Here is a 144,179-nt window from a genome sequence, read left to right on the forward strand (position 1 = left end):
CATTCCCTTCCTGCTAGCTGGTTTCCCTTCAGTGTCCCGATGCCACTAGAAGTGGGGAACTTGATGGCCAAATGCCTCATAGACGAAACTGCCCCAACCCTACTAGGGCGGGTCTCCCAAGCAGCACATTGTAGGCCGATGGTAGGTCCACTACTACGAATTCCATCATCTTGGTTGTTGAGAATGGGAAGTCTCCCAAGGTCACAGGGAGTTCGATGGACCCCATACAGGCAATCCCTTCTCCTGAAAATTCGTACAACGTCGTTGCACAGGCCTTTAGGTCACGAAGTGCGAGTCCCATTGTTTCTAAGGTTGCCTTATAGAGGATGTTCACTGAGCTCCCATTATCAATAAGAATTCGGTGAACCCTCTTGTTTGCGAGCTGAAGAGTGATGACCAGTGGGTCGTTGTGAGGAAATTGGACATGGGACGCATCGTCCTCAGTAAAGGTTATAGGTTGAGATTCAACCTTTTGGTATTTCGGAGCTCTGGGTTCGGGTTCATAAGGGGACTCGTCGCTAGTTTTTAGCTCATTCACGTATCGCTTTTGGGCGTTCTTACCCGATCCTGCGAGATGAGGCCCGCCCGAGATGGTTACAACATCTTCTCCATCAATCGGAGGGGGTCTCTCGTCTTCCCTTGCTCGGGAATTGCTGTTTTGGGTAGGCGGTAGTGCAGCTGTCCTCTGGCTGGTAGAAGCTTGATTATTGTTCTGGTTCCTTACATACTGCCTGAAGTATCTTCTCGAGATCAGACCTTCGATCTCGTCTTTCAGCTGCCTGCATTCATCAGTAGTGTGTCTAGTATCTTTTTGAAATCTGCAGTACTTACTAGAGTCTCTCTTGGATTTTTGGTTTCTCATGGGGTCTGGACGTCTGAAAGGGACCTGGTTTTCATTAGCCAGGTAAATATTCTCCCGAGACTCATTGAGCTCGGTGTACACCTTGTACACGGAGAAATACCTTTCCCTTTTCTTCTTATTTCTCCCTTCCGCCTCGGGGTTACTTCCTTCATTCTTCTTTCTTTTGGAAGGGTTTTCTGCAGGGGGTTTCGAGGCTGATGGGTCCGCCGAAGTTGAGGCAGAGTTTAAGTTTGTCATTGTAGTTATGGGCTGAGAGGCCATATTCAGCGTTGACCTCGCCTCCTCTACATTGACAAACCTCTAAGCTCGTCGATTAAACTCGGTTATGGACCTCACAGGCTTCCTCTACATATCTTCCCAGAGGGGACTTCCCAGCATTACCCCAAATCGAACGGCCATTAAATGGCCGTTGTCGTCTACATCACGAGCTCGGGCGACTTCCAGATTGAATCTTGTAAGGTAGCTCTTCAACGTTTCATTTGTTTGTTGCCGGACATTGGTCAAGGCAGACACCTCGGACCTTATCCTGATCATGGCTCTAAATTGCTTCTTGAAATCTCTCAATAACTGATCCCAAGAAGTAATTGAATGCCTCTTATATTTTTCGAACCAGTTTTTTGCTGGTCCTGTAAGCGAAGTTGGAAACAGCATGCATCTAAGCTCGTGGCCCACATTACTTGCTCTCATAATTGTATTAAATGTACTTAAGTGACTGTATGGGTCAGATTTCCCTTCAAATGGTGGGACATGAGGAATCCGAAACCCTTGAGGAAATGGAGTGTTGGAAATATGGGGAGCAAATGGTTCGAGTTCCTCATTAGACTCTTCGTCCCGATCCCGACCTCACTCATTCTGCAATAGCCTAAATGCTCTTTCCAGTTGATCAATTCTCTCATGGACTGGATCCACGGGGGGTCTAACCTAAAATTGGTTATCGTTAATCACAATCCTAGGTTCGTGCCTTCGCCTGGGATCCTTGCGCCTATTTAGGCGATCTCTCAGGTCTGGGTTCGAGGGGTTACCGCTACCCCGATTCTGATTCATGTGTTCCCGTTAGTCAGGGTGGTCCCTTTGGTTCCCAGTATTTCTGCGTCCTTGGTCATACATACTGACTGATCTGGTGTCCCCTGAGCCTTCGCTGGCGAGGCTCGCTGCATGGTTGTTTTGAGATGGGTTCCTTTCAGGTTGTCTCTTCTCTATAGTGTGAGACCGAGACATCTGGCTCCTCGTAGGCTGGGCACCTCTCCGTTCTCTAGCAGCTTCTCCATTCCCCTACTTCCTTCCAGCCCGCCTTTCCCTATCACCCTGAGTCAGTTGTGTGTTTCTCCAAGGTGGTGAGGGATATCTTATCGGCGACGGAGGGTGTCGTATGGGTGATGGTGGTTGCCACCCATTTCGGGGTCTGGAAGGTCTCGAGTTTGCCTGTGCTAGCCCGGGAACGTTCTGCGTGTTACCAGGATTTTGAGTCTGAGCCGCTGTGGGGGCTTGGTTATTCCCAGTTTCGGCTGGTAACTCAACAGTCGAGTTAACAGGAGCTCCAGCTCAGGTGTTTCTTTGGGGCCTCGAGAGAGCAGGCTGTTCTGCTGGTAGCAGAGGTTGCTCCGTTCTTCGTGTGGCAACGTTTTTGCAAGGTCACCCACGAGGCCTGCGGGGAGGAACATGAACATCCCGCGGAGGTGGGGCTTGGACCTCAGGCGGAGGTGGAGGCTAAACCGCCTGCACCTCCGCAGCCAATCTAGCTAGCCCCTTGTTACGCTTCTTGGCCTCCGCCAACTGCTTTCTCAACTGACGGTTTTCGAGTTCCACAATGGGGACATATCGCTCAGGGTTATATTGCATGTCCTCGTCGTCCCTGGGGGCCGGTGGTGCAGGTGGTCCTCGAGAGTCAGAGGATCCACTTGTCTCCTCTGGGTCCGAATTCATCATCGGTAGTTTCCCAGGGCACCGCAGATAGCTAACTTCTTCTTCGGGAATATTAGGATCATTCGTGGCCATAGGTGATTCGGGAGGCTTCTTCGACTGACTAGACTCAGATTCGTATTGCTTAATGCTCTCAATGAAAGCACCAAACTATTGACGCCACTTTTCGTCAACTTAAATCGTAGAGCAATTAAACAATATGAACTACGATGTGAATGAATAATATAGTGGAACAATAAGGTTTTTACGTGGTTCAGCAGTTAAATCTGCCTAGTCCACGAGTCTGTGTTATTAAGACTTGGAGTTTTCTGGAAATCCTTCAGAGATGAATTACCCAAAGTTTTCTCTCAAGATATCAGATGATCCGTCCTATACAAGTGATCATTACCTCTCTATTTATAGAGAGGTTACAGAGTTCATTCTCACATATTTCGGGAAGATACTTCTGCATATTATTAATTCAAGTAATTACATTGAATGTTGTAACTCCTATATACAAGGAAACGTCTCCTGAAGACCCGGAAACGGATAACAAACTTGTTAATATCCCTTTAATGTTGGGATGTTACAACAATAAATATATTTAAACATACAGAACGCGTTACATCAGATGACTCATCGAATCTCCGAGGTCAGCAACCAGCATCGTGTCAGTCAAGGCTTACGGTCATGTTACGAACTGGCCATCTTATTCCAAGACCTGCTTAGAGCAGATAAATACCATCGAGGCTGTCACATTTCGAGCTTGTACTCTTTAAGCTCGGACTATTCGATCCGAAGGCACTCGATAAGTGATGTATCCCGATGCTATGCTCTTTCGAGCCTAGAAAGAATCTCGAGGTTACATGTCTTCGAGATTGCCATCTTACTTCGGAGGTTTTACAACTGAACCATAAACATGTATTTCATATATCTCAAGCTCATACTTGACGAGTCCAGCTTTCGAGGTCATAATTTCTGGTCTCGAAATCTGGGTGTAACAGTATTGCTTTGTATAAGGAAAGAGATAATGATTCCTTTTAATAATGAATATTCTTATATTTAACGATTCTAAACAACACTTAAACTTAAATAAAATAAATAATTAAAAAAATTAAAATATGATATTTTTGAGATATTTTACAATAATTATTTAAAAATAATAAATAAACAAATTAAAATAGGATATTTTTTAGATAATTTACAATGATAATTATTTAAAAATAATAAAATCATATATTTTATAACTTAAATAAAATTTAATTAAACTTAAATTCACTTATTAGAATAATATCATATTAACCATATAATATAATCTACTGTCAATTAGTAACAAATTGCTTTTAAAAAACTAGAAATAAACTTAAATTTAAAATCCACATATAATATTTAATATTACATTAAACATATAATATATAATCTCTTGTTGTCACTCCCAAATTCAAAAACTATAACAAACATAAACTTAAACAAGAATAAATCAATTATTTAATTAAAATAGGTTATTTATTTGAAATTTATATGACATTAATATAAATTTAATAAAAATGATTAATAAATTCTATAAATAAAACTAAGGAAACTTACATACACGTTACATGTATCTGGTGTATATATCTCTTCTATATAATAAGTGTGTAGATAACGGAAATTCTTGGTTTTAACTGTTTTTTACTTTTTTAATGTTAACTTTAACGGAATATTCTTATATTTAACAGACTATTCTTATATTTAACGGTAGTTTGTAAACACTTAAACTTAAATAAAATAAAATAAATAATTAAAAAAATTAAAATATGATATTTTTGAGATATTTTATAATGATAATTATTTAAAAATAATAAATAATTAAACAAATTAAAATATGATATTTTTGAGATATATTACAATGATAATTATTTAAAAATAATAAAATCATGTGTTTTATAACTTAAATAAAATTTAATTAAATTTAAACTCACTTATTAGAATAATATCATATTAAACATATAATATACTCTACCGTCAATTAGCAAACAATTATTTTTTTAAAAAAACTAGCAAGAAACTTAAATTGAAAATTCACATATAATATTTAATATTACATTAAATTTATAATATATAATCTCTTATTGTCACTCTCAAATTCAAAAACTGGAACAAACATAAACTTAAACAAAAATAAATAAATAAATAAATAAAAATAAGATATTTATTTAAAATTTATATGACATTAATACAAATTTAATAAAAATAATTAATAAATTCAATAAATAAAACTAAGCAAACGTGCAAATTACACGTTACTTGTATCTAGTATATATATATATATATATCTTCTATATAAAATGTGTGTAAATATCGAAAATTCTTAGTTTTAATGATTTTTTTATTTTTTTCTGTTAACTTTAACGGAATATTCTTATATTTAACATAATATTCTTATATTTAGCGGTAGATTGTAAACATGACTTAACTTAAATTGTTGACGCCACTTTTCGTCAACTTAAAACGTAGAGCAACTAAACAATAGGAACTATGGCGCAGATGAATAATATAGTAAAACAACAAGAATTTTGCGTGGTTCAGCAGTTAACTCTGCCTAGTCCACGAGTCAATTTTATTAAGACTTTGGAAATTTCAGGAAATCCTTCAGGGATGAATTCTCCAAAAATTCTCTCAAGATATCAAAAATCTGTCCCTTCCAAATGTTCATGACCTCTCTATCAGAGTTCGTTCCCACATATTTCGGGAAGATACTCCTATTTGTTAATGGAAATAATGACATTAAATTCGGTAACTCCTATATACAAGGAAACGTCCCTTGAAGACCAGGGGCATATAACAGACTAGTTAATATCCCTTTAATGTAGGGAAGTTACAACAATAAATATCTTTTGAATGCATGGATTGCGTCTCATCAGATAACCCACTAAGTTGTTCGAGGTCGGCAATCAGCATCATACCGGTCAAAGTCTATAGATAAGCTATGAGCTAGGTACCTTTCCCCAAGACCAGCTCAGAGCGGGTGGATACCACCGAGGTTATACTCGTGCCAGGCTCGGACTACTTGATCCGTAGACACCTGACATCGGGCATATTCCGATGCTAACTCTTTCGAGCTCAGAAAGAATGTCAAGGTTAAAAAGTCTTCGAGGTTTCCATCTTGATTCTAGGGTTCGACATCTGGGTCATGCACATGCGGTTCAGATATTTCGTGCTCGCAATTGACGAGTCCAGCTTTTGAGATCACAATCTCGAGTCTCGAAATCTGGGTGTAACATTTTTCCCTCTCAAAAGTATTAGTTCGAATCCTATGAGAAGGAAAATTTTGAACTACTTCCTTCGGGAACCGTTCCGTCACACACTCGAGTATGGACACGCATCAGCTGGGTAATGTTTACTCAAGGTACTCGAGTACCTTGAAACTCTGCCCATGATCATTCGCCTGCCACCTTTATGGTACCATCATGTCATTTATCCCTGGCCGTCGGATCTGATACGGAATCTGGCCAATGGCCCAGATTAATCCTGCCTTTTGCATTCTCACGGGTTTATAAATTGGACTCCAATCGTCTTCCTCTTTTACTCCCACGTTCATTTCAGAGAAAAAAAAGGAAGAAAGAAAAACCAGAACCCTCCTTGCCCATTTTTTGCATGTTCTCCAAGCCAAGTAGAAAAAGTAACATTGGATTCTTCGACTCAGTGAGGTCACACTTGCAACCGCTTGTTCGCTCATCCATTTCTCTGTTTCATTCGACTGCATTGTGTAAGTTTTCGGTTTAGGCTTTTTTACGTTATACACATACTTTTTTTTTTATGCTTTTGCCTCTGTTACACCGTGAGTGCTAGGATTTATACTAGTCTAGTGCACAAGGATTAGGGTGCTTCGACTAATAGTCATTAGGCTCAAACCCAGTTTCTGTGAAAGAAGGTCCAAAAATGGTTCCTTTTCTGGGTTTTCAAATTTTAGGAACCATATCTTGCACGCCAAGATATTGGGTACAAAATCAAGGTTTTTTAATGAATGCACGATTCCCAAAAATATCACCTTTTAGACAACCGCCATCTTTTTTCCCTAATATTTCGAGACTTTTCATAACTGATCCACCTTCCTTCCTTTCGGTGGATTACACGCTCTGAGACTGGTCTCTCCTTTTGGATCGAACTTGCCTTGCAGTCTCGATCATTCGAGCTTAGGTACTATTTATTTCTTTGTTTCTTGCTCGCTTGGCCCTCACCCTTTCACTTTCTTGTTAGATACCGCAGAATTCAGGAAAGTGGTGGGGGTCAAAGCTCGCAATTCCTTACTCGCCAGTAGCTTCGAGCCCGGAATCCCCATTCACTCGGAACCAACGCTTAATTCGGGAATACGAAATGAGACGTGAGCAAGAGGACACTCGAGACCACTTCCGACGTCAGATTGACGAAGTCGAAGAAGGAAAAAGGAAAAGGCTAAGGGTCGCCCTTCATCCAGATCTGAACACCGAGCCCAGACCGATCCCTCTCGACCCTACGCTCAAAGTGACAATCGCGTTCAAACCCAATGAGCTTCAGTTTTCACTGATGGGGGAACCCTCTACCTCGCAGCCGAGGAGAGAATTTTTTGAGACCGGGCATTACTAGGCCAGATAACTGATATTCTGGCCTTTCACGGCATAGTGCTATCAAGCTCGCTGAGGTGTCGAGTCCCGACCTCGCACGAGCAGAGCTGCCGTGCTCCAGGAGATGGAAATCCTGACAGCAAGCTGAGATATGCAGCTTGGAGCCAAGAGCATATGAAAGCAGGGGCGATACTGCCCTTGAAGTCTTTTTTCAAGGACTTCACAAACTTCGTTGGGTTGGCCCCCTTCCAGCTCAACACCAATTCCTACAGGGTCCTGTCTACCTTGAGGTCGTTGTATCACGAGCTGAAATGGAAGGGGCCTTCGCCATAAGAGATTTTATATCTCTTTTGCTTGAAGAGCAATCCCTCTCGAGCTCGGGGAGGAGACAGTTTTTACTACCTCTCGAGCTATCCGAAGGAGAAGAAGATGTTTGAGGATCTTCCCAATCATCCTCCTGACTTCGAGAAGGCATTCTTCTGGACAGATGGCCTAGCCCTGTCTCGATTTTATTCGTTCAGACGGATTCGTAAGTATCTCAACCTCCTTCTTTTTTGTATTCTTACTTTGTTCTTAGGCTCGTACTTAGTTGACATGCGTTTGATTTTCCAGCCAATTACCATCGCCCTACCCCTTCCAAGGAGATGAAGGAGCACAGAGAGGCTCTGATCCAACTTCCTTATGGCAGGAGATCCCTTTCCTATCTCCTAGATGAAGACAAGCTCCGGACGTGTGGGCTCTTAGAGAAAGATCAGTCTACATCAGACTGTTCTAATAAAAAGTATGAGTGGTGGGAGCTCGTGCCTCTGCCAACCGGCAACCTTCCCCCAAGGAGAGATGCAAGGCCTCCGTCTCCAGCTCGCCATAGGAGTCCACAATCGGGGAATGAGGCCAACGACGAGGCCTCAAGCTCGGGCTCGGATGAACAAGGTACAGTCATCCTTAGCTCGAATATGTGGCCCCCTTCACTACTAAAGTATAAACCCGATAAATTAATATTGTGTGAGGACGATAAGAACCATTTTTATGTATGGTCTTGGGTAGATGAGCGGGTTCATAGGTTCGATAGCTGGCTCCGGAAATATGACACCATGTATCGCCTGAACGAGGTATGGAATGGAATAGCCGTCCAATATGGGACCAACGACTATAGGGACCTTTCGAGGTTGACGCCCACCTATAGGGAAGGTACTCCCCCCGCCTCTTCTGAAGATGGGGAATTTCGTGGTCGCTGAGCACAAACTCGGGGGAGTGTTCCAGTTAGGTTTCTCTTCACTTGTCTTTTTATCCCATGTGTGTTTGCATTATGTCGAGTTACTTTATTTTTTGATAACTCATGTTGTGGTGTAACTGTGCAGGCAAGATGGACTCCGACCTTGATAACATCTTGGAGAGTGGCGGGGCCAAAAGAAGTAAACGCCCGAGAGGCTCACGGAAGTCTGAGCGTCCTGCCAAGGTCCTTAAGAGGACTGAAAAGACACATCCTCCACTGGCTCCGGCTGCCATGAGCTCGGCTGTGGAGCCGACTCCTCAGGTCAGAGCATCCACTATGGTCGAGCTCCAACCTCCCATCATGGTTCACTCAACGCTCGGCCCACCTCCGAAAAAACCTTCAGCTTCCACAACTCGCAAGTTTTCAGTTTCTGCTCACGTTGATGAGTATGTAGTTGAAAATGCTGCTGGACCCCATGGGGCTACGCTGGGCTCGAACATTCTGTCTCGAGTGGGCCAGAGTTTTAGTGGTTTTGACGCTCCTCATTGGCATTTTTTGAACAACGCCCGAGACTGCAACACACTTTACGAGAAGAGTGTCAAGCTTACTGCCGCGATAACTTTTCTTTTCTCGCTACTAGCTGTATTTATAGTCGGTCGATATGCTAATGTTGATTTCTTTGTATGCCAGGCTCTTGCTGTCTCTTCTCAGCTCAATTATAAGCTGAACAACGAGATCCACTCGAGCAGGTCCTATGCTCAGGAGGCGAAGGATCTTCAACTTAAACTGAATGACGAGCTCAAGGCAACAAAAGCCAAGATGGAGACGGGAGCTGAGAGCCAAGTCTTCCGAGCTTGAGAAGCTGAATGCCCGGCTCGCAGAGCTTGAACAGGAGAATGTTCGGGTCAAGGAGACCAACGCCAAGCTTGAAGAAGAGAAGGTCGCCACTTTCGAGATCATGGAAAGTGAAAAGATTCGACTGGATGATGAGGAGACTGCCCGAGATGAGGCGGAGAAAGCCGGAGGGAACGCTGGTGCTGAGAAGGCCAAGGAGAATGCTCCTTCTTAATTCTTTCCTCGGGGCTATGTCCCTTTGAATCTTTTGTAAAAGTCCTTTTATTTTTTTGTTTTTTTTTATGCCGATGGGGCCAAGACAATTTTATGGCTCGTGAAGGAGCTAGTATTACTTTTTTGAACTTACTTTAATATATTTGCTTTACATTTCTTGAGCTGAAATATTTTGCGCAATTTAAATTAAAGTGCTATATATGCTTGTTTATTCATACAAACACAATTTTGATTTAAGCTCGAGGTTCAATGCATTCATGCACAGTTTGCTCAAATTATCCACTTTCGATCTCGTTATTTTCCAAGGTCAGATTTTACTTTTACCATGCACCCGAAAGTGCTTATATGGCGTGTAATGCAGATGGTTTAGTTGTATCTTATTTTTTAGTTGCTTTTTCTCGTCCTCGGTTAGCTCTCTGAGGTTATGAGGTCGAAACTATCATTTTGCAAGATACTCCAGCCTCGATCTCGGCTTAGCACGAAGTGGGTTATGCTCCAACTTACTGCCGATTAGTTTTTAGCTGGTTTGTTCCAAACCTATTAAGGTCATGTTAGGTTTGTAATCCATACACTTATAATCTAGTTTGCATATTTTGTTACATCCAAACATTTTTATCTTTTTGGCAGTCTGGTTATATCCAAACTTATCTCATTTCGCGCATTTGGTTATATCCAAACACTTGTATGTTTTTGACAGTTTGGTTATATCCAAACAGTTATATGTGTTTCGTTTATGCTATTTTATTTTTTCAAGCTGATGGTATATGTACCACTGATGCCCCCTTAATATCCTATGAGTGTGACCATAGGTTATTAAATTAAGAGAGATTGCAAAAAAATACAGCATATTAAACGAAATCAAACTTTATTTGAAAAAAAACCAAAAATAGAAAAACAGTACAGATAAACAAGCATGGTTATAGGAAACATCCTTCCTATACTATTGATAGTAAGGTCATAGGTGTTCACCATTCCATGCTCGTGGTACTAGACTTCCATCCAATTTTGCCAACTTGTACACACCGGGTCGGATGACTGACTCTATCTGATAGGGCCCTTCCCAATTTGGCCCGAGCACGCCAACTGCTGGATCCCGTGTTGCCAAGAATACACGCCTTAGCACCAAATCTCCCACGCCGAATTTTCGATCCCGAACTCTTTTGTTGAAGTACCGGGCAGCTCGCTGTTGGTATGCAGCATTTTTTAATTGAGCTTTGTTCCTTCTTTCTTCGATCAGGTCAAGAGTTTCTTCGAGTTGAGAGTGGTTCGAAGTTTGATCATAAGCGAGGGTTCGAATTGTGGGAATTTCGACCTCGATTGGCAACATAGCCTCGCAACCATACGCCATAGAAAATGGGGTATGTCCTGTCGATGTACGAGCCGTGGTCCTATATCCCCACAGGACTTGGGGCAATTCTTCGGGCCATCTTCCTTTAGCTTCTTCTAACTTTTTCTTCAGCGAACTTTTTAGAGTCTTGTTTACAGCTTCGACCTGGCCATTCGCCTAGGGATGGGCCACTGACGAGGAGCTCTTTATTATTCCATTTTTTCGCAAAAGTTGGTAAACATATCACTGTCGAACTGGGTTCCATTATCGGACACAATCTTCCTCGGCATCCCATATCGACATATGATGTTTTTCACCACAAAGTCAAGGACATTTTTGGAGGTTATTGTCGCCAAAGGTTCAACCTCTGTCCACTTCGTGAAGTAATCTACGGCGACTACCGCGTATTTTACCCCGCCCTTGCCTGTCGAAAGGGAGCCTATGAGGTCGATTCCCCATACCGCAAATGGCCATGGGGAGGTCATCATGGTTAGTTCGGACGGTGGAGCTCGAGGAATTGTGGAAAATCGCTGGCACTTGTCACACCTTTTTACGTAGTCGAACGAGTCTGATTTGATGGTAGGCCAGAAGTATCCCTGGCATATGATTTTCTTGGACAGGCTATGCCCCCCAGTATGGTCTCCACAGAACCCTTCATGAATTTCTTCTATGATTTTCTTAGCTTCGGGTGGAGTCACACACCGGAGTAGTGGCATGGAATATCCTCCTCTATACAGCCTTCCATCTATAATGGTATAACGAGGGATTTGATACATCAACTTTCGGACCTTGGCCCGTTCTTCCGAGAGAATTCCGGTTTCAAGATATTCAACTATCGGAGTCATCCAGGTAGGCTCGGAATTGATCATACATACGTCCTCCTGTTCTGGCTCGTCAATACTGGGTGCCGAGAGATGTTCAATTGGTACAACATTCAGTTCGTCATTCTCGGTAGAGGTTGCGAGCCTGGCTAAGGCGTCCGCGTTCGAGTTTTGTTCTCGGGGGACCTGTTCTATCGCGTAGAACTCGAAATACTCCAACGTTGATTTTGCCTTTTCTAAGTATGCCACCATTCTCATACCTCGAGCCTGGTACTCTCCCAAGATTTGGTTAACCACTAGCTGGGATTCGTTGTAGCAGTGTATTGCTTTGGCTTTGAGCTCCTTGGCTATGCGAAGTCCTGCGAGTAAAGCCTCGTACTCGGCCTCGTTATTTGACGCGTCGAAGTCAAATCATAAGGCAAAGTGAAATCGACTTCCTGCAGGGGTGATCAAAATTACTCCTGCCCCCGATCCATTTTCATTAGATGACCCGTCAACGTAAAGTTTCCACAGCTCGTGGGCCAGGGTTATAACTTCATCATTGTCCATGTCGATACACTCCACTATAAAGTCTGCCAAGGCTTGCCCCCTAATGGTCGTCCTTGGATGGTAGGTGATCTCGAATTTTCCGAGTTCGACGGCCCATTTAAGAAGTCGACCTGAAGCTTCCGACTTGGATAAGACTTGTCTTAGTGGTTGATCAGTTAGTACATGGATGGGGTGCGCTTGAAAATAGGGTCGAAGCTTTCAAGATGAGTGAATTAAGCTAAGGGCTAGCTTCTCCATCAAGGGATATCTTGATTCTGCCCCCAGTAATCTTTTACTGACGTAATACACAGGCCTTTGCACTTTTCCCTCCTCCCGTACGAGTACTGCGCTTATGGCATGCTCGGTCATAGCAAGGTACAAGTACAGAACTTCTCCCGTAATGGGTTTTGACAAAATAGGAGGTTCTACGAGGTGTTTCTTGAGTTCCTGAAAAGCCAACTCGCATTCCTCTGTCCATTCAAATTTCTTGCCTCCCCTCAACAGGTTGAAAAACGGAAGACAACGGTCTGTAGATTTTTTTATAAACCTACTTAGTGTCGCCATCCTGCCAGTCAAACTCTGGACATCTTTTTGTTTTTTAGGTGAAGGCATGTCGATCAGGGCCTGGATTTTGTCCGGATTAGCTTCTATTCCTCGAGCATTTACAATGAAACCCAGGAATTTCCCTGAAGATACTCCGAAAGAGCACTTCTGAGGGTTAAGCTTCATGTTATATTTCTGAAGCACGACAAAGCATTCTTTGAGGTCATCAACATGGTTATTGTTAAGTTGTGATTTAACTAACATATCGTTAACATAAACTTCCATGTTGTTTCCTATTTGCTCGGAGAACATCATGTTCACGAACCGCTGGTAAGTGGCTCCAGCATTTTTGAGCCCGAATGGCATGACGTTATAACAGTATAACCCTTTATCTGTTATGAAGCTCGTATGCTCCTGGTCAGGGGCATGCATGGCAATCTGGTTATATCCAGAATAGGCATCCATGAATGACATTAGTCCATGCCCTGCCGTGGCATCCACGAGCTGTTCAATCCTCGGTAAAGGAAAACAGTCCTTAGGACAGGCCTTATTGAGGTCCAAGTAATCAATGCAGGTTCGCCACGTCTCATTAGGCTTCAGGACCAGGACCGGATTGGCTACCCAATCGGGGTAAAAAGCATCCCTGATGAATCGGTTTGCTTTTAACCTGTCGACTTCCTCTTTAAGGGCCTTTTTCCTATCATCATCCAGTTATCTTCGCTTTTGTTGCTTCGACGGGAAGCTTTTATCGATATTTAGTGCATGGCTCACTACATTTGGACTTATTCCTATCATCTTCGAATGTGACCACGCGAAGACATCCTGGTTCTTCTTCAAAAAGAAAATTAATTGCTATTTAGTTTCTTCGTTGAGGTTTTTCCCGACCTTTACTGTTTTTGGGGGGTCTGATTCTTCGAGCCTGATTTCTTCGAGCTCTTCCAATGGTTTGAGATCAGCTCTTTCCTCCACTCTTGGATCGATTTCTTCATCTATCTCCAGGATTGTCCCGTCCTTAGTCTGAATAACGACGAGCGCGTGTGCGCTCGTTTGCTTCTTTCCCCTTATTGAAATGCTATAGCATTCCCTCCCAGCTAACTGGTCTCCCTTCAACGTCCCAATGCCACTAGAATTCGGGAACTTGATGGCCAAATGCCTTAAAGACGAGACTGCCCCCAGCCCTACTAGGGCGGGTCTCCCGAGCAGCACGTTGCAAGCCGACGGCAGGTCCACTACTACAAACTCCATCATCTTGGTTGCTGAGACTGGATAGTCTCCCAAGGTTACAGGGAGTTCAATGGACCCCATACAGGCAATCCCCTCTCTTGAAAAACCATACAATGTCGTTGCACAAGCTTTTAGGTCTCGAAGCGCGAGTCCCATCTTTTCTAAGGTGGCTTTATAGAGAATATTTATAGAGCTCCCATTATCAATGAGAACTCAGTGAACTCTCTTATTCGCGAGCTGGAGAGTGATGACCAGTGGGTCATTATGAGGAAACTGAACATGGGACGCATCCTCCTCAGTAAAGGTTATTGGCTAAGACTCAATTTTTTGGTATTTTGGAGCTCTAGGTTCGGGTTCATAAGGAGGCCCGTCCCCAGTTTTTAGCTTGTTTACGTATCGCTTTTGGGCATTCTTGCCCGATCCTGCGAGATGAGGCCCATTCGAGATGGTTATCACGTCTTCTCCATCAATCGAAGGGGGCCTATCTTCTTCTCTAGCTTCAAGAATTATTGTTTTGAGCAGGCGGCGGGGCAACTGCCCTCTGGCTAGTAGAAGCCTGATTATTATTCTAGTTCCTAACATATTGTCTGAAGTATCCTCTCGAGATCAATCATTCGATCTCGTCCTTCAACTGCCTGCATTCATCAGTAGTGTGCCTAGTATCTCTGTGAAATCGACAGTACTTGCTGGAGTCTCTCTTGGACTTCTGATTTCTCATGGGGTCTGGATGCCTGAAAGGGACATGGTTTTCATTAGCCAGGTATATATTCTCCCGAGACTCGTTGAGTTCGGTGTACACTTTGTACACGGAGAAATACCTTTCCCCTTTCTTCTTCTTTCCCCCTTCCGCCTCGAGGTTACTTCCTTCATTCTTCTTCCTTTAGGAAAGGTTTTCTACAGGGGGTTTTGAGGCTGATGGGTCCACCGAGGTCGAGGCAGAGTTTACGTTTATCGTTGTAGTTATGGGCTGAGAGGTCATATTCAGCGTTGACCTCGCCTCTTCTACATTGACAAACCTCTGAGCTTGTTTGCTAAACTCAGTTAAGGACCTCATAGGCTTTCTCTGCATATCATCCCAGAGGGGACTTCCCGACATTACCCCAGCTTGGACGGCCATTAGATGACCGTTGTCGTCTACATCCCGAGCTCGAGCAACCTCCAGATTAAACCTTGTAAGGTAGCTCTTCAACGTTTCATTTGGCTGTTGCCGAACGTTGGTCAGGGTCGATGCCTCGGGTCTTACCCCGATCATGGCTCTAAACTGCTTCTTGAAATCTTTTGATAATTGATCCCAAGAAGTGATTGAATGTCTCTTATATTTTTCGAACCAGTTTTTTGCTGGTCCTGTAAGCGATGCTGGAAATAACATGCATCTGAGCTCGTAACCCACATTACTTGCTCTCATTATGGTGTTAAATGTACTCAAATGACTGTACGAGTCAGATTTCCCTTCAAAAGGCGGGACATGAGGAATCTGAAACCCTTGAGGAAATGGAGTGTTGGAAATATGGGGAGCGAATGGTTTGAGCTCCTCATCAGAATCCTCGTCTCGACTTCGACCTCGCTCATTTTGCAAAAGTCTAAATGCCCTTTTCCAGTTGATCGATTATATCCTGAACTGGGTCTACTGGGGGTCTTGCCTGAAATTGGCTATCATTAATGACAATTCCAGGCTCGCGTTTTCGCAGTGGATTTTTGCGCCCGTTTAGGCGATCTCTCATATCTGGATTTGAGGGATTATCACTACCCCGATTCTGATTCAGGTGGTCCCGCAAGTCGAGGTGGTCCCTTTGGTTTCTAGTATTTCTATGTCTTCGATCATACATGCTGACTGATCTGGTGTCCCCTGAGTCGTCGCTAGCGAGGCTTGTCGCATGATTATTCCGAGATGGATTTCTGTCATGCTGCCTCATCTCTACAGTGCGAGACCGAGACATTTGGCTTCTCGTAGACTGGGCGCCTCTCCGTTCCCTGGTAGCCTCTTTATTCCCCTGTTTCCATCCTGCCCGCCTTTCCTCATCACCCTGAGTTGGTTGAGCGTTCCTTCGAGGTGGTGAAGGATATCTTATAGGTGACAGAGGGAATCATATGGGTGACTGTGGCTGCCACCCATTTTGAGGTCTAGATGGTCCCGAGTTTTCCCGAGCTGACTCGGTGACATTTTGCGTGTTACCAGGAATCTAAGTCCGAGCCTCTACAGGGGCTCGGTTATTCCCAGTTTCTGTTGGTAACTCTGCAGTTGAGTTGACCGGAGCCCTTGCCCGAGTGTTTCTCCGGGGCCTCGAGGGAACAGGTTGTTCTGCCGATGGTGGAGGTTGTTCCGTTCTTCTTATGGCAGCGTTTTTCCGAGGTCGCCCACAAGGCCTGCGGGGAGGAACATGAACGTCCCGCGGAGGTGGGGCTTTGTTCTCCTGTGGAGGTTGAGGCTGAGTCGCCTACGCCTCCGCGGCTAACCTAGCCAACTCCTCGTTCTGCTTCTTGGCCTCAGCCAACTGTTTTCTTAACTGTCGGTTTCCAAGTTCCACAATGGGGACGTACCATTCGGTATTATAGTACATGTCCTCATCGTCCCTGGGAGCCGGAGGTGCTGGAGGTCCTCGAGAAACGAAGGATTCACTTCTCTCTTCAGGTTCAGGATTCGTCATCAGCTGCTTCCCAGGGCGTCGTGGATAATTTTCTTCAGGAATATTCTGATCATTCGCGACCATATCTAATCGGGGATTGTATTGCTTAAGGCTCTCAATGAAAGCACCAAACTATTGACGCCACTTTTCGTCAACTTAAAACGTAGAGCAACTAAACAATATGAACTATGGCGCAGATGAATAATATAGTAAAACAACAAGAATTTTACGTGGTTCAGCAGTTAACTCTGTCTAGTCTACGAGTCAATTTTATTAAGACTTTGGAAATTTCAAGAAATCCTTCAGGGATGAATTCTCCAGAAATTCTCTCAAGATATCAAAAATCTGTCACTTCCAAATGTTCATGACCTCTCTATTTATAGAGGGTTCTTAGAGTTCGTTCACACAGATTTCGGGAAGATACTCCTATTTATTAATGGAAATAATGACATTAAATTATGTAAATCCTATATACAAGGAAACGCCCCCTGAAGACCAGGGGGCATATAACAGACTAGTTAATATCCCTTTAATGTAGGGAAGTTACAACAATAAATATCTTTTGAATGCATGGACTGCGTCTCATCATATAACCCACTAAGTTGTTCGAGGTCGGCAATCAGCATCATACCGGTCAAAGTCTATAGATAAGCTATGAGCTAGGTACCTTTCCCCAAGACCAGCTCGGAGCGGGTGGATACCACCGAGGCTGTCACACTCCGAGGTTATACTCGTGCCAGGCTCGGACTACTTGATATGCAGACACCCGACATCGGGCATATTCTAATGCTAACTCTTTCGAGCTCAAAAAGGACGTCAAGGTTAAAAATTCTTCGAGGTTGCCATCTTGACTCTAGGGTTCGACATCTAGGTCATGCACATGCGGTTCAGATATTTCGTGCTCGCAATTGACGAGTCCAGCTTTTGAGATCACAATCTCGGGTCTCGAAATCTTGGTGTAACATAAATAAAATTAAATAAATAATTAAACAAATTAAAATAAGATATTTTACAATGATAATTATTTAAAAATAATAAAATCATATATTTTATAACTTAAATAAAATTTAATTAAACTTAAACTTAAACTTAATATTATTTTAAACATATAATATATAATATTTTGTTATCACTGTCAAATTTAAAAACTAGAACAAACATAAATTTAAACAAAAATAAATTAATTAATTAATTAATATATGATATTTTTAAGATATTTTATGATAATTTAAATAATTAAATCATATTTATTTAAAAATAATAAATGCATATATATCCTTTTTTATCTTATAAATTTGTGTGATAGTTTATTTTTTATCAAGTGATTGAAGTTCTTTTTCTTCATCAAATTCACCAAAGAACATTGTGAGATACATTAGAAACTAAAAATAATTAATGTGTGTATACTACTGTCTACACTATGACTTTTTCTATTCTTATTTTATTTCTATTATTAATTTATTTTTAAATAATATTATATTTTATATATATGTCATATAATTATGTAAATATATATCTATATGTTATGTTTAGATGTCATATATGTAGAAATTATTAATATAAATATTTATATATACTATAAATATTTATGTAGAGATTATTTATATATACTATAGAATTATAATTCATTCTATTATATATATATATATATATATATATTTAAATAGCTGTAAACCATCTTTTATTAAAATTACTGATAATATTTACAATTTTAAAATTAAGCAAACACGTGCATTGTACGTTATTTATACCTAGTATATATATATATATATGGACAATTTGACAACCTAATTATTAAAAAGATCGAAACCCACATAATTATGTATTAATGTTAAACCAACTCATTAGTCAATAGCATTGCAAAAGGTCCTCTTTTTTAAATACATATTAGTTAATAAAAACAGTAAGAAGGGTGAAAAATGCAGGGCATGGCGGTGGTTAATTATTACTAAAGATAAAACTTTTTTTTATTTTGCCTTGTGACAAATTAAGTAATTGGGATTCTCTGCATCTCATCGATATTCCATATTCAATGAACAATTTTACACGTAAAAGAAGAGAAAAAGATAAATTAATAAGTGACACTCGAAACTTGCACTAAAAAATCAAATAATAATATAATATCAATTGCCTTATTTAAATCAAAAGTAGTTAAAATTAAGCCTTGGAAATGCTTCTCAAAGCAATTTTAGCCTTAGAAAAAGTAAAAATTATTCTAAAATCATGGGTGGATTTCCCCATATTTTAATTTTTATCTCTTAAAAAACTCTTCTACCCTAAGCCACAATTTGTAGTTTTAGAGGGAAGAACTTCTAAAATGCTAAAAGTAAAAAATTGAAGCAGTCCCCACCAAGCCTTTTATGTGAATTTTTTTCTAAGTTTTAAATGTACCTAGCATTATCTGAAAGAAAAACATTATAGGTAACTAATATATAAAACATTTTGATATTGTTCATTAACTTGGAGTTAGGATGCAACATTTTCCTCATGGAAACTCACTCCTAATGGGGTGAGGATTCCCCATCTAAATGGGGAATGGAGTAGGGACAGGGACAATTTTTCGTCTCCAAATATTAAATGGGGCGGGGATGATGATGACAATCCCTACCTCGATGGTTTTCCAGTTTAAATTTATTTTATTGTTTTTATTAATATTTTTTTATGTATTTTATATCTTTATTTATATGTTATATATTGTAGTATATTAGTAACTTTTTTAAGATTTTAAAATTAAAAAATGACAATATTTAGTATTTTAAATTATAAATAGTGTAATATTTTTAATTTTATATGTAAATTATAATGTTTATTTTAAAATTTATTTTTTAAATAAATAGGTCTTCGGGACTCCCCACCCCAGCCCCGACAGGGAATAAATGAGGATGGAGATCAAGATTATTAATGGGGACGGAGAGGGAGTAGCACTCCCCGCCAATTTCTCACTTGTGTGTATACCTAATTAGAGCATATAAAATTGAAATAATATGCACTGTAAATCAGTCAAAGTTCAAACTATCAAAGTATGGAAGCATGAATGTTTTTAATTAAAGTTTATAACATGATTATTATCTTGGTATGAGTGTTGCTATGGGTAGTGATGCACACGAAGCGAGGAATTGGCGGTGAGTGCTCCCCCGTCCCTGTCCTCGCCCCATTCCCGCATATTCCTCGTCGGGGACAGGGTGGAGAATCCCTTATTGGGGCAAGGAATCCCCACGAGGAACCCATTTATTAAAAAAATCAATTTTAGATTAAAATTTTAAAATAAAAATAGTAAATTAAAATATTACACAATATTTATGATTTATAATACTAAACATTATCCCAAATAAAATTTAAAATATTTAAAAAGTTACTAATATACTACAATAACACATAAAGAAAGATATAAAATATTATAAAAATATATAATAATTTAAACAATGCGACGGGGAGTGTCATCCCCACCCATGCCCATTTAACATTCGGGGATTGAAAATTATCTCTGTCCCACCCCGTAAGATGAATCAATCACAATAACTTTTGACATTTTCCATAAATATTGTTCATAAAAATAATGCATACATCATCTGATCATCAATCGTATGTCAAAATTAATAATTATCTTCCTCTAATGTAAAAATGAAGGTCTTGTTGATAAGTAATTATATTATAAGCTACGTGAGGTATACTTGAATGTACACCTCCTAGCATAATATACACATATATATATATATATATATATAAATGTTATGTGATGATATTATTTTAGTAAGGGTTAATCAAAAAGTGAGTCATTACAAGAGAAGTTGATGACCAAGAAGAAACCTTTTGAATGGAAGGGGAATTTTTTTTTTTTAACAAATTAATGCCACTAATGATAACTTTAGAGAAAGTGGCTCAAAAAAGAAAGAAAAAGATCAAATCCTTTCTTGTAGAAAAGGGTGATGAAAAATTTATGATAATATTCCCATTTGGGCAAGGTTGATATGGAGGGCATCCCACCAAAGCTCTACTAAGAGGAAAATTACTTGGGGAAAGGAGTGGTGGAGGAGAAGGAATGGGTCGGTGGTGGTGGTAGTGGTGATGGTGGTGGTGGTGGCCTGGTGGGTTAATAAATATTGGTGCTCTACTCTCAGTCATCACCAAAAAAAAATTATGTGGGTCCCATAAATGGTGGTCCATTAGCTGCCACGTGGAGGCATATCAACCATAAGTTCAAGTATCCATATGCCCACCATGATATTTGCCATTGGTAGTAAACACTAAACAAATAAACATTAAGGCATTTGATGATGATAATATTGATAAATAAAGCTCAAAGGTTTGCTTAAATAAAAAAAGATTCTAAATTCTCTACTAACTTAAAAAAGGACAAGAGAAATTATATAAAACTTAATCCACACACACACATATATATACAAGCCATTGCCTCATGTTTTTGTAATGAGTGGAATGTTCCTCATTGTCTTGACAGCTACTGATTCAATTTTCAACATGACTAACAACATTGAGAATACTTGTTTAAAATTATTTTAGCTTAGCATCTTATTGATTCCTTCATTATTATTGTTTTCTTCCTTCTATTTAAAGCTTTACGTACCTGTTTTACCTAACCCTTCTAGTCACAGCCTCACAAGTAGCGTAAATATATCATGGAATGGTAATAGAAATTGTAATTGTAATTGAGACCTTAAATTTGAATATAATTAATATTCCACTATTTGTTGAAACAATTGAATTCTAAATAGAGTGGAATAAGAGAAGTGCTAAAAAAAACTCTCTCTTACATTTTATTATTTGTCACATACTTCATTGATAATTTAATATATTTTTTACAAATAAAATATTTGAGTGTCAAATATTTACATAAGAAAGTTAGCAGAGATAGAGGAGAATTTCTTTAGCACTTCCATGGAATAATTATTATATTGAAAAATACTTGCAAATTTTAAAAGAAAATGTACTGGTTGGAATTATTAATCCTTGCTATTTGGAAGGTATGTAGATTCTTCTATCAATTGATGGAATGAGTCCTGTGAAATTGGTGACACGATTGTCTAGAAGGTAGTCAAACCAAATTACACTTCAAGCACAGATTTTTAAAATAATTTTTTTTTATGCCAGTGTTTAAATATTGATTTAAAAAAGTGTAATAATAATAGACTACGGAAAGAAAAAAAAAACTTATAAGTTGCCAGTGCCATTGGACGGCACTAAAAAGTTACAAACATGTATGATGGAGCAGGTTCTGGTACATTAGCTTACTTGTTAGCCATTATTGTGACTTGCTGAGTCACTTAAGTTGTAACACTAATCTCTGTTACAAACCTTAATGTGATTACAATGGATTTCTATTTACATCTTTGTACAGCAAATACCGGCTCCTTGTTTTACCCAGTGCAGCATACCTGAAAACGTTCACAAATTAAATCACTGAGGAATATATATAGATATATATATATATAAATATATATATATAAGAATAAAATATACTACTTTTTTGGCTAAAAATAAGGCAAAAAATTAAATAAAAGGAGCTTTTGCATTTCATGAAGTCAAGATTTGTATGTTTCTTACCATTGAGGTACAAATGGTGCCATCCAAATTGCATCACCTGATTGAACAGGGTACCTGTTTACAATATAAAGTTTACAAAGAAGCTGATGAGAGTAAGAGAATTAATTGTAAGGCCAAGAATAACAAGCAGAATGCCAGGAGTAAAACAAGATAACATAAAAACTAAAACAGAATTTTGTGATCAAATGTTATTTTGCTGTTGCCAGTGAATCACTTCTCTCTATTATGATATATATATATATATATACATATATATAAATTGACATTAGAGAATGGAGCATTCTAGCTTGGGACCTCCTTTCTTTATGAGGAGATGGGTAGTACCACTAGGCTAAAAGCCTATGACCACTTTCTTTTATGATATTTAACGAGTTCTTATATAACAATTCTCAACCCCAAGGAGAAAATATTGTGATTGCAATAAATGATACTAAAGAACATGCAAATCCTCAATCTTCACTTTCAACGTGCTCGATGCATCACAACCATGGTTGGCCTTGCAGGGAGTGACGCCAAATGGTTAAACCAATGTAGGTCCGACCACAATGGGGAATACTCAATTTAGCTTGGCATCAGCCATCTTTTAAAAAATAACTCTTACCAGCTATCACTCAAGCGGTAAATGCCCTGTCCCTCCAAAAGTAACAATCCATGCTGATTATAATGGACCTCCTGAAAAAGAAAATAACCATGCACATGATGTTAAAAATAACCCAATGCTTGGCAAGAGAGAGTGTGCTTTCAAGAAGCTGGAGATCATAATAACTATTATCTGATGTGAAAAGAATTGTATTCACTTACTTTTCATTGAAAAATGATACATATTTATATACAAACTAGTATAGCTATCTTAGGATACTATGTCAATTAGGATCTCTACAATTAATCTAATTGATAACTAATTGACAACTATATACATGCTGTAACACTCTCCCTCAAGCTGGAGCATAAATATTAATCATACCCAGCTTGTTACACAGATAATCAACCCGAACCCCATTCAATGCTTTTGTGAAGAGATCCCCTAATTGTTCTCCTGTCTTCACATACCCAATAGAAATCAAACCTTGCTGAATTTTCTCGGACAAAATGACAATCAATTTCAATATGCTTAGTTTGCTCGTGGAATACAAGATTGGATGCAATATGAAGAGCAGCTTGATTATCACACCATAATTTTGCGAGTACGGAAGTTTTAAGACCTACTTCAGTCAAGAGCTGATAAATCCATATTATCTCGCACACAGATTGGGCCATAGCCCTATATTCTGATTCTGCACTGGATCTTAACACAACATTCTGCTTCTTACTCTTCCAAGAAACCAAATTTCCGCCAACGAAAACACAATAACCTGAAGTGGATCTCCTATCCATTTTGGAACCTGCCCAATCTGCATCTGAAAAACATTCAATATGAGAGTGATCATGATTTGCATATAAGATACCTCGTCCTGGTGCTCCCTTCAAATAACACAAAATTTGCTCTAACGCTGCCCAATGATGAATTATTGGAGATGTCATAAACTGACTGACAACACTGACTGAATATGCAATATCTAGACGAGTCACAGTAAGGTAATTCAGCTTTCCAACCAACCTTCTATATCTCTCAGAATCCTCAAATAGTTCTCCATCTTTTGTAAGGTGCATGTTCGGCGTCATTGGAGCACTACAAGGCTTTGCTCCCAATTTTCCTATCTCAGTTAACAAGTCAAGAACATACTTTCTCTGAGATAGAAAAATACCTTTCTTACTCTTTGTGACTTCAACACCCAAGAAATACTTTAGCATCCCCAAATCCTTTGTATGAAACTGAGTAAAAAGAAAAGACTTGAGAGATAAGATTCCCACAGTATCACTTCCAGTAATCACAATATCATCCACATACACAACTAACAAAATGATACCAAATTCCAATAGTTTGTGGAACACAGAATGATCCTAACTTACTTTTCATCATGCCAAAATTTTCAACAACCTGACTAAATTTACCAAACCAAGCCCAGGGACTCTGTTTCAAACCATACAAAGACTTTCGAAGACGAAAAACTCAGCCATACTCCCCCTGAGCAACAAAACTAGGAGGTTGCTCCATATACACCTCCTCCTGAAGATCACCATGAAGAAATGCATTCTTTATATCAAGTTGATGCAAAGGCCAGTGATGAGTTGCTGCCATTGAAATGAACAATCGAACAGATGTCAATTTTGCAACCGGGGAAAAAGTGTCAGAATAATCCACTCCATAAGTTTGAGCATAGCCCTTAGCGACAAGACGAGCTTTCAATCGAGCAACTGACCCATCCGGATTAACCTTAACGGCAAATACCCATTTGCATCCAATAGTCCGTTTCCCTGAAGGTAAATCGACCAAATCCCAAGTACCATTGTCATCTAAAGCATTCATCTCCTCTATCATTGCATTATGCCAACCAGGATGAGATATGGCTTTACAAACCGTTTTAGGAATAGGGACAGAATCAAGGAAAGCAATAAAAAAAAAAGATAAAGATGACAAGTGATTATAAGAAACAAAAGAAGAAATAGGGTAAGTGCACTGACGTTTACCTTTGCGCAAGGCAATAGGAAGATCATCATTTTGGACCGGATCTCATGACGAAGGAGCAGGTGCAGGACATGAATCAGGAGGTGGACGCCTAGAGTAGACTTGCGTAATAGGAGGCCTGAGACAGGATCAGAAGATGTGATAGATTATACCAACAAATCATCATCCTCCCCCTGACTAGTAAAAATAGGTGTGGATGGAAAGTAAGGTGTGTTTTCCATGAAGGTAACATCAATTGAGACGAGATATTTGTTAAGACTGGGATAATAACACCTATACCCTTTCTGAAGACGAGAATAACCAAGGAATACATATTTTAATGACTTTGGATCTAATTTAGTGACTTGCGGACGAACATCTCGAACGAAACAAGTACTACCAAATATCTTAAGATTAACTGGAAATAATGACTTATTGGGAAAAAGGACCTTATAAGGAATCTCACCATTAAGAACAGAAGATGGCATGCGATTAATGAGAAAACATGCTGTAGAAACGGCATCGGCCCAAAAAAGTTTAGGAACATTCATTTGAAATAAGAAGGCTCGTGCAGTTTCAAGAAGATGTCTATTTTTACGTTCTGCGACGCCATTTTGAGATGCAGTATCAACACAAGAAATTTCATGAAGCATACCATTCTGAACCATATATGAGTGAAATAAATGTGATGTATATTCTTTGGCATTATCACTTCGCAAAGTACGAATAGAAACATGGAATTGAGTTTTGATCTCAACACAAAATGCACAAAATATAGAAAACAACTCGGAACGATTTTTCATTAAGAATAACCAAGTTACACGAGAATAATCATCCACAAAAGTAACAAAATATCTGAATCCACGTTTAGACAAAATAGGTGAAGGACCCTAAACATCAGAATGAACTAATTCAACAGGAACACTAGCACATTTATTAATTCTAGGACTCGAACTAAGACGATGGTGTTTGGCAAATTGACACAACTCACAATCTAACGAAGACACCTTACTATACTGAGGACAAAGCTTCTTGAGCAAAGGAAAAGATGGGTGACCCAATCGACAATGAGCCTCGAAAGCGGAAGTGACACTAGAGCAAGCAATAGAAGTTGATGGCAGTGGGTCAAGAACATAGAGGCCTCCACACTCATGTCCTTTACCAATAATCTTCTTCGTCATAAGATCCTGAAATAAACAATAATCGGGAAAAAATGAGATGCAACAGTTAAGATTACAAGTGAGTTGACTGACAGAAAGCAAATTAAAGGATAAATTAGGTAAATGTAAGACAGAGGACAAAGAAAGCAAAGGGGTAGGATTGATAGTGCCAGATCCACGAACACAAGATGACGACCCTTCAGCTAAAGTAACGGTATGAGTGGAAGCATGTGATTGAAAAGTGAAAAAGAGATTAGAATTACCTGTCATATGATCTGTGGCACCAGAATCAATGATCCATTTGGAGGATGAGGAAAGAAGACACGCATTGGATTTACCTGAGTCAGCAATAGCAGTGACAGAAGAAGATGAAGGCTTGAGTGATTCCTGATACTGTGAGAACTTGGCAAATTCATCGGCAGAAATAAGGACTGATTTTTCAGAGATATCATCAGTAGAGGCAACGTTGGCCAAGTGTTTTTGCTGATTTTTGTACTGAAGCTTTCGACACTCAAACTTCGTATGGTCTGGCTTTTTACAGTAGTTGCACATAATGGTTCCAGAGTCCGACGTTCGAGTTTCAAATCCATGTGAGCCACCTCCCTTGTTGCCAGTATGATTATTTGATCCCCCAGGAGCACAAGTATTATTCCGACCAACTAAAGCACCTCTAACTGGAACATGTGGAGGACTTTCTGTGCGTAATAGGCGACTAAAGACATCTTGGAGAGAGGAGATCTTAGAACCGGAGAGGATTTGTGTAGAAATATCTTTGTAAATACATTTTGTACAGCTAATTTTAGGTTGTAATTTACAGCTAAGTTAGGTTGTAATTGACAGCTATGTTTAGGTTGTATTTTTTGTCTAGCTCTTTGTATTCAGCCTATATATAGGCCATACTATTCATCAATAAAATCAGATTAGAAGTATTATTCACACAAATCTACATGGTATCAGAGCCATTAGTAGTCTAAAAATTGAAAACTCTTTCCAATCTTTTCTACCCTCTTTCAGTAAAAAACAAAATTAGGGTTTTGCACTTTTTAGCTCAACCTTAGAAAATTATTTTAGGGCAACCTTCTACTCTCACCTCCTTCACAGGAAGCTTCCTGCACCTCCGGTCGGCCAAACCCTGAAGTCCGGCACCCAGCAGAGCCGCACGTGAGCCTCACGCGCCGCCTCCATCTCCGGCCCCATCTCCCACACGCGTGGCGCGTGTAGGCGCGTGCAGCACCCCGACGGCGAGCTTTTTCCGGCAACGTCTTCCTCGGCACTCCTTGCTGCATTTCCCTGTTCTTATCAATGGCTGTTACAACCAACTCCTCATCTAAAAGCCAATCTCAAACATATCACCTTCTCAAATCAATGGCTTCTCCTCAACTTCTCCAATCAGCCAAACTCACTCCTCAATCAGCTGCTCTTGTCACCAATTCTTCTCATAAAGTCCTCTATTTTCAAAACTTGGAAGTTAGCCACTTCTCAAAGGACAAAATCAATGCAACTCCAACACCTCTTGGGCAGTGTATGCAGCAGCCAAATCCATCTTCAACCGAGGCAAATGTCAGCATAATGTGTCATCAAGGTTCTACGTCTCACACATTTACTGCAACCTCCAACAAAGGTACTTGGATTGTTGATTCAGGGGCTACCGACCACATGACGGGTGATTTACAAGTCTTTAGCACCTTCAAACCATGTGCTGAATCCCACACCGTCAGAATTGCCGATGGTTCTCTCTCAAAAGTGATAGGGACCGGCTCTGTAACTTTATCAGATGAACTTCGCCTTTCATCTGTTCTATTTGTCCCTAAACTAAATTGCAATCTTCTTTCAATAAGCAAACTTACTCGATATCTGAATTGTGTAACTAAATTCTATCCAAATCTTTGTGAATTTCAGATTGAGGGCTCGGAGAAGGTGATTGGCAGTGCTGAAATGCATGATGGGCTCTATATTCTCAAGGATTCTCCTAAAAGTAAACAAGTTCACAAATCCAGTTGTGGTAATCATTCCAATTTAGATTCTGTTTCCAATTCTGTGTGTGTTTCGAATGAAAATCGTGTTATGTTGTGGCATTTTCGACTAGGACATCCAAATTTTGGTTATCTTGAAAAACTATTTCCTCAGTTATTTGTCCACAAAAGACTAAAATTCTTTCATTGTGAAGTATGTCAACTTGCTAAGCATACTCGAAACTCTTATCCCAGTCTTCCTTACAAACTTTCACAACCTTTTTCGATGATACATAGTGATATTTGGGGACCCTCACGAGTAACTAATATTAATGGATCTAGATGGTTTGTATCCTTTATTGATGATCATACTAGGACAACATGGACATTCCTTGTGAAAGAAAAATCTGATACTGCTTCTATTTTTAAAAAATTTCATTTCATTATTCAAAATCAATTTCGCCAAAAAATCCAAATCCTGAAAACTGATAATGGAAAGGAATATTTTAACTCCATTCTTGGTCCATACTTGTTAGATCAATGTATTATTCACATTAGTTCATGTGTTGATACTCCGCAACAAAATGGAGTGACTGAGCGAAAAAACAGACATCTTCTTGAAGTTTCTAGATCTATCATGTTTTCAAATCATGTTCCTAAACAGTTTTGGGGGGAAGCCTTACTCACAGCCACCTATCTCATCAATCGTATGCCTAGCCGTGTACTACAATTCAAAGCTCCCAGAAATCTGTTACTTGCCACATTCCCTCATATCTCAGCTTTCTCCTCCGATCCTCCATTTAAAGTCTTCGGATGTACGGCTTTTGTCCATATTTATGATCACAAACGAACCAAACTTGATCCAAAGTCTCACAAGTGTCTCTTCATCGGGTACTCCAACACTCAAAAAGGGTATAAATGTTACTCCCCAATTACAAAAAGGATCTATAACACTATGGATGTCACCTTTTTTTAACACCAATCTTTCTTTCCCAAATCTGGTATTCAGGGGGAGCATTCTCAGGAATATCAGCTTTGGGAAACTCTTCTGGATCATCAAGCTGCATTTCCTCAACCCAATGTTGTGACACACAAACATCAAAGTGCTTAGTCTTTGCCCTCTTTGCCTATCCAACCAGATCAATCAACTGGTCCTTCCTTACCCACTTTTCCTATCCAACCAGATATCAGTCCAGAAAGCACACCCAACCCGTCCTTCTCTATAGTCAATCCGCTCTCACCTTTCTCCTCAGAAAACCCAAACACTCCTTCAACTTTACCACCACCTCAAACTCAAGCACAATTTGATATAGGTAACAAAGAACTTCGTGTTTATAGTAGGAGAAAAGTTGGAAATATAGAGGTCAACATGCAAGACAAAAACTGCTCAAACACTCATCAAAGCCCTCTCAACCTCGAAAATCATGAAGGTAAGGATTATGTGGTTCATGAGTTAGTTTCTCCTACTATTGATCATCTCGACCTACCTATTGCTCATCGAAAGGGTGTTAGAACTTGTACCAATCACCCCATTGAAAAGTATGTTGCTTATGGGAAACTAACACCTATGTACCGAGCTTTTGTCTCTTCTCTTGATCTTATTCAGATTCCCACAGACATTTATGAAGCCTTGAAAGATCCAAAATGGAAGACTGCAGTCGATGAAGAAATGAATGCTCTTGAGAAAAATGGTACTTGGTTTCTCACTGAGTTGCCTCAAGGAAAACAAACAGTTGGTTGCAAGTGGATTTTCACCGTCAAATATAATTCAGATGGGAGTATCAACAGATTCAAGGCTCGATTAGTTGCCAAGGGATTCACTCAATCATATGGTGTTGACTATCAGGAGACCTTTGCTCCTGTCACCAAACTTAATACAGTAAGAGTTTTATTATCACTTGCTGTAAATTGTGAGTGGCCTTTATATCAGTTGGATGTGAAGAATGCTTTTTTGAATGGGGATCTCGAAGAAGAAGTCTATATGGAAATTCCACCAGGTATGAAGAAACACTCCAGTGGTCGAGTAGTGTGCAAACTACTCAAATCTCTTTATGGCTTGAAACAGTCACCTCGAGCAATGGTTTGACAAATTTGCAAAGTTAGTTGTCAAACATGGATATACTCAAAGTCAGGCTGATCATACTCTATTTTTCAAGTTCTCTTCAACTGGGAAGCTAGCAATTCTCATTGTCTATGTGGATGACATAATCTTAACTGGAGATGACTTAGGAGAAATTTCAGATCTCAAAAGACTTCTTGCCTCCAAATTTGAAATCAAAGATCTAGGAACCCTCAAATACTTCTTGGTATGGAAGTAGCCCGATCGAAAGAAGGAATTGTTATATCTCAGCGAAAGTATATCCTAGATCTTCTAAAGGAAACTGGAATGATTGGGAGCAAGCCGGTTGACACTCCCATGGATCCAAACTTGAAAGTTAATCGAAGAGAGGATTCAACTCCAGCAGAGAGGGGGAGCTATCAAAGATTAGTAGGAAAGCTAATCTATCTCTCTCATACCAGACCTGATATCGCCTTCCCTGTCAGCGTTGTTAGTCAACATATGCACAGTCCTTGTGAGGAGCACTTGGAAGCAGTGTATCGTATTCTAAGATATTTGAAAATGACACCAGGTCTTGGTTTGCACTTCAAAAAACACAACAACCGAGACTTGGAAGTTTACACAGACTCTAGTTGCTGGAGAGCTGACTGACAGACGATCAACTACTGGTTATTCTTGGCGTAGTAAAAAGCAGTCTGTGGTCTCAAGGAGTAGTGCAAAGTCAGAATATCGTGCTTCAGCCTTAGGTATTTGTGAAGGGATGTGGATCAAAAGACTCATGAATGAATTGAGGTTTGACTCTCCTAAGTCTTTTAAAATGTACAGTGATAGTCAAGCAGCAATTCGTACTACTAAAAATTCGGTTCACCACGATAGAACTAAACATGTTGAAATAGACAGACACTTCATTTCTGAGAAGGTAAATTCAAAGATCATTGAGCTCAACTACATTCCTACAAAGAAACAAATTGTCGACATTCTAACAAAAGCACTACCAAGAACAAGTTTTGAAGAATTTAATTCCAAGCTGGGTTTGTATAACATATACAACTCAGCTTGAGGGGGAGTGTAGAAATATCTTTGTAAATACATTTTGTACAGCTAATTTTAGGTTGTAATTTACAGCTAAGTTAGGTTGTAATTGACAGCTATGTTTAGGTTGTATTTTTTGTCTAGCTCTTTGTATTCAGCCTATATATAGGCCATACTATTCATCAATAAAATCATATTAGAAGTATTATTCACACAAATTTACAATTTGTGACTTAGCATACTCAAAATCAAACGAAAGGCCAGCCAAAAAACTCATAATAGCCATCTTCTCCCATTGGCTTTGTTGAACCTTCACATCAGGACTAAAAGGCAGCAACATATTAAGCTCCTCATACGTCTTCTTGAACGTCATAAAATAGTTTATGAGGGACTGGTCTTGTTTGTCCACACGGTAAAAGGCTTTGCAAACTTCATACATGCGGGAGAGATTCCCTTTTCCAGAATACAAAAATTCTAAATAATCCATTAGTTCTTTAACAAACTCACAATGATTGATCAAGTCAATTACCTCACCATCAATGGAATTTCGAATCTGAAGGAATAAGCGAGCATCCTCCCTGAGTCATGCCTGTCTCGAATCACCTTTGTCTTTAGGAGGATCATCAGTCAAATAGTCATCTTTGTTGATACTTCGTAAATAAAGCCGAATAGTCTTACTCCCGTCCAAATAATTCGAACCATTCAGTTTATGGTCCGTGATTTTAGACATCACAGGAACCACATTAGATACCATGGATTTTGTCTCAGCCATAACCTCAAAAGCAAATATGGAGATAACAAGTAAACAAAGCCAAGAAAAGGAACTTTCTAAACACAAGATCTGAACAAAAACAGATATGAAAATGACCGGAGAAGAACACAAATTGGGCAGAAAAGTGTCGAGAAGGACGTGGGGACCAACCGGAGTCGAAAGCACGGTGGCTGAACGGTGCACGCGCGTGCAAGCGCCGGTGCGTGGGGGACTGGGCAGCGGGCTACGGCGGCACGTGGGCTCCACTCGCTGCGTTTCTGGACCTCGGACGGCAGGGTCTAGTTGGTCGGCGGCTGGGCAGTCCTTCTGTGCCGGTGGTGAGAACAAAAGAACACTCTAAATAGGGTTTCTGAAATAGGAACCCTAAAAATGAAAGAAAATTAAACACTAATTGCAAACCCCAATTTGTGATGAACTCTAATTTTGAATTTCGAATCTCAAACACAGAACCTGGCTCTGCTCTGATACCTGGCTCTGCTCTGATACCATGTTATCTGAGGTGAAAAGAATTGTATTCACTTACTTTTCATTGAAAAATTATACATATTTATATACAAACTAGTATAGCTATCTTAGGAAACTATGTCAATTAGGATCTCTACAATTAATCTAATTGATAACTAATTGACAAAGTATTTTTAAGTAGACTTTTATGTATTTTGACTTATATAGCAGCCAAACTATACTAATACGGTACGAAAACAACACAATAATTATTTGACGAAAGTAATTTGTAAGAGGAAGCAAAACTGATTGGGATTTTGAGCTAAATAATCTCATTTATAAAAGAAAAATATCCACACTCCATGAACATGTATACACACCTGACACCTACAGCTAACTCAAGTTAAGTGCACCAATCCTTAAACCCATATCAAAGTTGCAGTTGTTATTTAACTCAATATAAAGGACTTAATCTCATAAGACATGTATTTATAAATGGAAAATGCACCAGTTGTGATCACCTACACGCGACAAACAGGTTCCACAGTGATAAGTTCTAGTGTGGATCCCATGTCTGTATTAGTTGTGGTGGTAGGCACTAGTGGTGCACCATAACAATGCTATATATTAGTTGTGTGAGAGAGGGAGAGAGAGAGTACTTTAACATTAAGATACTCCCCAGGCTGAAAATCCATAATCTGCAAAGGCAAAGGTACAACAATGTCAAATAACACATTAAAAAATCTACAAGACCGTGGAATTCAGGTTTAAAATTGATTTGGTACAAAGATTTACATGGACATTGAAGTCATAAGGAGTAGATGTTGGCAGAAGCTTCCTGAGCTCAAAGATCTGACAAGACAATAGGTATAGATAAGTAAAACATAAGTCTATAAACTCAATCTAAATCTACCCCCATGCCAATCTGACAAAAACTCAAAACAAATAATAAACAATATCTAGTAATATTGTATACCAACTACATAAATGTTAATATTAACTTAATAAAGCACAATATGATTTCCAAGAGCAAGAAGACCAGAGAACATAAGGTGGAAATTTCTGGTCAGACTTCTTCTAAATACTTGATTCCCAAACTCAAAAAACTAAATTATAATATAAACTTTTCCCCAATATTTTATTTTAAACTGAGAAAGCATAAGAAAATCGATCTAGATATCCAACAAATTCAGCACTTACCTCTCCTGGAGTGTCAATAAGTGGCTGCCGATCCGTTGAACCTACAATCTGTTCAGTAAAATGATTCTCCAAAGAAGCATGCCTAAAGGAAGAAAGAGCGTGTATTAGGCACTTGAATGACTGCTATCATAACTATTTGAAACAGCAAGTTTTAAAAGTTCAAAACAGACGCATAAACTTTGACTAACATGTGTCAAAAGAAGATTCCTGGCTTTTTTTATATGTTGATGTCAAAAGAAGAAGAAGGAAAAAAAATGTTCATGATACTGGCAAGCCATCTTTCAATCATCAATCATAAATTAATAATGTAGAAAACGAACCTTCTTTCAAAAACCACAAGAGTAGCAGATGCATCACACTTGATTATATGTTCAAAATTAGGAGGTAGATAAGCATACGAATCCACCTGTATTTCATATATGAAGAACATCAAATGTCTATTTAACATCTGCGGACAATCTATAAGAGAGTCATGTTATTCTCATGAGATCAAATCTCAATGGTCATCTCAAATATTCAAAATATCTCTAATGCACTTGAAGCAAACAAAAACATGCTTTGGAGTTATCACCTAAATCATCATCAGTTTTAAAGTCTTTAAAGTAACAAATTGTTTTGGAGTTATTATTAAAATCATAACCAATTTTTGGAAATCTTTTTTTTTTTTTTTTGAAACAAAACATCAGAACTTGTATTAGATAATTGGAAATAATACAAGAGAAATGGGAGTACAAGAGTCTTGCTACCCAAATTAACAAACTGAAACAAGAGTGTAGAATGTAAACGTCCTAGAATAAAGACTTTAGTGTATGTATTAGCTACAAGAAGAAATTACACTTTGTCTAAAGAGTGTATATTAACTAAATGCTAGACAACAAGCCTAAGGGGATATGCTTTATATAGAGAAGATGAGCAGCAATGAATAGTAACATCTACTACAAATCGGAGACATTATGTTTTGGGGTTATAATCAAATCAGAATCAGTTTTATTCTTAGGACCTGTTTACTAACATTGTTTTAAAGCCCTAAGAGTAATTATTAGCTAAAGAAATTAAAGTTTAATTGTAAAATTCAGTATCCAAGTGTAAAGGCAAGAACTACCACTTGTCAAGGGTATATAAGAGGTGTTAAAAACCTTAAAGACAAGGAATTTTCATTCTCTAAAAAGGAGTATGATAAACCCCCCAGTACACTTAGTATATACCAGGAGGCCACGTAATGAGCATAAGGCAGAAGTTTAATTTGTTAAAAGGGCCTGTTAAGTGTGTAAGGGTCTTTTAGTATTTTTATCCTTTAATTATCTTATTTGTTTTAGTGGCTGCTGTAATAAGGGGGGCAGGGGTTGTAATTTGTTCATTGGTCAAATCCTATATATAGGAAGCTGAGAATCTAATTTGGGATAGCTGGGATTTAGATGAGTTTTGACTCAATTGGGAGAGAACCCTCTCGAATGGTTGAATTGGAGAGACTAGCCTCTCGAAAGCTAGGTGTAATATTGGCCACTAATATCAATAAAGCAATCATTTTGAGGGATTAATGTTCTGGTGTGTTGAATTGTAGATAGAAACGTTCTGGTCTAAAGAAAGTTTTATCAATTTGGTGCGGTGACTGCGGACACGATGCCTAAGAAACCAACAGAGAAGAGTGATGCTACCATGGTGTCCGAAGAGGATCTTGAGGCCCTAAAGTCGGAGGTTTCAGGACTCAAGGATTCTCTCAATGATTCGCTTTAGGATTTGGCTCTGCTGATTCAACAACAGCTTCAAGAAACGATTCAGCAACAGTTCAAAGCCCTATTGGAAGATCAAGAACGGTCCAAGAAACCAGGGAAGAAGGACTAGCAGCTGCTGGGAGCAAGGAAAAAGATGAGACAGAAGGGTCAGCGAATAAATTTGAACCTCCGAACAGTACTAGTCTCCATGAACCTCGCCGCACAGCCAGGGGAACACCTTCGACGTCGGAATTCCATTTGCAACAAGGTGCTGCCAGGGGTTATTTGGAGAAGGATCATAACAATACTCGATATCGTCATGAGAATCGACTGAAAAAACTTAAAATGCCTACTTTGGATGGAGAAAACCCAAATGGATGGATACTACAGGCTGAAAGATTCTTCACCTGCCATGGGTATGAAGGCGATGAGAAAATAGAAGTGGCGTTCATCTCTTTTTCGGGTGATGCCCTTCTTTGGTACCAATATGAAAGTAACAAGCGACCGATTCATAGCTGGGAGGAAATGAAGCGATTACTTCTCCGTCATTTCCGTGATTCTCACGAGGGGTCATTATATGACCAGTTCTTGACCGTTCGACAAGAAGGGACAGTTTCAGAGTACAAGAAACAATTTATCAAGTTATTGGCACCAATAAGAGTTGTGGATCCAGCTGTGCAACTAAGTACATTCATGAATGGTCTACTTCCATCGCTGAAAGTCGAATTGCGAATTCATCGACCCCGGAACGTGGATAAAGCCATGGACATTGTGCAAGATATTGAGGATAAGAACAGGGCAACAAGGCAGCGCTACTCCAGCTCAAACCGCCTGAATATTCCTGACACTACAGCAAGGGCTGAAAGACCCTCAAGCCGAACTTCACTCGCCAATTCAACTACGGAAATTCGCAAACTCACGGATTCCAAGATTCAATTGAAACAACAAAAAGGGTTGTGTTTCCGCTGCGATGATAAGTGGTCTCCGGGACATCGCTGCAAGAAGAAAGAACTCCAAGTGATTATGATACCCGAAGATATCGAAGAAGACGAGTCAACACAAGATTCCGAGAAGGAAGAGGAAGGGATTGTGGGGCTGGAATCCACCGAAGTGTAGAAAAAAAATTGAAGTCTCTTTCCAATCCGTGGCTGGCCTATCTACAAATTCAACCATGAAACTCAAAGGACACCTCGGTACCAAAGAAGTGGTAATTCTTATCGATTCAGGAGCTACTCATAATTTTATTTCTAAGGCTTTAGTCTCCAATTTGCACATTCCCATCTCGGAAACTAAGGCTTACGGGGTTACTTTGGGGAATGGAGACTCAATGAAATGTGAGGGAATTTGCAAAAATCTGAATCTACACTTCCAGGGCATGGATGTTTGGGACGATTTCTTACCTTTGCCTTTGGAAGTGCCAATATCATCTTAGGACTGCAATGGTTGGCTACACTTGGTCTGACTAGTGTGGATTGGAAGTTGCAAACCATGGAATTTCATCTTGGCAAACAAAGGGTTCTAATCAAAGGGGACCCCTCACTTGATCGGTCTTTGGTGTCTCTCAAAACAATGGCAAAGACTCTTCAAGTTGAGCAACAAGGCATCATTTTAGAGTTCAACTACACCTACCATGATACCGACGATATGGGTCAAATTGTACCAGAATATTTGACTCAAATCCTTGCTGATTTTGCTAATGTGTTTGAAATGCCTAAAGGTCTGCCCCCGAACCGTTCCCATGAGCATGCCATTATCCTACAACCCGGAACAGCCCCGATCAGCGTTAAATCGTACCGCTATGCCTATTCTCAAAAAGATGAGATTGAAAAGTTAATGTCTGACATGCTTACGGTGGGAATAATTCAGCCCAGCACTAGCCCTTTTTCAAGCCCAGCTCTTCTTGTCAAGAAGAAAGATGGCTCATGGCGATTTTGTGTGGACTACCACGCTCTAAATAGAGTAACTATACCAAATAAGTTTCCAATACCTGTTATTGATGAGCTTTTAGATGAACTTCACGGTGCTCTAATTTTTTCTAAATTGGACCTCAAATCAGGTTACCATCAGATCCGAGTCCGGCAAGAAGATATGCATAAAACAGTGTTTCGCACACATGATGGCCACTATGAATTTCTAGTCATGCCGTTCGGAATGACCAATGCTCCAGCCACTTTCCAATCACTCATGAATGATGTGTTTCGGCCTTTACTACGAGATTGCGTGTTGGTATTTTTTGATGACATTGGTGTATAGCAAGACACAAGAACTCCATCAGCAACACTTAAGACAAGTATTTGAGCTCCTCCGAAAGCACCAGCTCTATGCTAACCGAAAAAAATGTGTTTTTGGTCAGCTGCAAATTTTTTTGAAAAAGAAACAGAGGTCAAAGACTGACCTCAAATCAAAATAATAATAAAAACCCTCACTTGTGGCGGAGGAAAACCGTGGTTACAAAAAAACAACAAAACAGCCCAAAAAAAACACCACTAACCCCAAACAACTAAACTTAAATCCAGAAATTGGCCCAATCTCTAATAAGTTCAGAGAAGAGAACCCCCTCAAAAAATTTGTTTCTATACACCCAAGTAGCCACCCAAAATTTTATCTTATCCCAAATAGTGTCTACAGAATTTGATATATCTTCAAATAGTCTATTATTTCTCTCTAGCCATAAGGCCCAAAAAGTAGCCAACACGGTAGTTTGCCAAAGACGTGAAACTCGCTTGCCGCCCCCTAACTTAGTGAGAAACAATTGAGTACAGTTAGAGGGCATACACCAAAGAATACCAAACTCAGCTAAAGCTTTTCCCCACACTTCTCTAGAGAAATGACACTCAGCTAAAGCTGCAAATAGAGTACTTGGGACATATCATCTCTCAGCGAGGGGTAGCTGTTGACCCCCAAAAAGTTTCAGCCATGTTGGAATGGCCAACCCCTAAAACCATCAAAGGCCTCCGAGGGTTTCTCGGCCTCACTGGGTATTATCGCAAATTTGTAGCTAATTATGCCCATATAGCTCAGCCGTTAACAGATCAACTGAAGAAAGATCAATTTCAATGGGGTGTTGAGGCCGAGCAAGCTTTCCAACAGCTTCAACAAGCCATGACGAAGGTGCCCGTTTTGGCTTTACCCGATTTCACTCAGCCATTTGTCATTGAAACGGATGCCTCGGGCCACGGATTAGGGGCTGTTCTTTTATAAAACCAGCATCCGATTGCCTATTTCAGTCAAGTTTTGGGAGTTCAAGCAAGAAAAAAATCCATATATGAAAAGGAACTTATGGCCATTGTCTATGCAGTAGCTAAATGGCGTCCTTACCTACTGGGCCGCAAGTTTGTGGTTAGAACTGATCAACAAAGCCTGAAATATCTCTTGAGACAGCAAGTAATCGGATCTGAATATCAGAAATGGGTTTCGAAACTGATGGGAATGGACTTTGACATTGAATATAAGCCCGGAGCCCATAATAAAGTGGCTGATGCTTTGTCTAGGCAAGTCGAACCAACCACCCTTGACACTATGGTCACCATGGAATGGCAATTATGGCCTGAGTTGGCAAGAGAAATAGCAGCTGACCCAGTGTTATCTCAATTACATGAGGATGTCAAAAGTGGCAGAAAACCACATCATGGGTTCCAAGTCCACAACGACCTCCTTCATTATAAGAATCGCTTAGTAATTCCCAAGAAGTCCACCTTGATTCCACGAATATTGGAGGAATTTCATACTACCCCATTTAGTGGGCATTCCGGTGAGCTTAAAACATATAAGCAAGTGGCTGCCAAGTTGTTTTGGGAAGGTTTACGAGAGGATGTTCACAAGTTTGTGCAACGCTGCTCTGTTTGTCAGCAAAACAAATTGCTCACAACCTCACCAACTGGTCTCTTGCAACCCCTAGCCCTTCCAGCCCAAGTATGGGACGAGGTAACAATGGATTTTATAGAGGATCTTCCAAAATCTGAAGGTTGGGATACAATTATGGTGGTAGTAGATTGTCTCTCAAAATATGTGTTAGGCCTCCTATTCGGTTCACTTATGCTAGGAGAACCAAGTCCACGCACCAAGGGTAGTTTGGTCTATAGGAAGGGGCTGTTTAGTAATTGTAGATAATAATGAGTAGCTGAATATATTGAGTGAGGAGGAAAGAGAAGGTCATGCATGTACTAGCTTTTGCTAATTACAGCTGGAGAGTCCCAGGCTCTCGAATCCCTGTGGAACCTGTATCAATTTGGTTGATTAATACACATTTCACAGCTTCTTGATCAGCCTGGGTTATTTGTTCTGTTCTTTCTGTTTTGGTACTATTTTATTGGGTTATCTCCAGATTTGCAGGTAGTCGGGCCTAACAAATTGGTATCAGAGCACTCGTCTGGGTGAATGACGAACACGAGGATGGATTCTCGACTTGACTCAGTTGAATCTCAGTTATCCGCCCTTCAGGATACGGTGACATCGCAGTCGCATGATATGGCGGTTCTTACCGAGAAATTGGAGATGGTGATTAAGGGCCAGGCTCTTATTGCCTCTGAGTTGGTCGCGGGCCGTTTTGGTGCTGACCATCCCTCCGGCGCAGGCGAGCACTCTTCGGTCGGCTCTCCTCCATTGGGTGGGTCGTCTTTTCGTGGGGGCGAGGGTGGCCATCGATCGGAATTCAGAGCTCGGAAGATCGAGCTGCCTGTGTATTCGGGGGCTGACCCCGATGAGTGGACCTATCGGGCGGAGAGGTACTTTGGGTTGCAGCGGTTATCGGAGGCTGAACAATTGGAAGCTGCGGTGATGTGTTTGGAGGGGGCAGCCCTCCATTGGTTTCGTTGGGAGAATCTTCGGAGGCCGATTGCTTCATGGGAGGAGCTGAAGTCGTTGATTGTCAAACGGTTCCGGCCAGTCACGGAGGGCTCCCTGTACGACCGCTTGCTGAACCTCCGGCAGACGTCCTCGGTCCAGGATTACAGACGGCAATTCGAATCCATTGCCTCCACGCTGGGGACGATGGAGGATTCCATGCTGGTGTCCACGTTCCTCAAGGGTCTGAAGATGGAGATTCAGGGCCCACTGCGAATCCTTAAGCCCGCGGGCTTGGCCCAACTCATGGAATTGGCAGAGGTGATAGAGGCTAATCAGTCCTTGGTTAGGGCTTCTCGGGTTGGGCTTGGGCCGCCCAAAACACACCCCAGCCCTATTCGGCAATTGGGTCCCTTGCAGCTCGATACGTCCAGAGGTCCTTTTCCCTCTTCGGCGGCTACATCGCCGCAGGCGACTTCTCCTACTACACCAGCGGCCACCTATCGTCGCCTAACAGAAGCTGAGATTCAGGATCGGAAAACACGTGGAGTGTGCTTCAAATGTGAAGGCAAATGGCGTCGGGGGCATGAGTGCAAGTTCCCTGAGTTGCAGATTGTTTTGGTACAGGATGATGCTCCTGTAGAGGAGGCCGACGAGCCGCTTGAGGAGCTGCTGGGTATGGGTGCTGCTACGCCACCGTCAACGGGGTTGGAGGCTCAATTGGTGGAGGTGTCACTGAACTCGGTGGTTGGTTTGACTTCGCCCAAGACGATGAAGCTACTGGGCAGTATCCGTGGACAGGACGTGGTCGTTCTTATTGATAGTGGGGCGACCCACAACTTCCTTACCGCTGAGTTAGCATCGAAGCTGCAACTTCCCATATCTCGCACTGAAGCGTATGGGGTCCAAATGGGGACGGGGCAAGCGGTTAAGGGGGAAGGGGTGTGTCGCTCGGTTCCGTTGGCTTTGCAAGAGTTGGAGATTGTTGCTGATTTTCTACCACTACCGTTGGGCAGCACGTATGTCATTCTGGGAATTCAGTGGCTTGAGACATTGGGGGGCACGTACCATCACTGGAAGGACCACATTATGAAGCTGAACGTTGGCGGCAGAGCTTTTACGTTGCGGGGTGACCCCTCCCTGCATAAAACCAGAGTTTCCTTGAAGGCCATGCGGAAGATTTTGCAACAAGAACGGTAGGGGGTTTGGGTAGAGTTGGGGATGTCCACGGTTGAGCCAAATGTGGGGGAGCTGCAGAGTAAAGCCAAGGCATTACTTCAGATGTACAGTTCAGTCTTTGATGTGCCGTCGACACTACCACCACACCGGAGCCGTGACCATGCCATTTCCCTGCGTCCAGGCACCTTACCGATCAGCGTGCGGCCTTACCGTTACCCCCAAATTCAGAAAGACGAGATAGAACGATTGGTGGGTGAAATGTTAGCCGCGGGGGTAATCCGCCCCAGTACCAGTCCTTATTCCAGCCCCATTTTACTGGTTAAGAAAAAGGATGGCAGCTGGCGTTTCTGTATGGATTACCGAGCACTTAACCGAGAGACAGTCGCCGACAAGTTTCCTATTCCAGTTATTGACGAATTGTTGGATGAGTTGCATGGAGCCAAGATTTTTTCCAAGTTAGACTTACGTTCGGGCAACCACCAAATACGAGTGCGACCGAAAGATATTCACAAGACGACTTTCCGCACCCACGAGGGCCATTATGAGTTTGTTGTCATGCCGTTTGGGCTGACGAATGCCCCCGCCACTTTTCAGTCCCTCATGAATGAAGTTTTCAAGCCGTTTTTAAGGCGATTTGTGCTGGTTTTCTTTGACGACATCCTTGTTTACAGCCCGGACAGCGACACGCATTTGGAGCATTTGGATTTGGTCTTCCAGACGTTAGCACAGCATCAGCTATATGCTAATCTCAAGAAGTGTTGTTTCTTCCAATCTCAATTGGAATACTTGGGTCATATCATTTCAGCGGAGGGGGTCGCCGTTGACCCCACAAAAGTTCAAGCCATGGTTGAATGGCCGCTGCCCACAACGCTTAAAGAGCTGCGGGGTTTCTTGGGGTTGACCGGTTATTACCGGAAGTTTGTCGCAGGTTATGGGACCATCGCACGACCTCTCACGGACCAACTGAAAAAGGACCAATTTGGGTGGTCAACGGCAGCCACTGAAGCCTTCTTAGCACTCAAGACAGCACTAGTATCCGTGCCCGTGCTGGCTATTCCAGATTTTACCAAGCCTTTCGTGGTGGAGACAGATGCCTCGGGATATGGCATTGGGGCGGTACTCATGCAAGAGGAACGGCCCCTTGCATATTTCAGTCAAGCGCTTAAACCGCGCGCCCAATTGAAGTCAATTTACGAGAAGGAGCTCATGGCAATTGTATTAGCCATTTTGAAGTGGCGACCTTACTTGTTGGGTAGGAAATTTACAGTGCGCACAGATCAGAAGAGCTTAAAGTTTCTGTTAGAGCAGCGTTTAGTGTCGCAAGAACATCAGAAGTGGTTGGTAAAAATATTGGGTTATGATTTTGAGGTTCAGTTTCGGCCAGGGGTGAGTAATAGTGCGGCTGATGCACTCTCACGGCTGCCACGGGTGGAATGCGCTGTTTTGTCCTCCACTACTTGGTTGGATTGGGATGTGGTATCGCGGGAAGTGCAGCAAGACAAACTGTTTGGGAGAGTGATTGCTGACCTTACCCAAGGGAAAGCAGTTCCGGGATTCGCTTGGGAGAGTGGGCGACTATTGTATAAGGACAGATTGGTTTTGACAGCTTCTTCTTCTTTGCTGCCAGAATTTTTGCGGGACTATCATTGCTCACCGATTGGAGGACACTCGGGTGAGTCGCGTACTTATCAGCGATTGCGACGGGATGTGTATTGGCAGGGTATGAAGAAGGCGGTGACGGATTTTGTGCGTCAGTGTGAGGTATGTCAGCAGAACAAGAGCATGGCCATGTCCCCTGCGGGATTATTACAACCACTATTGCTGCCCGAGCGGGTTTGGGAAGATGTGTCCATGGATTTCATTGAGGGGCTGCCCAAGTCGGACGGGGTAGACTCGATCTTGGTAGTGGTGGATCGACTGAGTAAATATAGCCATTTTATTGGCCTAAAGCATCCTTTCAATGCCCGGATCGTGGCTGAGAAATTCCTTGACTTTGTGGTCAGGTTGCATGGAGTACCGCGCTCGATAGTATCTGACCGGGACCGCATTTTTCTCAGCAACAGAACTGTTTCGTTTACAAGGTACCGAACTGAAGCGGAGTACCGTGTACCACCCCCAGACCGACGGCCAAACTGAAGTTGTAAATCGCTGCCTTGAGACATATTTACGCTGTTTTGCATCAGAGAAGCCGAGGGTGTGGGCGAAGTGGCTGTCTTGGGCTGAATATTGGTACAATACAACGTTTCACTCAGCTCTGGGGTGCACCCCTTTTAAAGTACTTTATGGCCGAGATCCTCCAACTTTGATTCGCTATGAGAATGGCAAAACAACGGCGGTGGCTGTCGAGCAGTTATTGGAGGACCGGGATGCATTTTTAGACGATTTAAAGATGCATCTACTGCGGGCACAACAAAAGATGAAGACAGCGGCAGATTTGTCTAGGCGACATGTGGAGTTTCAAGTGGGAGATTTGGTGTTTGTGAAACTTCAACCCTACCGACAGAAGTCCTTGGCCATTCGGAAGAATGAAAAACTGGCTGCACGTTTTTATGGTCCCTTTAAGGTGCTGTCTCGGATTGGGGCAGTAGCGTATCGCGTGGACCTGCCCGCTACTTCAGCCATCCACCCTATTTTCCATGTGTCTCAGCTCCACGCTGCTGTCGGGGCGTCACACTCTTCGCCCACTTTTCCTCCAACATTGACTGCTGATTTGGAGCTGATTGTTGAACCTGAAGTGCTCCTCAATGTCCGTCATGCCAAGGACGACCCCAACCAGCCGCTCGAAGTGTTAATTCAGTGGAAAGACTTACCGCTGCTTGAAGCCACTTGGGAGAAGTTTGAGACCATTCGCCATCAATTTCTGTCTTTTAACCTTGAGGACAAGGTTAATGATATAGGGGGGGGGGGGGGGGGGGTAATGTTAGGCCTCCTATTCGATTCACTTATGCTAGGAGAACCAAGTCCACGCACCAGGGGTAGTTTGGTCTATAGGAAGGGGCTGTTTAGTAATTGTAGATAATAATGAGTAGCTGAATATATTGAGTGAGAAGGAAAGAGAAGGTCATGCATGTACTAGCTTTTGCATTCGATTCGATTCACTTATGCTAGGAGAACCAAGTCCACGCACCAGGGGTAGTTTGGTCTATAGGAAGGGGCTGTTTAGTAATTGTAGATAATAATGAGTAGCTGAATATATTGAGTGAGAAGGAAAGAGAAGGTCATGCATGTACTAGCTTTTGCTAATTACAGCCGGAGAGTCCCAGGCTCTCGAATCCCTGTGGAACCTGTATCAATTTGGTTGATTAATACACATTTCACAGCTTCTTGATCAGCCTAGGTTATTTGTTCTGTTCTTTCTGTTTTGGTACTGTTTTATTGGGTTATCTCCAGATTTGCAGGTAGTCGAGCCTAACACTATGCCCATTTTATCAAGCTGAAGCACCCTTTTTCTGCTCCAACAGTAGCTGATTCTTTCATGAGAGAGGTGGTTAGATTACATGGACTGCCCCAATCCATAGTTTCTGATAGAGACCGGATCTTCCTTAGCCTATTTTGAAGTCATCTTTTTAAGTTGCAAGGAACGATTTTAAAAAAGAGTACTGCTTACCACTCTCAGACGGATGGACAAACCGAGGTGTTAAATCGCTGCCTTGAGACATATTTACGGTGTTTTTCTTGCCAGCAACCAAAACAATGGTCCAAATGGCTTGCTTGGGCAGAGTACTCTTAAAATACCTCCTACCATTCTTCACTAAAGAGTACCCCTTTTCGAGCATTATATGGGCGTGACCCCCCACCTCTCATACCTTACAAAAAAGGTACTAGCATAGTATCATCGGTTGACGAGTTACTTGAATCTCGTGATGCCATCCTCAATGACCTCCGAATGCATCTCCTTCGAGCCCAACACAGAATGAAGCTACAAGCTGATTTAAAGCACCGACCAGATGAGTTTGCTGCTTCTTGACTATGTTGAGGATTCATGATTTGGTTATTTCTTTGTCGTCTATAATGAACACGCAAGGTAATTCAGCTTTCCAACCAACCTTCTATATCTCTCAGAATCCTCAAATAGTTCTCCATCTTTTGTAAGGTGCATGTTCGGCGTCATTGGAGCACTACAAGGCTTTGCTCCCAATTTTCCTGTCTCAGTTAACAAGTCAAGAACATACTTTCTCGGAGATAGAAAAATACCTTTCTTACTCCCTGTGACTTCAACACCCAAGAAATACTTTAGCATCCCCAAGTCCTTTGTATGAAACTAAGTATGAAGAAAAGACTTGAGAGATAAGATTCCCACAGTATCACTTCCAGTAATCACAATATCATCCACATACACAACTAACAAAATGATACCAAATTCTGATTGTTTGTGGAAGACAGAATGATCTAACTTACTTTTCATCATGCCAAAATTTTCAACAACCTGACTAAATTTACCAAACCAAGCCCGGGGACTCTGTTTCAAACCATACAAAGACTTTCGAAGACGACAAACTCGGCCATACTCCCCCTGAGCAACAAAACCAAGAGGTTGCTCCATATACACCTCCTCCTGAAGATCACCATGAAGAAACGCATTCTTTATATCAAGTTGATGCAAAGGCCAGTGATGAGTTGCTGCCATTGAAATGAACAATCGAACAGATGCAATTTTGCAACTGGGGAAAAAGTGTCAAAATAATCCACTCCATAAGTTTGAGCATAGCCCTTAGCGACAAGACGAGCTTTCAATCGAGCAACTGACCCATCCGGATTAACCTTAACAGCAAATACCCATTTGCATCCAATAGTCCGTTTCCCTGAAGGTAAATCGACCAAATCACAAGTACCATTGTCATCTAAAGCATTCATCTCCTCTATCATTGCATTATGCCAACCAGGAAGAGATATGGCTTCACAAACCATTTTAGGAATAGGGACAGAATCAAGAGAAGCAATAAAAGAACAAAATAAAGATGACAAGTGATTATAAGAAACAAAAGAAGAAATAGGGTGAGTGCACTGACGTTTACCTTTGCGTAAGGCAATAGGAAGATCATCATTTTGGACCGGATTTGATGACGAAGGAGCAGGTGCAGGATATGAATCAAGAGGTGGACGCCTAGAGTAGACTCGCGTAATAGGAGGCCTGATTAGAGCTGTGTTTGTGGCTGGGACAGGATCAGAAGATGTGATAGAGTATACCAACAAATCATCATCCTCCCCTGACTAGTAAAAATAGGTGTGGATGGAAAGTAAGGTGTCTTCCATGAAGGTAACATCAATTGAGACGAGATATTTGTTAAGACTGGGATAATAACACCTATACCCTTTCTGAAGACGAGAATAACCAAGGAATACATATTTTAATGACTATGGATCTAATTTAGTGACTTGCGGACGAACATCTCGAACGAAACAAGTACTACCAAATATCTTAAGATTAACTAGGAACAGTGACTTATAGGGAAAAAGGACCTTATAAGGAATCTCACCATTAAGAACAGAAGATGGCATGCGATTAATGAGAAAACATGCTGTAGAAATGGCATCGGCCCAAAAAAGTTTAGGAACATTCATTTGAAATAAGAGGGCTCGTGCAGATTCAAGAAGATGTCTATTTTTACGTTCTGCGACGCCATTTTGAGATGCAGTATCAACACAAGAAGTTTCATGAAGCATACCATTCTGAACCATATATGAGTGAAATAAATGTGATGTATATTCTTTGGCATTATCACTTTGCAAAGTATGAATAGAAACATTGAATTGAGTTTTGATCTCAGCACAAAATGCACAAAATATAGAGAACAACAAAAAACGATTTTTCTTTTTTTTTTAAAAGAGGAGATAGAGGTCAAAAAAGACCTCCTCTCAATAACATTGAAAACCCTCACTTATGGCGGAGGAATACCGTGGTAACAAAGGGAAAGTAAGAAACATAAATTACGACCATAAATACACCCACTTCCTACGAAGGTTCAAAAAGAACACACCCTCAAAATCTTTCGTTCTATACACCCACGTGGCTACCCAAAACCTGATTTTATCCCAAAGAGAGTCCACTGAAGAAGAGGACTCTTCAAAGATCCTACTATTCCTCTCCAACCAAATAGCCCAAAAAGTAGCCAGGACAGTACACTGCCATAAGTGCACCATCCTCTTTCCTCCCTCTAACTGAGAAAGGAACAAGTGCGCACAAGAGAAAGGCATACACCAATAGACCCCAAACTCATGTAACACTTTATTCCATAAAGCACTGGCGAACGAACACCGTAGAAACACATGACCCATTGACTCACTTTCCTTTTTACAGTTAACACACCAATTTGGCGACAAGTAATGGAAAGGTCTTCTCCTCTGCAAATTACCATGGACACTTAACTTGTCTAAGAATAATAACCATCCAAACACTTTAACTTTGGAAGGAACACCACTTTTCCATAACCTTTTTGCCCACGGCAACTCTGGGCCTAAATGAGCATAGGCCAAACTATGAAAGGCCGTCTGGCAACTGAAAACCCCGCTGCTGTCTGGATTCCAGATCCTTTTATCCTCCAAAATATCCGGAAGATCCACATCCTTAATCAAATCTAACATCTCAATCAAGCTAGGAACCTCCCTATCAAATAAATTCCTTCTAAATCTGAAGTCCCAACCTAGTCCACCTGATCTACTACCACCCTCCGCCACTACCATATCTTTGATCGAAACTTTCGCTGCCTCGGACACCCTGAATAAATCATTGAAACGCGACCTCAAGGAGCAGTCACCAATCCACGTATCCTCCCAGAATCGAATCCTGTCGCCCCTTCCCACTTTGAAGTAAACCCAGCGCCTATACTCCTCGTACAGCAAAGTGATGTCTCTCCAAGGACCACGAACAGACAATCTACCCCCACAATCTGTATCCCAGAAGCCACCATCATCACCATACCTACTTTTGACCACCCTATGCCACAAAGACAATTTTTCCAAGGGAAACCGCCACAACCACTTCATGAGAAAAGCCTTATTCCTCAAAACCAAATTCCCAATCCCCAAGCCCCGTGACTACGAGAATTACATACATCGTTCCAGGAGACCAAGTGATCGGCCCCTGACTTGTCCGCACCTTCCCATAAAAAGTCGCGCATCAATTTCTCAATAACCATCGCCACATTCTTAGGAATACGAAAAAGCGACAAGTAGTACACGGGAAGGGAAGACAAAACAGATTGAATAAGAGTCAACCTCCCACCTCTAGACAAAAAAGCACTCTTCCAGGAATCCAACCGATTAGCACATTTAGAGATAACAGGGTCCCAAAACCCTTTGGAACGAGGGGAAGCCCCCAAAGGAAGCCCCAAGTACTAAATTGGCCACTGGCCCACTTCACACCCAATCTCACTAGCTTTTTGATCAACCAACTCCGTCTACATATTAATCCCCAGCAGCTGACATTTCTGCAAATTGATAGATAACCCAGACACAACACCAAAAACCTTTAGAATGTCCAAGAGCACCACCAAGGACTCCTCATCATTTGCAAAGAAAATCGTATCATCTGCAAACTGAAGGTGGCTGACGTCGACTTTATCCTTTCCCACTGAGAAACCTCTAAATGTCGAGACGCTTTTAGCCTTATCTACCATTCTGCCCAAAACATCCGCTACCAAAGTAAACAAGAAGGGAGACAAAGAATCCCCTGGCGGAGACCCCTATAACCTTTAAACTTTCCCCTTGGACGCCCATTTATAAAGACAGAGTAAGATGTAGAGGATAAACATCCACGCATCCACCTCCTCCAAACTTCACCAAAGCCTTTCTTTTCCAAAACTAAATCCAAGAAACCCCAGTCCACACAATCATAAGCTTTAGTGAAATCTATTTTAAACACCCAACCTTTTCTTCCTTTGCTTCTATATTCCTCCACTGCCTCGTTTGCAATCAAAACTGTGTCCAAAATCTGCCTTCCTTCGACAAAAGCACCTTGATTTTCGGCTATTGTGTCTGAAAGAACTCCTCGAAGTCTATAATCCAACACTTTTGAAATAACTTTGTACAGACTAGTGACCAGACTAATAGGCCTGTAGTCCCTAACCCGACAGCTATTTAATTTCGTCGGAATAAGGCAAATGAAGGTTTCATTGGTCCTTCCGTGAATGACACCATCCTTGAAAAAACCATGAAAGGCATCCAGCAGATCATCTTTCATAACATCCCAATTCTTCTGATATACTGCAATGGAAAATCCACTGGCCCCGGGGCTTTAGAGCCATTACACGCAAAAACCACTTGTCTAATTTCGTCTTCAGAAAATGGACGCTCGAGGAAAGAAGCCATATCCGACAGAATTGGAGACCAGGAAATCCCGTCCACCCCAATCCATTCTCTCGAAACCGCCGAATACAAAGACAAATAAAAACCTACAATAGCCCTTTCAATATCAGGCTCTTTACCCCAAATAGTTCCATCCTCTTCCTCAATCCTAGAGATGAAATTCCTCGCTTTTCGAGCACTAAGAATGCTATGGAAAAGTTTGGAGTTAGCATCCCCTTCCTTGGCCCACTGGCACTTCACCTTGAACCAAACACTTCTTTCTTCCTCAAAAACAATTTGCTACCAATCCTCTTTCAATTTTGAGCATTCCAAAAGAAAATGCTCATTCCACGAACCCCCTTCCTCCAATCTATCCAACTCAAACAGTCTCCTTTCCAAAAAAAGTTTTCGCATTTTCCTCTCCCCAAAGACCTGTCGACTCCACTTCTTAATATAATCGCGAAGAAAAGCTAGCTTTGACATAAACTTCATTCCTAGCCCCCCTTGCACCTTAGCCGAAGCCCACCAATCCTAGAAATGTCGAGAGAAATCCTTGTGCTCCAACAAAGAATTAGCAAATCTGAAAGGAGAAGGGCCCCAAGAAGGAGGACTAGAATCCAACACCACCGGACTATGATCAGAAACTACTCGAACCAAAGCTTATTGACGAATGAAGGGATAAAATTCTGACCACGAGGGAGTGTGGAAGAACCTATCCAGCCTACAACAAATTGGCTTATGTCTATAGTTTGACCACGTATAACGACCATTTTGAAGCTTTGGATCAACCAATTTTAATTCTCTAATCAAAGCGTCGAACATCTTCATACTCCTAGTATTAGAAATACTATTCAATTTCTCCTCAACTCTTCTAACCACATTGAAATCTCCCCCAACACACCATTTATCCCCACAAATAGCACTCAACCCAGCCAATTCATCCCAAAAACTATCACTGTTACCATACCATAGACTACAGGACCATACACGCCTGAGAACCACCAAGGGTCCTTCCCCTCAGCCTCCAAGCAAACTGAAACTGAATAATCCCCGACTAAAGAATCAATTACAGAGACACTCCTCGTATCCCAAACTACCAAGGTGCCTCCCGAACGACCTATCGGATGCTGATAAATCCAAGCTTTAAACCTAGATCTCCAAATGCTTCCAATGAAACTCCTATCTATTGACACCCTTTTTACTTCTTGTAGAACAATGATGTCTGGATTAACTTTACAGATCAATTCCTTAATCGCTTTCCGTTTTCCTTTATTGCCACAACCCCTCACGTTCCAAGTAAGCATCCTCATAACTTGTAACTATGCCCCAAACCCTTCTTTTTCTTGTTTTCATAGTTAACATTGAAGCTCAGCTTGCGTACTTCCCGATAACTCTTCTGAGATAGAATGACAGAGTCTCCTTTATTTTCCCCTCCCATAGTAGATGGAATCACCGAGATACCCAAAGAAGCCATGGATTTAAGAAGTCTAGATGACTCGCTGAACTTATCATCATCCTTGCTCCTAATTGTGTCCAGAGAGGCTGGCTTTTCCTGCGACGTACCTCCCTCCAATGACACCTCTACGCTCGCAACCCCGTGAACTACCTCAAACTTAGCACCTTCTTCAAATCTTCCTCCATCCCACAAGTTTCTCACCTGTTCAACACTGTCCTCATCGTCCATCAGTTCACCGTCACCATCATCATCCACAAATTCATCTTCGGAGCTGCCTGAATCAAGCTCTTCAACTATTGGAAAAACAAAGTCGTCCTCCTCCAAGACTGTGTCAAACGAAGGCTCCCCCCACCTTGATCTTCTGTAAAGTGCATACTTTCTACGCTACTGTTAATTTGCCTGCGAGAATACACTTTCCATCCAGCCACCTTCGCTTGAAATTCTGACTCATTCTCCTCTAAATTCTCCAACAGAACACTCTGCTTCCTAGGGAACTCCTTCCGCAGCGAACCATCCCAGAAGACAATATCCCCCATGTGAAAAACTATCAGGGTACTTAGGAATAATTCCTTTCAAACTGTTCAGCATAGATTTTGAACCTGCCCAGCCCATACTGTGGCCCAAAAAATTTAAAACACCCATTGGATTGAAGAGAGCCCTTGACTTGACATTCATTTTAAAAAGACAAGGCCCATTTGCCAAATAAATTTGAATCCAGCCCAATGAATCTGCTGAAAAAACCAAACCTCTCTTCTTAAATTGCCACGTGTAAAAAGGGATTTGAATCTCCTTTTTTAAAGAGAAACACGTGTTGGCCAGCCCACTATAATTAATAGATAAATCTGACTTTAATCTATTAAAAAATTTCTTTAAAGGCATGCAACAGTTACGGGAAGAATTCGAATTCTCATTAATGTCTACCATAATTGGCGCAAAACCTCTCCCTACGGTCTGCAGTTTCCGACCGCCCTTGACCACCATGGCGCCGCCTCCAAGCTTCTCATCTTCCCCATCCATCTCCTCTTCACAATTGAGCCCCGTCTTCTCCTCCAAACTAACCCCTGCCACGGATACCGGTCCAGTCAAAGGCTCCCTGGGCAATTTCCTCACCCAAACTTTTCTGACCGGCTGAAACTTCTTCCCACGATGCTTAACCAGACGCAAGGAGAGCAGATCGCCATCATACGGAAGGGAGATACTGCTTGGAATAAAACCCGAGGCATCCCCAACCACTTTAATATAGGCACAGAAAAAATTCTTCCCTTCCAAAGTATTCTTGTCTATAGCTAATAGCCCTCCACAAATTGAACCAATCACCTTGAAAACATGGTGGTTCCAAATATTCAACGGAATACCTTCAATACCAATCCATTCATGTTTACAAGATATTTTCCTTTCCACCAATTGATTTCTCCAACTCCATTTAGCAAAGGAGACTGTTGACACTCCGGGAATGGTGACCGAATCAGTGGAGACCAACCTCTCCTGCTCCCTCTCATTTGCACACCAAATTAAAGCCCTATCGTCTGAGAAATTCGAAACACGTAACTTTTTCCCCCACCAACTTTGGACTCCCTCATGAACAGCCGACCAAGGGGATCGACTGTCCATTCTGAACATGAAGACAACCAACCGCCAGTCGAAAGATGCCTCATCCCCTGTTACCATTGTTTGGCTTTCCTTTAATAAATCATTTTCCCGTGTAACTGCCACTTCCTTCTCATCCATGATCAACTTATTGGAATTTCCTTTAATGATGGAAGCCCAGGAGACTTTTTTATCCACCCTTCTTCCGAGAAATCCTTGAGAATAAAAGCCTTTCTTCCTAATCAGGTGACTCAGGCAGTCCGCTAACCCTTTCCATCCCTTGGCAAAGTCCTCCTCCGGAATGATGATCGAGTTGAAAGCGCTGTTATTGAGGACGGAAATCTTCAAAAAAACTCCTCTAACATTTTGAACGCAGTCCAACAACACCCTCATGGAAATATTCCTGTAAGTTCTCCTCCGATGAGCCCTAAGGTTAACTTTAGCATCAATCAACCACTCTACTTCTTCGAACAGCCACAAAGATGCGTCTAAAGATAATGAAATCTTGTAACCTGATAGCCTTGTCCTCTCGCAAATCCTAACTGAGCCACCATCCCTAGAAAGGGTCAACATAAACACCTTGAAGGCAGTACTAAAACTCCAATACCTCTGACCAGAGGACAAACTGGGATCCCCCGAAACAGATTTTTGTCCATATCCAGTGGGGAAGTGGACATATTTCTTCCCATAGCCAGTAGGGTTATGGTGCACTTTAGATCTAGACATACACTCTCTCTCTCACTACACTCTCTCTCTCACTACACTCTCTCTACAACAAAGAACGATTTTTCATTAAGAATAACCAAGTTACATGAGAATAATCATCTACAAAAGTAACAAAATATCTTAATCGAGGTTTAAACAAAATAGGTGAAGGACCCCAAACATCATAATGAACTAATTCAAAAGGGACACTAGCACGTTTATTAATTCTAGGACTTGAACTAAGACGATGGTGTTTGGCAAATTGACACGACTCACAATCTAACGAAGACACCTTACTATACTGAGGACAAAGCTTCTTGAGCAAAGGAAGAGATGGGTGACCCAATCGACAATGAGCTTCGAAAGCGTGACACTAGAGCAAGCAATAGAAGTTGACGGCAGTGGGTCAAGAACATAGAGGCCTCCAGACTCATGTCATTTACCAATAATCTTCTTCGTCATAAGATCCTGAAATAAATAAGATCCTGAAATAAACAATAATCAGGAAAAAATGAGATGCAACAGTTAAGATTACGAGTGAGTTGGCTGACAGAAAGCAAATTAAAGGATAAATTAGATAAATGTAAGACAGAGAACAAAGAAAGCAAAGGGGTAGGATTGATAGTGCCAGATCCACAAACACAAGATGACGACCCGTCAGCTAAAGTAACGGTATGAGTGGAAGCATGTTGTTGACCACGATTTTGGCCAACAACGAGTAGACGTCAAAACTACAATGAACCTTCAAGAGAAAAATACGACACAGATAATTTTATAGTGGTTCAGCCCCAATTTATTGGTAATAGCCTAATACACTAGGAGTTGTGATATATATCCTTCACTTAAGATCAGATGAACTTGAGCCAACTGAGTGCCTTAAGTGTAAGTAGGAAAATACATAGTTTCTCTCTCTAAACTCTCTTAGAAAATGCCCCAAGAATACCCCAAGTAACAGTCCCAAAGTCTCCAAACTAGAGAGTTTTTTCTCAGTCCAAAAAGATCAGAACCCCTTAAATGATGCCATGAGCCCTTTATTTATAGGTTCATGGATCGTACATTAAATATCTCCCTTTGACCGAGTCCTTAGTTCTTCCAACAGACTTTAATAAAATATAAATGAACTTAAATTACAATAATATAGCTATTATTCCGGGATATCTGAGAGATTCTCGCGGCAGTTGAGAATGATTCGGGTTGAAGTTGTTACTGAGGACATAGGCAAGCACCTCTCGTCAGCAAAGCACTCCTCTAGCACACCTCTGGTATAGCAAAACACTTTACTGGTCGGGCAAAACAAATGACTGGTCGGCCAAACACTCCACTGGTCGGTCAAGACAGGTAACTGGTCTAGCAAAACACTTCTCTGGTCTAACATGGTACTTCTCTGGTCTAACATGACACATCTCTGGTCTAGCAGAACATTTGACTGGTCGGCCAAACTCCTAACTGGTCAATCAAAAATCTTTGCCGGTCGGACAGAAATTCTATCAGGTCGGTCAGATCACTTTATCACAACTCCGAAGAACCAATACATTTATTGACTATTAATGTGCCATTTACTGACCATATATTGCCACTTGAAACTTCTGATTGCCACGTCATTGAACTGAAATTTTGAGGATAACATTTGCCCCCCAAGTTTATTATATGATTTACTCGTATGATAAACTTTTTCTCTAGCAAAATGTTTTTGAGGTCATCCAAAAGCTTCCATCCGGTCAGTAACCTTCACTTTTGTAGTAAACCCACGACTTAACTTTTCTGTCCATAAAAACGGTAGTTATCAGTTTCCTATTTCCAGTGCTTTTTTGGGCTCACGAATATAGGATAATCATTGATGTTATCTTGAAGTTTGTTGAACCCTTGAAATTCAACTTTTTGATCTTGTTTGCATAATTCAAAATCAAGAAAATAGGTTCCCTTTTAGCCCATCAAACCCATAACCTTGGCCACTCCTAGCCGATCGAACTATTCGGATGCATGCCCTTGCTCCTCGGATGCCCAGCTATTTCGGACACCTAGCCCTTCGGGTGCGCATCTCCTCGGATGGCCAACTCTTCGGACGCGCATCCCCTAGGCGTCCCCCTCGAGCCACTCGGACACGCGGTTCCTCCAGCCGCTCGGCCATGCACCCCAACCGCTCGGGTGTGTATCTCCTCGGATGCACACATGCCAGCCTCAGTCGCTCGGACGCAGCCCCAGCTAGTCGGACACAGCCCACACCTAATCGGACGCAGCCTTGGCTACTCGGACACCAGCCTTCGGACGCGCGCGCGGGCCTGCTCGGACACGCTCGGTGTCCGCTCGGCCATCACCCAACCGACCGGGCATATGGCATAGCCATTTAAGCACATGCCTAAAATTTATCCCTCCAAACACCATCAAAACACTTTGTTCAAATCTCTCAAAAGTATTTTGAGAGATTGATTTCTCTCGAACAATCTTGGGGAAATTTGACTTCTCTTCTCAAAAACATGTTTCCACTATGTGGTATTTACTTTACATTCATTTGTTCGTGTTTGTTTGATTCACTCCAGGGACCCATCGCTGTTAGTCATGCTTAACAACAGAGTTTCCAACTCGAGCAGTGATATATACTCAGCCAACCAGGGAAGTTGTATCTGCTCTCCCGACCTAGAAAACTTTGCACCTGATTAGCTAAACTTTGTACCTGGCCAGTAGTTTACTCTTTTTTCTTGTGAAGACAATTGTTGCTTAGCAGCTTTGATATTTTTCTCGTACAGCCGAGCTATTGGCATTTATACTTTACTTTTCTTTGTTAACTTAAAACATTCTAAGTCTTTTTAGACTTAAAAAGTTATAAGTTTTTTGTGAATAGTAAAGTCATTCTGATGTATGCCTTATATTTTCACATGAGTACTTAGTTTTCTAACTTTAGAAATTCTAGACATTTCATTAATCCACACTAAGTATACTTTCTCACTCTTATTGCTCTAACATTTTATGAGCATGATATTTATTGTCACACGAATATCTGCTTCTAACTTGAAATTTTAAAAAAATTCCAAGTTACTTAAGCTTTGTCAAACAAGTCAGCTTAATGGCCTTTTTGGACTTCGAAAATTTACAAGTCAGCCTAAAAACAGATATCTTAATTCGTGTTCTCATTGCCTGTGTTAAATTACATACCAGTATACCCCATGTGCCCCCCCAAATGATCGAGGATTGTAAGATTTTTAGTCACTTGCTACTTGACTGAATTTGTTCGAGCAGTTAATTACTCGTGAAACACATAGAATATATTGAAAATATTCGAGCAATTGAACACTACTTGAAGGTATCGACCAGTTGAACACTGTCCGATTTTACCGACCAGTGGAACACTGTTCGAATAATTAACACACATACACATTTGTAGCAAGAATCGACCACGCTGCGCGTAATCTCTTTTATTACTCGTAAATTAAAAAAGGACAATACGTGTCTAATAACAAGTCTTAAACAACAAAAATTGTTCAAAAATAGATGACTGGTCAGCAAATAACCAGCTCATAAACCAAATTTAAATAACAAGTTAAACAACTTGAAATTAAAGTACCTGAAAGCGGTATTTAGAAATAATATATTCACAGACGCTCGTCATTCCAGTGGCTCCTGATCCTAGCACTCCCACTCAGCATACCTCTCCCTTACTTCGTTGCTATCCTCAGCCAAGTGTGGACCTCCACATATAGTGTCTAAGGTAAAGTCCATAGGTCCGGGCTGCAAGGGTGGAGATCTTTGTCGTTTGAACCCAGGATTGCTACTGCCTCCTTCTCCTTGGGGTGTCTCTGCCCAGTACTTTCTCAACTTGCCCGACCGGAGAAGAAACTCTATCTCGTCCTTGAAGTGATTGCACTCATTCGTGTCGTGACCATAATCTCTATGGAAACGACAAAACTTATTCATGTCTCACTTCCTCATCTCTTTCCTGATGGGTGGAGGTTTCTTATAGGAAACCTCTTCATGACTAGCAAGATATATTTCCGCTCGGCTGGTCGAGAGAGTGGTGTAATTAGTGAACTGAGGCTCATACTTGGTTGGCTTTTTGTTTGAACTCAACTTTGCTTTCTTTTCCTCATAGTGGTCAGACCCGTTATTTCCACGTTTCTTTCCATCATTCTTAGGAGGGTCAGTTGATCTGCCCGGATTGTTTATGCCATTCTCCTCTTTCTCGATTGCATCATCCAATTACATATACTTGTCTGCTCGGTCAAGAAATTGTTGAAGTATTGAAATTGGATTTCTATGTATACTATCCCACAAAGGGCTCCGATAAGTTATCCCAGCAGATATGGCAACCATCTTCCCCTCGTCTCCTACAGCAGTTGCTCTATTGGCTTTTCTCATGAATCTCTGTATATAATTCTTTAAAGACTCATCTTTTCCTTGTTTGATATTTGCCAAGTGGTTGGCATAAACTGATGGAGTCCGGGCAGTGTTGAATTGTCTACAAAACTTCTTCCTGAATGCTTCCCAAGAGGTAATGGAGTTCGGTTTAAACTTCCAATACCATTCCTGGGCAGTATCTGACAAAGTAGTCGGGAAAACTCTACACCGATAATCATCACTTAGTCCGAGCAATTCCATCTGGTCCTCAAATTTCCCAACATGTCTGATGGGATCTGCCTTTTCTGTATATACTGGCAGAACCGGTGCTTTATATTTTGCCAGCGGCTGGGTTGCTCTAATCCGGGCACAAAATGGGCTGCCACTCCGGTGGTCTATCGCATCCATCCCAGAAGGTCATTTTGACAAACCTTGCACTACAGCTGTTAGCACGTCAAGCTGGGCTTGGATGGCTGGTGCAACTGACGAAGTTCCAAGGTCTTGACCGCCTGGTCGGACATTACCATCTGGTGCACTGTCGTCAAGTATTTCTACTTGACTGGCAGGGCGGTTCAGATTTTTCCCTTCGACCGGGACGGTCCTCCTCTTGTTGGTGATAACATCCCTTAGATCATTCCAGGAAGCATGCTCTCCTGCCCGATCGAACACCGTACTCTTCGATTTTCCAGAGGGCTTACTACGCAGGACTTGCTCTCTCCTACTATGTTGTTGGTCGGGGTGCAGTGAAGGCTTTTCGGTACGTCCCGAGCAGTCTTTTCCTCCTTGTTGGTCGTTGCCCTCCTTTTTCTTTGACTGGTCGGTATGATGACTATCAGCCTCGTCACGACCATGCCCATCTTTGAATTGTGAAGTCCTCTTATCTCAAGGAGTTCTGGCCTGATCCTACCTAGGTGGAGTCTTTTTACTACCCGATCGTTGACTCCCTAATCTAGAAGTTTCTGATCGGTGGCTCCTGGAGGGAGTTCTAGAGTTCTCCCTCTGCGTTGATGCAGTTCTAGAGCGGACCCCATCATCTTCCCGACCAGGGAGGTTACTCCTGCTTCTGTCCGGTCCACGAGAATTGGCTCTGTCAGTGGTCCTCCGATCAGTATTATGTTAGGCCTCCAACTCACATCACTTATGTCAGACGTAAGAAACAAAGGTGCTGATTCATATTCTGGGGTTATAGAATTGTAATGGGTGCTGATTCATATTCTGGGGTTATAGAATTGTAATGGGTTGCTATTAATTACTATTATGTTATTTAAGTTGTGTGTTATTGCTGTCAATTTTGGAATGGGAATAGGTTGTGGTTTATTTTATAAATAGGTAAGGGCTTGGTTTGTAAGGGTATCCTAGAGTGAGTTGTTGAATGTGTGGAGAGTTGGTGGTCTCTCGAATACCACCAGTGGCTGTGAGAGTGTATTTTTCCTATTCCTCTTAATAGAAATTCCAGAACTTTTGTGCTTCAATTACTTACTGTCTTGCTAGTGTTGTGCTTGGTTTCTGGTTTGTTCTTGCTTATTTTTTCAAGTCTTAACAGTGGTATCAGAGCAGTCTCCTTCCTGGGCTATGGCGGGCGTGAAACGGGTGGAGAACCGGGTCGACGATTTGGAGGAAAAATTGGAGGCCATTCACACTAAATTTGGCCTGCTGCGATCTGAGTTCCAGGGACTCGAAATTGAAAAACTACACAACGAAATCGATAAAATTCCAGACCTGGAGTCAAGTATTTGCGCCCTTGTTTGGCAGTTCGATGACTTTATTCATCAAAGGCCCAACTTGGGTCCTCAACCTTCTGTTGGATCTGGTGCGAATCCGAATCCAGCGGCAACTTCTAGTAAGGATAAGGAGAAGAGTATGGACGTCGAAAATTCTGCGGAGTTACTTACGCCTAGAAACTTGTCTGATTTGTTACCCAGGAAGTTGGAGCTGCCCATTTTCGATGGGGTTAATCCAGATGGATGGTTGTTCCGTGCTGAGAGGTATTTCGACATCAACCACATGCTTCCTTCAGAGAAGCTTCGCGCAGCAGTGGTGTGTCTTGAGGGTGATGCTCTTTCATGGTATTATTGGGAGGATGGAAGACGACCTTTTCGCGGCTGGAACGAATTCCGTGACATGCTTCTCGAACGTTTCCGGTCATCTCAAGAAGGGTCACTTCACGAGCAACTTTTTTCTCTTCGACAACTCACCACAGTTCAGATGTATATAAAGCAGTTTGAAATACTTTCAGCCCCTCTCCGTGATTTATCGGAACAAGTATTGGAAAGTATTTTTATAAAAGGGCTACGTGATGAACTCAAAATTTTGGAGCCCGTGGGCCTTGTTAGGAAAATGAAATTAGCCCAGAAAATTGAAGACAAAAATCAGGCCCTTTTGTCATACCGATTTGGACCCAATTTATCAATGGGGCAACGTACTCCTTCTGGTGCTACTTTCACTCACCGATCTTCTCACGCATCCACCATACCTGTTAATCGACCAGTTTCCTCTAATATATCAGTTTCAAAACCCCCTAACCAATCTTCTTTTCGCAGATTAACTGATGCAGAGATGCAAGCCAGACGAGAGAAGGGACTTTGTTTTCGTTGTGATGAAAAATTTAGTCCAAGACACCGCTGTAAGAAGAAGAAACTTCAAGTTTTATGGGTCAATGAGGAACCAGAAGATTCAGGTGATGATGAACTGATCGCGAAAGCCACTACCGACAACTCAATGGTGGAGGATGAACCAGAATCTCCAGTGTTATCCCTTTCTTCCTTAGTGGGTCTATCCTCTCCACACACTATGAAGGTGCGTGGCCTGATTGGCGAACGAGAGGTTGTGATTTTAATTGATTCTGGAGCCTCACATAATTTTATTTCAGCAAGCCTAGCTGAAGAGATAAAATTGCCTATTAGCCATACACGAGAGTTCGGAGTCGCTATGGGCAATGGTGATGAGGTTCGTACTATGGGGGTATGCCGACAAGTTTGCTTACACCTGGAACAATTTGATGTGATTGCAGATTTCTTTCCTCTGCGTTTGGGCAGTTCGGAAGTAATTTTGGGGTACCAATGGTTGTCTACTCTTGGGGAATCTTACATGAACTGGGGTACCATGTGTATGAGGTTTTCAGTGGGAGGCTCGAGGGTTAAGCTTCAGGGGGATCCTTCTTTGAGCAAAGCTCAAGTTTCCTTAAACGCCATGATGCGAACGATCACTCATGAGGGGCATGGTCTGCTGTTGGAACTTGGGCACATGACTTTATTGGCACCTGATTTGGATAACTCGGCTTCGCCGGCTATATCGTCGCCAACGGTGGCCACTCTCTTAACTAATTTTAGTGATGTCTTCAACATGCCTTCTTGCTTGCCCCCAACTAGAGTCAAGGACCATACCATTATTCTCAAGGAGGGCACCTCACCAATTTCGGTTCGTCCTTATCGATAACCTCAATTTCAAAAAGATGAAATTGAGCGGTTGGTGGCTGAGATGCTAGCGGCTGGGATTATCCAACCTAGTTCGAGTCCGTATTCTAGCCCAGTTTTATTGGTGAAGAAAAAAGATGGGAGTTGGCGCTTTTGTGTTGACTATCGTGCTTTGAATCGAGCAACGGTTCCCGATAAATTTCCTATCCTTGTTATTGAGGAATTATTGGATGAATTACATGGAGCCCAAGTATTTAGCAAGATCGATCTTAAATCCGGATATCATCAGATTCGTGTCCGTGGAGAAGACGTGCCCAAGACTGCTTTTCGCACTCATGAAGGGCATTACGAGTTTCTTGTCATGCCGTTTGGGCTTACCAATGCCCCCTCCACTTTCCAATCCTTGATGAATGAGGTTTTTCGTGAATATCTCTGAAAATTTGTTCTTGTTTTCTTTGATGATATTCTGATATACAGTTCATCTGAAGAAAGTCATCTTTATCACTTACAATGTGTTTTTTCTTTATTGCGTGCAAATCAATTATATGCTAATTCTAAGAAATGTGTTTTTGCTCAAACGAGGATTGAGTATCTAGGGCATATCATTGATGATACCGAAGTCTCAGCTGATCCAACAAAAGTACAAGCCATGGTGGACTGGCCTCAACCAACCAGTCTTCGTTCCTTACGAGGTTTTCTAGGCCTTCCTGGCTATTATCGTCGTTTTCGTTTTGTGCGAGATTACAGCAAGATCGCATGGCCATTAACTCAGCAACTGAAGAAAGACGCTTTTCGGTGGAATGCGGAAGCGGAGGCAGCTTTCCGCCAACTTAAAGAAGCCATGATTAGTGTACCAGTGCTTGCGCTACCTGATTTTTCTAAGCAATTTGTGATTGAATCAGATGCATCTGGTTTTGGGTTGGGAGCTGTCCTTATGCAAGAAGATCGTCCCATTGCTTTTTACAGTCACAAGCTCAGCTCTGTCTCTCGCATTAAATCTGTTTATGAGAGGGAACTAATGGCAATTGTTTTCGCTATTAAGAAGTGGCGTCCATATCTTCTTGGTCAAAAGTTCATAGTTCGTACAGACCAACGCAGCTTAAAATTTTTATTAGATCAGCGAGTTGTCGATGGCGAGCATCATAAATGGTTATTAAAGCTTATGAGCTATGATTTTGACATTCAATACAAGCCAGGAAGTGCCAATACTGCTGCTGATGCCCTTTCACGATTACCAGTTGAAGTCTCGCTGGGTACACTTTCTGCCATAATCATTCAAGATTTTGAGGAACTCAAGGAGCAAGTTGATGTTGATGCCTTTCTTTCTAATATCAAGCACTGCGTGCAGCAAGATCCCGCTTCTTATTCTGCATATTCACTTGTTGGGGGCCATTTGAGATACAATGGGAAACTCGTTTTACCGGCTGATTCTTCTTATATTCCATTATTGCTTCGCGAATTCCATTGCGGGGTGGTCGGAGGGCATGCTGGAATACGTCGTACTTATCATCGTTTAGCAGCTGAGTTTCATTGGAAAGGCATTAAAAGATCTGTCCAGAATTTTGTTGCTGCATGTGATGTTTGTCAACGCAGCAAGTATGAAGCCATGTCTCCAGCTGGACTTCTTCAACCCTTGCCAATTCCACAACAAGTTTGGGATGATATTACTATGGATTTCATTGAAGGCTTACCTAAATCAAAAGGGTATGATTCTATTCTAGTATTTGTCGATCGACTTTCCAAATATGCACACTTTATTCCTTTGAAGCATCCATTTTCTGCCCCTTCTGTGGCGGAAGTTTTTATTCAGGGTGTGGTTCGCTTACATGGCGTACCTCGGAGTATTATTTTTGATCGGGATAAGATATTTATGAGTCTTTTTTGGCGAGAGTTGTTCTCTTTGCAAGGCTCTGAACTCAGACGAAGTTCCTCCTATCATCCACAAACTGATGGCCAATCCGAGGTGGTCAACCGGGGTTTAGAAACCTATTTGCGTTGTTTTGCTTTGGATAAACCCTCTCGTTGGTCTGCATGGCTATCTTGGGCTGAATATAGCTACAATTCCTCTTTCCACTCTTCGGCAGGCATGACACCTTTTAAAGCTCTTTATGGTCGCGACCCTCCGCCCTTGATCCATTACGAGTTAGGTTCTGCTGCCAATGCTGAAGTAGAGCAACAACTGATTCAACGTGAAGTAATTTTGACGGAGTTAAAGTCTCACCTTTCTCGAGCCCAACAAAAGATGCAATCCTTTGCTGATTCGAAACGTCGTGATGTGAATTACGAGGTCGGGACCTTTGTTTATGTTAAACTCAGGCCTTATCGACAACAGTCCCTCGCTCGCAAAATCAATGAAAAACTAGCTCCCAGATTTTATGGCCCCTTTGAGATACTTCGCCGCATTGGAAAGGTCGCATATCAGCTTAAGTTACCCCCTACGTCCAAGATTCATGATGTCTTCCATGTCTCTCAGCTTAAGCTAGCAATGGGTAAGCATGCATCTTATCCTGCTATTCCTATTCATCTCTCTTCTGACATGGAGCTTTTGGTGGAACCATTGGAGGTGGTTAGTGTGCGATCCTCCACACATCCCAACTATACGGGTACTGAGGTTCTCATCAGGTGGAAGGGGCTGCCAGCTTTTGAGGATTCTTGGGAGCGCTTTGGGGTGCTTACAGAGCAATTTCCCCATTTCAACCTTGAGGACAAGGTTCGAGTTTGGGCGGCGAGTAATGTTAGGCCTCCAACTCACATCACTTATGTTAGACGTAAGAAACAAAGGTGCTGATTCATATTCTGGGGTTATAGAATTGTAATGGGTGCTGATTCATATTCTGGGGTTATAGAATTGTAATGGGTGCTGATTCATATTCTGGGGTTACAGAATTGTAATGGGTTGCTATTAATTACTATTATGTTATTTAAGTTGTGTGTTATTGCTGTCAGTTTTGGAATGGGAATAGGTTGTGGTTTATTTTATAAATAGGTAAGGGCTTGGTTTGTAAGGGTATCCTAGAGTGAGTTGTTGAATGTGTGGAGAGTTGGTGGTCTCTCGAATACCACCAGTGGCTGTGAGAGTGTATTTTTCCTATTCCTCTTAATAGAAATTCCAGAATTTTTGTGCTTCAATTACTTACTGTCTTGCTAGTGTTGTGCTTGTTTTCTGGTTTGTTCTTGCTTATTTTTTCAGGTCTTAACACATTATTATTTCTTGCTCCCTGGGAGGCTGCTCGTGCCGCGGCTTGAGCATTGACTTCGGCCAATTGGGTAGCCACTTCTAGAGCAAGTGCTGCTTCGTGATGTCTCCGGTTGACTTCCTCCTGTCGCTGTCTGAGCTCTTCGCTTCTGGCCTCCATATCGCGCCTTTGCTGCTCTAACATAGCTCTCTGCTTGGCCATCTCTTCAGCGAAAGACTCCTGCTGAGCATTGAATTGCATCATCTCCTCTTGGAAAGCGCCTATTGCTTCCTGGAGTTGTTCAACTTCTGGAGTGGTCTCCTCGAGAAACACCCTAGGCTCAGTCTCTGGGTTCTGCGGTCCAAGATCTTCTGATCTAGCAGGCTCTTTTGACGTGCCTGACTTTTTGGATGCCACATTGGTATTCTTGGGCGCCATTTCGATATGATAGTCGTGTGTTTCTTCTCTTTAGGCTCTCAATGAAAGCACCAAAATGTTGACCACGATTTTGGCCAACGACGAGTAGACGTCAAAACTACAATGAACCTTCAAGAGAAAAATACGACACAGATAATTTTATAGTGGTTCAGCCCCAATTTATTGGTAATTAGCCTAATCCACTTGGAGTTGTGATATATATCGTACACTTAAGATCAAATGAACTTGAGCCAACTGATTTTCTTAAGTGCAAGTAGGAAAATACATAGTTTCTCTCTCTAAACTCTCTTAGAAAATGCCCCAAGAATACCCCAAGTAACAATCTCAAAGTCTCCAAACTAGAGAGTTTTTTCTCTGTCCAAAAAGATCAGATCCCCTTAAATGATGCCATGAGCCCTTTATTTATAGGCTCATGGATCGTACATTAAATATCTCTCTTTGACCGGGTCCTTAGTTCTTCCAACAGACTTTAATAAAATATAAATGAACTTAAATTACAATAATATAGCTATTATTCCGGGATATCTGAGAGATTCTCGCGGCAGTTGAGAATTATTCGGGTTGAAGTTGTTACTGAGGACATATGCAAGCACCTCTCGTCAGCAAAGCACTCCTCTAGCACACCTCTGGTATAGCAAAACACTTTACTGGTCGGGCAAAACAAATGACTGGTCGGCCAAAACATCTGAGTGGTCGATCATGCACTTCACTGGTCGGCCAAACACTCCACTAGTCAGTCAGGACAGGAGACTGGTCTAGCAAAACACTTCTCTGGTCTAACATGGTACTTCTCTGGTCTAACATGACACATCTCTGGTCTAGCAGAACATTTGACTGGTCGGCCAAACTCCTAACTGGTCAGTCAAAAATCTTTGCCGGTCGGACAGAAATTCTATCAGGTCGGTCAGATCACTTTATCACAACTCCGAAGAACCAATACATTTATTGACTATTAATGTACCATTTACTGACCATGTATTGCCACTTGTCACCTCTAATTGCCACGTCATTGAACTAAAATTTTGGGATAACACATGTGATTGAAAAGTGGAAAAGAGATTAGAATTACCAGTCATATGATCTGTGGCACCAGAATCAATGATCCATTTGGAGGATGAGGAAAGACACGCATTGGATTTACCTGAATCAGCAATAGCAGTGACAGAAGAAGATGAAGGCTTGAGTGATTCTTGATACTGTGAGAACTTGGCGAATTCATCGGCAGAAATAAGGACTGATTTTTCAGAGGTATCATCAGTAGAGGCAACGTTGGCCAAGTGTTTTTGCTGATTTTTGTACTGAAGCTTTCGACACTCAAACTTCATATGGCCTGGCTTTTTACAGTAGTTGCACATAATGGTTCTTGAGTCCGACGTTCAAGTTTCAAATTCGTGCGAGCCACCTCCCTTGTTGCCAATATGATTATTTGATCTCCCAGGAGCATAAGTATTATTCCGACCGACTAAAGCACCACTAACTGGAACATGTGGAGGACTTTCTGTGCGTAAAAGGTGACTAAAGACATCTTGGAGAGAGGAGATCTCAGAACCGGAGATGATTTGTGACTTCGCAGACTCAAAATCAGATGAAAGGCCAGCCAAAAAACTCATAATAGCCATCTTCTCCTGTTGGCTTTGTTGAACCTTCACATCGGGACTAAAAGGCAGCAACATATTAAGCTCCTCGTACGTCTTCTTGAAGGTCATAAAATAGTTTATGAGGGACTGGTCTTGTTTGTCCACACGGTACAAGGCTTTGCAAACTTCATACATGCGGGAGAGATTCCTTTTTCCAGAATACAAAAATTCTAAATAATCCATTAGTTCTTTAACAAACTCACAATGATTGATCAAGCCAATTACCTCACCATCAACGGAATTTCGAATCTGAAGGAATAAGCGAGCATCCTCCCTGAGCCGTGCCTGTCTCGAATCACCTTTGTCTTTAGGAGGATCATTAGTCAAATGGTCATCTTTGTTGGTACTTCGTAAATAAAGCCGAATAGTCTTACTCCAGTCCAAATAATTCGAACCATTCAGTTTATGGTCCATGATTTTAGAAATTACAGGAACCACATCAGATACCACAAATTTTGTCTCAGCCATAACTGGGCAGAAAAGTGCCGAGAAGGACGTGGGGACCAACCGGAGTCGAAAGCACGGCGGATGAACGGCGCACGCGCGTGCACGCGCCGGCACATGGGGGACTGGGCAGCGGGCTACGGCGGCGCGTGGGCTCCCCTCGCGGCGTTTCTGGACCTCGGGCGGCGGGGTCTGGTTGGTCGGCGGCTGGGCAGTCCTTCTGTGCCGATGGTGAGAACAAAAGAACACTCTAAATAGGGTTTCTGAAATAGGACCCCTAAAAATGAAAGAAAATTAAATCCTAATTGCAAACCCCACTTTGTGATGAACTCTAATTTCGAATTTCGAATCTCAAACCCAGAACCTGGCTTTGCTCTGATACCATGTTATCTGAGGTGAAAAGAATTGTATTCTCTTAATTTTCCATTGAAAAATGATACATATTTATATACAAACTAGCATAGCTATCTTAGGAAACTATGTCAATTAGGATCTCTACAATTAATCTAATTAATAACTAATTGACAACTATATACATACTGTAACAGAAGTGTTGCAGTAACAAACAACACTACAGATGTGAAGATTTAGTAAATAGAAGGGGTTTTTTTATATAAAAACGATGATATTGTTAATGATAATAAGAGCGGAGGAGGAATTAAAAGTTGGCAAACTAAAAGGTATTGACATCGTTGACATGTAACTTAAACGAGGAATCCATTATAGAAATAAATAGCATCTAGTTTTTACCTCAAGTTTGTGGCTGACACTAGAAACATTAGTCAGTGTCACAGTACCCTGGACAACAAATACGAACCTATAGATAGAAAACATGCACAAAAGGAGATTGACAAAAAAAAAAAGTTATAAATACTGACAAAATTATCCACAAAACAGGAATAATATTAAGAGAATGATGGAAAAATGTAAAACAACAATATAAAGAAAGACAACTGACCTCTCAACATCATGTGCAGGGAGTCCAGATTGTGAATTCCCTGCAAAGTTGAAGCAGGTATTGATAACCAACAATAAAATTTCAACTACAGCTTAAACTAGAATGCCATAAAATATAATCGACAAACCTTGCATCTTTGCGAGGTACATCACAAAATGTGAGCCAATGGCCGGTGTAATCAAATAGGCTGCTAATGTATTTACCCTGCAAAAACATTTCTGATTATAACTATACCAACAGAGACATATATAATCCTTGTAATCTAGCAGCAAAATGAGATTCAAATATACCACTCTGGTAAAGGGCTGAAGACCTGACTTTCAGGTGTTATTAAAGCATGGTCTCTTTTGTAAACACTGCGTGTGAACCCTGGCAAGTCTGCCAAGAAAACACAGCATTAAAATCAATGAATTTTTAATTTCAATTTACAACAAAGTTGATAAACTAAAACAAGGACAAGTGTTACAAAATCAGAGCTCCCCAACTCATCTTTTGTCTTCCAATATCAACAGTCATCACCAGACCAAATTGTACATGAATCAATCTCTATTTGATTGTTAATTGCAACTTAATACTCATTATTTTGTATTATGTTATCGCTTATTTTGAATTATGTTACTCCCATTAGTAAAAGATTAAGATTACGGCGTTAACCCGTAAAATTGCTACACTAGATACTCCAAAAGGAGTACCTAATCTGGATATAAGAAGTAATATTTACTCAGAGAAACAATTAATAAAAAGAGCTCACACACTTTACGGTTAGTGCGCTTTGGGAAACTCATGAAATCACAATCATGTTAGAAATTATGAAGAGGGAAAAACAATGAAATCTTTATGTTAACTGACCTTGAAGATGAGAAGGAGAAAGCGTGGGATTCGTAACCTTCCAATACAAATGCTTGGAGTCGGTAGAGGAGCTGATAACAGAAGGCGCAGAGCAAAACCCATCTTCACTCACTACCAAATCAAGAAGACCTGAAAAGAAAAGTTCAAAATAATGAATGCCCTCAAAAGCTATTTTCTTTACATTGTCTCGACTCTATTTTCTGAGGAAACAAACAGAGGAGAGTCGGGGGTGTACATAAAGTGGTGAGAAGGATGAGAGAAGCTTGCAATGGGCAGCGCATTGGAAGTGTACGGGATGGTCTGACGAGATGGGAGTAGGGTTGTGTTGCTGCAATTGGGTCCAGTCGTCGATGACTGTTTTTGTTTGAAAATAGAAGAAGTTGAAGTGGAGTGGAGTGTGATCGAGGAAGACGCCAAAAACATGTGAGTGGCCACGTGTTTGATTGAGCACTGGCCGTGGCCGTTAAGATGCCACCTAATTTTTATAAAAAAAAATTATGAATATAGATGTTCGGCACCGCGGTGCCCTTATATCAATACTCATCTTTTATAGCTTAAAAAAATTAAGTAATAATTTTAAATGAAAGTATTAAAAAAATAAAAAGTCTTCAAATTAAAAGTTAGAGCAAAATCACTCTCGTATTTGGTTTTTTTAAGGAGTATTTGGTTTTGTAATATATTAATTTATATAATATTTTTTATCAGTTAAAATATGCTTTTAATTATTTTTTATAATTTTAAAATCATTTTTAAAGTATTATAAGTTGTACCAATGAAAATATTACACATGGTTTGGTAGTATATTTTTTTAAATTAATGTTAATTGTTTAATTACATATAACTAAGGTCATTTCAATTATTTAAAAAAGAGGTTTTTTCAAAAATATTTTTTTTTGTATTTTTTTACCTTTTTACGGTCCTTGATTTTTTTTTCAAAAATACTAACTTAAGTTTTCAAAAACACGTTTTTTAAAGTTTTATATCTACAAAAATACTGTGTTAATGAAACAACTAAAAAACAACAATAATACAACAACTAAACATTAACATATTGCATACTAACAGATTTTTTTTAAAAAATCAAAATATATCTACAAACAACAAATAGGTATCAACACAACAACAAAATATCATAACAACTATAAATAAACTTAAATAACTAAAAATCAAAATGGAAAAAACTATACATAAAATCTAAACAACAACCCCACAACAAACACAATGCAACCTATTACGTTTTTAAAAAAACAACACACTGCAATACAATATCGAAAAAACAACTAGAAAATAACAATTGGACAACAACTAAACATCAACTCACTGCATTAAAAAATAACTAAAAAACAACAATAGAACAACTAGAAGTCAACCCATTACATACTAACACAATTTTTTTTATAAAAAAATTCAAAATATATCGGAAAATAATTAAACACATTGAGTACTCTGCAACTCTGGGTAACGTGATGGATAAAATTCTATTTAGTCTAAACAAACTGAAACGAACCTAATATACTACCATTCTCATTGGTGTTATTACAATTGGAGTCATTGGGCAGAAGATGAAGTCAACCATAGTCTTATACCCAGCACCAGCCATAGGCCATCTAATCTCCATGGTGGAGCTCGGCAAGATCATGCTCACCTTCAAACCATCACTCTCCATTCACATCCTCATAACCACCGCTCCATACAACTCTGGCGACACTGCTCCCTACATCGCCACCGTCTCCGCCACCACTCCTTCCATCACCTTCCACCATCTCCCACCCATCGACCTCCTTCCCTCCATCGCAGCCTCTTCACCCCACCACGAGAACCTCCTCTTCGAATTCATCCGCTTCAACAAGCCTACCGTTCTTCAAGCTCTCAGCTCCATCTCCAAAAACGACGTCGTTCACGCATTCATCATCGACTTATTCTGCGCCGAAACACTCACTGTCTCTACCCAGCTCAACATCCCTTGTTTCTTCTTCTACACTTCATCGGCATCTGATTTAGCCGCCTCTTTTTATTTGCCGACCCTTCACCAAAATTCCCAGAAGAGCTTTAAAGACCAAAATACCCTTCAAGATATTCCTGGAGTACCATTGATCCCGTCTTCCGACATGGCAAAGCCAATTCTCAACCGTCGTGACAAGGCCTATGATAATTTTCTTGCATGCCCGGCTTATTTCTCTGAATCTGTCGGAATGATTGTGAACATGTTTGACTCACTTGAGTCGAGAGCCATCAAAGCCATAACAGACGGCTTATGTGTCCCCGAGGGCCGTTCTCCTCCCATCCATTGCATTGGACCGTTGATCCATACCAAATAAGGAAGAGGAAAAGTACGGTCCAAGTCACTGAGGTGGCTCGACTCACAACTGAGTCGAAGTGTTGTCTTTCTTTGTTTCGGAAGTCTGGGTTCATTTACTACAAATCAATTGAGAGAAACAGCCACTGGGTTGGAGAGGAGCGGGCAGAGGTTCTTGTGGGTGATGCGCAGTCCGGTCTCCTGATCTCCGAGCTGTCCTCTCCGACGGGTTGCCCGTCGGACTGGGTTGCCCATCGGCAAAGACCAAGGTGACTTTGAAGGCGAGGTCAATATGGACGTAATGCCCGCAAAAATGGAGAGCCAACCGTATAAATGTAAATATATAATTGAGAACATAAATTTGAAAAAAAATACCGTGCAACAGTAAAAATGAAAGTTTTGAGACAAAAATAGTGTTTTATGTAAATTTTCCTTTAAAAAAATAGGTTGACTAAATTTAAGTCTAAGGTACCAAATATGTATGATTTCCAAGGTATCTGATGATCATTATTGAATATATAATGTACTAAGCTTGAATTTTGATAAAACACAATATACTTTATAATAAATATCCATATATATATACTATGCAAGCAACGTGCAATGTAATGCACGTTTGCTTAGTTTTATTTAGAAAATTTACAAATTATTTTTATTAATTTTTTATGATGATCATATAAATTTTAAATAAATAAATAATATTATATATAAAAGAATGACATAAACATATTAAAATAAAAATAAAACCAAAACAATGTTTATTGTTTTTTTAAATAATAGGATAATCTTTTAGATCAAAAAATACCAATTTTAAGGTACAAACATTCATGATATTATTCAAAGGGAAATTTCACTATTTATGCATAATAGTGAGTATAATTACTAAATAATACCAGCACTAATAAATTTTTCAAATTGGTGCTCAACTTTCACCAAGTACCAAAAATACCCCTCTCATTTTTTTCCACTCAAATTTTTTCCCACACAAACTCTCTCACTCTCTCAGTCTCTCAATCCCCGAAACCCAAACCCAATCCGAAGGAAACCCAAAAACCCCAAAAACCGAAGGAAACCCTCTGCGATAACCATCACCGTCGATCTCAGGCTCTCTCTTTCTCTTCTCCGAAGTCGGCCTGTCGAACCTGTCGAACCTGTCGAGCCAACAACAACAACAAAGCTCGAAACCCACGTCGTCGAACCAGTCGAACCCATTTCTCATTAAGGTATATTCTCAAACCCTCGTGATTATTTTGGTTGTTTTGATCCCTTTGAATCTGGTGGTGTGGAATGGGTATGGTAGTTCTTTGGTCTGGGTTTTTCTGTGGTTTTTTCTGGGTTTGAACTAGTAGCTCGATAGGTTCGATGAAGGTTCGATAGAAGCTCAATGTTATCCAAGGTAATATATGAAACTAGCTCGATAGGCTCGATTATGGTTCGATAATAGGCTCGATAGGGTAGTTTGAATGGTTCGATGGTGGATCGATAAAAGCTCGATGGATCTGTGGTATTAGGTTGAAAGGGCTTGATAGGTTCGATAAGGTTCGATAGAAGCTCGATGTTATCCATGGGTAATATATGAAACTAGCTCAATAGGCTCGATTATGGTTCGATAGTAGGCTCGATAAGGTAGTTTGAATGGTTCGATGGTGGATCGATAAGAGCTCGATGGATCTGTGGTATTAGGTTAAAAGGGCTCAATAGGTTCGATAAGGGTTCGACAGTAGGCTCAATGGATCTATGGTATTAATAAACAGGGCTCGATAGGTTCGATAATAGGCTCGATGGTTATTTATGTAGACAGATTTTGCTTAGCTCGATAGGCTCAACACTGGCTCGATAGTGTATGTTTCAGCTCGATTATAGCTCGATAGAGCTCGATCACAGCTTATTTCAGTTTTTTGATGAAATTTTTTTGAATTTTTTCCTGATTATGTTTAACATTCTGTTTTCTTACCAAATTTGTTTCATGTGTTGTTGCAGATGCCTAAGTTGCTTGAACAGTTCAGTGATCACTTTCCTGGTCGAGTGACATATCGGGGTAGTTGTACTTTAAATCACATTAAGCCTAGGTTTGTGGAGCTCGGGCTGCTTGAAAGGGCTAAGGAATCCCCTTTCAAGCAGTTCTTTTTGGCTTCGGAGTTTAATTTCTCCGGAGTCTTGGTGCATCAACTGTTGCTAAGGAAAATCGCCAGCAACAACGAAGATGAGGTGCATTTTTTCTTGGGGTCGAAGTCTTGTAGATTTGGCATGGGAGAGTTTGCCCTGGTGATGAGGTTGAATTTCAGTACCTTCCCGTCACCAGAAGAGTTGGAAGGGCGTAATCTCAGCGACCGGCTGATAAAGGAGTATTTCAACGATGTTGAGAAAGTAAAGCTCTCACAGGTGGACCATGCTTTCAAGACTTGTACGGTTATGGAAGATGTGTACAAGCTTGGTTTATGTTTGTTTGTTGAGAGGGTTCGGAATGCCATTGAGGGCAAGTTGCACATTTTGCGAGATATTCTGAAAATTGTTGAGGACATAGAGTACTTCTTCAGCTATCCATAGGGGAAGTACTCTTATAGGAGGCTATTGCAGTCTTGTAAAAAGGACATGGTGAAGCAAAATGCCAACTATGATGCCAAGAAGGATGCCAAGGTGCAGCAAGAGTCCAAGTACAGTATGTATGGTTATGCCCCGGCCTTACAGTATTGGGCATATGAGGCTATCTAGCAGCTTGCGACAGAGCTTGTTGTGAGCTCGGGAAACATGGTCCCGAGGATGCTTAGTTGGTCACATCGGAGGAACAAGGATTTCACCAAGTCCGTCATCGCACCGATGTTATTGAAGAAGAATGTAAGTTATATTTTTTTTATCTATATGCTTATCTTTTATCATTATTTGAGTTAACCAAATGTTTTATGTTGTTTGTAGTTGATTGTCCTTCCGATGTTGAAGCCTCGACCAGCAGAAAAGACTATTATTTGTCTTTGACAGAGGGAGATCTTCCCCTTTATCCTGGGCTTGGCCAGGATCCCTCAGAGGCTAATGAGGAGGAGGATGAGACTTTTGAGAAAATTGCGGAGATAGTTTCTTAAGCAGTCGAGGGAGCCAAGATATTTGATGATGCTGCCCTGGGGGAGGAGGTTGCAGGTCCCACCCCTCCTGTTGCCTCAGCCTTAGCCTTCGCCCCAACATCAGCCCTAGCCTCAGCGTCAGCCCCAACACCAACCCCAACACCAGCCTCAGCCCTTCAGCTCACCGACTTGATTGAGCGGTTGGACAGAGTCGAGGGTCGACTAGAGACCCTCCTGAAGAACTAGTTAGTGATCTTGGACGTATTCAGTCAAATCCTGACATTTATTAAGGAGAAATCGAGGGGCTCCAATGAAGATTCAGACTCAAAGTCATTGGATATTCCTCTAGACTATGTTGATGATCCAACCACGCCTCCTACCATCATTGTGACACCTGATGCTGGGACTCCGGGAGTCATTATTGTCAACCCTGAGGATGTTGCTGGGGTTCAGTTTGAGAGGACTAGACGCCAAAGATGCAAGCCAGATTGGTTTGAGGACTACACCGATCCCACGAGGAAAAGACCTTGCACTGATGCAGCTGCACCAGCAGAGGAGGCTACACAGGTGCTGGACCCTCTCAAGAAGCCAGATCCCAAACAGTATAGGACAATGTGCAAGTGGCTACTTGGAGACATGCCCAACAAGACCCCGAGGGATGTAAAGACTGGGAATCACGGTCCAGGGTGGTTTCTGACGTGGAAGACACCCCAGTCGTGGCTCAATGATGGGGTAAGCCATTTATACATGTTCTGTTTTTACTGACTTGATATGAGCTCGATAGGAGCTTGATGGGAGTTTCCAGGATCGATGTGAGCTCGATATAGCTCGATAGGAGTTCGATAGGGATGTTAAAATAGGTTTGTTGTTTACTGTTTGAGCTTAGCTCGATAGGAGTTCGATAGGGATGTTAAAATAGGGTTGTTGTTTACTGTTGAGATTAGCTCGATGTAAGCTCAATGGAGCTCGATAGGAGTTCGATAGGGATGTTAAAATAAGGTTGTTGTTTACTGTTGAGATTAGCTCGATGTGAGCTCGATGGAGCTCGATAATAGTTCGATAGGGATGTTAAAATAGGGTTGTTGTTTACTGTTTGAGATTAGCTCGATGTGAGCTTGATAGGAGTTCGATGGGTATGTTAAAATAGGGTTGTTGTTTACTGTTTGAGATTAGCTCGATGTGAGCTCGATGAAGCTCGATAGTAGTTCGATATGAGCTTGATAATAGTTCGATGTGAGCTCGATGGAGCTCGACAGTAGCAATTTATGATGGTCTTTGCTACCTTTTTTTATCGTACTCTCTTTGTAGCATATTGATGCGGCAGAACACATGCTTCATATGCGTCGTAAGTATTTTCCCAATATATATCGACAGAATGCAATTGTGATGAACAGTTATTTCTCACAAGTGATACCTGCCCAGTATGATCAGTACAAGAAAACAGCCGACAAAACAAAGTATACTTGGGATTCTGACGTTATGTCCATGTTGACCGGCATCGAGCAGCAATTTCTGGCATCTTGGGGAGGATTTGAGGATGTATATTGGTGCCAGAACTATGGACAACAACATTGGTTTGCCATTGAGGCTTCCATTTCTAGTTGGACCCTGACTGTTTATGATTCGGACAACTCGGTGATTAGTGACGCAAAGCTTGACGAAATTATGAGTCCATGGTGCTTTTTGCTTCCTTCTCTATTAATGCAGAGTAAACTATTTGCTGATAGCTTGATGTTCTTCAACAGGAAAGAGCCCGCATCAGTTCACATGGTGTCGCAAATAGAAACATGAGCTCACTCAGTCAAAGAGAAGGTAACAAACATCATCTTCATACTAAATTTGTTTCTAACTAAAATTATAGTAATGTACACTTAATGTTTACTTTTTTTTTACAGTGGGGATTGTGGTGTGTATGCTGTCAAGCATATTGAGCATCTAATGGTCGATCTTCCATTGGAAACTATCTGCGATGAAAATATGGAGGTGTACAGGAACAAGTGGACCACAGACTTGTGGTATCAAAATTTGTTACCTTGATGACTGTATATATACAGGGTCTTTACATGTACAGTTTCTTGTTCACATTTTTTTATAACTTTCATGGGTTGTTATCGAGCTAATATCAAGCTATATCGAACTGTTATCAAATTTTTATTGAGCAATATCATTTTCATATCGAACCATTATCGAATTACAATCGAGTTATATCGAGCTTCAATTGAGCAATATCATTTTCATATCGAACCATTATCGAGCTACATATTATCGAGTTCATAACGAGTTTACATCAAGCTTAACATATCTTTTAAGAAAAATCAAATAAAAAAGGAGGGAAAACAAGCTAGGTTATTAATACAACAAGCCCAAATGGGAAAAAAGAGTTTATAGCCTAGCTTTGCATGTAGCCCTGTTGTGGCCAAGACCACCACACATGCTACACTTGCGCTCTTTGCGAATGATTTCGCCACTCGATGGGTAGCGGTTTGTCTTCCTTCTTCCCACCTTATTCTTTTTTGGTCGACCAACTGGTTGTTTTTCAACGGGAACCCCAACTTGCATTTTCTCTATGTTCTCGAGAACTTCCCAATCATCCTCGTTTCCAGTTGGGTAAATTGTTTCTTTGTAAGACTCCCTCCACATCTCAGTAGTGTAATATGGTGAACATAATGAGTAAATGTTGACACTACGCAAGATGGCCGCAACCACACCATGAACACAAGGGTAACCCATTATTTGAAACTGGCCATAAGAGCATGATTTGGTCATCAAATTCACCTCACCATCACCTTCTGGGTATACCACATGAAATTCAAACTGTCCAAGAGGATGGACTTTCAAGTACCTTGCATCATCCACAATGCCTAAGACATCTTTCTCATATATTGTTGCTAATTTAGATGTGCACTTCTCTACCTCCTCACGACGTGCGGCAAACCATGACTGAATTGTGAAACGAATGAATTCTACAAAAGTAGTGATTGGGAAGGTTCTTGCGTCTCTGGTTTTGTTGTTGAAACTTTCAGCGTAGTTGCTTGTCATTACATTGTATCGATTTCCAGGAAAGTAAGCATGAGTCCACTTATCGAAGCCAATACCCTCGAGATATTGAGCTATGACATGATCCATTTGCTTTATATTATTGAAGAACCTGTGAAATTTTGACTTCCGAAATGCATATGTCGCATTCCACATCTCCTTGTGACAGTGATCGGTCTTGAACTTAGCGATTACATTCATACTTATGTGATGGTAGCATGCGTCGTGGTAGGCATCAGGGAAGACCAACTCAAGAGCATGAATAATGCTAGCATGCCTGTCTGATACAAAAGACAGATTATCAACAACTCCAATGGCTTCCTTCAATTTCATCATGAAATACTTCCAAGAAGCATGATTCTCACTGTCAACAATTGCGAACGCAATTGGATAAATGTGGTTATTCTCATCCAATGCGACAGCGCACAACATGTGGCCACCGTACCTTGACTTCAAGAAAGTGTCGTCCACACATATAATAGGACAACATGATGTAAATCCCCTTCTACAGACTCCGAGTGAGAAGAAACAGTAAAGAAAGCGACCCTCATCTGTGACAAAATCAGTTATGGTACCTGGATTCTTTTGCTGCAGCATGTACAGGTAAGAAGGTAACTTGGAGTATGATTCTTTAGGTGTCCCCCTGACATAACCGAGTGCCTTTTCTCTGCCTCTCAAAGCCTTCATATAACTCATATCGATCCCAAAATTATTCTTCATATCCTCCTTTATGCTGTTTGGTGGGTAGCTAGTGCCATCAGTGGCATATTTGTTCTTGATAAGGTGCCCAAAGACAGAAGGTGCTGCTTGACGGTGGTCTTTTTGTCGCAATTCTAGTGAGCAAGTATGTACACTATTATAAACAGTGATCTCAAACATCTCTGATCGCGCTACTTTTTTCCCTCTTATTCTCCAACCACAATCAGGATCCTTGCAGGTGATATACAGTACATCAGTACCAGACTTCTTAACCAAAAACTCAAAATTATTCTTCATTGCGAAGAGAGCCGCTTTGGTTTTCAATTCCATCTTGTTCTCAAATGTCTTCCCAAGATGTAATTCCCCCAACGCTACACCAGATGAGGGTGATTCAGAACGACTAGAAGCCATGATATCTTCTTTTGTAAACATGGGAGCACTCCATTTTCTATGATCTTCTGTTGAACACATTGGAATGTTCCCTGTATAGTTATATTCTATTCCACCAGGACGACTAAAGCTGGTGCCAGGTGTTCGACGTCCTTGACTTGGTGGGTTCGCCCGTGCAATATGACGTATTAGTTGTTCTTGTGCTTGTTCTACTTGCAAATGTTCAGCTACTGGATCATCATTCACTGAATTGTATCCTAAGTCCTCATTGTGTTCAGCTACTGAATCGTCATTCACATAGGGGTTGTACTCATACTGGTTGTCCCTCAGGTCACCAATAGGACATCCTAAAGTATTGGCTGCTCCCTCAGGTCCGGGAGTGGAATATGGGTCTGCAATGACAATCTTTTTAACAGGAGTGACACACAAGGCCAACCTTTCTTTAGATGTTACTCCAAAGAATGCACGGACACCAAGATCACTTTCAACATGAACAGGTGTAAAAGGTTGGTCGCCGCATGTGTAAGGAACCTCCAATTTCAACTCATACATATGTTTATCAACTTTAAGTTCCTTGTGCAATATGTCAAGAAGTTGCAAGTACGTTACAGTATCCTCCATCGGCATCACCATGCATTAAGGGTCCTTGAAAATCCACTTATTCCCTTGTAATTCCCAAACACCATTGTAGGATACAAAAACGTAGACAATAGAGCCTGTGTTGGAAAAAAAACATTAAAATTGTCAGGAAAACTGTCATTTTTTCATAAATTCATGAAAAAAGAACATTATCGAGCTTTATTGAGCTATCATTGAGCTTTATCGAGTTAGCATCAAGCTCTTATCGAGTTAGTATCGAGCTACCATTTCTTAAACCGAACATAAAACCTAACCAAAACCACCATCGAACCCTATCGAGCACATATCGAGAAAACCTAAACCTATCGAGCTATAATTGAGCTCAAATATTGTAGGGTCCAATCGAACCCTTATCGAGTTTCCATCGAGCACAATCCAGCAACAAAACCTAAACCTATCGAGCTATATCGAATTGTTATCGACCTTCTTCTACATACCATCGAGCTCATATAGAACCGTTATCGAGCTCCTATCGAGCAAAAAAGTTGCAGAAAACCCAAGAAAACGCAGATCACGGAATCTCTCTAAAAATCCCCAAAAATACACCAATATAGGCTCAAGTTTGTTCAAAATAGCCAAAAAAATGTAAACAAATAATACCCAACACATAAAATGTACAATCTTATTACCCATGGTTTTTCTCCTCCAAAAACTCTCAAAATAGATGCTGCCTTTGATATTGACGACTTCACAGAGACAATGGAGATGGCTAACAATGATTTTGACAAGAAAATTATACAAATATGTAGGTTTTAGGGATGATTTCGTGAGAATGAGAGAGAGAGGGAAGAGAGAGGAAGAGAAGGTTTTAGGATTTTTTGATATAATGGGAGTGGTATTTTGGGTATGAGAGGAATGTTTAGCATCAAATTGAAAATATTAATAGTGCTAGGATTTTTTAGTAATATTAGGCATTATTAAGTATTATTTGTGAAATTTCCCTATTCAAATCACACATAAATGATTGGAGAAGAAACTTGTTTATTTTTTATAAAAGATAAATATTATTCTAATTTCTTATTTAATTACACATTCATACTATTTGTACACATATGACACTTATATATAATGTATTTATTATGTATTATATTTTATTGTAATAATAATACTTTATAACATGTGAATTTATATTAATATAATTATTAAATATCTAGTTGTGTATTAAATATTAGGAATATTGACGGCATAAATATAAAATTCATGCATGTATTGCACTTAAATACCTAACATTTTTTTTATGCAACCGTTACTTTTTCCCACAAGTGTCAAATACCAAACTTTTTAAATATGAATATTGGCAGCATAAATATCTTAATTTATGTAACTATTGCCCTTAAATACATAACTTTTAATTTTTATAGTATAAATAATAAAAAAATTAGTTTTAAAAATATATATATTTATTATTTATGCTACAAATATTAAAAGTTAAGTATTTAAGTGCAACAATTACATAAACTTATGTATTATGTCGTCAATATCCCTAATTAAAAAGTTTTGTATTTGACTGTTAATAGAAAAAAGTAACGGTTGCAACAAAAAATAAACATTAGGTATTTATGCCATCAAAAAAATAAGTTAGGTATTTAAGTGCAACAAAAGTCTTAGCTTAGGTATTTATGCCATCAATATTCCTAAATATTATTATAATAAAGATATTTTATAATATTTGAATTTATATTAATATAATTACTAAATATTTATTCTAGCAAAATTTTATAAAATTAGTATTATATATTATAATAATAATAATATTTAATACATTTAAATTTATATTAATATAATTATTAAATATCTAGTCTTGCATTATATATATTATAATAATAATATTTTATAACATTTAAATTTATATTAATATAATTCTTAAATATATAGTCTTGTATTATATATTATTATAGTAATGATATTTTATAACATTTAAATTTATATTTGTTTATCGAGTTTTTCGGAAACTAGAATTATAAAAGATAAGAGAGCTTAAAAAGAAAGGATTTAGAAAATGCAAGCAACGTTTTTACGTGGTTGGAGCGTTAATGAGCCTTAGTCCATGAGTCAGTTGTATTAGAGCTTAGAGAGCTTTTGACAATGGAGTTTTCTACAAGTTTTAGCAGAGTAATTGCTTACAAGTAAAATCTGGGATCCTTTCTCCAATGCGCCACTATTCATATTTATAGGCAGGCGAGTGCACTGTGCTTGGGCCGGGGTGGTCTGGGCCCAATAAGGGTGTAAATATCATTTGCTCTCTGATGGAGGCTCAATACAAAGGATTGAAATATAAAACATAAATTAACCAAGGCCCATTGGGCCAGCCTAAACACGATCACATTATAAGACTTGCGACAAACTAGTGTTTCAGTCTGGGTGTCGCTGTCAGTGTAATGGTGCCGCAGTTCTGAACCAACGACGTACATTCCCGAGGCAGCCTCCTTTGCATGTTACTTGTGGGGACATAGCTCCACACTTTTTGGGATGATGTCAGTATCGGGGATACTTTATCACGCCAAACTCGGCCAACCGACCCAGGTCTGTTTACCAACATCCCCCTCCATTTACCAAGGTTTCGGTCCGTTTACCAGGACCCGGGTTCATCCATAGCGATCCCGGCCTAATCTCGGACTTGGGAGTCGTGATCTCTTTTATCGCATCTCAGGAGACATCCCAGTACGCGGTCCTGGGTTTATACAACCTGCCCCGGCGATGGTCCCGACTTACATTCCCGGATGCCCTTTGGGCCTTGCCGAGACTTGGGGTGCTAATATTCGTTTTATCTTCGTCTAATGGGCCCAGTATGGGCTTTAACTCCCTGGAAGGCGGCCCATGGACTTAGAGTGTGGATCCGTACATTTTGGAAGAAACAGGGATAACAATTACCCCCCAAGCCTTCATCTGGGCTTGCGCGGTGGAGGCTTGTCTCCCTCCCAGATCTCAGCACTTCCCGATTCATTTCCAAGGCGACGGGTCTGCGGATGGGGGGCATTGCTTGCTGATTGATCATGGAGTGAAAGCCTGTTTTGATGTCCTGTACCGAATCCAAAAAGCCCGGTCCGTTTACCAGGATCCGGGTTCGTTTACCAGAGCCCCGGTTCATTTACTTCAAGGCCGTCTGGAGGCCTCCCGTTCGCTTTGCTTCATTGTGAAGGGTGTACGTGTCCCCTTACGGCTGGCGCATTGATGGCACTCGAATTTGAAGGGTCAGCAAACATTCTATTGGCTACTATGTTGGCAGTTAAATGTCAGCTCGATTTCCAAAGCGTCCCATCCGCACGAATGTCCCCATTATTATCTCTGCGACAAAGAGGACCGTTGGATGGGATGACCTTTGAGGTGCTCTTCTTCTGGGCTGTTGGATCGGGGCAGCGCGGATCGCACCTTTGGGTAACCGTGATCCAGTACTCGAGTAGGCCAATTAATGTCCCTGTACGATTCAGGACCCTCCGATGGGGGGGATCGCGCCGAACCGTTAGATCAAAACTAGCCTCTCGGTTCTTATAAATACCTTGAGGCTTGCATTTCAAACTTTTACACTCTCAACACGAAATTGCACAAGGGACCTTTTATGTTCGAGCTCCTTGACAACATTTACCAGCAGCTGCTTTGCCTTCGTTGTCATTTATTCCCTATGTGCCTGATCTTCGCACCTCTGCCTGTCCACTAGACAAAATTTTGCGTCGTCTCCACCTGTTCAAAATGGTGGTCCTGCCATCGTTGTTGCCGGACATACACCATTCCTCACGGCCAGTCCTTTTCAGTAAGTTTTCCTAACTTTTTGCTTTTAATTTCTCGCGTTTACCATATCTTCAAGTTGTTTTATAGCCGTAAGGTTGCTAGAGCCATCGCCTCTGTTTAGGGTGGCTCTGGGTGCGTTAGAGTAGGCAAGGAAAAAGTTGTCTAGGCCATCCCGGATCTTCTCAGGTTCGGGCTGTCCCGGGACAAACGACAATAGGCCGGCTTAGGAAAACTTTAGCAAGAACCCTTCCCGTTCGTTCCCGATCAGAATCTTGCCGATCCTTGGTGATCCTGGATCCGATCCGGAGGGGACTCTTCCAAGCAGTTCGTAGGAGAGCCCCCGTACCTTAACTGACCTCTTTGGGTTTTGGTGTTGATTACTTGGTTTGTGTTGCTTCCTTTTGTCCTCAGATCAACGACTATGACTTCCGGCGTCACCCTTCATTCAGAAGAACACGTTCAAACAACCCATTTCACTCTGCTAGGGCATAAAGCTCCCAGTGGCAACAGATGGGAGATGGATGGGGTGAATAACTTATTCTAGAATTATCAAATGTTGTATGCCCTGGAGAAGCATTTGGGCATGGAATTGACTCTCGGACTGTTCTACAACCGCCTGGCCAGGAAGGAAGAAAAAGCCCACACCGTCGTGGGCGAATTTGGGGCCTGGAGTGTGGGTCGTATTAGTGCGGGAGCCACTCTCTCGCTTCATGATTACTTCGTGCAATTCCTCAAGTTTGTGGGGATTGCGTCGTTCCAGTTCTTGCCTCAAGCATACCGATTACTTGCGGGATGGCGCATCTTTTGCATAGCGAAGCAAATCCCGGACTCGACTCCTGGAGAGGTGCTGTACTTCTACAAGCTGGAGCCGCAGCTTAATGCTAAGGACAAGAGCTTGGACGGATTCTACAAACTAAAGCCTCGTGGCAACTACACGGCCCCCACCAGCTCCTAGAAGCACCCCCTAGATGTCAAACACTACTGGTTCATGACATCCGGGTTCCTGTTGGACATGAACCCCACACTGATGCTGGATTTCCAGCGAGTGGGTAAGTAGCTTCCCGTTTCCTAGTTCAATTTTTATTCTCCGTTTTCAACTTGTTGTCTCGGATGACAGGACCTTATGCCCAGACTCCCCTCACCCACTTTATCTTGGATCGGAAGAAGTTCTACTCCACGCTAAGTGCGGAGGACCTGGACGTAGGGGGCTACGTTAACACCGAGAACCTTCGAGTGGTCGGGATGTTAGCAGCCAACCAGACGATCAGGGCCCCTAGTCTTCGGGGGATACAATGCGAGAAAGATCCAGCCTTGAGGGAGGAGCTGGCCCTCGAGCACATCAGGGCTGTGGAGGCCGCGACTCTGGCGGATGCGGCAAAAAGGAAGAGGGACTAGGCTCAACAAAGGGAGAGTGTCATATCCGAGGAGCTGGAAGCCCTTTTCGACGAGGTCCAACCAAACACGGGGACTCCCGGTGCTAGTGTATCAGGGCGAGGTAATTCACCTTTGCTTTTGACTTATGCTCCCTGTGTTGGGGACTTAGAAAGGGATAGACTAGTTTATCGAGGCTCCCTGTTTGGGGCTGATGGAGAAATGAGGCCTTCATCTCCCATCACTGTAGATCCAGAAACTCTCATGGACTCGTCCGGGTTCCTTCAATATGGGAACTTCTTGGACCCGGATGACATAGGAAACCGAGTCCATTCCTTCGCCTTAGGAGAATTAAGTCGAGTCCGAGTTCTAGGCAAGGGTTTATCCCGAAGTACTTTTGGCTTTGTTTTTACTCACTTATCCTGGCTTGTTTATTTTGTTAATTCCCTTTTTGTTTATCCATTTTAGAAGGCTCCGACATGTCCAACCTGTTATACCCAAAAATTGGAGAATGCATCCTAGGAGGCTAAGGAGAATGCATCTAGGAGAGTGCCTCCTAGGAGGGCTAAGAGGGTGGTCCTAGGAGACCCCAAGGAGGGTGTGGTCCTAGGAGACCCCAAGGGTGTGTAGGAGGTAAGCCTCCCAAGGTTTTCTAAGTGTTGGCTCGAACGTGCCCAAGGTAAATAGCTAAGGAGGAGGAGTCTCATGCAAGAGAATGGAGACTTAGACTTTCATAAGGAAAGTCTATACAATGTTCGATCGGACATGTTTGGGAGATGCTAAAGGAGGTTGCCTCAATGTTGTCCAAGGTGGGGTTCCCTCAATGTTGTCCAAGGTGAGTTTCCCTCAATGTTGTCCAAGGTGAGGTTCCCTCAATGTTGTCCAAGGTGAGGTTGCCTCAATGTTGTCCAAGGTGAGGTTGCCTCAATGTTGTCCAAGGTGAGGTTGCCTCAATGTCGTTCAAGGTGAGGTGCCAAGGAAGTTGCCTCGGACCACCTTGGTCCGAGGAGAAGCCAAGGAGATTGGTTCAAGGAGGAACATGGCATGCTAGAGGAGAGTACATGTTCGAGGAGAACCATGCACGTTCAACCCACCCAAAGCATGTCCTACCACCATGCATATCCTACCACCATGCATGTTTAACCAGCACTTGCATGGGTAGTGAGTAGGAGGTGGACCAACTAGCTAGAGGAGACTAAGTCAGACACAACTTCAACAACATGCGCGGGAATCTCTCATTCTTCCCACAAATGGGGAATTTGTTACATTTTGAATTTTGAATGTTTATTTGTAATATAAATGTAATAAATATAATAAAATATCCCTATTATAAGGGGATATCAGTTGAGGATCCCATCTCTAAAAATAGAGAGCTGATGGGATGAGAAGGGGGCTTCTTCTGCTTCTTCTTTCTAGAGAGAGAAAATTGGGACTGTCTATTCTAGAGAGAGAAAGTGCTGAAATTAGAGAGAATTCTTGTATTTTCACAATCTGTACTGAAGAAACTCAGTTGGCACAGTCCATCTGATCTTGAGTATAGATTTATAAATCACAACTCTAAGTGGATTAGGCTATTACCGACAATCGGGGCTGAACCACTATAAAAATCCTGTGTTATTTACTTTTCTTGTTTATACCGTCTGTTGTCGTTTACATTCTCTTGAAGGTTCATCGTATTTGACGTTCTCACGTCGTTGGCTAAAAACGCAGTCAACACAACCCGGTGGAGAAAATGAAGCAAGCCCTTGAGGCTCGAGCTGCCAAGGCCAGGGCTGTTGCTAAGAAAGCTGCCAAGGGTGTGTCCAAGGCGAAGGCGTTGGACGCGGTACTTGAGGGTTCAGTGCCGGAGCCGAACCCGGTCAAGGAGGCCCCACTTGCGCTTCCCGTTTCAACAGTTCCTGCCGAATTCGTGCCACCTCTTCCCGCACAACTTCTGGTGATTGACCTAGAGGAGGACCCCTTGACTAGTCAGGGATCTGAGAAGAGAGCCGCATACCCGGCTGCAGGCGAGTCCACGAAGGGGGCGAAGAGGGCCAAGACCAAAGACACCCGCTTGGCCGGGGAGTCCTCCGGGGAGAGTCAACTCGCTGCCTAGGAACTTCTAGGAGCGCCCGCGCTTCCCATCCATCTAGCTTTTCCCGAAGAGGGAGAGGCGATTTTGTGCGAGGAGCGGTCCAAAATGGTGCCCTGGATGTGGGAGAATGGTTGGGAGAAGAGGGAGGAGGTTTACCGGGCCTTGACAATTCGTCGTAAGGTCGAGTTCTCGGAGTGTCCGGCAGCTTTTAGCGCTTCCCAGCCGATCGTGGACCGGCTTGTTGCTGAGACGGGGTTTCGTCCAAAACTGGGGCAAGACACGGCTCCGTTCACCGCGGACTTGCTGGAGCAGGTTGGGGCTACTATGTCCAACTTGCAGTTGAAGCGGTACGCCACTATGGCCAACCAGGATGCGCTGTTCATTTCCTAGGCGATCCGCCATCAGGCCACCGTTGTAAGTTATCTGTCTATACCTCATTTTTCTTCTCGTATTTTTAGTTCTTCAGACTTTTCTAACTTTAATTTGTTCCAGGATGCTTTACTGGCCCATCGGAATGCCGACTTGGTGGCCGAGATGGCGATGAAAATGGAGTCGGGCCAATTGGAGCTAGAAGCGGTCGTGAACCAGTGGGAAGCCGCTAAGGAAGCCCTGGCCAAGGAAGTGGCTCAATCTAAAGTGGACCACGAAGAGGCAACTCGGACCAAATTTTAACTCGAAGAGACTTTGTCGCGGAGATATGCCGAGCATAGAAAGCTGGTGGCCAGTTTGAAGGCGGAGCTTCTCCATGTTAAACTCTCCTGGAGGCAGCCGAAGCCTAGTCATCCCAAGATCGGGAGAGGATCATCGGTCTTGAGTCCCGGATCCATGCTTTGGATGATTCGCTCCAGCTGGAGGTAAAAAAGCACGAGGAGACCTATCAAGGGAAGGAGCAAGCGGACGCCATGCTGGAGGCTACCTTTGATGAGGCCATCTACATGGCCTGGCTTCAGGATAAGAACATGAACCTCCTGCTTTACCTCGACCCTACCGCGAAGAGAGCCGAATTTGAGGCCAAGGAGAAAGCTGACGTGGAACCCTTGGACGAGGAAGAGGCAGATGGAGCCAACCTGGAGGCATCAGGGCACGACGAAGCCTAGGCCCGGGTCTGCTACTTGTTTTTCTTTCTCTTTCTTCTATTTTTGTAACACTTTTATGGACGCGGATGTGTCTAAGACAATTTTTATATTCGCATTTACTTTATTTCTTGCATAAGGTTTTCCTGTTTCCATTCATTAAACTCTCACTAAGTGTTTTTACCACCTTGTGTAAATGAGTCAAATGTTCGGTCCCGGTTCCAACGGCTGGGACCGTTGGGGAAAAGTTGCATAAAATGTCTCTTCTGGTGACCTGTGTTTGGGGTCTTGACAGCCTGGACTAAATTATTCTGATTTTACAATGCGGGCTCCAATAGCTCGGATCGCCTGATATCTTTCTAGATTTTAACTTATTAACTCGCTTTAACCTTGTTGCTCAGGTTCCAATGGCTTGGGCAATTAGGGAGTTGGTTAGCTTATTTTGAACCATGGGACAGGTTTTTTTCAGCCTGGACCATTTATAGAGGAGACGTGGATGGGTATTTGGTTATTCGGGATCACGTTTTAGTCAACCGAATATCCCCGGACCAAGCGTGTCTGGGTTAGGATTAGGGCTGGCCCGTATGTCCTATTGGATATTATACCTCTGAACCATGTATGTTCGGGCCAGGATTAGGCCTGAGCCTTAAGTCCTATTGAGTTTGTAGCCCCAGACCACGTATGTCCGGGTCGGGACTAGGCCTGAGCCTTGCGTCCTACTTGGTTTGTACCCCAAGACCTTGTCGGTCCAGGTTGGGACTAGGCCTTAGCCCTGCGTCCATTTGGGCTTGTACCCCCGGACCTTGTCGGTCCGGGTTGGGACTAGGCCTTAACCTTGTGTCCTTTCGTTAGGAGTTGGGCTTCCATTACTATCCGTTGGTTCGAACCAAGAGCATTTAGCGTCCTGTTTTGTTTTTGTTCTCGGATTTGCTCGTATGAATGGATATATCCCCCCCCCCCCCCCAAGTGATCGAGGAATGGTCGTGGGTCACTTATTTATAGAGACGGACGAGAAATTTCATTGTTTCACAGTGTATTTTTTTTTTCATATATGATGTTTTGAACACATCATTTTTATTATTCATGAAATCTCCCTGAGACGTACATTGTTTACAAGGAAAATTAAAAGCCTAAACATGGTCTCTTGACTACTGATAGTACTTGTGGAGATGTTCCTGTTGGATTAGCTTATACATGATCTTTATTTATTTTCATGTATATCTAATATTAAACAAATTAACACGAGATAGCCTAAAACATGTTTCTAAAATTGAATTCAAAGAGAAACAATGAATAGAATACTTACAGTATACGCAACGGAATTAAAGAGTCCTTCCTTCAGTTTCTCTAACTCTTGTATCCTCTTTGTCGCAGAGTATTATCAAGAAACTGAACCGATCTTCTATTTTCTTCACAGCCTTCGAATTAGGGCTGTGCAGAAATTTTTACAACCCGCCCAACCTGAATGATCCGCCCAAACCAACCCAAAAAAATCGCCAAAAAACGCAACCCGAATAAACCGACAAAAATTTAAACCGCCCAATTGTTACATTGGGCAGGTTGAAAGTCATTATCAACCCACCCAACATAACCCGACCCGCCCAATTAAGAGTTTACTATTTTTTAATACATTTAAATATATTATCTACATAATTGAATTTATATATTTTTTAATTGTATTTGGACTTTGGTTTGTAATTGGACTTTAGACTATATTAATTTTCGTTTTCATTTTAAGGAAATATGTTTGATACTTTGTTTAATACTTTTAATGTTGATGTAATTATTAATATATTGTTTAATATATTGCCAATTAATCCAAATAAATATATAAATTAATTAAGTTTTGTTTTATTTTTTTTACTATAAACTCAAAATATTGTTGTAAGCTTAAAAAGATAAATTTCACACTATTAGTACTAGTATTTAAAGGAAAAAAAAAATACAAAAATGTAATCTTAAAAAAAAATATCCTTCTCACTTCGGTTTGGGCGGGTTGACCCGACCAACCCGCCCAAACTATTGGACGGGTTAAAATAATTTTTTTCTTATTTGGGCAAGTTACGGGTTCACTTTTCCTAACCCGATTATAACATTGGACGAATAAAAATACTCTCTAAAATGTAAGTTGCTTGAGATAGAGCTAAGAGTCTGTTCTTTCTATCCCTGATGATCTGGATACCTAGAACATAACTTGCTTCACCCAAATCCTTCATCTGGAATTGAGTGCTTAGCCAATTCTTCACATCTGATAATTTCTTAACATTGTTTCCAATGAGTAAGATGTCATCTACATAAAGAACCAGGAATACCACTATTTGATTTGCCTTCAGTTGGTAAACACATGGCTCATCAATATTTTGTTCAAAGCCATAGGTTTTGATTATTTCATCAAACCTAAGATTCCAGGAACGAGAAGCTTGCTTAAGTCCATAGATGGACCTATTCAACTTGCAAACTTTTCCTTCTTGTCCAGATACTTTAAATCCTTCTGGTTGATCCATATAAATGACTTCGTCAAGCTTTCCATTAAGAAAAGTTGTCTTGACGTCCATTTGCCAGATCTCACAGTCGAGAGCGGCTGCTATGGATAGGAGGATGCGAATGGATTTGAGCATGGCTACCGGACTAAAAGTTTCCTCATAGTCCACACCTTCTCTTTGGGTATAACCCTTTGCCACTAATCGAGCTTTATAAGTCATGATATTTCCATCAACACCTCGTTTCTTCTTGTAGATCCACTTGCACCCAATGACCCTAAAGTCACTAGGTGCTTCCACAAGATCCCAGACGGAATTTGAGAACATGGACTCCATTTCCTGTTGCATGGCTTCGAGCCATAGTTCCTTTCCAGGGTTAGCCATTGCCTGTTTGAAAGACAACGGATCATCATCACTAGTGTCACCAACAACCATATTGGTTTCACCATCCAAACCATAGCGAACTGGGTTCCTAGAAACCCTCCCACTACGACGAGGCTCCGTGACTATTTGCTCAGGAACTGTGGTACTTTCTTCATTTAAATCGACTTGTGTCGGTTGGACATGAAGAGTGGGAATTTCATCATTAACTCGCATTGATGATGATGGAACATTGGTTGGAGTCAATTCTTTAACCATCTCCTCTAAAACTACTTTGTTGCGAGGTTTAAAGTTCTGGACATAGTCATTTTCCAGAAAAGTAGCATTTGTAGAAGTAAACACTTTCTTTTCTAAAAGACTAAAGAAAATTCCACCCCGAGTTCCTTTAGGATAGCCAACAAACATGCAAACTTCAATTCGCGGTTCTAGCTTTCCCTCCTTTTTCCTCAGGGCGTGAGTGGGACACCCCCAGATTCTATAATTGCGTAAACTAGGTTCACGACCATTCCAGTGTTCTAAAGGTGTTTTGGGGATCGATTTAGATGGCATGACATTGAGAATGTCGTTCGCGGTTTTAATTGCATGTCCCCAGAACGAAGTTGGTAGAGTTGAGTAACTAAGCATGCATCTAACCATTTCCAATAAAGTTCTGTTTCGGTGTTCCGCTACACCATTTTGTTGCGGAGTACCTGGGGCAGTAAGTTGTGATAAAATCCCAAGTTCAGTTAAATGATCTTGGAACTGCATATCCAAATATTCTCCACCCCTATCAGATAACAAGATCTTTAACGTTTTACCTAATTGGTTCTGAGCCATTGCTAGGAATTCCTGAAACTTTGAAAATGTTTATGATTTCCTATGCATTAGGTAAAGACATGAGTATCTAGAGTAATCGTCAATGAAAGTGACGAAAAACTCAAAACCACCCCTAGCTTGTACATTCAAAGGTCCACAAACATCTGAATGCACAAGACTAAGTGATTCTTTGGCCCTATCACCCTTTGCAGAGAATGGACGCTTGGTCAGTTTGCCTTCTAGACAAGATTCACAAACAGGTAATTCACCTAAGGTGAGTTCCCTCAAAGGTCCGTCCTTTGTAAGTCTTTGAATCCTATCATAGCCAATGTGACTTAGTCTCAAGTGCCATAAATACGTCATATTATTGTTATCAGTCTCTTGACGTTTATTGATCCTAGGTTTAGCTACTTTGAATAAATCATTATTAAGAGCGAGGGGTTCGTTAGGTCACAGAATATAAAGCCCGTTTTCCAAACATGCAATACACAATTGTGATCCATTGAAAGAAATAGCTATATTAAAACTTGTGAAAGTCATAACGATTCGTTCTAATTGCAACATGGAAACTGAAATTAAATTTCTACTAAAATCCAGAATAAAAAATACATCTTTTAAAATTAAAAATTTATTTTCGAACTTCAGACGAGCTCTTCCTCTAGCTTGGACCGCAACGAACGCTCCGTTCCCAACTCTAAGCTTTAAGCCGCCTTTGTTCACTTCCTCCCACGATTCAAGAAGCTATAAAGAGTTACAAACATGGTTAGTAGATCCAGAATCAATAATCCAAACAGCGTTATCATTCTGTAAAACACATGTTTCCAAGATAAATGAACTATAATCATTACCTTTTTTTTTTATCTACTAGAAACTTGGGGCAATCCTGTTTCCAATGCCCCTTCTCTTTGCAGTGAAAACATTTACCTTTACCTTTCTTGTTTTTCTTGTTTTTCCCCTTAGGTTGTGCGCTCGCCTTTGCAGCCTTTGCAGGCTTGGGGTTATTGCTTTGCCCACCTTTCCTCCTGTTTCCAGCTTTTGAAGACGAAGCTTGGTTAGCTTCAGCCTTGGCTGGATCAGCAGTAGTAGTAGTAGTTGTCTTCTTTTCTCCTCCCTTACTAGGTCCACCCATGATAGACTCAAAAGTCTGAAGCTCATTCATGAGCTGCGTCAGACCATAGTTTAGTTTATTCAACACATAGTTGGTGGTGAATTGAAGGAAAGTTGGAGAAAGACTGTTGAGGATTAAGCCAACTTGAGTTTCCTCATCTATTATGGGTCTGTGCAGTTCAGCTTCCTGAAAGTAGTTTGTCATCTTGATCAGGTGATCACGAACATGTTGAGAAGGTGTCATTTGAGCATTGGCATATTTCTTGGTGGCCTCAAAATGAGTCTGCGCTGACTTGGCACCAAACATATCTTGGAGCTGATCCATGATTTCGTAGGCTGTTTCGACATTCTCCATCTTTGTCTTGAGAGTGTCGACCATACTAGTCAACATGTAGTACCGCGCCTTGTTGTTAGCCGCCTGCCAACGCTCATACTTGTCCCTCACAGACTTGGTAGCTCCTTCAGCTGGAACTTCCGGGGATTCCTCAGTCATGACGAACTTGGAGTTGTCACCAATCAACACAATGTTGATGTTTTGCTTCCATTTAAGGAAGTTTTCTCCAGTGAGTTTCTCCATCAAAAGTTGAGAAAGGATGGGAGTAGACACAGCCATAATTATACTACAAATTACCAATAAAATATAAATCAATCACATTTGCTCAATAAAACTTCTATTCACACAAATTTCAAGAAATAACACAACATATACCAAAAATATGTAAGATATGAGAAAAAAATACAAAAAACAATCATATCTCTATTTCTTTAGGTTTTTAACTAATCTATGATATCCTTGTCCCGGTTGGCGAGAGTAAAAAATATCACTAGTTAAATAGAGTTGTAAACTCATTTAATAATGGACACCACTATTAACAACCTACTATTCGATCAAAATAAGAAAACAAAATCTCTTATTTTATGAGCTAGACCCACGGTTTCAATAATCATAGATTTAGTCCTAGTAGTCACCGTAGGGGTGAGTCTAGTAGAATTTGACCTATAATTATCTATCTTTCGAAATCTAACCTTGTCAAAATAACTAATGAACATCTTCTGTAGGGGGACAAATCAAAGCGCCTCGAGGCCCCATTAAGCTATTGACTATGTTAAACCAACGGTGGAGATTGAATATAATTATTAAAATAAGCTCATTATAAAATTAAAAAAAATTATATTTTTATTATTTATTTTTAGAAAATTAATGACTATGGTTTTCCCAAAAAAAATTAAACAGATTAAATTTTTTTAAAACCAAAGTCCTATAATTTCTTATTAATTCTAAAGTGTCACGTCGCAACAAATTCAATTAATTTAGAATTAATTTGTTGCTAATTAATATTTAGGTTTAACTAATATAATTAACCTATACAATTAAGTCCAACTCAGGTAAATGGGCATTAACAATTGGGCTTGTATGGAGGAGGGTTGGGTCCAGTATATCGTTCCCACTACAAAGGCCCCCTATCTTCCATACAAGGTCCAAAAGACAGGAATTTAAACATTTGTTTTATTAATTGTTATTAATTGATTAGGCCCACTATAGTCATGCAAAGCAAATGAGCATTCACAAGTGGAATCACCCACAAGAGAAGAATTTAAAATTTACATTTTCTAATGGGCCCAAATAAAACCTATTATTTTATGAATATTTTATTTGGCAAAATACCATATATCTAACAAACATATGGGCCGCTATATGCATCTAAGCCCAATTGCAAAAATACCACATATAGTGCAAACAAACATGTTATAATTGGATGGGCCTAATCATGTTACTATATGAGCAATTCTATGAATTTATGCAAAAATACCACAATTAATTATCTAGAATTTATCAAAAAAAATTCAAATTAATTAAATTTTTTTTTAAAATAAGTCAATTTAAATGAAATTTATCAACAATTAACAATAGTTAATTTAAATTTCATTTATCAACAATCAACTTGGTTTTAGGTTAATTTCATAAAAAAAATATTAATTTAATTTAAATAGGATTTATCAACAATTAACCAAAGTTAATTTAAATCTAATTTATTAAAAAAATATATTTTATTAATTGGCTGAATTTTTTTTTAAAATTTTTCAAAATTTAACCAATTTTAAATTTTAAAATCAATATCTTAACTATTTTCCAAAAATATCTTGTGTTGTTACAACTATTAGTTAATATTTTAACCATTTAAAAAAATATATAAATTGTTATAACAACCCTAAAATATCTCAAAATAGTTAAAAAAATTCAAATATCCATAAAAATATCTAATTAACAATATTCAAATTTCAAATAATTTAAATATAAAAAACTATAGAATAAAAAAGATATTTATATTTTCAAATAAAGATTTAATAAAAAAAAATCAAGAATTTAAATGAAAATATCTTAAATATCTGATATCATAATTTAAAATTAAGTTATTAGTCTATTTTTAAATTTGAATTTGAATATTTGTAGAAAATATCTAATTATTTAAATCTTAACTAACAAAAATATCTTATTTAAAAAAAACAATTTTAAATACATAACAAATCAAATATTTTTGGCTTTGATTATAAATAATAAATATCCACAATTTTAATTTTCTTTTACTAAAAAAATTAAAAAAAAAAATTGGATGAATAGTACCCGTGGGTACTGTTCACCATGGCTGGTGCGCATGGGCACGCGCGGGTGCGTGCGGGCGTGCGCGCAGGTAGCGCGCGGGCGTGCGCGCACACATGGGGAGTCAGGCCAAATTTTTTCCAAAATTTTTTTTGAGCAATTTTTCAAACCAAAACCATTTTCTAATTAATTTTTAACATGTTTTACACAAAAATAAAGCATATATAAAAATTAATAGCATAGAAAAGACAACAAAATAACCTAAAAATTGCTAAAATTCACATAAAATCAATATGCTTCATAAAAACATGAAAACCATCCAATTATTCAAACATATCAAATAATCCAATTTTAAACATGTTCATGCATAAAAATAAAGATTACCAAAGGCTCTGAGGCCAGTTGTTGGATTAGCTTATACATGATCTTTATTTATTTTCATGTATATCTAATATTAAACAAATTAACACGAGATAGCCTAAAACATGTTTCTAAAATTGAACTCAAAGAGAAACAATGAATAGAATACTTACAGTATACGCAGCGGAATTAAAGAGTCATTCCTTCAGTTTCTCTAACTCTTGTATCCTCTCTGTCGCAGAATATTATCAAGAAACTGAACCGATCTTCTATTTTCTTCACAACCTTCCAATGTATCCTTAGAATCACCTAGACTAGTGTGGACAATTCTCAACACATGAGATAGATACAAAGAAGAAGAAGAGAAAATAATCAAAAAGGCTTAGAAAATGACTTATGTTTAGAGAGAATCTAAAACTATAAAAAAAATCTTACTTGTGACTTATTTTTTGTCTTCTCTCTAAGCACTCATTTTATAGACTCAATTAGGTCATTTAATTTAATTAAAAAATCAATAAAATAATAGTTATTTTAAAGCCCTAGGTCGAAATTATCATGGGCTTTAGGCCCGTGAAATTTCTCATTTGATTATAAGCCCATTGGACTTAAAAATAAGGCATGTATTATTTTCTATTGATTTAATTAATTAAATCCTTTATCAAATTAATTATTTATAATTTCAACTTTTGATTTAAATTTATTTATTAATTTAGATACCAATTTATCTTAATTAATAAATCTGTCATAATTTCTCTTTTCTTCTCAAAATTACACAACTCTGTGAAACTATCCAAAATTGACTTAGTCAACTTTGATAATTCTAATTGATAATTAAATCAATTAATTGAGACTATCTAGATGAATTTATCCAAGGTACAATGGGGACCATGGGCCTATGAAATCAAGCTCCAATAAGTTATCATAAATCTAACAAATAAATTTACTAACTTATTAATTCATCGTGACTCCACTATAGATTCAGAATTGCACTCTTGAATTCATAGGACACTCTATAACAAATATATATACGTTATTAATTATCCATTGTTACAACCATAATTGTCACTCAATCCTCTATAGACGGTCTACAATGAGATAGGACTAAAATATCGTTTTACCCCTCATTGTATTTTATCCTTAAAACACTTAGTTCCTTGTAAATGATATTTCAGTAAACTAATTTAATTAATGAAATGAGATCTCTATCATTTAATACCTTGAACCAAACTAAAAGGAAACCATCGTTTCACTTCTTCATCAGAAGCTATAGATGTTCTTATCTATGATTAACACTCCCACTCAATTATACTACCGAGTTCCCAAGATGTAAGTATGGGCTAGTCCGTAGGGTAAGCTGGTAACGAACAAGTCAAAGAACTCAAATAATACAATCAGTTAGAATACTAACCACTCAGAATTGAGATTGAATTGACCTATGGTCAACTATATGATATGACTAGAATAGATAATAACGGTATGTTTACTTATCTTATCAACTGTCAATATCGGTCCTGTCCGATGTAACAAATAAATCCGATCTTATCTACTTTGCTAATGTTTTGGAAAGAACATAACACTGTAATGTGTAAGTAGATCATATCGTAGATTGGCAAGTCAGTGTGAATCCTGTGCACTGACTAATCTTAGGACTAACTTATTTTGAACACATATAATCATATTTATATTCCACTGTGATTACATCACTATAAATAAGATTAGCTATATGCTCGGGATTTAATAGAAGTTTATATTAAACAAATAATCATGAAAATAAAACATGTGAGCAAAGTGATTAACCAAGTCAAAAAATGATTTCTATTCTTTTATTGATAATAAAATGAGATTACAAAGAATTTGGGTTTTAATTAGGGCATAAAACCCCAACAGTTCCACATTTCAGGCCCTTGGGACTTCGGTCCCGTCGAGTCGCCTTAATCGATACGTTCCCGGACATACTTCTTGTTGGATTTCGTATGGTCCTTCCCAGTTTGGGCCCAGAATCCCCACTCCTGGATCTTGGGTTACAGGGAAGACTCTCCTTAGGACTAGATCGCCGGTTTCAAATCTTCGGCTCTTTACTTTTGAGTTAAAATGCTGAGCGATCTTTCCTTGATACATCTTCAACTGAACTTGAGATTCTTCCCGAATCTCTTCGATAAGATCTAAGGATTCCTGGAGCAAGGCATGGTTCTGAGCGGGATCATACGTGTCCCTCCTGTGGGATGGGACAACTGTTTCTACTGGGATGATGGCTTTGCACCCGTACACCATGGAGTAAGGAGTGTGTCTGGTAGACGTTCGTTCGGTGGTCCGGTATGCCCATAACATGAGGGGCAACTCTTCTGGCCATTTTCTCTTGCAACCTTGAAGCTTTTTCTTTAATTTCCCCTTCAAGATTTTGTTGACGGCCTCTGTTTGCCTATTTTCTTGGGGTCTGGCGACCACAAAGAATCTTTTGATGATGCCATGTCTCTCACAGAAGTCTGTGAAGTGGATGCTGTCAAACTGCTTCCCGTTGTCGGACACAATCTTGTAGGGGAGCCCGTACCGGCATACGATGTTGTTGATGACAAAGTCCAAGGCCTTCTTTGAGGTGATGGTATTCATGGGTTCCGCTTCGACCCACTTGGTGTAGTAGTCGACGGCCACGATTGCATACTTCACTCCACCCTTCCTGGTCGGGAGCGATCCTACTAGGTCGATTCCCCATACTGCGAAAGGCTAGGGACTCATCATCAGAGTTATTTCTGTTGGGGGGGCTCGCGGGATCTTCGCGTATCTTTGGCATTGTTTGCACTTGCGGACGTAATCAACACAATCTTTCTTCATGGTTGGCCAAAAATACCCTTGTCGTAGGATTTTCTTGGACAAGTTGAGTCCGGCTGTATGATCTCCGCAGAAACCTTCGTGCACCTCGTGCATGATTGCACTCATTTCGGTCCCGGATACGCATCGGAGGTATGGCATGGATAGCCCTCTGCGATAGAGTTTTCCGTCCATCATGACGTATCTGAGGACCTGGTACTGAAGCTTCCTGGCTGCTGCCCTGTCCGTGGGCAACCCCCCAGTCATTAGGTATTGGATGATGGGTCCCATCCAGGACGTGGAGTAGTCTATAGCGTTGATTGTGGGGGCATGGATACTTGGTGCAGGGAGATGGTTGATTGGGACCAGCCCGAAAAGTTCTGCCTCGGCATCCGTGGCCAACTTTGCCAACGTGTTTGCAAATAGGTTTTGTTCCCTTGGGATCTGGCGGATGGAGTGCTTCTTGAAAGACTGAAGTATCTCCCGCGTCTGCGTCACGTACGCTGCCATCCTTTCCCCTTTCATTTGGTATTCTCCTGAGATTTGTCTGACAACCAATTGGGAGTCGCTATAGATCTCCAAGTTCACAGCCTCTACTTCTCGAGCCAGGCGCAGTCCGGCCAACATGGCCTCGTGTTCGGCCTCGTTGTTCGAAGCCTTGAACTGGAAACGCAGGGCGCTTTGCAACTGGTGTCCTTGTGGTGACACTAGGATGACTGCGTCCCATGCTCCATTTTCATTTGAGGCTCCATCTACGAAAACCTTCCACGAGGGTGTTGCAAAATCGGTGGGATCGTCTTCTTTAGTGATCCCGGAGCATTCCATAATGAAGTCGGCCAAGGCCTGCCCTTTGATTGATACCTTAGGGATGTACGCAATATCGAAATGACTCAACTCCATGGCCCACTTCAAGAGCCTTCCGATGATTTGGGTTATTGCAACACTTGTCTGAGGGGATGGTTTGTCAGTACTTTTATCGCATGGGCCTGAAAATAAGGCCTAAGCTTTCAAGATGCGATCAGCAGGCAAAACATGTAACGCCCTGGGTAGCCAAGACTGTTACACTGTGTATTTATAAAGGTGCGAGACTTGCTAATCAAGTCATTTTGTTAAAAACGTGTCATTGACAACACTAATGAACTAGGGTTAAAAGGTTTTGGTCATAAAATATACATTTCATATAATTAAACATTTTACACAAGGGATCCCAAAAGAAACAGTGTTTGAAAGTCAATTTACAAAATTTCCAGAGTACAATCCACCGCTAGCCACTCTAAGGGCAAAACATACATCTATGGTCCTCCCGTTCCTGGTTCTTCCTCAACCGTGGTGGTTGAGCAACTGATCATGTACATTCTGCCTTCAGAGCTCTCTGATTCAGGGCTGATCAAGCTTGCCCTTGCCTTTACCTGCACCACGTAGCACCCGTGAGCCAAGGCCCAGCAAGAAAATATAACGTTATAGCACAAACAATAATAACAATTGAATAAACTTTAAAGCATGTTCATATACTTAGCATACCACATTAATCACATAGTCCATAGACATAACCAGAGAATCAACAAACCAACACTCAGCTATTCAACATAACAAATAAATCAATCAATAATAATAATAATAAAAATAATAATAATAATAATAATAATCAATTCACATGATAATCAGGGTCGACGCCCTTAGGTCGCGCCCCCTGTTTACCCCACCAACTCCGGTCCGCTTAAACCGAGCTCAGTGAATAATAAGTTGTCCTCAGTTACCAGTGGTTGAGCCGCGCCCTGTGCGCCAATGTAAACTCTGGCACCCTTAGGCCGTTCGTTTATTATTTACATGGCATAATATCATCCTTCACAAAGCATTTAAAATAGGGAACTCTTAGTCCCATTATAAATTCACAACCGGGTGCAGTTTTCTTACCTATGTACTAAGCTTCTTGAGCACTGAAATCCTGAGCGCGGTCCTCCTACCCGAGCCTCGCCGAAAACCTAATAACAGCACATACATTGCACTCTCATTACTAACCAATTCATAATCATCTCTCGGAACCAATCCTGTGCTCTCAGGACCTCCCGTTTCCCCGCACAAGGTAGTGGAAGCGTCCCCCGAGTCCCCTAAGCCAAAACCCTAAAAACTCAAATTCCCCTAACCTGAATTTAGCCTAGCACCGCGGCACAACCTTATGGGGGTCGCAGCGCCCAGAATGGTCCCCAAATCCTGCTTCAACCTAGTGCCACGGCACGGAAGAACAGGACCGCGACGCTCATACGCGAACCCAGAAAAGCCACCATTTTTAACACTCAAACCTCACTCAAAACCACCAAAAACCATTCTTATTCCACAACTCAATTGTCATAAACTTCTAACATGTTCCCAGCAACATAATCCAGTAAAAAGTTAGCCTAGAAACTCATCAAAATCCCACTTCAATTTCTGAACCCCAAAAGCTTAAAAACATCAAAACCAGTCAAGAAAACACCAAGATTCAGGTATTAGATCATAAATTCGAGCTTACCTTCACTGTAGCACCAATTCTCTAAGAAATTTTTGAGCTAACTCCCAGGTTCGTAGCTTCAATTCAATCTTCAATTTCAAAACCCAAAAACCTCTTAGAACTTAATCAAAACCACATAATTTAAATAACTAAGAGTGTGATTCACGTCTTACCTCAATCCTGGTTGAACTCCTTAGCTGAATACTAAATTAATCTTCCAAAACTTTAGCTCAATTCACTGAATTCCCAGCTGAATTTCCTTAAGTTCCAATGGTTTCCCTTGAGAGAAAAAGAGAGGAAAGAAGAGTGATAAAACTGAGAGGAGGAGATGGTTGGTTTAATTTCTTCTACCGTTTTTCTCAACTTTTCCTAGTCTAACTTTAGTTAATTAAGTCAATCTCGAGGCTTGAGGTACCAAAACGTCCCTGAGGGCAAAAATGGTAAATTCCCCAGTATTCCCACCTAAGCTTCCTAACCTCAAATATATCTCCAATTATTTATTTCTATAACTCGATAACCCAAATAACCATCTAATACCCGAAATACCCCTTGACTTGCCCCAAGTCAAGTATTGGGTCCCGTTGTGACTTTCCCGCTAACTAGCTCGCTAGGATCGCCTTAAGTCGCATATTGCTAACATATCCACATAATAATGTGGTCTCCACAGTTTATCACATTTATACCCTCAACGGGCCAAAATTACAAATATGCCCTAATATTCTACATAGGGCCTACATGCATACTAATTCTCATAATCATGCATTAAACTGTTTAATCCACACAGAAACCATTCATGCCCTCCCGGCACACTAATCAAGGCCCTTAAGCCTTATTAGTGATTTTGGGTCGTTACAACTATCCCCTCCTACTGAGAATTTCATCCTCAAAATTTACCTGAATAGCTCGGGATACTGATCCCGCATCACCGACTCAAGCTCCCAAGTCGCTTCCTCGACCTTGCTATTCCTCCACAATACTTTAACTAGCAGAATTGTCTTATTCCGCAGAACAATGTCCTTCCGATCCAAAATCTAAACCGATCATTCCTCATAAGACAAGTCTGTTTGCAATTCCAAGTCCTCATACCTCAGCACATGTGTTGAATCTGAGACATACTTCCGCAACCTAGAGACATGGAATACGTCATGAACTCCCAACAACGACGGTGGCATGGCCAATCTGTAAGCCATCTGTCCAATCCTTTCTAGAATCTCGAAAGGTCCAACAAACCGAGGGCTCAGTTTGCCCTTTACTCCAAATCTCCTCACCCCTCGCAGTGGTTAAAATCCTAGAAATACATGGTCCCTGTAACGCCCTGGTTACCCCAGAACAGTTACGGTGATCGGTGAACCGGAAATTTGACCCGCTACCTGAGTCCTTTGGTTAAAAACGCGCTCTAAGTGTTGTTAACATGCTAAGGTGGAAAAAACCAATAAAAAGGAAATGATATATTTTATTAAATACATAAAATTGTTCATGGGCCCATAAAAACATTTACAAGCTATTTACAACTCAAAATGGTCATTACTGTTTCAAATTTACAAACTTGCCGACCTAAGCGGCAAAAATAGGGTAAACCCCCTAGTTCCTCTGAGAACTCCTTGGCTGTGGTGGTCAAGCGATCGCATATGTACACATCACCACCTAAGCTCTCCACTCAAGGATGGGTGAGCTTTTCTTTCCCTTTACCTACACCACATAGCACCCGTGAGCCAAGGCCCAGCTAGAAAATACAATATAGCATGATATAATATCAACAACGATCATAATAATCATTCAGGACTATCAGTCCAAAACAGGTAGGTGACAGTCGCAAAAGTCACTTATGTGGGTACAACTCCCTTTAGCCTTGTGACGATAGGGTCACTGGGGCTTAACAGATAAGTGAACCTTTCACTAGCTTAAACAGGATAGGTGCATGATGACTAGTCACCAACATAACCTTCCTCATGACCCTAAACTCATAACTATGGAACATCGTTCCCTAGCCATGTGACAAACGGTCACCTAGGCCTTTGGCCCTGACTCTCAGTAACTATTCTTAGACTAGCCAAGCGCTTATAAGTTTCATCGACCTTAGGGTTGGTCCAACATTAATGCCTTAGAGCCATTCAATGTTGATATCGATTAGATCTAATCTTCATTCGGCCCTGCGTTCAGGATGCTTATACCGTTTCTGACTCTTAGGTCAGTGTCCCTAACTAGTCAGTGCCATATACAAGTAAAAAATATTCGCTAGCATTTAATATGCAATCCATGTCCACATTTATCAACTAACATGCCTCAATAACAATCATGCATGTCACATACACAGGGTGCAGTTTTTTTACCTCTTGTTCGAGCGAGAAATATAATAAGAACAACTCTTGAGAACGATCAACCTTTTGGTTCCTTAGCGGTTACCTAATCACAACCAATTATAACCTCCATTAATGAAAATCAACATTGAAAGGGTCTTAACCTAATCCCCACTCTCGGGACCCCGAAACATGCCCACACGGTGAGTAGATTCGATCCCGGGCCTTAAGGATTGAAACCCCGAGCCAAAAACCCTTAAAAACACTCAAAACGGGATTCTGAAGGAACAGAGTAGCGCTACAGCGCTGCTCCCTAGCACCCCAGTGCTATTCTCAGAACCCCCAAAACACCCAAATGCATCCTGTGTAGCGCTATAGCGCCCTAGGGTGGGCGATGTAGCGCTACCCTCAGACCAGATACCCCCTGAAACCTCCTTCTTCAACTCCTTCGATTCCAACCTGTTTCCAATGCTTCCAAATCCCATTTTTGGTGCCAAATGAACCCAAAAACCATCCCAACATACCCCAAACATCACAACCATAAGAACCCTAGCCAAATCTCCCAACAAAACCAAGTATTCAACCTAGAAATCACAACAGAAAACTAGAGCCAAAATAAGGCAAACCAGAGAATTTAATGGCTAGAAACTTACCTCAAGTTCAGCTTATGATGCTCTTCAATGGTGGAACACACTCCCAAACTCCCAAGTCTTATTTCCCAAGCTTGAATCCTCAAGAATGGCTCAAAAATCTCAAAGGAAACTGAAGGAATGAAGGTACGGGAAAGCTCTCCAAGTTACTCTGTTTTTCCTCTTCTTTCACAGCCTAAAATGGCTTATATCAATCCTAGGGGTGAAAAGATCAAAATACCCCTAGGTCTAATAAAGGTTTCTAATGGCTCCCAAGGGCAAAATTGGTATTTCCCACTTATCTCGTTAATCATAATTAACGCTCTCCAATTTCCGCTATTCTCGATAACCTCAAACATCAATAATTTATATCCCGTTACCCTTTAATTCCCAGCAACGCTCTAATCATTAAAATCACCCCGAGCCCCGAACTTAAACCTGTTATGACTAGACCGCTAATAAATATTCCATGATCGTCTCATGCCGAATAGCTCGAACAAACCCACATTATAATGTGGTCTCAACAATATAACACCGGCATGCATACAAATATACAATTATGCCCTCAACGGGCCAAATTACCAAAATATCATAATAATCAAATGTGGACTCACATGCATGCGTATAACATCATATTATAATATAATTCACATAAACATGCATATTATCATTTAATGGCATAATTAAACAATTATGGCCCTCCCGGCCTACTAATCCCGCCACTAAACTGCATTAGGGATTCTGGGGCATTACAGTCCCCAACCTATTATTCCACTTCTCTACGCTTAGGGTCAGCGTAGCTCTTCTGTTTACTATGCGAAGCAAGCATTCTAGCTCGGATCTTCTCAATAGCTTCATTTGTCTTCTGAACCATGTCTGGCCCCAAATATTTCCTTTCACCCATCTCATCCCAATGAATGGGCGACCTACACTTCCTCCCATATTACATCTCGCAAGGAGCCACTCCAATCGTGGAATGATAACTGTTGTTATATGAAAACTCAATCAACGGGAGATACTTACTCCAAGATCCCTCGAAGTCAATCACGCATGCCCTAAGCATATCCTCCAACACCTGAATCGTCCTCTCAGACTTTCCATCCATCTGAGGATGAAAGGTTGTGCTAAACTTTAACTAAGTCCCCATGGATTTCTGCAGAGCACCCCAAAACTTGGAGGTAAAGATAGGGTCTCGGTCAGACACAATAGTCTTAGGAACTCCATGAAGATGAACTATTTCCCTCACATACAACTCTGCATACTGCTCCACCATGTAAGTCGACTTCACTGGAAGGAAATGAGCTGACTTGGTGTATCTGTCCACTATCACCCACACCGAGTCATAAAGTCCCACTGTCCTGGGTAGACCTCCCATAAAATCCATGGTAATGTCCTCCCACTTCCATTCGGGAATACCCAAAGGCTGAAGCAATCCCGCTGGTCGTTGATGCTCAACCTTCACCTGTTGACTTGTCAAACATCTGGCCATATACTCCACCACATCCTTCTTCATCCCGGGCCACCAATATAATGTCCATAGATCCTGATACATCTTCGTGGTACCCGGATGAAGCGAGTACGATGTAGTGTGAGACTCATCTAGTATCTCTCTTCTGATCCCTTCATCTGCTGGATACAAATTCGTCCCTGATATCGAAGCATACCAGCCTCAGAAACAGAATAATCCTTAGCTACCCCCGCTAAGACATTCTGTCGAACTTCCTGTAACTGCACACCCACCAATTGACCCTCCTTGATCCACTCTAGTAGGGTCGACTGTAAGGTAACATTGGCCAATTGGCCCACCAACAACTCTATCCTTGCCCTGGTCATCTCATCTGCCAACTCTCTGGAGATCTGAATAGAACTAAATAACTATCCTGAGCCCCTCCGGCTCAATGCATCTGCCACTACATTGGCTTTCCCTGGGTGGTAAAGAATATCACAATCATAATCCTTCACCAACTCCAACCAACGCCTCTGCCTCATCTTCAGATCATTCTGGGTGAAGAAATACTTCAAACTCTTATGGTCAGTGTATATCTCGCACTTCTCCCCATATAGGTAATGTCTCCACACCTTCAGTGCGAACACCACTACCACCGGTTCTAGATCATGGGTAGGATACCGCTGTTCATACTTCTTCAGCTACTGCGATGCATAACCTATAACCTTCTCGTTCTACATCAGCACACAGCCTAAACCCAACCTTGATGCATCACAGTATACCACAAACTTTCCTTCCTCTGAAGGAAGACTCAGTACAGGTGTAGTAATAAGTCGTGACTTCAATTCTTGGAAATTGTTCTCGCACTTCTCTGACCAAACAAAGTTCTGATTCTTCCGTGTCAACTCCGTCATCAGTGAAGCAATCTTTGAGAACCCTTCTACAAACCGCCTGTAGTAACCTGCTAACCCGAGGAAGCTCCAAACCTCCGAGGCATTCCTTGGCCTCGGCCAATCTCTCACTACCTCCGCCTTGGACAGATCCACCTTAATCCCCTCTGCGCCAACTATATGCCCAAGAAAATCACCTTTGGCAACCAAAACTCACACTTCTTAAACATGGCATATAACTGATGCTCCCTTAATCTCTGCAAGACCTGTCGAAGATGTTCCTCGTGCTCTGCCTCTAAACTAGAGTACACTAAGATGTCATCGATGAAGACAATGACGAACTGATCCAAGAAATCTTTGAACACCTTGTTCATTAGATCCATAAAAGCTGCCGGGGAATTAGTCAAACCAAAAGATATAACCAAAAACTCATAGTGCCCATACCGCGTTCGGAAGGTCATCTTCGGTATGTTCTCATCCTTGATCCTCAGCTGGTGATAACCAGATCGAAGATCAATCTTTGAGAACACCGTCTTTCCCTGCAACTGATCAAACAAGTCATTGATCCTTGGTAGAGGGTACTTATTCTTGATGGTCAACTTGTTCAACTCTCTGTAATCTATACACATCCTCAAAGTCTCGTCCTTCTTCTTCACAAACAAAACTGGAGCGCCCCATAGAGAGTAGCTAGGCCTGATGAATCCCAAATCCAAAAGTTCCTGTAGCTGTATCTTCAGTTCCTTCAACTCTGCTGGTGCCATCCTATATGGTGCCCTTGATACTGGTTCTGTCCCCAGTGCTAACTCAATAACAAATTGAATCTCCCTGCACGGCGGCAATCCTGGTAACTCCTCAAGAAAAACATCCAAAAACTCCCAAACCACCCTGGTCTCTCCCGGTCCTGCTGGCAAAACCCTGGTAGTATCCACCACACTAGCCAGAAAACCTATACATCCTCCCTGTAACAAGTCTCTAGCTCTCAGTGTCGATATCATAGGTACGCGGGGTCCACATACCGCACCCTCGAAAACGAAAGGATCCTCACCCTCAGGCTCAAAAGTCACCATCTTCTTCCTGCAGTCAATAGTAGCCCCATACCTGACCAGCCAATCTATCCCTAAAATCATATCAAAATCCTCCATGTCTAGCTCAATTAAGTCTACTGAAAGCTCCCTACTATCAACCATCACTGGCAGTGCTCTAATCCAACTCCTAGAAACTACCAGTTCCCCAGTAGGCAATAAGGTCCCAAACCCCGCAGTCTGATACTCACTAGGTCTACACAATCTATCGATCACTTTACTAGAAACAAATGAATGTGTAGCACCAGAATCAATCAATACAGCAAAAGGAGAGCCAGCGCTAGAAAGCTGACCTATCACCACCGAGGGACTAGCCTCGGCCTCAGCCTCTGTCAAAGTGAACACTCGAGCTGGAGTCAAGCTGTCCACCTTTCCTACTTCCCTTTCTTCACTGTTGGGCAATCCTTCTTGAGGTGCCCTACTGTTCCACACACATAGCAGGCCTTGGCTCGACACTCGCCCTGATGGCGTCTTCTGCACCTCGGGCACTCCGGATAACTCCTCCATGCCTCATTGTCGCCCTAACGACCACCTTGAACACCCCAACCCTTCCTATCAAGACCAACAGCGGTCGAAGTGTCAGGGGTCTTTCTCTTAAAATCACTGGGACCTCCGCCCATACCAAACCAAAAATAAGGAGGCACCACTCTGCGACCCTCGCGCCTCACTACACTTTCCTTCCAAATCTTGTTCTCCGCTTCCTCAGTGGTAAGAGCCTTCTCAACAGCCTGGGCATAGGTCGTCCCCCCAGGTACCGTTGTAATCCTCACATCCCGAGCTATCATAGCATTAAGCCCTCTAATGAATCTGTCTTGCCTAGCAGCATCTGTAGGCACAAGATCTGGTACAAATTTTGTAAGTCTATCGAACTTTAGGGCATACTCAGTAACTGTCATGTTGCCCTGCACCAACCCCACAAACTCATTAACCTTCGCTACCCTGATAGTAACATTGTAGTATTTCTGACTGAACAAATCCTTGAATCCATCCCAACTCAAAGCTGTGATGTCCCTAGTCTGTGATGCCACTTCCCACCAGATGCGGGCATCCTCTCTCATCATATATGTGGCACAGGCCACTCTGTCATAACCTTTTATCCTCATGAAGTCCAGGATAGTAGTAATCATAGTCATCTACTGTTCAACTTTCAATGGATCAGGTCCTCCCTCAAAAGTTGGGGGATGCTGCTTTCGAAACCGCTCATACAATGGCTCCCACCTGTTCCCAACTTCCGCTGGCTGTATAACTGGTGCCACTACAGGTGGCACAATAGGTGTAGCACTCCCTGCTAGAGCCTGTTGTCGTAGCAGACGAATCTGTTCATCTTGGCTCTGTAGTCGCACTTGCATCTCTGCCATAATCTGCTGCCAGTTCTCAGGAGCTGGTAGAGGAATTTGGACCTGATCATCACCCCCGGTCCTAGACCTAGTGCCAGCTAGTGGCGTAGATTTTCTTGGACGCATAGTTATCCAAGTCAATTTGCAATCAACGACTCGACAATCAGACCATGATGACAGAGTAAAATCTTTTCAAGAATCCACCCATGGAACATCATCAATCACAAGCAACCAAGATATAAGCATTTATTCACATGCACTAGCATTGCTAATAAGCATGCCCCAACATCACCATTCAACAGTTAAGATATAGGCATCCATCCATACATTCACCCATATATACACGATATGCATTTAATCATTCAAATATTCATTTACATGCACATCGATGCTAATAAGCATGCCTCAATATTATCACACAGCAGTCAAGGGCCAGGCCCTATCAGTATCTCATGCTTCCTATTAATCCAACAGATAGCAACGTTCATAATTCTTCCCAAGCACACAAGCATATAAGCACTTATACACATTACCAAACCCTAAACCGAGCTTGCCTCTAGCAGCGAATGTACATGTCCAGCCGGTCTTCAGGAACCCTTAAACCTAGGACGCTCTGATACCAAGTAGTAACGCCCTGGGTAGCCAAGACCGTTACAATGTGTATTTATAAAGGTGTGGGACTTGCTAATCAAGTCATTTAGTTAAAAACGTGTCACTGACAACACTAATGAACTAGGGTTAAACAGTTTTGGTCATAAAATATACATTTCATATAATTAAATATTTTACAAAAGGGATCCCAAAAGAAATAGTGTTTGAAAGTCAGTTTACAAAATTTCAGAGTATAATCCACCGCTAGCCACTCTAAGGGCAAAACAGACATCTATGGTCCTTCCGTTCCAGGTTCTTCCTCAACCGTGGTGGCTGAGCAGCTGATCATGTACATTCTTCCCTCAGAGCTCTCCGATTCAGGGCTGATCAAGCTTGCCCTTGCCTTTACCTGCACCACATAGCACCCGTGAGCCAAGGCCCAGCAAGAAAATATAACGTTATAGCACAAACAATAATAACAATTGAATAAACTTTAAAGTATGTTCATATACTTAGCATACCACATTAATCACATAATCCATAGACATAACCAGAGAATCAACAAACCAACACTCAGCTATTCAACATAACAAATTCATCAATTAATGATAATAATAATCAATTCACATGATAATCAGGATCGACGCCCTTAGGTTGCGCCCTCTGTTTACCCCACCAACTCCGGTCCGCTTAAACCGAGCTCAGTGAATAATAAGTTGTCCTCAGCTACCAGTGGCTGAGCCGCACCCTGTGCGCCAATGTAAACTCTAGCACTCTTAGGCCGTTCATTTATTATTTACATGGCATAATACCATCCTTCACAAAACATTTAAAACAGGGAACTCTTAGTCCCATTATAAATTCACAACCGGGTGCAGTTTTCTTACCTATGTACCGAGCTTCTTTAGCACTGAAATCTCGAGTGCGGTCCTCCTACCCGAGCCTCGCTGAAAACCTAATCACAACACATACATTGCACTCTCATTACTAACCAATTCATAATCATCTCTCGGAACCAATCCTGTGCTCTCGGGACCTCCCGTTTCCCCGCACAAGGTAGCGGAAGCATCCCCCGAGCCCCCTAAGCCAAAACCCTAAAAACTCAAATTCTCCTTTCCTGAATTTAGCCTAGCGTCGCGGCACAGCCTTATGGGGACCGCGACGCCTAGAATGGTCCCCAAATCCTGCTTCAGCCTAGTGCTGCGGCACGGAAGAACAGGGTCGCAACGCTCATATGCGAACCCAGAAAAACCACCATTTTTAACACTCAAACCTCACTCAAAACCACCCAAAACCATTCTTATTCCACAACTTAATTGTCACAAACTTCTAACACGTTCCCAGCAACATAATCCAGCAAAAACTTAGCCTAGAAACTCATCAAAATCCCACTTCAATTTTTGAACCCCAAAAGCTTAAAAACATCAAAACCAGTCAAGAAAACACCAAGATTCAGGCATTAGATCATAAATTTGAGCTTACCTTCATTGTAGCACCAATTCTCAAAGAGATTTTTGAGCTCACTCCCAGGTTCCTAGCTTCAATTCAGTCTTCAATTTCAAAACCCAAAAACCTCTTAGAACTCAATCAAAACCACAGAATTTAAATAACCAAGAGTGTGATTCAAGTCTTACCTCAATCCTGGTTGAAATCCTTAGCTGAATACTAAATTAATCTTCCAAAACTTCAGCTCAATTCACTGAATTCCCAGCTGAATTTCCTTAAGTTCCAATGGTTTCCCTTGAGAGAAAAAGAGAGGAAAGAAGAGTGATAAAACCGAGAGGAGGAGAGGGTCGGTTTAAGTTTCTTCTACCATTTTTCTCAACTTTTCCTAGTATAACTTCAGTTAATTAAGTCAACCCCGAGGCTCGGGGTACCAAAACGTCCCTGAGGGCAAAAATGGTAAAATTCCCCAGTATTCCCACCTAAGCTTCCTAACCTCAAATATATCTCCAATTATTTATTTCTATAACTCGATAACCCAAATAACCATCTAATACCCAAAATACCCCTTGACTTGCCCCAAGTCAAGTATTGGGTCCCGTTGTGACTTTCCCGCTAACTAGCTTGCTAGGATCGCCTTAAGTCGCATACTGCTAACATATCCACATAATAATGTGGTCTCCACAGTTTATCACATTTATACCCTCAACGGGCCAAAATTACAAATATGCCCTAATATTCTACATAGGGCCTATATGCATACTAATTCTCATAATCATGCATTAAACTGTTTAATTCACACATAAACTATTTGTGCCCTCCCGGCACATTAATCAAGGCCCTTAAGCCTTATTAGTGATTTTGGGTCGTTACAAAACGTCAATTTTTCGATTAATGGGTATCGTGATTCCGCACCTGATAACCTTTTGCTTACATAATTGAACGGGAACTGGGCCTTCCCGTCCTCCTGTACTAATGCGGCGCTGATGGCATGTTCGGTCACGGCCAAATAGAGGTACAACGGTTCTCCCTCCGCTGGTTTCGCCAATATTGGTGATCAAGCCAGATGTTTTTTTAGCCTTTGGAAAGCCTCTTTGCATTCAGCCAACCATTTGAACCTTTGGCTTCCCCGAATGACGTTGAAGAATAGGATGCATTTGTCCGTGGCCTTCGAGACAAAATGGCTCAAAGCAGTTATCCGCTCAGTTAGACTGTGAACATCTTTGTGCTTCCATGGTGAGGGCATCTCAATCAGTGCCTTGATTTTGTCCGGATTGGCCTCTATTCCCCTGCCGCTTACTATGAACCCCAGGAACTTCCCGGATGCCACGCGGAAGGTGCATTTTTTGGGATTCAACTTCATCCCATACCTTCAAATGATCGCGAAAGCTTTGGCTAGATCGTCAGAATGTTCCCTGGAGGTCTTGGATTTGACCAGTATGTCGTCGATGTAGAACTCCATGTTCTGTCCTAGCTGGGCTCGGAACATTCTGTTGACTAGCCGCTGATAGGTGGCTCCGGCGTTTTTGAGTCCAAAGGGCATGACGACGTAGCAGTACACCCCCTTGTCAGTTTGGAAGCTGGTATGTTCCTGGTCCGCTACATGCATAGAGATCTGGTTGTAGCTAGGCATCCATAAAGCTCAAGATTTCGTAGTCGGATGTTGCGTCCACCATCTGATCGATCTGAGGGAGCAGGAAGAAATCTTTGGGGCAAGCTTTGTTGAGGTCCGTGAAATCGATGCACGTTCTCCAAGTCCCATTCGACTTTGGAACCAGCACTGGATTGGCTAACCACACGGGGTACAAAGCTTCTCGGATGAAGTTGATCGAGTATAGCTTTTCAACTTCCAGCTTGAGGGCTTCTGCCCTTTCCGCACCTAGGGGTCTCCGTTTCTGTTGGACCAGGGTTGCGTCCTTGTCGATACTTAAGGCATGTCAGATGATATTGCGGTCAATCCCAGTCATATTCGAGTGAGACCAGGCCAGTACATCCTGGTTCTCTTTTACCCAGGTGATGATGGTAGCCCGGACCTCCGCACTTAGGCTCTTCCCGACTTGGATTATCTTGGTCGGGTCGGTGTCGCTGATGCATACCTCCTCAATTTCCTCCATGGGCTCCAGTACGCGGTCTTCCCCAATCCACGGATCCAGCTCGTCTTCTTCCCAATATCCCGTCTTAACGGAGGGGGCGGGACTGGATCAACATCTTACTCCTTAAGAGGTTCTTTGCAGACCATGTAAATGGGCCAGGCAGACACGTGGCAACATTTCCGGGCGCTCTTCTGATCTCCCTGGACTGTTCCCACTCCTCCGTTATTGCAGGGGAATTTCATGCAAAGATGGCGGATGGAGGTGATAGCCTCGAAGTTGACCAATGCGGGCCGACCGAAAATGATGTTGTAAGCAGTGGGGCAGTTAACCACCACGAATGTACAAAATTTGAACGAGCTTTGCATCTCGTTCCCTAGTGTTACGGGCAACTGGATTTTCCCTATGGGGAGTATTGAGTCTCCATTGAAGCCGTAGATCTGGGTTGGGCATGAGGCCATATCTGCCTTAGTTAAGCCAATCGCGATGAAGGCTGATTTGAACAAGATGTTGACGGAGCTTTCATCGTCCACCAATACTCGAGACACCATCTTATTGGCTATTTGGGCATCAATGGCCAAAGGGTCATGATGCGGGAAATGGACGTTGCGGGCGTCGTCTTCTGTGAAGGTGATGGGGAGGTTCATCAACTTCGGGCATTGAGCTAGTGCTTGGACCAAGGTGCATACCTCTTGGTCATGGTCAAGTTCGCTGAGGTACCACTTTTGATCATTTCAGGACGGTCCTCCCAAATGGGGCCCGCCCGAGATGGTGGCTACGTGACCATCTACTCGCTGGGCGCGCAGTCCCAACAGGGTAGGGCATTCCGGGCCCGGGCGCTTGCACAGCGGGACCTTTGCGTATCCTCCCTGAGAAGGTGGGTACGCTCCAGGTGCGCCCGGGACCGTGGCATGTCTGGGGATTGCTGGCAGTCCCGGAACTCCCACGGGCATCCTAACCCACTGGTGGAGATGTCTCAGCTTGATCAAATTTTCGATCTCGTCCTTCAGCTGCCGACATTCTTCGGTTGTGTGGTCCACCTCCTTATGGTATGCGCACCTTTTGCTGGTATCCCTTGGGTTCTTTCCTCCTGTGAACATGGGGGTTGGTTTCCGGTAATGAACCGTCCTTTCTATGGCCAGGTAGATGTTTTCCCTGGTATCCACTAGGTTGGTGTACTCCGAATACTGGGGCTCATAACCCCTCTTGCCCTTCTTAGAGGGTTCGGACCAATTTTGTCCTTTCCCGGATCTCTTTTCCCGGGAGGGATTCACACTTGCCTCGGTTCCCCTTATCTGGGATGGCTGGGCCCCACCGGAAGCAGCGCTGTACCCGACTGGCGCGACTCTGTACCCGGGTAAAGGGGTAGACTGAGCGGTACCCCAAAGATGCAGGGCCATAGACCGCAGGCGCGACAAAGGTCATTCCCGGCGCTATCGAGGGAGTTAGATACTGCTGGGTCAGATATTGTGCCCCGTATCCCGAAAAGGTTTGGGCATTTGGCTGAGGGGCCGGCTGCCATCCGAATGCCTGGATTCGGGCCTCCTCCCAGTTGAAAAAGCCTTGTGCCCTCCTTATGAATTCTTCGAGGGTGGCTGCCTTGATGCGTTGCATGTCGTCCCATAGGGGGGATCTGACCCGGATCCCGGATTGTAGGGCCACTAGGCACTGCCCATCATCCACCTTGGTTTTGGAGGCTTCCTCTGTGAAACACTGGATGTATGCCCTCAACGTCTCCGTGGGGAGCTGCTTGATGTTGGCGAGGGCGCTGATCTGCATGTCCATCCTCATGGCGGCTACAAACTGTTTGCGGAATGCTGACTGTAGTCTGAGCCAGGATTGGATGGATCCTGGCTTGAGCCTCTTCCACCATTCCTCTGCAGGTCCGCCTAGAGTAATCGAAAAGTAGTGGCACTTGCCATTGTCGCAGATGTGGGCTACGGTCATTAACTGATTGTAACTCGATGGATGATCTCTGGGGTTGGTGTTCCTAGTGTAGGCGGGTAGATTTGGCATTTTGAACCCTTTAGGGAGCACCGCATCCAGGATGTGCTTGGCGTAGGGTTCCTTTCATCTTCTTCGGAGTCAGAGTCTCTTCCCTCATGCTTGTGGACCAAGCGGTTCGTGACCATTTTTAAGGTAGCCAGTTGTTCCATGAACTGTCTGGCCATACCATCATCTAGGGGAACTTTCTCGTTCCTTCTGTCGTTGAGATTATTTCTCAAATCGCCTCCTCAGGGAAAAATCTTTTCCTTGCGGGCCCATTCTTTTCGGGCGTCCAGCCCTTCGTGCAGGTCTACCTAGGACGTGTCGTCCCTGGAGCTAAGGGTGTTCAGTTCATCATCATGCTGGCGTCCCCGGTGATCTTTATTCACAGAGGCGCTCGGGTGAAAAAACCACTCCCGTCCAGTCTGCCCTGTGGCAGGCCGGATCCTGGTACCCTGCGGGCGCGTCCTTTGCGGATTGATCGGGTGGCCCTGTCCTGGGACGGGGTGCACCTTCTCTTTCCTAGGGAGCGGCTGGGGATAGGTCCCAGTTTTTTGGACGGGAGAAACTTCCCTCTGGGGGTTTGTTTTTCCCTCTGGGTTGGCCGCTTTGGCCTTCCCTTTCTCTTGGGCCGAGTTAACAGGACCCTGTCTGGGAGCTTGTCCCAGGGCAGGAATCGGCCTCGCATTTTTGAGCACGTTATTCCTAGCCTGTGGAGCAGGCGGTTGTGCTCCTGGAGACGGAACAACTGGAGGACTAGCTGCCAAACCTTGGGCGGCTACGAAAGCTTGCAGAGCCTGGAGGGACTCTTGCATCCATCGAGTGGCTTCCTTTTGTTCGGCAATCCTGGCCTCTTGGGCCAGGACTTGTTGTCTTAGTTTGGTCACCTCCGGGTCCTCCTGGTTGAGGTCTACTTCTTCTTGGATCGCGGGATCCTCAGCTTCGAGATCATGGTATTCCCCCTCATTTCCCTCCTCTTCCTCATAGTAATCTTCCTCATAATCTGCTCCACCTTCATAGTTCTGCGACTCGTTAGGCTGAGACATCTGATGAGGTGTGTCCTTAGGTTGGCTCTGAGGAAGAGGTTGGCTAGGTAGTGGCTCTCCATTGCCTTGTTCTTGGTTAGTAGGGTCAAAAGTGGTGTGTCTTGTGTTCACCATTGTTGTCGACGTTCAAGATCAAATCAAGTTTTCTTAGTCTCTCAATGAAAGCACCAAAATGTTTACCGAGTTTTTCGGAAACTATAATTATAAAAGATAAGAGAGCTTAAAAAGAAAGGATTTAGAAAATGCAAGCAACGTTTTTACTTGGTTGGGGCGTTAATGAGCCTTAGTCCACGAGTCAGTTGTATTAGAGCTTAGAGAGCTTTTGACAATGGAGTTTTCTATAAGTTTTAGTAGAGTAATTGCTTACAAGAAAAATATGGGATCCTCTCTCCAATGCACCACTATTCATATTTATAGGCAGGCGAGCGCACTGGGCTTGGGCTGGGCTGGTCCGGGCCCAATAAGGGTGTAAATATCATTTGCTCTCTAATGGAGGCTCAATACAAAGGATTGAAATATAAAACATAAATTAACCAAGGTCCATTGGGCTAGCCCAAACACGATCACATTATAAGACTTGCGACAAACTGGTGTTTCAGTCTGGGTGTCATGGGCTACGAGGTAGATTCGGGGGACAAGATCTGTCAGTGTAGTGGCGGCGCAGTTTTGAACCAACGACAAACATTCCCGAGGCAGCCTCCTTTGTAGGTTACTTATGGGGACATAACTCCACGCTTTTTGGGATGATGTCAATATCGGGGATACTTTATCATGCAAAACTCGGCCAACCGACCCAGGTTTGTTTACCAACATCCCCCTCCATTTACCAAGGTCCCGGTCCGTTTACCAGGACCTGGGTTCATCCACAGCGATCCCGGCCTAATCTCGGACTTGGGAGCCGCGACCTCTTTTACCGCATCTCAGGAGACATCCCGGTACGCGATCCCGGGTTTATACAACCTGTCCCGGCGATGGTCCCGACTTACATTCTCGGATGCCCTTTGGGCCTTGCCGAGAATTGGGCTGCCAATATTTGTTTTCTCTTCGTCTAATGGGCCCGATCTGGGCTTTAACTCCCTAGAAGGAGTCCCGTGGACTTAGAGTGTGGATCCGTACATTTGGGAAGAAACGAGGATAACAATATTAATATAATTAATAAATATCTAGTTATAATAATGATATTTTATAATATTTGAATTTATATTAATATAATTAATAAATATTTATTTTTAATTTTTTTTAAAAGTATATCCCGTTAAATATCTAGAATATTCTAATAAAGTTAACAAAAAAAAACTGTTAAAATCAATAATTTTTGTTATCTACACACTTTTTATATATACTAGATGCAAGCAACGCGCAATGTACGTTTGCTTAGTTTTTTTTTTTTTAAATTATTAATTATTTTTATTAAGTTTGTATGATTGTCATATAAATTTCAAATAAATAAACAATATTACATATAAAAGAATGATATAAACATATTAAAAGAAAAATTAAACTAAAACATTGTTTATAGTTTTTTAAAATATATATATATATATAATATGATAACCTTTTTAAATTTAAATAATAATTTTTTAATAAAAATTAAGATTATGTATTATATACTATTATTATAATGATATTTTATAATATTTAAATTTATATCAATATAAGTATTAAATATAGTCTTGTATTAAATATTATTATAATAATAATAATATTTGAATTCATATTAATATAATTTGTAAAAAATTAGGATTATATATTATTATAATAATAAAATTTTATAGTATTTGAATTTATATTAATATAATTATTAAATATTTAGTTTTGTATTATATATTATTATAGTAATGATATTTTATAACATTTGAATTTATATTAATATAATTATTAAATATGTAGTCTTATATTAAATATTATTATAATAATGATATTTTATAATATTTGAATTTATATTAATACAATTAATAAATATCTAGTCTTAAAGGTATATTTCGTTAAAGTTAACAAAAAACCGTTAAAACAAAAAATTTATGTTATCTACACACTTTTTATATATAAGGTATATATATATATATGTGTGTGTGCTCTTTGAAGCTCATTTTTGTCTATAAAGTTACATGGAAATAATTTATGACAGAATTTTTTTAATTCATGATTTTATAATATGATCTAATTTAATTTATCATATTTTGTATTTATTATGTTTATAATTATTTAATTTATCATATTTTATATTTATTGTATTTATAATTATTTAATGATCATATAGGAATTTTGCCTCCCAAACTATGACCTATCCATTATCGTGCCCTTTATTTTTGTCGGGTTGTTAAAAATTTCCCCTGAACTATTCATAGTGTTGTAAAGTGGACCTTCCGTCCAATTTTGACCATTGTGGCTAACAGCATGCTGACGTGGCTCTTTGCTTGCTGATGTGTCTTGGTCAAGTCATCACCTAATACGTATTTTTTTTTAAAATTATTTAAAAATATTTTAAAAAAACATTTTTATTAAAAATTAGTAAATTTAAAGTAAATTATAATTTATAAAAAAAATAATTTTGTAAGATTTGACTTAATTTAAATTATTTTTAGTGTAATGATTTATTTTAAATTTATTAATTTTTTTAAAAAAATAAGAGTTTTTTAACATTTTTAAATTATACATGTGGTGTTGATGTGCTGAATACACATTAGCAAGCAAAGAGTCATGTCAGCATGACATTAGCCACATTGGACAAAATTGGACGGAAATCCCACTTTACAACACTGTAAATAGTTCGGGTGGAATTTTTAACAGCCCAAAAAAATCAAGGGGCACGATAATATATATGTCATAGTTTGGGGGCAAAAATCTTAAATAGCCTTATTTAATTTATCATACCTTGCATGTGCTTGTACTATTAGTATATTCTTATTTAACAAGCATGTAATGTTGTGTTATTCGTCATGCATCACAATGTCATTCAAACATAAGCAACCTCATAATACCATTCAAGCCGGATGACCATGCATACACATACATTAAAAACTAACGTGGGACTATTTTTTAAAATAGTGGGTTCCGCTTGATATAGATTTGATTGGTTAAATGAAACTGCCACGTCAGTTGGTGTAATGTATTTGTGCATAATTTTGGTGCACATATCATTACTCTACATATAAAGAAGAAGATATGTACTGCAGTGATAACTTTACTTACCCTTCTTGAAAACCTACTAAGTCTTTGTTGGTGAAATGTTTTTTTTCTTACAATACAATATTTACATTGATATATGTACTCTTTTTACTAAGTATTTATTATATTTTAATATAATGTTTGATTGATTAAATAAGTGTTACAAAAAGTGATTATTTAATCTAAGTGGGGGAATGTTATATTATTTCATATAATATAATGTTAGATTAAATAATGTGACAAATGTGATTTGTCACACTTTGTAACATATTATTGAAAGTTACAAAATTGGACACATGTGTGTGTCCAAATGTAACATATTTTTTAGTTACAAAATCAGTTACAAATTTGTAACTTCCAAATATTATCCAATAATGTGTAGATTGAGAGTTACACATTTTTGTTTGAATTTCATAGAGTCATTATGTGATATGGTTGTTGAAGACATGTTTTTCACTTCCATTAGGTGTATAGAGGTTACAAAATCATGTGGAAAGAGATTGAGACGTTTTTTGAAAAAGTGAAATTTGGAGGCTGAAACAGCCTGGTGGCCGCGGCCACAAGCTTCCCAGGCCACGACCGCAGCTAAGCATGTCCTAGGCCGCGACCTGGGGTGCTGGCAACCAATTCCAATTTTCAATTTTCTACAAATTGAACGATTTTAACATCACAAGTAACTCCCAAATCTTCATTTTAATTCCATAAATATCAAATCAAACATTGGTAACAACCATGGGGGTTAGTGGAACTTGAAATTCAAAGGGTGTCTCAAAACTCTATAAATAGGAGCTTAATTCTCACTTGTAAGACACACCATTTTTCATCCACAAAGCACGTGGCTGGAAAATACATCAAAATGTTTGATAATTCCAGAGAGCTATTTCCAAACTTGAGAGTCCCTTAGTTCTTAGAGAATCTGGAAAATAAGCTTTTGGACAAAGGTCTTGAAACTTGTTCAAGTTGGTGATCTTCACTACTCTACACTTTGGTTGTGTGAGAGTTTGTGTTCTTTCTTATTCCTACTTCGTTCTTTTGTTCTTTACATCTTTTGTTTTATTTCTTTCTTAGTTTATATATGTGTTATTATTGGTTAAATACAAATGATAAGTGTTAAAATACAAGCAAGGTATAGACTCTTAGTAAAATTCACATAATGAAGATGTGAATTTGAGCTTCAATTGTAGGCACTTATAAAATTCAAATTTGGGTCCAAAGTGATACACGAGAGTATCTAAGGGTTCCCAAAAAATTTGGTGGCATATAGAGCATTTTTAGGACCTTTAGAAGTGTCCAAAGTCAGAGAGGGTGACGATACGTCGCCACCCAAGAGGTGAGACATCACCTGAAAGCTAGGGTTTCAAGAAACCCTAACAGGCAACGCATCGCTTGCATGCAGGCGACGTGTCGCTTGCTGTATTACGTGAAATATTATAAATGCTCTAATTGACATGTTTTTCAAGTCTAATTCTATTTGTTAGACATAATGACGATACCTACTCTATGTAAGGGTCAAAAATAGTGTTTTGGAAGACTTGATCACTCTCTCCATTATCTCTCTGCCCTCTCTTTCTCTCTCTCTCTCTCTCTCTAGCTCCAATAATCTCTAAGTTTTCTCCAAGAACTCTCCAAGAAAGTGCTTGACTTTGAGAGTTGAAGACTTGTTCAATATCAATCCTTATTTCCTCAAGAGAAGGCCTCAAGCATTAATGGTGGCTGGGAAATAGAGTATAATGACATCATTTTGCAACGTGTATAAGCCTTGGTTTGTGTTTGGTTGGCTCAAATAACTGCTTAAAGGATTTGTTCAAAGTGGTGGTCTTGCCTAAGGTTTTGAATCTTCATCAAAGTTGAAGAACACCACTCTTCTACTTGGGTTTGCATGTCATTCTCAATCTTTTTTAAGTCTCTGTCAATCCAAATTTTGTGTAGATTCTATTTCTTGTGGTGGTGTTATCTCACTCTCCCCCAACATTCTAATACTCTATAATCTTAGATAGCATATCATGGAAGAATCTAACTCTATTTTGGCATTGAAATTCATAACTCAAGCCTTTGTTAGATTAGATGGGACTAACTTTGTTCATTGGCAAGACAAGATTAGATTCTTGCCCACTACTTTGAAAGTTTTATATGTCTTGGATAAAGACCTAAAGGCCTTGGACGAGCCCAAGGAAGATGATACACAAGAAGTTGTCAAAGAAAGGAAGAAGCACGAAGAAGATGAGTTGATTTGTAGGGGTCACATTCTCAATGCCCTCTCGGATAGGCTCTATGATCTCTAAACCAACACCAAGAACGCTAAGGAAATTTGGGAGGCCTTGGAAAAGAAGTATAAAGTGGAAGAGGAAGGTACTAAGAAATTCCTTATTAATCAATATATAGAATTTAAATTTTATGATGATAAACCCCTTCTCCCTCAATGTAGCGTCTCAGAATTTTACTTAGCTAGATAGTAGTAGTAGTAGTTTAGTATTTTAGTTTTCGTGGTTATTGGTTCAAGCCGGGATTTAGTTGGAAACTCATAGAGATAGTTATGACTTTTATAAGTTTAGCCTATAGTTTAGAAATATTAGTTTTAACATAATGTTTGATTAATATAGCTGGTCTTAGAATGATATTTGAAATAACCTAAGGTTTAAATAGAATAATTAAGAACGTGACACTTGTCACATGGATGTTTATTAAGGATTTTAGATGATTTTAGATGAATAAATTAATCAAGGATAAACCAAGGAAGTCTAGAACCTTCCCCCAGCTATTAGGATCACGTTTTACTCAGTCAAGGTGGTTTAAATAACTTCAAGTGTGTTGAAAGTGTGCAAAACATGTTTAATATATTAGCGTAAGCCGATATATCGCAGCTATAGGGGCCGATATATCGCCTATGATGATATGAAAAATACGTCGACTCGCACGAACTAAACCATGGAGCCTCAGAATTATGGTGCAGGTGATATATCGCCTATAGGAGGTGATATATCGGCTCCAGTGACCATTTTTGAATTTTCGTGGAATCTGAAGCTAGAAACAGCCCTAAACAACTTTGACTTATTCCTGAACGTTTTTGACCGAGTTTTGGCCATCTGTTGAGCAAAAAAGATTATTTTTAATCATTTATTTACTCATTGAAATAGGAGTTAGTTTCACTCCTTGAACTCTATAAATAGGACCATTCACTCAACCATTTTTCATCATCTTTCAAGCACAGTTCAGAGCTTCCAAGCTGCTAAGTTCATTCTAGAGAAAAACACCAGGGTTTTGGGGTTAAAAGCTTTCCAATCTAAGCTTTTATAAACACTTGGGAAGTAAGATAGAGTGATATTTCAGTATTGAGGTGTAGATCGAAGATCTAATCTATCCAAGGTATTATTTATCCTCAGGTTTAGTTCATTATAGTTCCTCTTATTCTTTTTTATTTTCTTCCAAATCCTAACTCGTTATAATGACTTTTGGTTAGGTGTTCGATTTCTTAGAAACTTAAGGTTTTTGGTAAGTTCTTATCTTGATGGTTTAGATCTTCTCTTCATCTTATTTCTTTAGGAAACTTATGATTTTTACTGTTTGGTTTTAGGAGTTTCCGATCCCGCTTTTGTCTCCAATATCCCAGTTTTTGGTAAGGAAAATTAGGTAGTTTAGTTTATGATCTAGTTTATGTTTTGTATGACCTAACATTTCAGGTACAATAAATGGGTAAGTGTGTCTGGACCTAAGGTATCCAATGATGTATGATAGACTTATGTCTAGTAGGCTTGGTTGCCAAAATTTTATGATGGACCTAAGTTGATGTCCGGTGTATGACAGACTATTGTCTAGGGCTTAATTGCCACCCCTATATAAGCACTATCTTTTTATTATATCTGACTTGTTATTATGACCTATGACTTATGTCTATGAACTATGATTTAGATTAAGATTTATGATTATGACTTAGGCTATGATATGACATAGAGTTTTATGATGTTGTATGATTAGTATAAATAAGTTTTGTTATGACTCTTGTGAAATTTATGATATGTTTGATTATATGATTATATGACTAACTCTTGTTTGTATTTTACTTACTGGGCTTAGAGGCTCATCCCTTATGATGTTGTTATTTCAGGCAGTTAAAGATAGAAATGCTAGTGGCGAGTGGGACCTAGGAGCTTCATGATGCACTCATGGGGACCATATAGTCGAGGAAGATCAAGCGAGCCTATTTTTATTAAAGCATGTTCCTTTTAAAGTTTTATTTAATGTTGCTCATTTTAATATATTAAAGACGATTTTTTTTTCTTTTTAAAACTATGGATCCATATACTTATTTGTAAATTATATGATTATGATCCAGTGCTGTGTTCTCAATAATTTATGATAAATTAGGGCGTTACACTCAAATTCATGAGTTGCAAATTATTGTGAATAAATTATCTACTCTTAAAATTGTATTGCCAGAACAATTTCTTGTGGGTGCCATTATAGCCAAGTTACCTCCATCTTGGAGAGGCTATAGAAAGAAGATTCTCCATAGAAATGAAGAGATTTCTTTGGAGAAAATTCTCAAACACTTGAGAAATGAGGAGTGATTAGTGGTGAAAATGCATATTTTTTGATTTTATTGGTCAAATAAATTAAGTTTTAATTAATATTGTCATTGAATTAATATCACTTATTTTATAAATAAAAATATTTTATTATGATTTAATTTATTGTTATTTTTTAGGAATTAAAATTGTATTTTGGCACTTTGAAATGAAGAGAAAGGAAAACAATTAAATTTGAAAAAGATAATAGAAAAATGGCATTTTTTTTAAAACAAAGAGCCCAATTTGCACTAGGCCCAGGCCCGGTACTCTCCCATGTGGCCCACAATGCCCCCAGCGTGCCACTTGGCGCAACCTGCGCCTACCACGTCTCTAGCCCCTGCCTCCTCCAGCAGCCCAGTGACCCGCGTTTGACCCACGTACCTGCGCCTTAGCCCAGCGCCCGACCCGCCTGCCCACCTGATGTGTCCTTCAGCCCAGCCGCCCACGTGGTATGTTTCTATTGGCTGGGAATGGGTCAAACCCACCAGCTGCCACCAGCCACCTTTAGCCCAATTTTTTGTGCACTTTGGGCCTTGGACCTCCCATTTTGAGCTTTAAAACTCAAATTTTGTGGTGTTTTAGAAAAAGGGAAAAATGACCATTCACCAAAATAGCTAGGTTAATATTAATATAAGATTTGATTTTTCAAAATCATATTTTATTATTAATATTTCCGATTTATTTTATAAACCACATTTGTTGTTTAATTTCTTTTTAGTCCTTTTCATCCTCTATAAATAGGGACGCTTCTTTCACATGAGGATGTAATTTTTAGAGTAAAGAAACTATAGCAAAATTTCTACTCACTTTCTTCTCATATTTTCTTCTTAGAATTTTGTGAGAATCATGAGCATAATGGCTTAATCTTCCTAGGAAGGTTAGGGATGATTCCATATGCTATTGGTGCTATTTTGCTACTTTAATTTACTATGTTCTTAATATAATGTATTTGAGTCATATATGTTCTTTCATCCTCATCTCTATTTTTTTATCTTTATTTACTTGTGCTAATAGTATATATGATTAGTCATGCTCTTTCTATGTGCTTCTAATTAGTAAAAGTAATATTGATACATAATTTTATGTCTAATCTTCTATTGCATTATTGCTCTTGGGTATTTTGTCATTTTTAGATTTTTCATAAGATTAACATTGTGCTCCTAAAGTAAAGAACTTTATAACTCAAATGAACTTTTGTTAGAAAAGAATATGGACTTTAATGTTAGATTTTCCAAGTAAATGTTGGGATGTGAACTACTTACTTGTGTATTTTTGTAAATCAAGTAACTAAGTAACCAAACAAGCATATGGATGATTCTTGAAACCTTTCTACTTCTCAACTCTCTATTACACCTTACTTTTATTTCACTTGTCTCATTTTATTATTTCATAAAAAAGACAACACCAAAATCTCAAATCTCTTTTCATTTCCATTTTTATTTATTTCATGTTACTAACTTTTTGTGTTATTTTCTACTAATCTTTTAGTTTTAGGTTACCTCTTTGTGGATCGACCACCCAATTTTACTACAACTACAACTTAGTAGTTGTCACGATTTGGGCGTTAAACAAATTTGGCGCCATTGCCGGGGAGGTAGTTTTTCAAAAGTTTTAGTGGAACTTTTACTAAGATGTTAGTAACTTTGTTTGTATTTTTGTTTGTATGAATGTTTTGTTAGCATAGTGTTCTTCCACTTGTGTGTGTTGTACTTTTTTTTATTTGGTAACTTTTAATTAATTTGAATATCTAAAAAAAAGTTTAGTTATATATTTGAAAAAAAATTAGATAAAAAAAACAAAAACCAAAAAATTTATATATATAAACATACATATATATAAGTACATATTATTTTTTTTTTCTTTTCTTTTCCTTTTTGGTTAAATTTATATATATATATATATAAAAACTTATATATATACTTTATGTAAAATATATATATATATAAAATTTAGTTATTTAATCTTTATTTTCTTTTTTTAGTTAATTCCAATTTCAATTCCATTTCTTTTTCTTAATTTTTTTTTATTTTCTTAGTTTAAGAAATATTTGTAAAAAATAATAATAATAATAATAATAATAATAATAATAATAATAATAATAATAATAATAATAATAATAATAAGATTGTTGTTTTTATCTTTACTTCCAAAAAAAAAGTATACCTTACTTATTTAATATTGTTAAGTAGGTTGTTTCCTCTCTTTACTTTATTTTTGTGTTGATTATTTTGTTGTTTTAGGCTCCTTAGTTTAGGCGTTTCTTTTTCTTTGCCTTAGTTTTTCTTAAAATTTAGGGTTTTCAACAAAAAAAAATACATAAAATTATTCATAAAATTTCAATCATAAAACGTTTAGTATTGGGAACAATTGTGTAATATTACAAATGGTAGAAACCGATATTGTTTTGTATAGAAATATTGATTGTTAAATAAGGTTTGTGATAGCGTTACCCTCCACACTTACCAGTGGGATGCTAAGTGATGAGGTTTGTTAAAAGGAATGCTAAGTGAGAGTTGAAATCAATTTTTTGAGATCCTTGTTTTTGAGAAGATCAGAAGATCTAGTCTTGATGCTCTAGGTTTTAGATTCTCTCTACATCATAAGTCCTTTTCTAAGCCTCAAATTTTCTCTTCTATTCTTCTTCTCTTTGTATCTATCTCATGTGTTGAGAATTTCTCACTCTATTCAAGGTGATTCTAAGGATACTTTGGAAGACTGTGAAGAAAATTGAAGAACAGTTCAATTTCTTGGTGATACACTGCGACAGAAAGGATACAAGGGTTAGAGAAACTGAAGGAAGGAATGACTCAATCATTCCGCTACACAATAACGTAAGTGTTCTTATCATTATCTCTGTATGAATTCAATTTTAGAAACATGTTCTAGGTTGTCTCATATTAATTGTTTAATATAAGATTTACATGAAAATAAATAAGATCATATATAAGTTCCCAACAGCTGATATGAGAACCTTTGGTAATCTTTATTACATGCATGAACATGGTAAAATTAAATTATTTGATGTGTTGAGTAATTGGATGAATTTCATATTTTTTATGCTACATATTGAATTTTATGTGATTATTAGCATATTTTGGTTATTTTGTTGTGTTTTCTTTGCAAATAATTTTTTTTATATAAATGCTTTATTTGATGTAAAGCATGGTAAAATTTATTTAGAAAACGCTTTTGGGTTGAAAAATTACACAAATTTTATTAATTTTTTTTCTTTCAGCCAGTGGCCGCGGCCTGGGTAATAGCGGCTAGTGGCCGCGGCCACCATCAACCCCCGGCAGCGGCCAACACGCAAATTTTTGCCCAGATAGTCCTGTGGCTGCGGCCACCAGTTTTCACTAGTTGCGGCCTACGATAAATTTGTCTTAAAATTTGATTTTGAATGTATTTTTTAATAGGTTAATACAAAAATATAAGATCTTTTCTATTATTTAAAAATATATTTTTTAAAATATGATATTTTTGTTGTTTGATCTTTTAAAAAATAGATATTTTCTACAAAGATTCAAATTCCAATTTAAAAATAGGTTAACTTATTAATTTTAAATATTTAATATATTAAAATATTATAATTAAGTTATCAGATATTACAAATATTTTTTAAATACTTGATATTTTTTGAAATCTTTTATTTGAAAATAATAATATCTAATTATTCTATAGATTTTATTATTTAAATAATTTGAAATTTGAAAATTTGTTGACTAGATATTTTTATAGATATATGAATTTGTTTAACTGTTTAAGATATTTTTTCAAAAATTGCTAATGATATTTGTTTTAAAATTTTATAACTAGTTAAAATTTTGAAAATATCACGTTTTTCAAACCAATTAATAAAATATTTTTAATAAATGAGATTTAAATAAAATTAATATATATCAAATGACCTAAACTAAGTTGATTGTTCATAAATGAAATTTAAATTAACTTTTGTTAATTGTTGATAAATTTCATTTAAATTGACTTATTTATTTTCACAAAAATTTAATTAATTCAAATTTTTTGATAAATTCTAAAAATTAATTGTGGTATTTTTGCAAATGAAATAAATTGTGGTATTTTTGCATAAATTCATAGACTTGTTCATATAGTAACATGATTAGGCCCATCCAATTATAACATGTCTGTTTGCACTATATGTGGTATTTTTGCAATTGAGCTTAGATGCATATAGTGGCTCATATGTTTTCTTAATATATGTATTTTGCCAAATAAAATATTCATAAAATGATAGGTTTTATTTGGGCCCATTAGAAAATGTAAAGTTTAAATTCCTATCTTGTGAGTGATTCCACTTGTGAATGCACATTTGCTTTCCATGACTATAGTGGGCTTAATCAATTAATAACAATTAATAAAATTAAGGTTTAAATTCCTATCTTTTGAACCTTGTGTGGAAGTTAGGGGGCCTTAGTAGTGGGAACGACATACTGGACCCAACCCTACTCCATGTAAGCCCAATTGTTAAGACCCATTTGACTGAGTTGGACTTAATTGTATATGTTCATTATATTAGTTAAACCTAAATATTGATTAGCAACAAATTAATTCTAAGTTAATTGAATTTGTTTCAATGTGACACTTTAGAATTAATAGAAATTTATAGGACTTTAGTTTTAAAAATGTAACTTTACATTTTTTCTGGAGAACCATAATCATTAATTTTCGAGAATTAATAATAAAAATACTATTTTTCAATTAATAATGAGCTTATTTTAAAAGAATAATATTCGATCTCCATCGTTGGTTTAACAAGGTCAATAGCATAATGGGGCCTCGAGATGCATTGATTCGTCCCCCTACGGAAGGTGTTCATTAGTTATTTTGACAAAGTTAGATTTCGAAAGATAGATAATTATAGGTCAAATTCTACTAGACTCACCCCTACGATGACTACTAGGACTAAATCTATGATTATCGAAATCGTGGGTCTAGCTCATAAAATAAGAGATTTTTTTTTCTTATTTTGATCGAATAGTAGGTTGTTAATAATGGTGTCTATTATTAAATAAGTTTACAAATTTATTAACTAGTGATATTTTTGACTCTCGCCAACCAGCACAAGGATATCATAATAGATTAGTTACAAACCTAAAGAAATAGAGATATGATTATTTTGGTATTTTTTTCTCATATCTTACATATTTTTGGTATATGTTGTGCTATTTCTTGAAATTAGAGTGAATAGAAGTTCTATTGAGCAAAAGTGATTGACTTTTATTTTATTGATAATATGTAGTATCATTATGGTTGTGTCTACTCCCATCCTTTCTCAACTTTTGATGGAGAAATTCACTGGAGAAAACTTCCTTAAATCGAAGCAAAACATCAACATTGTGTTGATTGGTGACAACTCCAAGTTTGTCAAGACTGAGGAATCTCTGGAAGTTCCAGCTGAAGAAGCTACCAAGTCTGTGAGGGATAAGTATGAGTGTTGGCAGATGGCTAACAACAAGGCTCGTGGTACTACATGTTGACTAGTATGATCGACCTCTTAAGACAAAGATGGAGAATGTCGAGACGACCTACAAAATCATGGATCAGCTCCAAGACATGTTTGGTGCCAAGTCAGTGCAGACTCATTTTGAGGCCACCAAGAAATATGCCAATGCTCGAATGGCCCCATCTCAACATGTTTGTGATCATCTGATCTAAATGACAAAATACTTTCAGGAAGCTGAACTGCATGGAGTAATAATAGATGAGGAAACTCAAGTCGGCTTAATCCTTAACAACCTCTCTCCAGCTTTCGTGCCGTTCACCACCAACTATGTGTTTAATATACTCAACTATGGTCTGACGCAGCTCATGAACGAGCTTCAGACTTTTGAGTCTATCATGGGTGGACCAAGTAAGGGAGGAGAAAAGAAGACAACTACTACTACTGTTGTTGATCTAGTTAAGGCTGAAGCTAACCAAGCTTTGTCTTCAAAAGCTGGAAGCAAGAGGAAAGATGGACAAAACAACAACCCCAAGCCTGCAAAGGCTGCAATGACGAGTGCACAACCAAGTGCATAGATGCCTAAGGGGAAGAAAAAGAAAAACAAGAAAAGTAAAGGTAAGTGTTTTCACTACAAAGAGAAAGGGCATTGGAAACAAGATTGCCCCAAGTTTCTAGCAGCGAAAAACAAAGGTATTGATTATAGTTCATTTATCTTAGAAACATGTGTTTTAGAGAATGATAAATCTGTTTGGATTATTGATTCTGGATCTACTAACCATGTTTGTAACTCTTTACAGCTTCTTGAATCGTGGGAGGAAGTGGACGAAGGCGGCTTAAAGCTTAGAGTTGGGAATGGCGCGTTTGTTGTAGTCCAAGCTAGAGGAAAAGCTTGCCTAAAGTTTGAAAATTAATTTTTAATTTTGAGAGATGCATTTTTTATTTCGGATTTTTGTAGAAATTTGATTCCAGTTTCCATGTTGCAATTAGAACAATTTATTATGAATTTCACAAGTTCCAATATATCTATTTCTTTCAATGGATCACAATTGTGTATTGCATGTTTCAAAAACGGGCTTTATATTTTGCGACCTAACGAACCCCTCACTCTTAACAATGATTTATTCAAAGTAGCTAAACTTAGGACCAATAAACGTCAAAAGACCGATAACGATAACATGAGGTATTTATGACATTTGAGACTAGGTCACATTGGCTATGATAGACTTCAAAGACTTACAAAGGACGAGCCTTTGAGGGAACTCACCTTAGATGAATTATCTATCTGTGAATCTTGTCTAGAAGGCAAACTGAACAAGCGTCCATTCTCTGCAAAGGGTGATAGGACCACAAAACCACTTGGACTTGTTCATTCAGATGTTTGTGGACCTTTGAATGTACAAGCTAGAGGTGGTTTTGCGTATTTCGTCACTTTCATTGACGATTACTCTAGATACTCATGTCTTTACCTAATGGATAGGAAATCATAAACATTTTCAAAGTTTCAGGAATTCCTAGCTATGGCTCGGAACCAATTAGGTAAAACGTTAAGGATCTTGCTATCTGATAGGGGTGAAGAATATTTGGATATGCAGTTCCAATATCATTTAACTGAACTTGAGATTTTATCGCAACTTACTGCCCCGGGTACTCCGCAACAAAATGGTGTAGAGGAATGCCAGAAAAAACCTTTATTGGAAATGGTTAGATGCATACTTAGTTACTTAACTCTACCAACTTCATTCTGGGGACATGCATTTGAAATTGCGAATGACATTCTCAATGTCGTGCCGTCTAAATCAATCCCCAAAACACCTTTAGAACTCTGGAATGGTTGTGAACCTAGTTTATGCCATTATAGAATCTGGGGGTGTCCCGCCCACGTCCTGAGGAAAAAGGAAGGAAAGCTAGAGTCGCGAATTGAAGTTTTCATGTTTGTTGGCTATCCTAAAGGTACTCGGAGTGGACTTTTCTATAGTCATTCAGAAATGAAAGTGTTTACTTCTACGAATGCTACTTTTTTGGAAAATGACTATGTCGAAAACTTCAAACCCCATAGGAAAGTAGTTTTGGAGGAGATGGTTGAAGAATTAACTCCAACCAATATTCCATCGTCATCAACGCAAGTTGGTGATGAAATTCCCACTCTTCATGTATAATCTACGGAAGTCGATTTAAATGAAGAAAGTACCACTGTTTCTGAGCAAAAAGTCACGGAGCCTCGTCGTAGTGGGAGGGTTTCTAGGAACCCAATTCTCTATGGTTTGGATGGTGAAACCAATTTGGTTGTTGGTGGGATTCTCGTTCCTTCTCTGTTTGAGGTGTGGACATTGGTTATGATGATCCGTTGTCTTTCAAACAGGCAATGGCTAGCCCTGAAAAGGAACTATGGCTTGAAGCCATGAAACAGGAAATGGAGTCAATGTACTCAAATTTTGTTTGGGATATTGTGGAAGCACCTAGTGACTTTAAGGCCATTGCGTGCAAGTGGATCTACAAGAAGAAATGAGGTGTTGATGGAAATATCGAAACTTATAAAGCTCGATTAGTGGCAAAGGGTTATTTCCAAAGAGAAGGCGTGGACTATGAGGAAACTTTTAGTCCAATAGCTATGCTCAAGTCCACTCGCATCCTCCTGTCCATAGCAGCCGCTCTCGACTATGAGATCTGGCAAATGGACGTCAAGACAACTTTTATTAATGGGAAGCTTAACGAAGTCATTTATATGGATCAGCCAGAAGGAGTTAAAGTAGCTGGACAGGAAGGAAAAGTTTGCAAGTTGAATAGGTCCATTTATGGACTTAAGCATGCTTCTTGTTCCTGGAATCTTAAGTTTGATGAAATAATCAAAACCTATGGCTTTGAACGAAATATTGATGAGCCTTGTGTTTACCAACTAAAGGCAAATCAAATAGTGCTATTCCTAGTTCTTTATGTAGATGATATCTTACTCGTTGGAAACAATGTTAAGAAATTGTCAGATGTGAAGAATTGGCTGCACACTCAATTCTAGATGAAGGATTTGGGTGAAGCAAGTTATGTTCTAGGTATCCAGATCATTAGGGATAGAAAGGACAGACTGTTAGCTTTATCTCAAGCATCTTACATAGATAAAGTGCTTGAACGTTTCTCAATGAAAAATTCATAGAAAGGACGTCTACCGTCTCTCCATGGAATTCATCTTTCAAAGAAGCAGTCTCCCTAGACTCCTGAAGAGGAAGATGCAATGAGAAAAGTTCCTTACACATCTGCAATTGGAAGTCTGATGTATGCTATGTTGTGTACTAGACCAGATTTCTGCTATGCAGTGGGAGTAGTGAGCGGGTATCAGTCAAACCCAGGACCGGAACATTGGATAGCAGTTAAACATATCCTGAAGTATTTAAGGCGGACTAGGGATTATATGCTAGTGTACAAGGGTGGTGTTCTGAACCCAGTAGGCTACACCGATTCAGATTTTCAGACTGATGTCGATGATAGGAAGTCTACTTTTAGAATGGTGTTTACTCTTGGGGGTGGAGCTATGATATGGAGAAGCGTAAAGCAGTCTGCATTATCAGATTCCACCATGGAGGCTTAGTACTTAGCTGTGTCAGAAGCAGCTAAGGAAATAGTTTGGCTAAAGAAGTTCTATTCGGATCTTGGTATTATTCTAGAAATGGATAAACCGCTTGTGTTGTTTTGTGACAATACAGGAGCAATATCCAACTCGAAAGAACCTCGTAGTCACAAGAGGAGTAAGCATATAGAAATGTAGTATCACATTATTCGAGAATATGTGGCCAGGGGAGATGTGAAGGTTATGAAGATTGCATCTGTTGACAATCTTGCAAATCCGTTTACAAATACACTACCAGAAGCTACATTTGATAAGTATATCAAAGATATGGAATTAGTAGAATTAAGGCATTAGTTTCAACCCTCCACCTTCCAAATGCAAGAGGTTCCGCCTCTGACTTAAGGCGCGTCGCGACCCTCGAAGCCAAGTCGCAGCCCGCCGAGACAGTTTTGGCCTAGGGTATTTTTTAGGCTCGGGAAGGCTCAGGGAATGAAATCTAAGCGCACGGGACGAATTCTACTACCTAGTTTAGTAGAATTTGAGGTCCCGGAGGCTAGTATTGGTTTCCAAAACTTTTAATTGGACTAGAATTTGATAGTTATCCAGTGTTTCTTGTGACTAGGGTTGCCACTAAGGCTCAGGACTAAGGATCGTGCTTGGAACCATTCGTTATCCATCACTTGGGAGTTGAGGTAAGAAAACTACACCCATGTGGTTGCCATTGGGACTGAGATTCCCTATAATTGAACGTATGTGTACTATGACTTATAAGACTGTTATGTGTAACGTGAAAGTACGGCCTAAGGGAGCCAGGGTTAGTGATTAGCGTACTGTACACAGCTCAGCCTATGCGAGCCAAGATCAACCAAATAACAAGAGGGCTTGGCCTAAAGGCGCCGGCACCTAAATATTTGTATTACTGATTGAGATATATGTTTGAAAGTATATGTTATCGTTGTCTAGCTTAACACCTGTATTATGCTGATTAATTGAACTGGTTGGATTGAAGTTGATTATATGCTCTTGTTGCTATCTATACTTGTTGATTATGGTTGTCTTGCTGGGCCTTGGCTCATGGGTGCTATGTGGTGCAGGTAAATGCAAGGGAATGCTAGAAAAACCATGAGTTTGAGAGCTTTGGGGGCGAAGTGTACATTGGCAGCTGCTCGACCACCATGGCTGAGGGAATTGCATGAACTAGAGTTCAAAATTGTATTTTGCCATTTAACTTGGCTTTTTGTTGTACCAACTTTTAAGGGTTGTTTTTTCCGCCATGTAAATACTATTTTTGGGATCCCATGTATCAAGCACTTGTTTTAATGAAAATTAACCGTTTACAATCAAAATATTTTAACCTTAACTTGTCAGTTGACTTTAGGAAACACATTTTTGTTCAAACGACCTGATTAGCAGGTCTTGTACTATTTTAAGCACACAGTGTAACGGTCTTGGTTATCCAGGGCATTACAGGAAGGGTTCTCAAGGATAGCTACCCCATTGACAAAGTTGACATGCAAGAGCCTGAAGTTTGCGTGGTCAGACATATATGAGAACTACTTCCAGGATTTGAAGCGGCGTTTGATTACCGCTCCAGTCTTGAGTCTTCCAACAGAACAGGATAAGTTCTTGGTTTACTGTGATGCCTCAAGACAAGGGTTAGGTTGTGTCCTTATGCAGGTAGGGAAGGTAATTGCTTATGCATCATGTCAGTTAAAAGAATCTGAACAGAGGTACCCCACACATGATTTGGAGTTAGCAGATGTGGTCTTTGCGTTAAAGGTATGAAGGCATTACCTTTATGGTGAAAAGTGTGAGATATACACTGACCACAAGAGTCTGAAGTACTTCTTTACACAGAAGGATTTGAATATGAGGCAGAGGCATTGGTTAGAACCAGTGAAGGATTATGACTGTGAAATCCTTCATCATCTAGGGAAAGCCAACGTGGTGGCAGATGCCTTAAGTCGGAAAGGTCCGGGAAAATTATATAGTTCGAGGCAAATATCCAAGGAATTGGCAGAGGATATGACTAGAGCAGGGATAGAGTTAGTGGGCCAGTTAGTCAACATTACCTTGGAGTCTACTCTTCTAGAGAGGATAAAGGAGAGTTAGTTGAAAGAGCCGCAGCTGATGAAGATTAGAGGGGACGTCCTAGCTGGAGTAGCTATAGACTATACAATATCAGATATGGGTTTACTGAGATACAAATGTCAGATCTGTGTTCCGATGGATACTGTCATTAGACAAGAGATTCAGGATGAATCTCACACTACCCCTTACTCTTTGCATCCAGGCACCACGAAGATGTATTTGGATCTGAAGACTTTATATTGGTGGCTTGGGATGAAGAGGGATGTAACTGAGTATGTGGCTAAGTGCCTGACGTGTCAGCATATCAAGGCTGAACATCAGAGACCAGTGGGGCTATTACAGCCTTTGGATATCCTAGAGTGGAAATGAGAGGATATCATAATGGATTTTGTGGTTGGGTTGCCCAAGACTGTGGTTCAACATGATTCGGTGTGGATTATAGTAGACCGATACACCAAATCAGCTCACTTTCTACTAGTGATGACGATTTATACAGTTGACCAGTATGAAGATCTCTATGTGAGAGAGATAGTGCGTCTTCATGGGGCTTCGAAGTCGATTGTGTCAGATCGGGACTCCACATTTACTTCCAAGTTTTGGGGAAGTCTACAGAAAGCTATGGGTACACTATTTAAATTTAGTACAAATTATCATTCTTAGACAGATGGTCAGTCTGAGAGGACGATTCAGATATTGAAAGACATGCTTCGGGCATGTGTTTGTGACTTTGAAGGGTCCTGGAGTAAGTATTTGCCTCTGATAAAGTTTCCCTACAACAACAGCTATCAGCGACCATTGGAGTGGCTCCTTATGAGATGCTATATGGTAGGAAGTGTAGTTCGCCCATTCACTAGGATGAGATGGGTGAACGGAAATATTTAGGTCTTGAAGCAGTTCAGAGGACCAATGAAGCTATTGAAAAGATTAGAGCTCAGATGCTCACATCACATAGTAGATAGAAAAGCTATTCAGATTCAAAGCACAGGAACGTGGAGTTCCAAGTTGGAAGCTATGTCTTCCTTAAAGATTCACCACTGAAAGGGGTTAAAAGATTTGGGAAGAAGGCAAGTTGAGCCCTAGATTTGTAGGACCTTTTGAGATCCTTGAGAGGATTGGTCAGGTGGCCTATATATTTGTAGCGACCCAAATTTGCTAATAAGGCTTGGGCCTTGATTAGCGTGCCTGGAGGGAAATAATTGTTATATTGTATTAATATGTGAATTTAATGAATATGTGATTAGAAATGCATGTTTAGGTGAATTAAATATGCATGTGGGCCCCATTTGGCTGTTAGGGGCAAATTTGTAATTTTAGCCTGTTGAGGGCATAAATGTAATATCGGTATATGTTGTGATTGATACCACATGTGAGTGGTGATATAATTGTGGTGCACGTTCCAAGACGGTCCTAGGGAGCTGTTTCACTAAAAGTCACAACGGGGTTAAATACCCGGCTCGGGAGGAGCCTAGGGGTATTTTGGGAATATTATAACTTGAATATGAGAATTATTGAGAAATGGTTAGTGGCATTTTGGTAACTTGGGTAACTATAGGTAACTCTTGAGGATAGTTGTTTTAAGTGGGAAAGTGGTATTCTTGCAAGAGATTAAGGAAAAGTCTAGGATGCCCTTGAGGATTAGCTAGAATCTAAGTTAGGAAGGAGGGCAATTGGGTCATTTAGCTTAGGTGGTAGATAAGCTTTGGCTGAGGGAAAAGTTTAGAACGTTCTCACATTTTTGCTTATGCAAGAATTGTGTATTGGGAGCTCTAGAGAGAACTAGAAACCAGGAAGGAAGGAAGGAAGATCTGTGGAGTTTGGTGGGATCAAGAGGGGAATCAAGCCAAGGAAAAACTAGAGGATTGTTCTGCATATTGAGGTAAGGAAATCTGAGTAATTATTTTGTAGAAATCAGCTAAGAATGTTATGGTTTGAGAGTTGAATTGTGTGTTGTCTTGTGGATTATTGGAGTGAAGTTCAAATTGGGATTAGTGGAATTGAGCTTGGAATTGGATAAGGAAAGCAGCTCAAGGTCGAATCTCCATTTGAGGTGAGAGTTTCATGCATTTATGAGGTTATGCTCTGTTATGGTTTAAGTTTTATGAAGTTTTAAACCCTTTGGTGAATTATGGGTTTGAATGTGTATTTAAGCTAGTTGATGTTGTTTATGGGTTACTATACTATTTATTTGGGGTTTTAAGTTGATTTGGGACTTGGGAGTATCTTGGGGTTGATTTGGAAGAGTTTTGGCTCGGGAAAATGTTGGGGAAAAACCCAGTTTTCTGGGTTCGCGTATGAGCGCCGCGACCCTGTTCTTCTGCGCCGCGACGCTAGGTTGAATCAAGAGGAGGGCATCATTCTGGGCACCGCGACCCCTAAAGGGTTGTGCCGCGACGCTAGGCCAATTTCTGGGTAGGGGAAAATGTGTTTTTCAGGGTTTTGGCTCAGGGGGCTCGGGGGACGCTTCCGCTACCTTGTACGGGGAAGCGGGGGGTCCTAAGAGCACGTGATTGGTTCTGGGAGATGATTATGAATTGATTAGTAATGAGAGTGCTATGTATGTATTGTGACTAGGTTTCTAGCGAGGCCTGGGTTAGGGGACCGTGCTTGAGATTTCGGTGCACAAGAAGCTCGGGACACAGGTAAGAAAACTGCTGTACCCATAGAGCAGGGCGAGGCCCTAGTTGTGTTGCAGGGCACAACCCTATATGATTATATGCAGGTCATAGCCCAATGATTATGTTAATATGTGTTTAAGTGCTTGATTAATCATGCCATGTATGAATATATGTGAATGAATGACATAGGCAGGGAACGGTAAAGGCCGAGAACGACAAGGGCCGGGAACAGCGAAGGCCGAGAACGGCGAAGGCCGAGAACGGCGAAGGCCGAGAACGGCAAGGGACCGGGAGCAGCGTTTAGCACGTGGAGTGCGAGTTTCCAGGGCGAGACCCTAAAGGATACCTGGGATATCCTTACGATGTAGACCGTGAACCCAGGGCCTGGTAAAGAGCCTGGGACGGCACAACCGTATGTGTTTAGCCTGTTGGCGGATTTGTTTTGCGTTGAGTAATTGATATGCATATGTTATCTATTTGTGTGGAGTTTTCTTGATGGGCTTCGGCTCACGGGTGCTCTGTGGTGTAGGTAAGGGCAAGGGGAAAGCCGACCAACCATGAGTATGGAGAGCGTGAGGCAATGAGTACATGTCTGGTCTGCCTGGCTGCCATGACCAAGGGTATTTTTTTGGGAGATGCTTTGTACTGAATCCTATTTTGTCGTTTAGTCGACTTAAAACATATTTTGAGTTGTAAATATTTATAAACAGTATTTTCGGGATCCCTAATGTAAAACACTTATAATTTTCAATGAATCATTACATTATCAAATTATGTGATTTTAATACAGTTTAGTTACACTTTTGAGTTAAATGTTTGGTTAGCAAGTTAGATGCACATTTTAAACTCACTTAGTAACGACTTTAAGGTAGTAGGGCGTTACAATATTGGCCTTACCTCCGGCATTGTCGGTCGTGCATAATGTATTTCATATTTCGATGTTGCAGAAGTATGTGTCTGATGAGGCCCATGTACTGAGTTATGAAGATCAGGAGCTGCAGGCGGGCCTATCCTATGAGGATCAGCCAATCTAGATATTAGACGGGAATGACAAGGTCCTGAGGAATAAAACCATATATTTGGTTAAGGTATTATGGTGGAGCAACAAGGTTGAGGAGGCGACCTGAGAATTGGAGTTAAATATGCGGGATCAGTATCCCAAGTTGTTCAGGTAAAATTTTGAGGACGAAATTCTGTAAGGAGGGGATAATTGTAACGTCCCAGTTTCCCTAATAAGGCCTAGTGCCTTGATTAGGGGGCCATGAAGGCAATAATTGATTTAATTATGTATTTATGTGTTATGAGCATATTATTATGTGAATTATGTGAATGGTATGATAATATGACTATGTATGTTTAAAGTGTATTAAATATGCATGTGGTTCTGTTTCTTATTAGAAGGACATTTTCGTAATTTTGATCCGTTGAGGGTATACGTGTAAATATATGTGATTTATAAATATTACCACATTATTATGTGGATATATTTGAGTTACCCAGCATGAGGCGATCCTAGTGAGCAAGGTAGCGGAAAAGTCACAACGGGGTGAAATACCCGGTTTGGGGTGAGCTTAGGGGTATTTTGGTAATTTGATAAATTGTCAGGGATTATTGAGTAACGAGAATTAATTGATGAATATTTGGTTTGATAGATTTATTTAGGAATGTGTGGGGTAATTTGAGATTAACGTGCATTGTGCCAAATGACTAAGTTGCCCTTGGGAGTAACCTTTAAGGCCAAGTGGGGCAAGGGGCAATGTGGTCATTTGACCACATGGGTTAGCAAATAGGCCAGCAGCTGAGAATTGTGGCTCTTTCACATTCTCAGCCCTTTTCTTCCTCTCTTTGTGTGTTCACTTCGAAGCTTTCAGGGAAATTTATCTAGAGATCAAGCCAAGTGCAATTTCGGTGAAGATTGGAGAGTGCTTTGGGGGTTAGGAGCTGCTAAGCTAAGGATCTAAGCAGGGTTTCGAATTGGGCAGAGGGAATTCAGGTAATTCTCTGGTTCTTTCCTTTTCTAATGGTGTTCTTGAGCTACTTTTTGTTTTGATTCCTAATGATTGGTTTATGGGTGTTTTGTGGTGAAATGAATATGGGGTTTTGTTGCCTAAGCTATGTGATACGTTTTTGGGGTTGAAATCCAGTTAGAAACATCAGATTGGGTAAAATTTGGGGTCTAGTGCTGCTGGAAATTGTAGGTTTTGAAAATTGGGGAAGAACACTTGTGTTCTGGGCTGTTTTTGGATTTCCGGTGACCTAGCGCGACCGCGCTAGGTCTCAAGTTGAGGGGCGCAACGGCGCCAGGGGTTGGCGTGACTGCACCAATTCCCTGGGAACCCCAAATTTTCTGTGGGCATGACCGCGCCAAGGGCAGGCGCGACCGCACCAGGTGCCCCAAAAGGTGGTTTAGCTAAATTTTAAGAGTAAGGCCCGGGGGCTCGTGAATTCGGTTTGGGAGCCGACTTGGGGCTTGGGGGACATTTTTTAGCGCCACGTTAATTGGGAACGGTAGTTTTGAGAGTTAGAGTTCAGATTGGAACTCCGGATCTGGGGTTGATTTCTGATGAATGTATACTTGTTTTGTGACTAGGATTTTCGCAAGGCTCAGGTCAGGGATATCGCTCGGGGTCGTTTATTTAATATCACAAAGCTCGAGGTAAGAAAAATGCATCCAATACATGAGATATGTGATTAGGGCTTGGCCCGGTTGTTAAATGTAGAGATGATTAGGGCTCGGGCCCCTGTTAATGAGCATGATTATAATTATGCTTGTGAATATCTCATTAAGCATACTGGAATGTGTGGTATTTTTTTTATATGATGAATATATTATATGTAGGATTATTCCTGATTGGAAAGCTCGACTTATAAGTCGTGGTCGGCACTATGCGTGCAAAACACACGTCACTATGGCTAGGCCACCCTGGGAGTGTATTATGCACTGGTCTGGCTCATATTCCACTTGAGTAAATAGAAGTATGATACACACTTGTGTGACTCTGTGGTCGCATACTTGTATAATGTGTCTGCTTGGTTATAGTTATTACTACTAAGCATGTTGTTTATATTCTGTTGACTATATGAATCTGTTTAATTAAGTTTTTTTGTTGAGCCTTGGATCATGGGTGCTATGTGGTGCAGGTAAGGGTAAGGAGAAGCTTGACCAGCCATGAGTTGGAGAGCGTTAGAGGTGGTGTGTACATATGCAGTCTGCTCGACCTCCACGGCCGAGATATCGCAGAGGGACTAGGGTTGGACCTTGTTTTGCCGCTTAGGTCGGCTTATTTTGTAATCCTTGAGTTGTAAACAACTTTTAAACTTCTATTTTGGGATCCCATGTAAAGACTAAATTTTTTAATGGAAATGTTTATTCCTTTGACCAAAATTTTTAATATCTGAGCGAGTCCAACACTATTTTAGTTACTTAATCACATGTTTTAGTGACTCGTTTAGCAAGTCCAACACTATTTTAAACACACGTCGTAACGGTCCCTGATTAGTAGGGCGTTACATTGGTGATGAATTTTAGGTTGAGTTTCGTTAAGGGAAACTTCCTAAATTTTGTTTTCAATGTGGGAAACTTAGGCATCATTTCCATCAATATTTGACTTACTTGCAGCTTGAGGATGATGGTGTTCAAGATGCTCTTTCCTATAGGCCATGGCTCCAAGGTTCCCATATTTTGAATTCGGGTTATGATAGATATCTGACTAATTTTTCTCATGTTGAAGCATCGCCAATGCTCACTCGTCTAGTTTATTATTCTATGGGACTGAAGCTTACACAACATATATGTGGCTTACCCTACATATCTCCTTTATTCATAGCTAAATCAATGACCACTCCTATTGCTAATATCCAAGTCAATATAGGCCATCTAATCATTCATAGCATGGGTTACTCTGATGCTCATACTTCACACCATGATGCCCCACTTCAATGAAACATCAATCCTCCACTCCACCAATTATTGCCCTTGCTACCAATGTTTCTCATCTCCATCTCAAAAATCATGCACCTTTGGGATCTATAGTAGCTACTACGGTTGTTTCACCAACTCTTGTTAACTTCCACATATTTTTCATTCTCGCAGCTAGCTTATCACCCTGGTTTTCCTTTGAACAAGGATGTTTCTCCTCATCTGTGTACACTTAAACGACAATCTATTAAAGTGAGGAATTTTACATGGTCCATTTTAAAGAGTTCTCATAAACAATCTCAAGGTCCAATTTGAATACTATGGCCTCCATGTTTCTTATCCAACAAGCTCATGGTAAAGAACCTTGGGTTTACACAAATTTTTTTGCGTTATTTGATTTCTCAACTTATATTGAAGATGTTGTGGCTAGTTTTTCCTACTCCACATCAACTAAAGTTATCCTGGTGGCGGCTGCGATGCAACCCCCTCTTTTAGCACGAGTATTATAGGATGGAATGCACATGAATTAGGAACCCCATTGCATTCTGTATTGTACAACTTATTGTTAGGATTGGTCAAATACATAATGAAATAAGTCATGCACAAAGAGGTGCAAAATAATATACTATTTCACTAAAGTCAACATGAGGGGTTGACTTTTGGTGTAGGCATTTAAAAAATATATTTTTGGGTCCAAAGTGTTTCTTTGGAGTATATAAGAGTACCTAAAAAGTTTGGTGACATTGGGAGGTGTTTTGGGGCAATGTACGGGGTCAAAAGTCAGTGCAACAGGCATTGCATCGCATGTTGAGAGGCGATGCGTCACCTGGCTTAAGACATCCCAGACAAGCTATGCATCGTCTGCATGCAGGTGACGCATAGCGTGGGCCGTTTGTACAGACCCGTACAGTTACGTGTTTTGGATCCAAAACTTAGTTTAAAATGCTCTAATCTCATTGGTTAACACTAATGACAGTTCCTATGCTATTTAAGGGGTTCATTTGAGACTTTAGTGAACTGATCACTCTCCACACTCTCTCTCTCTCTAAAACCCTCTCTCTCTCTCTCTAACTCACAAACGTTACTAGTTTTCTCCAAGATCTTCATCAATAAAGCTTGACTTGTTTGAAGACCAAGGCTTATTAATCCCAATACTCATTCCACCATTGTAGTAGCTTCAAAAAATCTCTTATGGGAAGCTAGAAATAGAGTTTTTTAGATAACAATTCAATTCTGTCAAGCCTTCATGTTTATCTCCATTGATTTATTACATTAAATCATAACATTATGATTTTATGTAACTAGGATTCCTGTCAAGAAATATCATCTCTTTCCTTTGTCTCAATTGTGTTATTCTTCTATTGTTTATGAGATTATCTAGAGTTCGATTCCTTTGAATTATCATATTAATCTTGTGATAGTAAGTTATACTCCCAACACTTAATACTAGACATGCCCTGATCTCTCATATTTTTTGCAGATGACAACATGCTCTTTTGTTAGACTAATACTTGGTCTTGTGGATCCATTAAGCATGCTTTTAGTCAGCTTTTAAATGTTGATAAAGTAGTTTTTCCTTTCTCACCTAATGCCTTGTTAGCAAATCAGTTAATTTTTTCAGAAAACTTTGGGCATGCCTATTAAAGAATTCCATGAGAAATATCTTGGTTTACCTTTTATTACTGATCGAGATAAGCAACATCTTTTTGGAGATATCAAGGCTAAAGTTTGGAAGTTGTTAAACTCTTAGCATGAGAAACTTTAATTTTTTTTTTTCCATTGGTGGTAATGAGGTACTTCTCAAAGTTGTGATTCAAGCTATCCTTACATTTTCTATGAGTTGTTTTAAGCCCCCCTCCACATTGTGTCATCAACTTGAATCACTTATGGCCTAATTTTGGTGGGGTTTTAAAAAAGATTAGCCTAGTATAACAACTAGAATTTTTTGTGTCATTTTAAAGATGATGGTGGTATATGATTTTGATCTTTATTCACTTTAATCAAGCACTATTTTGTTAAGTAGGCTTGGCAAATTATTGAGTAACTTTATTTGCCTCTTAATCATATTTTTAATGCCTGATATTTTTCCACATTCGAGTTTTGTTTAAGCATCCATTGGTCATTTGTTGTCCATGACTTGGAGTAGCATTTTATTGGGATGAGATTAGCTTCATGATGGTCTTCGTTGGAAAGTTGGGACTAGAGATGCTATTTTCTTACTATTGAGATCGTTGGTTGCCCAATAACATTAATTTCAACCACTTGTATTGTTTGATCAATATTTGGAAGTCCATGTTTATATTTTTATTACTTTTGATAGGAGATGGAACCTTGCTCTGCTCTAAACATATTTTCATCCACTGGATGTGGACCGCATCAATCCAATTCCTCTTGCTCCAAGGTTGAAACCTGCTTGTTTACTTTGGCATTGTGCCGATTATGAGTGTTACACGGTCAAAATAGGCTATAGATCAATAACTCTGTATGATTATTGTAATATCTGCATTTTCATTTCATTGATATTTTGATAATTTTGGCTTGTGAGGGCAATTTCATAATATAATACTCTTGAGGGGTACTTTTTTGTAATTTGTGAAATTACGTGTTATGTGATTATTTAAATATGTTTATGTGATATTAATATCTGTGAAAGATATGAGTAAAAGTGATGAATCACACTTTTCTTTAAGTGCTAGGGGTTTTATTGTCAAGAATGGAAAATGGAAACTAATAGTTTAGTAGAGAATTCCTAAAAAGGGTTCAGTGAAATTGTTAGAATGGCTTAGATCAAGAGTAGGATGGTAATTTGACAATAATGAGTCATAATAAATATAAAGTGAAAGATTAGAGTTAGGGTTAGACTCACAATTTGAATTTGGTGGCTACTCTACACATGATCAAAGAAGAGAACTCTCTCTCTCTCTCACTCTCTCTAGACTAGGGTTCAAGATCTAAGGAAGAAGGAGAAGAATGATTTCTCCGTATACGTATAGATCACTAGGAACTCGTGTGGGGGCTCATTTAGGATGCTTTGGGATAATATTTTCAAGGTTTAGGTTGCTGCACATGATCTTGGTAAGAACTTTTCACACTTTTAAAGTTTTTTTGATTGTTCTTGAAGCTTTAGGTTGTGTTAATGATGGTTTTGATTAGAAGGCATGATAGGTTGAGATGATTGGTTTATATGCATGTTATAGACTATGATATTGTTTAATAAAGGTTAGAAACATGTTAGGAAAGAATTAATGAAGATATAAGTCTGGTTTTGAAATATATGTTCATAGCTTGGGGAAGAAGAAGTTTTGTTGTAAGAAATTGTTAGAGTTATGAATTTATGGGTTGCTAATGAATTTTTGGTATTATATTGATCTCTAAGAATTATATGATAATATAGAGGGATTCAAGACGAGAAAAACCTAAAAAGAATCATCCAAAACAGATTTAAATTTAGAAAGTTATGGTTGTTCGAAGTAGAATAGGTGAGAAGGTTTCGAACTAGCGCCCTAGCACCATTTAGGAGCGTTGCAGCGCCCAATGCCGTAGAAATATGGGTTTAAATAGCACCTAAGTATTAGCGCCACAGTACTTGGCAGCGATAGGGACATATTTTTTTGGGTTTTTAAGGCCGTTTTGAGGCTGTTTCTAGTGGGGTTCATTGGGGAATTCCTCCCACACTTCTTAGGGATATTTTTTAGGACTTTTAGGACATTCCTAAAGAAAATTAAAGGTTGATTTGGTCTTAGGAAATGTAAGATTCGGTTCATGACCTTTGGTTAAGTTATGAGTCTCTAAATGATATATGTTGTATGTTTTGGATTTAGGACTCGGCAAGACACTTTAAGGGAGGTGATTGCGTCGCTGCTGAACCTAAGGTAAGAAGAGTGGTCATTGTAACGCAGGGTATGAATTTGAGTGCACAAATGTTCTGTATGTGTGATCCAATGGATATGATTGTTCATGCTATGTTTATGACTATGCTTTGTCATATATGTGATGAAGGTTACAATTATTGCATGCTTATGTGTATTGATGCATGTTCACATTGACTTTATGAGATTTGGTTATATCATGCATTGAGTATGTTATGATCAATATAACATATGTGGAAAGAGCAAGGGAAGACATATTCTTTTAACTTGATATGTGGTAAGAACCCAGGGACTGTTGCAAGAGCAGTGGATTGTCGCAAGGGCAGTGGGTCATTTCAAGGGTGATATGTTTGTGGTTA

General features: G+C 40.4%; 1 protein-coding gene and 1 pseudogene across 1 annotated transcript; one reads left to right on the plus strand and one right to left on the minus strand.

The window, feature by feature from the left end:
- Window positions 1-21,838: 21,838 nt before the first annotated feature.
- LOC133778059 ((S)-ureidoglycine aminohydrolase) lies at window positions 21,839-68,752 on the minus strand. The gene is made up of 13 exons (XM_062217881.1): window positions 68,599-68,752; window positions 68,364-68,492; window positions 67,805-67,892; window positions 67,642-67,718; window positions 67,515-67,554; window positions 67,307-67,373; window positions 33,736-33,821; window positions 33,416-33,497; window positions 33,011-33,067; window positions 32,875-32,913; window positions 22,853-22,923; window positions 22,252-22,305; window positions 21,839-22,082 (listed from the first exon to the last, which is right to left on the minus strand). The coding sequence occupies exons 1-13, from the start codon at window positions 68,642-68,644 to the stop codon at window positions 22,013-22,015; spliced, it is 906 nt and encodes a 301-aa protein (XP_062073865.1). The 5' UTR covers window positions 68,645-68,752; the 3' UTR covers window positions 21,839-22,012.
- A 1,009-nt stretch (window positions 68,753-69,761) lies between these two features.
- LOC133779864 (UDP-glycosyltransferase 88A1-like) lies at window positions 69,762-70,864 on the plus strand (annotated as a pseudogene).
- Window positions 70,865-144,179: the final 73,315 nt, after the last annotated feature.

The sequence above is a fragment of the Humulus lupulus genome, chromosome 5 (genome assembly GCF_963169125.1).
Source record: "Humulus lupulus chromosome 5, drHumLupu1.1, whole genome shotgun sequence".
In the NCBI taxonomy this organism is placed as follows: domain Eukaryota; kingdom Viridiplantae; phylum Streptophyta; class Magnoliopsida; order Rosales; family Cannabaceae; genus Humulus; species Humulus lupulus.

Bases quoted from the DNA above. Each gene is read 5' to 3' on its own strand.
- LOC133778059 (XM_062217881.1), bottom strand. From the start codon at position 68,644: ATGCGCTGCCCATTGCAAGCTTCTCTCATCCTTCTCACCACTTTAT. The intron at 33,068-33,415 runs GTAAGTGCTGAA...TTGTCTTGTCAG, and splicing joins TTATTGACACTCCAGGAGAG to ATCTTTGAGCTCAGGAAGCT. The intron at 32,914-33,010 runs GTAAATCTTTGT...TTGCCTTTGCAG, and splicing joins CTTATGACTTCAATGTCCAT to ATTATGGATTTTCAGCCTGG.